Source organism: Hyperolius riggenbachi, chromosome 4 (assembly GCF_040937935.1).
Source record: "Hyperolius riggenbachi isolate aHypRig1 chromosome 4, aHypRig1.pri, whole genome shotgun sequence".
Classification (NCBI taxonomy): Eukaryota; Metazoa; Chordata; class Amphibia; order Anura; family Hyperoliidae; genus Hyperolius; species Hyperolius riggenbachi.
The window spans coordinates 107,069,763-107,213,941 of NC_090649.1; positions in this window are offsets into that span (position 1 = coordinate 107,069,763).

The window sequence follows — 144,179 nt, forward strand, 5'->3', positions numbered from 1 at the left end:
CGCCATCCTCCACCATTCATCCGCAATCAGCCCCAGTAACAGGCTGCACATGCATGGACCTCCTGTGCATGCACAGAAGACCCCCACTGATGCGACTGAGCCAGTTACCGGGGCTGACTGCGGCTGAACGGCAGACCGCGGGAGGAGGGTGAGGGACTCAGACGTGCTTATCGGGCCGGAGGAAGCCCAGGTTAAGTATCAAATCTTTCTCAGTTTACGTCTCTGGTACACTTTAAAGCTATAAAGTGTCTCAGGGCTGGGGTAGAGGCAACTGAGCTTTCAGCCTCATGGCGGCGGGCGCAGTACAGGAAGGTGTGCAAGGAAGGGGCCCAGCTTTTTCCCTCTCTCCCCTAGGGACCCTTCCTTTGCTCCCCTGTTATAGACAGAGAAGCCTAGCTGTGGAACTCCAGTGGGAGCCTCCTACCACCTCTAGCACGGTGTCTGCTGTCTGTCCTCTAGTGTTGCCTCCTACTGGCACCAACCCTACTGGCACCAACCAGCCCTACTGGCACCAACCACCATGCCACATTCAATGTCATCTAAATCCCTTTCCTTCCCCATTCAGATGTTCTGTTGGACCTTCAGCAACCTGTCCTCTTCACCATGTCTCGGTGCCTAAATGCATTGAGTTTCTGCCATGTGATTTGCTGATTAGCAATTTGTGTTGACTAACAGTTTACCCTAATAAAGTGGCCAATGAATCTATGTCGAGAGAATCCCACAGCCTGTCTGTCATGTTTCAAGCCCTGAATATTTTCAAATGTACCCTCAAGACACACCTGTTCAGACAATCTTATAATTTGTTATACTGTAGCTAGATTTTGGGGCTCACTGGAGCAGGCAAACACTCCACTGCTCCACTGCACTACTCTGCATTTTGGGGTGATGGTTGTGGGTGGAGGTGTGAAGGTGCGTGTGTATGATTTAACAGTTACTGTAGGGCGGTGGGGGAAGGGGGGGTGTACTGTTGTCAGACCTGGATTTACATTACAGGAGCCTATAGGCACATATGTCCTTGCAACCTAGCCCTCCTCACTGAACTGCATGTGTGCTGGCAGGCAGGCCCAGCTGTCACTTCTCCCTTAGTCCTGTTGCCCGTTGTAGGTAGCTACAGGTGCCCCTTACTATTAGGTAGCCAGAGCTATCCTCAGTATTAAGTATCTAGAGGTGCCCCCAAGTATTAGGTAGCTAGAGGTCGGTGCCTCCGGCTGGAGGTAGATCTGGTCAGTGGAATGCTAAGAGCAGGGTGAGTAACCTGTAATTTACCCTCTCACAAGGACTCTGCATAGAAAGGAGTGAGGGAGGCACAAGGGGAGGCTAGTAAGCCACATTTCCTTCATCAGGCACCTTTAGGCATGTGCCTACAGTGCCTTATGGTAAAGTCCAGCCCTGACTGTTGTTCTTTAACTGCTTACAATGATGGACAATGGAAGCTCCTGAGGGCCACATAAAACGGCAAGGAGGGCCTTATTCGGCCCGCGGGCCTTGTGTTTGACACGTGTGCTCCAGATTGTTAGCTCTCAAGGCCACCCCACCCCCAGTCTTTTCTGTTCTGTTGTATTTTCTCAAATGAACATGAATCAGTATTGATGATATTTTCAACCTATGTGTTTGTACTTGTGTGTTGTCCATGTATCTATGCTCTTCATTATTGTTTGTTTTTGTACTATGTATAGCAGCATTACGGCTGATGTTGGTGCTATATGTGGAGGGCAGCCATCAGGGGGGTACAAGAGGGACAGTAGTATGGGGCCCAGGAAGGGTCTGGGGCCCAAACAGTGGCAGTGCCACTCGAGCCTCTGCTGGCAATTCTACTATGGCATAACAGGAGTTGTGTTGTCCTCTCCCTCTTCCCTGCTGCGTGATTGGTGAACACGCATCAATGCAGGGGGAGGGTGTGATGGGCGACAGGCAAGTTGCTTTGACTCTACCCCACATACAGTGGCTCTGCCCCCACACAATCTACCTATCAGATTGTTATTTGGCGTGAGGGGGGCCCTGTAGATTTGCCAAGTATGGGGCCCAGAAAATTCTGATGGCGGCCCTGTATATGTGTAGCGCACCCGTGGGTGTGTCTTAGAGGTGGGATAGTAGGTTCAGACCTCCTTTGCTCCAGTGAACACCCCTTTTTCTTCCCCAATGCTCAGACACAGTTTATATGAACAATGGGCCTGTTTATTTTCAACAGTAAGACCCTAAACAAAATAATGGTAAACACACAATCTTGCACACAATATTATTAGTTATAAAATAATACTGCAATATGGAATGTAAAGCAAGGTCAAACAGTTTCTTAAATAGTAATTTCAAGCGATTACACTTTTCTCCACAGGGTGTCTCTATAACAAGTTTCACTGTAAAGATAAACTATGCAAAGAGTACAATAAAAGTTAGATATTGGGCTTGATTCACAAAAGAGTGCTAAAAAAATTTTTGCATTGCGTGCGATTTGCGAATCTTCGCGCGAAACGATAACGGTTTTCGTGCGCAAACACGATTTTTTGCGCGAAAACGATATCGATTTCTCACTAAAATTCGCATTTGCGCGTGAAAACTTTATCGTTTATGCATGAAAATTGGCGATCGCGCGCAATGCGAAAATTCGCGCGAAAACGGCCGTGCTAACAGTTAGCACTCTTTTGTGAATCAAGCCCATTGACTCTAATCAGATGAAAATACAGCAGCTGAATATCTTAGCCCCTGTAAATGGCTTCCAATACTTAAATATACCCAAAAAAGGGAAAAATATAGTCCTGGTGGTAGCAAAAAAGAAGAAAAAGTTGGCAGCTGCATGCGTTGAGGCCCGTCTCTCAGTTGAATACTTATAACAGTGGTGGACAGTATAGTTCACTTGTGCAGGGTGATCCCTAACTATTGTCTGAGTCCACAGTCTATGATTCCCTGCACTTTACTGAACTATATGATCCAGAACAGGGTTCTTAGGCTCTAAGCATTTACCTTGTATTTCAATATCAGCATGGAAAGTCTACACTAGGAGAGTTAGCACAGTGTCCTACAGACAGCTATTAACAATGCATCTGGGGTGAATGCCGGGCATTGTTTTGTGTTGATCTCACTCTCCTGTCCTGGATGCACTGTTCAAAACACTGTAGAATGGTGTCCAGATCTGTTACCTCTGAGGGCAGAAATACCAGCAACTCACTATGATTAAAGTCCTTTGGCTCACTCATTCAAGGAAACAGTCCACTCTCTCTGGTCCCAGTGCAGCAGTCAGACAGCTTCATCTTCGCGTCTAGTGAAAAATGGCGCCGGCAAAAAAATGGCGCCCCCTTCTGCCCGATATATGTTTAAAATGATATTTATCGTTTTAAAGGTTAAAATAGTGCAGAACGAAATTTATCGTTTTAAAACTGTTTTTTTTTTTTTTTTGGTCCTGCCTGAACGATATTTATCGTTTTAACCCCTGCTTTGCTGCCGTTTTGAAAATATCTGCCCGCCGGCTTTAATGTTTAATAGCAAAGCCTTCTTAAAAGCTAAAAACACCAAATTTGCAGGGAATGTTAAGAAGAAAATTGTGAACAAGAGGAAATTTTTTTTTTCAAAAAGACCTTATAGTTTTTGAGAAAATCGATTTTGAATATTCTTCTTCTGACCGTGGGAAAATTAAACGCCCGCCGACTTTAGCGGTTAATAGCAAAGCCCCTTTAAATGCCAGAAACACCAAATGTGTAGGGAATGTTAAGAAAAATAGTGGGAACACGAAGAAAAAAAAATTGTTCAAAAAGACCTTATAGTTTTTGAGAAAATCGATCTTAAATCTTCAAAGGAAATGTAACTATTTAAATCGCGTACTGACATTCCCGTGGAAACTTTTTCCGCCGACTTTAGCAGTTAATAGCAAAGTCCCCTTAAATCCTAGCAACACCAAATTTGCAGGATATGTTAAAAAGATACTGGGAAACAATATTTTAAAAAAAAAAATTGAAAAATGTTATTTATTTTTATTTAAATTAAAATTTTTGGGTTATGTTCAGAGTGTGGGAAAAGTTTTGAAAAAAATGACGTGGGGTCCCCCCTCCCGAGCCTCTGTAACCCCTTGTCTCCCATGCAGGCTGGGATAGCCAGAATGTGGAGCCCCGGCCGACTGGGGCTTCGCACCCTGAGCTATACCAGCCCGCATGGTCCATGGTATGGGGGGGCTTCGGGGGGGAGGGGCGGCCAAGCCTTCCCCTCCGACCCCGGAGCCCTTGTCCAATCCATGGACAAGGGGCTCTTCCCCACCTCCGGTGCCCCAGGAGGAGGTGGGGGCGACGACTCCCTGGGGGGGGGGGGTTCATGGTGGCATCTGGGAGTCCCCTTTAAGAAGGGGAACCCAGATGCCTGCCCCCCTCCCAGGAGAAATGAGTATAGGGGTGCAGGAGTACCCCTTACCCATTTCCACAAAGGGTTAAATGAAATAAAAACACAACCACGAGAAAAGTATTTTAATAATCTTAATTAACCACAAATACTTACCTGTACCTTTAAAAAAATGTTCCCACGCCAATATATCCTCGGAAATGATCCAACGAATAACAATATCCTCTTATCTTGCGATCTTCAATTAACTTGATTGAAGATCTCCCACGCCAATTAAAATACTATACCTTACAATGCGTCCTGCGTCCGCTGTCCTCCCCGCCTCCTCACCTGTCACCCTCACCTAGCCTGGCACCTGGTGCACCCATGGGTGCACCGGGTGCCACCCTAGGTGAGGGTGATAGGTGCAGGCAGGTGGGGAGAGATCGCGGGAGCCAGCGCTATACGTCCTGCACAGGACGCATCCTAAGGTATAGTAACCGGCTCATAAATGAGCCGGTTCTTTTTGTATTGAATCAAATGAATCGATTCATTTTATTCAATACAAAAAGAACCTGAAAATGAGCCGGTTCTTTTTGTATTGAATCAAATGAATCGATTCATTTGATTTAATACAAAAAGAACCGGCTCATTTATGAGCCGGTTACTATACCTTAGGATGCGTCCTGTGCAGGACGTATAGCGCTGGCTCCCGCGATCTCTCCCCACCTGCCTGCACCTGTCACCCTCACCTAGGGTGGCACCCGGTGCACCCATGGGTGCACCAGGTGCCAGGCTAGGTGAGGGTGACAGGTGAGGAGGCGGGGAGGACAGCGGGAGCCGTGCTATGCGTCCCTACGCAGGACGCATTGTAAGGTATAGTATTTTAATTGGCGTGGGAGATCTTCAATCAAGTTAATTGAAGATCGCAAGATAAGAGGATATTGTTATTCGTTGGATCATTTCCGAGGATATATTGGCGTGGGAACATTTTTTTAAAGGTACAGGTAAGTATTTGTGGTTAATTAAGATTATTAAAATACTTTTCTTGTGGTTGTGTTTTTATTTCATTTAACCCTTTGTGGAAATGGGTAAGGGGTACTTTGTACCCCTATACTCATTTCTCCTGGGAGGGGGGTGGGCATCTGGGGGTCCCCTTCTTAAAGGGGACTCCCAGATGCCACCATGAACCCCCCCCCAGGGAGTCGTCGCCCCCACCTCCTCCTGGGGCACCGGAGGTGGGGAAGAGCCCCTTGTCCATGGATTGGACAAGGGCTCCGGGGGGGAGGGGGAGGCTTGGCCGCCCCTCCCCCCCAGAGCCCACCCATACCATGGACCATGCGGGCTGGTATAGCTCAGGGTGCGAAGCCCCAGTCGGCCGGGGCTCCGCATTCTGTCTATCCCAGCCTGCATGGGAGACAAAGGGTTACAGAGGCTCGGGAGGGGGGGACCCCACGTCGTTTTTTTTTTTAATTTATTTCCCACACTCAGAAGATTAAAAAAAAAAATTGATAGCAAATTTAAAAAAAAAAAATGACGTGGGGTCCCCCCTCCCGAGCCTCTGTAACCCCTTGTCTCCCATGCAGGCTGGGATAGCCAGAATGCGGAGCCCCGGCCGACTGGGGCTTCGCACCCTGAGCTATACCAGCCCGCATGGTCCATGGTATGGGGGGGCTCCGGGGGGGAGGAGCGGCCAAGCCTCCCCCTCCCCCCCGGAGCCCCTTGTCCAATCCATGGACAAGGGGCTCTTCCCCGCCTCCCTTGCCCCAGGTGGAGGCGGGGGCGACGACTCCCTGGGGGGGGGGGGGTTCATGGTGGCATCTGGGAGTCCCCTTTAAGAAGGGGACCCCCAGATGCCCACCCCCCTCCCAGGAGAAATGAGTATAGGGGTACAAAGCACCCCTTACCCATTTCCACAAAGGGTTAAATGAAATAAAAACGCAACAACAAAAAAAGTCCTTTAATGTTCTAAATTAACCACAAATACTTACCTGTACCTTTAAGAAAAAATCCCACGCCAATCAGGTCCCACGACAGTATCCTCTATCTTGCGATCTTCTGATACATGTTGATTGAAGATCTCCGCCGCCCCGACGCCACACACTCCGCCGCACTGCTCTCAGCTATACTAAGTATAGCTGAGAGTTGTGTCTATGCGTCTATACAGACGCATTAGCGCTAGCTGCCGCTGCCCTCCCTGCCTCCCCCCACCTGTCACCCTCACCCATGCTGGCACCCAATGCACCCATGGGTGCCAGCATGGGTGAGGGTGACAGGTGGGGGGAGGCAGGGAGGGCAGCGGCAGCTAGCGCTAATGCGTCTATATAGATGCATAGACGCAACTCTCAGCTATACTAAGTATAGCTGAGAACAAAAAGCATCTTTAAATTTTGGCTCCAAGGCTCCCCATTGGTTCCTTATCGACCAATGGGGATCCTCCTGATCCCCATTGGTCTGTTAAAGAACCAATGGGGACCATTGGAGCTAAAATTTAAAGATGCTTTTTGCTCTTAGCTATACTAAGTATAGCTAAGAGCAGTGAGTGCGGCGGAGGCGGCGTGTGTGGCGTCGGGGCGGCGGAGATCTTCAATCAACATGTAACTGAAGGTCGCAAGATGGAGGATACTGTCGTGGGACCTAATTGACGTGGGATTTTTTTCTTAAAGGTACATGTAAGTATTTCTGGTTAATTTAGAACATTAAAGGACTTTTCTCGTTGTTGTGTTTTTATTTCATTTAACCCTTTATGGAAATGGGTAAGGGGTACTCCTGCACCCCTATACTCATTTCTCCTGGGAGGGGGGCAGGCATCTGGGTTCCCCTTCTTAAAGGGGACTCCCAGATGCCACCATGAACCCCCCCCAGGGAGTCGTCGCCCCCACCTCCTCCTGGGGCACCGGAGGTGGGGAAGAGCCCCTTGTCCATGGATTGGACAAGGGCTCCGGGGGGGAGGGGAAGGCTTGGCCGCCCCTCCCCCCCGAAGCCCCCCCATACCATGGACCATGCGGGCTGGTATAGCTCAGGGTGCGAAGCCCCAGTCGGCCGGGGCTCCGCATTCTGGCTATCCCAGCCTGCATGGGAGACAAGGGGTTACAGAGGCTCGGGAGGGGGGACCCCACGTCATTTTTTTCAAAACTTTTCCCATACTCTGAACATAACCCAAAAATTTTAATTTAAAAAAAAATAAAATTTTTCAATTTTTTTTTTAAATATTGTTTCCCAGTATCTTTTTAACATATCCTGCAAATTTGGTGTTGCTAGGATTTAAGGGGACTTTGCTATTAACTGCTAAAGTCGGCGGAAAAAGTTTCCACGGGAATGTCAGTACGCGATTTAAATAGTTACATTTCCTTTGAAGATTTAAGATCGATTTTCTCAAAAACTATAAGGTCTTTTTGAACAATTTTTTTTTCTTCGTGTTCCCACTATTTTTCTTAACATTCCCTACACATTTGGTGTTTCTGGCATTTAAAGGGGCTTTGCTATTAACCGCTAAAGTCGGCGGGCGTTTAATTTTCCCACGGTCAGAAGAAGAATATTCAAAATCGATTTTCTCAAAAACTATAAGGTCTTTTTAAAAAAAAAATTATCCCTCTTGTTCACAATTTTCTTCTTAACATTCCCTGCAAATTTGGTGTTTTTTAGCTTTTAAGGGGGCTTTGCTATTAAACATTAAAGCCGGCGGGCAGATATTTTCAAAACGGCAGCAAAGCAGGGGTTAAAACGAAAATTATTGTTTGGGAGCAATACAAATATAAACGATAAATATCGTTTTTAAAGCCGGCGCTGTTTTTTAGCTGTCAAAAACGAAAAATAACTAGCGATAGTGGTTCTCTATGGGGCGCTGTTTTTTAACTACGATAACTGGCGCCATTTTTAACGGACCCGTCATCTTCTGTCTGGCCAGACAATCCAGTAACTCTGTCTTTAACAGCACACACAGAAACAAGTCAATAGTGTTGTCCGGATCATGAACGATTCGGATCTTTGATCCGAATCTCTTTTGTGAGTCGAAGCAACCGGAACGATTCGGTTCCCAAAGGGGGTGGAGCCAGGAGCGGCACCCCCCCCCTCTCAGCAGGCAGGGGGGTCCTGGAAGAAGAGCAAAGATGGATTGCTCCGGGAGCCAGCCTTGCAGGGACAGGTAGTTGAGAGAGGGGACATGGGTGCCATTGCCAGAAATGTGTAGAGCACACGTACTGGCTGTAATGTGCTGCTCATTTTAGGCTGTCTGTTCCGTAGTTGTGCATAGTGAACAAATGGGAAACTTTTGGCTCAGAAGCATAGCTCACTTTGCAGACAGCGTGCTGGGCTAGAATGACAGGGCAGGCACTGTGATTGCAGTGCAATATGATCCTCCTGCACTCTGCTCTAAACAGCTGCACTTAACTTCTCCCTACATTTATGATGAGTGTTCGAGGTGAGAAAAGGACACATTGGGGAATGCTTTCTTTCACTGTGAGACGTTTGCATTCAAAGTATACAGATGAACATATAGGTGAAATATATTTAAAGCATAGGATTGCAACACGTGGGTAACGTGTGCAAAAAAAAATTTCTGCTCTCTGCTCACCCCTCTTCGTCCACCTCCTCCCTTCTCGGTCCACTCTCTGCCCTTCTCTGTCCATCTTCTCCCCTTCTCTGTCTGTCCACCCCCTCCTCTTCTCTGTCCACTGTAGGGAAAGTCCTGTCCTGCTAGTCATTTCACCCCCGAATGCTTCCCTAGTAAAATGATTCAAAGATTCGGTTCAAAGATACGGATCTTTTCAATGATCTGATTCGAATCCTCTGAATTCTTGAAAAGATCCGGACTTCCTATCTCTACAAGTCAATCCTTTGTCCTTTCTCTCTCCTCCTCCTGCCCTATTGCGCCAAAACTTCCCCTGTCCTCGGAAACTGTCCTCCAAAAACGTGGTTCCTAGGTGGCACAGTAATCTTTCCTAAGTGCACCTCTAGTGGGCAGAACTGTGCACTGCAACCCATGAGAGAAATAAAAAGGTTTAGCATTAAACATTACCATTACACAAACCTATGAGGGTGTTACATATGAATAAAATATAATAACAATAAGTTGTACCAGTGATGACAGTGGTGCCCTTACAGGGCTTTATCTCACTGAGTCTGAGACACCAATAAACCTGTTATTATGCTATGTGCGCGTACTGTCTGTCTATTCTTCTTGTAATGAAGGTCCAATTCAGCTCGCCTATCTTACCTTTTCCAGCACACGTTTAGTTGGACGCAGCTAGTCACGCTCATAGGGTCAATCCAGACTGACTCCAAATCTTTCCACAATAAAGTCCTTGACAGGCTCTATTTTATTAATACATTTCCCAGCTTTATTATAAAGTATTATGTGCCTCTGTAGCTAAGCGGTAATGGGGAGACTTCCCCATCTGCACTTTTTTTTACGCCACTAGATATTCAAATTTAATAAGCCACACATGAAATAGAATTGAGCGGGGCAGTAACTCAGCGGATTTTTCTATGTTACTTGCACTGTTGAGCTGTTTATCTGTTTTGCATTTTTATAGTATCCAATTTCTCATTCGTGAGCAGTAATTTGCAATCTCTGACCTTTCGGGTGCTGTAGAGGCAGGAGTATAAAACCCACAAAGCGACACTAAGGAAGTGTACAAGATGCACGCAGGCTAAGCTGTTTAGGAGCCATGGCAAAATAGGCAGCTAGAAAAGAGATTGATTTTTCTACCTGTCACTTTCTCGACATGCTAATTTCAAAGGGAGACGGAGAGAGGGCCGAGATCTCATTTGTAAGCGATGAGTGAAGCTCAACTGGCTGGATAGGCTTTAATATTTCAGCATGTCTTCGCTTCTGGCTTCCAAACGAGACTTGTAATGCTCTCCTCAGATTTTTACTGACACAAACATGGAGTCCTTGTGTTTGTTATGTGACAGTCCAGTCAGAAAAAGAGCAACCTGCATTACAACAATTAGAGCTGACTGACAACCGGGGGATCCAAACCCAAAATTACACTGAGGACTTCCCGTGAATGTTAAAGCCCAGCTACAGAGAATTTTACTGCTTTCCTTTAAGGATAGGGTGGTATTGTTTGTAATTTTTTTTATTGCTGTATTTTTTGCATTATGTGTGCCAGACAGGTAGTGGAGAAATCTGTTCAAGCCTGACAGAGGCAACAACCAATAAAACATTTGTATTATTATTATTTGGTGTATTTATAAAGCACCAGCACATTGGACAATAAATAAACAAGAAGTGTCAGAGAGGTAGCACAAGGTTATATAATGTATCACAAGGATATACACGGCAAACAGGGTACAAGATAGTAGAAAAGGTGGTCACGATACAAGAATTGGAAAATCCAATCTCTCTAGACGAACTCAGAAATGCTATTACTCAATCCCCTTCAGGGAAGGCCCCGGGCCCGGATGGCTTTTGCCTAGAATATTATAAACAGTTTCTGGAAATCCTTCACCCCTCTTTACTAAGAGCCTTCAATGTTTTATCAGACCCAGAGTCTCCCGTCTCATTCCCAAAAGACATGCTTATGTCACATATCACTGTGCTGCATAAACAAGGTAAGGACCCCAATCTATGCCCCAGCTACCGTCCCATCTCATTACTCAACCTAGACCTGAAATTGTACGCTAAAATCTTAGCCAACCGATTATCCCCCCTAATGCCCCAGCTGGTCAACTTTGATCAGGTGGGCTTTATACCTACAAGAGAGGCCCGAGACAACACAATTAGGACTTTGGCGGTGATCCATCGGGCACGGTCGGAGGCCTTCCCAATGATGTTATTATCCACAGACGCAGAGAGGGCCTTCGATCGTGTCCACTGGGAGTTCATCAGAAACACTCTGGGTCATGTAGGGTTACCTCATAACATGCTTGCTTGGATAATGGCGCTGTATACTTCCCCCTCGGGCAGGGTTAAGGTCAATGGAGAACTTTCGGAACCTTTTAATATCGCAAATGGGACAAGACAGGGGTGCCCACTTTCCCCCTTTATCTTCGCCCTCTCATTAGAACCCCTACTCCGTAGGATAAGGGCAAACACCGATATTACAGGGATAAGGTTCCCATCGGCAGAGCACAAAATAGCTGCTTACGCAGACGACATGCTCTTCTATATTTCCAATCCCCATATTTCTGTCCCTAATCTACTAAAGGAGTTCCAGTTATATGGCCAACTAGCTAATCTAAAAATCAATTATGACAAGTGTGAGGCGTTAGATGTTGGTCTGAGCTCAAATGTAAAGCTGTCTCTACAGACCAATTTCGCATTTAAGTGGGCACCCAAAGCAATTTCCTATTTGGGAACCAAGATTCCGAGCTTTCTCTCTGAGATCTTTAAGCTTAACTATATCCCTCTCCTGGCCACAATCCGAACAGACCTATTGAGATGGGACTTGGCGAAATTCTCCTGGTTTGGCCGGGTCAACATAATTAAAATGAATGTCCTACCCAGATTTTTATATATCTTTCAGGCACTCCCAATCTCAGTTCCAGTCTCTTTCTTTCGCGAAATTCGCAAATCCCTTCAGAGATTTATCTGGAGAAGCAAGCCCCCTAGAACAAAATTCACTCTAACCATACTCCCCAAAGAACAAGGAGGGATGGCCCTCCCAAACCTACAGATGTACCACACTGCCGCCTTGTTGATTCGTATAGTAGATTGGCACCGTCACGACCAGGTAAAACAGTGGGTTGGGATGGAGCGGGACTTGGTCTGCCCTCTCCTTCCCAGCCTTCCTTGGATAGATAGAAGCAGAGTGGAGCCTGGAGTGTCTTATCCCCTTGTAGCGGACACTGTAAAATCATTTCTCAAAGCCAACAAGCTCTCACAGATCTCACCATGGCCTTCTCCAATGACCCCTATTCTAGACAACCCAATGTTCCCTCTGGGAACGAACCGACTTGCCTACACACACTGGAGGGGCACTCGGCCACTGAGAGCCCAACATTTATTAGAGGGGGGCACCTGGCTGAGTATTACTGCGTTGAAGGCCAGATTAAACCAACCTGCCTTAGATTCATGGTCCTTATTACAATTCCAACACTATTTACTCAGTATAGGTAATAGACAAAACCTAACGCGGGATCTCACGCCATTTGAGAAGCTGTGTAATGAAGAGGGATATGCTACTAAGGCGATCTCACAAATTTATGCCATGCTTATCGCAAACCACGCGATTCCCAATGGGTTGAGAACCAAATGGGAGGCTGCCCTAAACCAGACTTTCACGGATGCTCAATGGCGGAAGATCCTAATTTTGGCGCATAAAAGTTCCACGTCAGCCCGAATTCAAGAATCAGGATACAAGCTTCTAACGCAGTGGTACTACACGCCAGAAAGGCTACATCGGATATACCCAAACACTAGTCCTCTGTGCTGGAGATGCACAGCACATACAGGCACCCTTCTACACATATTTTGGAGCTGTCCTGCCATCGCCCCATTTTGGGATTCTGTAAAGACCATCATTACACAGGTTACAGATGTAGAGGCATCTGCTGACCCCGCCTACTACCTTTTACATAACACACCAAGAAGCCTTGGAGGCTATAAAAGATCTCTTTCCAAACATTTGATAAATGCGGCTCGCATAATTATAGCTAGGCACTGGAAGTCAACCCAGGCCCCCACGGTTTCAGAATGGCTGCTTGAGATTAAATCAATTGAACGCATGGAGGACCTAACGCAGTCCATCCATCTGAAAAATGAGCAATTTCTCAAGACATGGAGGCCTTGGTTTGAATTCTCTGAATCTGAGGAATACAAACGCCTGTTGGAAATTTAATCACCTACACAATCTCTGACACTCTGACATTGGAGCGTTCTGATTGAGCACAGATAGGGGCGCTCAGGGATTTAGGCTCCCTCTTTTTATAATATACTCGTGGTTTCTCGTCCCCACAGAGCTGGCCAACTCTCTTCTTCTTCTCTTTCTTTCATTGTTTTGTCTTTATATCCCGTTGTATATTCTTTAATGTCTCTATATGTTGTTTTGTCCCATGTTAATTCTATGTTTTAGCTCTAACAGGAAAACTCATATTCCTTCTTGACTAGAAACTAGTAAGCGTAGCAAGTAGTGGTGTTGCCGGAGTGTATGTTCCCTATGGGCCTCCGTCTCACCAGAAGCTTATATGGAAGCTCCTCAGTGCTAGTTTCTCGATTTGCTCACATGGGGGCAGCCATGTGAATCAGTAAAGTCACTTCAATGATATTAATAGTGTTTAAATAATCTACAGAAAGTCCTGTTGATAATAATTCTGCATTTAATTCATATTGTGTTCTGTTTATAGATAAAAGGTGACACTGGTTGGTCACCTAATAGGTATATTCTGTTTTTATATAAAGAGCGCGATATGTAGCGCTATCTGTGTTTTGTATCATTGTTAAAATATCTTTTTCAAAATAAAAAACTCTTTAAATCTGAAGAAAAAAAAGAAAAGGTGGTCACTGTGGGGATACCACGGTCATCTGCATGACAAGGAGAGACCAGGAGCCAAATGATGCAGTATTATGGGGTATTAGATGTTAGATTGTAGTATAAGAGTATTTATACTCATAAAGGTGGGTTGCAGTCCCAGCAACCACCATATTTCGTCAACGGGGATATAACCGTCCCCGCTCAGTATTGCTGGTCCTACTGGAACTGGATGGTCGCACTCCCGGTTGGTACTTCTTGGTTGTAGATAACACTACACCCGGAAGGTGAACACCTCCAAAGGAGATGTAATATATAGCACTGGGGGGTGGATGCACCCAAAGATAGGTAATGTGACGAAACAAAAAATAATATTAAGGGGGAGGGAAGTAGCTTTACCACTCCAGATGGAAGAACCCAAACCACGGGGTTAATGTAAAAAGATTAAATTATTTATTCAGCACGATTAAAAGGACAACGCGTTTCACGGGTCTCAGCCCGCTTCTTCAGGTCACAAGCATGGATGCCTGGTGTCCTGCCAAAGGCTTACAATCTAAGCGGAGAGGGGAGGACACACTAGGTAGGGCAGCACAATGGGTGTTCTGCTGAGAGAATTGAGTACAGGAGCCCCCTATCGCAGGGGCAGGTTATTCCGGTATCAAGCAGTTCAACGCAGGAAGAGCCGAATGACGGCTCTCTCTGCGGCCGCTAAACTCCCCGGTGGTATTTAATACTATTCCCCCTCCAAGTTGTCGCAACTCAGAGGGAGATGTAATACGGGGTCTGGAAACCTCCAGAGCCCGAAATTACCATTACACAGGGTGCGCAGCATAGCATTGCTGTTATGACAGCACCCAGCTTTGGTGCTAAGCACTCGCCGTCGGGCGCCAAAACGAACTGCTGCGTTATATCGTTACTCAGCCAGTGATGCCTGTGTTCAGGCTGCTCACCCCGTGATGTCACTTCTGCACTGTTCCATTGGCCATCCCCACTCCACCCCCCGTACAGCAACACAATGCGTTGTCACTTGTCAGCTGTACAACTGACTCAGTTTTTACTTCTTATTTATGTTAAGGATCATTGGCAGACCTAAAACGCCGCTGTCCCGCGGCCAAACGAGGGTTTTATCACCCTCAAATCCCGAGGGCAAAAACGGGGGAGCATTTCCTGGTAGAGGCAGAGCATTCTGCAGTAGCTCTGCCTCTCCTCGAATCAATCCCTGCTGATCGCAGCCTCTCCCCGCCCCTCTCAGTCTTCTTTCACTGAGAGGAGTGGAGAGAGGCGGAGATACACGGTGGATTGACGCAAATGGAGGCAGAGCTACAGTGCTAAGCTCTACCTCCCTGGGCAGCAAAATCCACGACCAAGAAAGTCGTCGATTTTTGCCCTAGGATTTGAGAGTGATAAAACCCTTGTTCGGCCGTGGGATAGCGGCGGTTTAGGTCTGCCAATGATCCTTAACATAAATAAGAGGTAAAAACTGATTTTTAAAGAGGCTTCAGACTCTCTTTAAAGCTTTCTAGTAAAGTGAAACACAGTCTATTAACCTTTTGAGTAACTATCTAACAAATGTTTTCCTGTAGAAATGTTGATGTAACTAATCTTTTGGAGCAGAGGGGACATTTTTACTACAGTTCCATTTAAAAAAAAGTAATGGTTAGGAAAAAGTAGTGGTTAGGAAAAAGTAGTGGTTGATTTCAAGAAAAGGTAAGGTTTGTGGATACTGATATCAGGATAGGGAAGGGGATAGCGGTTACCAAGTTGTAAGGTTAGTATTAGGCACAGGTGATGGAAAAAGCTTTGCACTAGGCTTAAAGCAAACCTGAACGTGAAAAAAACCCATATAAAATAATGAATTGTATGTGTAGTATGGATAATGAATAGAACATTAGTAGCAAGGAAAATAGTTGTTTTTTTTTATAACATTGCATCATTCTGTCATATTTGCAGTTTACAAACCACACTCTGTATTTTAAACTATAAAACAGTGCAGAGCTAATGAACCTTTGAACTTTCCTGCACTAAAACCTTATCTCAACCTGTCTCTTACTGTTTCTTGGTTGTTTAAGTGCTTCAGGAAACAGGACTGTCTTCTACCCAAGCTGGGTGGAAGAGCTCAGAGAAGCTCTTTTGCATAGATAACAAAATAATTTTTTTTTGTAAACTCTTCCTGTACTGAAAACAATATGAGACTCTTTTCTTTGCTACGAATGTTCTATTTATTAGCTGTACTACACATACATTCATTATCTCATTAGTTTATTTTCACTTCAGGTTTGCTTTAGGTAAATCAATCAGGAGATGGCTGTTCAAGCATACATCAGGAATGGCGGATTTAGGAATACCTGTTTTACCTTAAATGCAGAATCTCATGCTGAGTTCCTATAGCCAAGAATTCTCAATGGTGAAAAACAACAGAACCTTCCATGGGAGAGATAGCCCTAGTTCTTCCATAACAGGGGGGCATTATTTGACCTGGGGGACATATAATAACTCCGGGGAGGAATATCACAGTGAAACAGAACAAGTTCAGCTTCACTGCCCAGAACTAATATGTAGAGAGGGGTTAAATAATGGCTGCTGAGAGAGGAGTAGACCTGCTTCTCTGATAATACAAGAACTTGTGAGTAATCAAGGAGACAAGCTCCCGGCGGTGATAGCCTTTCTATGGATGGTGAGTGGGCGTCTTTCTGTTTAGCGGTATATGCTTACAAATCCTCTTTTTCTCTTATGTTGCGGTATTGAATTAATGATTATTTTACAGACAGGAACCTCTGTAAGAGAGATGTCAGGACCTGGGTCATTATGTTGTGTTGTTGATTGCCTCATTCCTCATTACTCTAATATATATGGCCTGATTTATTGTCCGTTTGCTGTTGCCACGTCTTGTACTGATTCTGTGCATTCATCCAGGCCTCCCAATCTTTATGTGGGCAGTTACAATTTATTTAGAGGCAAATCATCAATATTCAATTATAATAAACTGTTTTGCGAGTGTTTTGCTTAAAGGAAAACTGTAATGACTAAAAAAAAAGAGTTTCCTTACCTGGGGCTTCTGCCAGTCCCCTGCAGCCGCTCTATGCCTCCGCCGTCCTGGAACAATCTTCCGGTCCTCCACCATGGGTAGGTTTCATTACCGCCCAGTCGATGGCCACTGCGCTTGCACGGCCCTGGCTGCGCGCATCCTTGATCACACTCCCATCACTGAAAGAGTCCTGCGCAGGCGCAGTATGAGGAAAACCTCATACTGCACCTATGCAGGAGTCAGGACGTTCCCATCAAGGGCAAAGCAAACGAGGATGGGTGCAGCCAGAGTTGAGCAGGCGCAGTGGCCGGCAACTTGCGCTAATGAAACTTAGCCACGGCTGGGGACCAGAGGATCATTCAGAGACAGTGCAGGCACAGGAAGGCTGGCAAACCGCAAAGCGTCCACAATTTACCGAATTGCGGAAGTTCTACAATCTTACCACATTACCTGAGTGATTCAGCGACTGCAGCTACTAATGAGATTGCTCTGGGATCACTCCCAAAACACTGCTAGTGGGCCCACCCCCATAGAGATCCACTGGTGTAAACATTTACAGATCCCTGTGATCGGCAAAAGCTACAAAAGCGCTCCTAGTGGGTCCCAGTCCTTACATAAGAATGATGCTTGCCAGTAATACACTTAACAAGAACTAAGTGCTTTGATCTCTGAAAGCAAATTGGAACAATATTAACATGCACTGAAGTCATACAATCCAGAAAAGGATTAAGAAGAAATGGAGCCCTAGGAAAAATAGCATTCTTTGCCCACTGCAGACAATCACCTGGCTTTTTAGAATAAGATTTGGTGGGGGCTAGCATCCACCAGGCCCCTAGTCTCTGTCCAGGCAATAAGCAACTGCCTAGGTTTGCCTTGTGGATGATCCAGCTCTGAAACGATCAACAGGATTTAACCTGTAGCAAATGGTCCAGTGCATGTGTCAGAATTCTAGCAGTTTATTTATGCAGGAAAAGCTGTCATATGTGTATGTTTTAAGTTTTAATGTTCTATGCAACATTTCATTGTAAACTGTTAAGTTGGGGTACTTCTTTAAGATAATGCTCTGAGACATCTCAGCATATTCCAGGCTGTGAATCTTATAATATTATTCTAGTTACAAGAAGTGAAAACATTTTTGTTTATTGTACAAAGCATCTTTCAAATATCAAGGTTATAGATAAGCGTACTGTGTGAAGACTGGAAACAAGTTTAAAGTCACATTACTGCAGCAATCAGATATATATACATTTTCTCAATTATTACATATAAATATTATAAATCTAAATATTAATAATTAATACAGTCCTTCAAAAGAGAGAAATAATTATTGTTAAACCCTATATAATTTAATACTTTGAAATACATTTAAATGCTGGATTCTGCAGTGAAAATTTCAAAACACATTAGCTGTGTTCCACAAAGTTGTTTTGACTATGAGTGTCCTTTGGAATGTCAACAACTTTACAAGGTTTTTTTATTGTCCCGTATTTAGGACAATTATGCCACCTGGCGGTTTCATAGTCTTATAAAATTAATATTATTAATACAGCTTGATATTCACATGATGAAATGCTTTCATCTGCTGGTTGAAAGTATTATGTTTATTTCTTCATCAGAAAGACAAATATATAGAACATGATTCTATATTATTAATATAGATTATTAATATGCAATTATATCTTATATGATTAATAGTTTTAAATAGAATTATATAATAAGCTTTATATTTAAATAAGTATATTAGAAGCCCTGTATGTTTCAATAAGCCTTAAATTGCTGAAGACTCTCATGGGTCTGTGTTAGTGTCAACCTGACCAATCTTATGTCTGGGAAAGGACAGACACATTCCAAACTAATTAGCAGAAGGACACATTATCAGAAATGCGTCATGAATGACATTGTTTAAAGTTTGAAAGTCCAAATGTCTGGGTAAAATAAGTCCACCAGCAGACAAGATGGCCGGTGACGTCAATTTTTAATTAACTGCTTCAGAAATGACCTATTTAGAATTTGTAAACACTCCAAATGACGTTAATTCTCACAAGATAAGGTAATTAAGAAGTTTATAAACAAAAATGTTATGGTTATTTTAAATGTTAGCTATTTACAGTATTCAAAACAAAGATAGCGAGCTACGCACGAAAGTTTCAGCCAATCAGAACCTGGGATTTAGGGAAAGTCCAGATTTGGCAGCCATATTGCATCCAATCACTATCAAAGTAGGAGCTGAAAGCTCATAGTTTGCACAAGCCTACCAATCTCCTGAGAAGACACACGAGGCAGAAGCTACCTTCCCACACGTGGTTCTAGATGCTGAAGAGATGACAGAGAAGGGGTAATATGTTTAATATTCTGGTGATTAACTGCAGCATTAAGTTCTGTTAAGATGTTAGCAAGAAGTTTTTTTAGAAGCTATTTTTTTATTCTATTTCTTTAAGAAGATAACTACAAGTTTTACACAGCTATTGATACAGATGAGACTACTTTTGATCTTATTCTACATACCACAACTGTTATATTCTTTTTTGAATGTGCTTAGAAGATTGATGTTTCGTACTTCTTAAACAGCACACCTATCTTGCTTCAACGGCTGTGCCAGGTCTAGCCTGTGTGGCTGATACAGACTTGATGCAAGCAAAAAAGTAAAGATGACCAGCACTGGCCAATTCTTAAAAAGCAGAATATTTATTCACAAAAATGAGTGAATAAAAATAGCCAATTGCTAATGGCTATTTTTATTCACTCTTTTTTGTGAATAAATATTCTGCTTTTTAAGAATTGGCAAGTGCTGGTCATCTTTACTTTTTTGCTTAGAAGATTGATGAACGCTTGGCTATAAAGGCCATGATGAGATGGAATACTGTTAGAAGGAAACACTACGTGGAAATGTTCATATTTTGTATATGTTACGGCCAGAACCCGAAGTCTGGCCACTTCGGGTTCTGGCCGGTCACAACGCGAAGTGGCCGCTTGATGCGGCCAATATAAGAAATGCTGCAGAATTTCGGACTTTGGCCGGCCAGAATGCGTTCTGACTAAATGTGGCCGGCCAAGTCCAGAAGCTCACCTCTTAGGAAGTGCTGTCCCACTCTCCGTGCACTGCGCTGTCCCCCGCTTTTCAATTCCCTGTTCGTATCCAGCCTGCCCGTCCAGTTCCCCGTTTGTTCGTCTGCCTGCATGTTGCGCTTCTGCCCGTCCAGTTCCCCGTTCGTCTGCGGCTGCCTGCATGTTGCGCTTCTGCCAGTCCAGTTCCCCGTTCGTCTGCCTGCATGTTGCGCCTTCTGCCCGTCCAGTTCCCTGTTCGTCTGCCTGCATGTTATGCCGATGCCCAGCTCTCCATTCACTGCAAGTTGTGCCGCTGTCCCCTGCTTTCCAATTCCGCGCTCTTCAATTCCCCGCTCGTCCAATTCTGCCTTCTGCCTTCTCACTGCTCCCCGCTGCCTTCTGCCTTCTCACTGCTCCCCGCTGCCTTCTGCCTTCTCACTGCTCCCCGCTGCCTTCCGCCTTCTCACTGCTCCCCGCTGCCTTCCGCCTTCTCACTGCTCCCCGCTGCCTTCCGTCTTGTTTCTCAGGAGTCAGGACCCAGGGATGCCTTTCCTGCTGCTGTTTTGCCGACGAAATAGCACTTTCATTCCTTCTCTCCATCTTCTTCCTGCCGGCTTCCTCCTCAGCCTGTATGTATTTAGCGAGTTTAGCCTGTCTAATTCCTCCTCATCTGTGACTAATCAAAGTTGTAATTTGATCTCTTCCCTGTGTCACCTGACTGCCATGTCAGATAAGCTAATTCAAAAGCACAGGATGTTAACACTATGCCTGCTTCCGTGAAAGCAGGAAGTAGCCACACTGCAGATTTGTTGCAGGATTTGTATCAGGTGAAACAAAGAAATGCTTTTCTTTAAAAACATTATGCTGTATCTTTCAGAGAGGAAGTTCCGAGTGCCATTGATGGTGCTGGACAGGACCCGGGATGTTCTGGGATTTGTGCGTTTTGGACTTTGGCCGACTGACTTTGGCCATTTCTAGAACTGGCCGGCCAATGTCAGAAATTCCCAGCATTTTGGACTTTGGCCGACGTCAAATTGGCCAGTTCTAGAAACAGCCGGCCAATTCTAGAATTGGCCGATTTCTGGTTTTGGCCGTAACATATATACAGTATGCTGTAATGATAAGCAAATACAATTTTTTATATAAAATCATATACTGAGTTCTCTGATTCATTTCAAGGTACACCGTCAATCTATAATTACTGTTATAGAGGGTCCAGACCCCGCTATGCCGGATTTATATGATATAAACGCTTTAAAGGCTGGTTCTTTACTGAGTTAGCAATCATGAAAAAGGCAAGAATGGCTCAAGTTTTTGACACATGAAGACCAGTCTTCCCTGATTACACTGGCACCGTTGAGTATTTCTAAACCAAGGGATTAACCACTTGAGGACCGCAGTGTTAAACCCCCTTAAAGACCAGCCTTAATTGGCCACTGCAGCTTTAAGGCCAAGCTGCAGGACCGCACAACACAGCACACGAGTAATCCCCCCCCCCCTTTCCCCCCACCAACAGAGCTCTCTGTTGGTGGGGTCTGATCGCTCCACATTTGTTTATTTTTTAATGTAAATATTTATTTCCTTTTTTTTAAATAAAAATTGCACTTTTTTTTATATTTGCTCCCCTGCTCCCTCCCTCCCACCGCCAGTCAATCAGGGTGACTTACCAAACACACAATTGGAGAACCTCACTCCCAAACAGTTCTCTGCTGCTTTATAAAGCCTGCAGGCTGCTTATAAGCCAATGAAAAGTGCACACATAATACACCTAGCTTGCAGTGATAATCAAGCAAAAGCTGAGCAAGTCAGCCAATTAGTAGGAGAGGGCTTCAGTTGCATATAGACAATGGCTATATGACCAGCAGGGGGCACCAGCGTGCAGGATATTCCCTCTCATCTGCCCCCCTCCTAACTAAACTGCATGGGATACTACAATAATTAAAAACAATGGTGCATGAGCCAGCCTGGGGCCCCGGGAACTCTCACTGCCCGGGGCCCCAGAACCAGCATCCAGATCAGCCGCCAAATCTACAGATGTGTGGCCACCTTTAATGGGCATTCCCGATTTATCCCCTTCCATGTGCAGTACCCCCCCCCTCTATTCCTTGTGCAGCTACCCTCTTCCATGTCTAACCCTTCAGATCTGTACAGATCCCTTGGGCAGCAGCTCCCTATTTCCATGTGTTGCTCCTTCTTTGCAACCTCTGTATTCCATTTGTAGCCTCTTCTTCCATATGCAGCAACCCCTCTTCATGTCCTGCCACCCCTTGGCCAGCTGTCACCCAAGGCCCTAGCCTTTGTGGCCTTACCCAGAAGTCCAGCCCTGGGTGTACTGCACTGCTGGTCTTCCAGCAAAGCATTTATTCCTGTCCTGATGGCCTTTCTTTCACACAACTTAAGGTACTCAAGCAGTTAACATCCTTATCCTGGCCGCTCACACACTGAGAGCCATGAAATATATGGGAAAACCGATAAAAGAGAACTTCTCCTCGTCGCCAGAGAAAGAAAAATAGGTATATTCACTCAATTAAGTGGAGAGAAATAATTACACAGATGTGCCTTCAGAAGAGATCTAACATTATCAATCACATTGACGAAACTCTTCTTGCCGGTGCCAGATAAATCATCAGCGTTCTTTTATTGTTTTAATCTGTATCTCGTCGATGTTTCGTTAGCCAACGAAGAATTAACTAAATTGAGGAGGATATAAAAAGTGACATTCAATCTATGAGAGGGAACGCCAGGCTTCTGCCTGTCACTCAGGTATTATTTATAGCAGCTGGATTGCTCTTAGTTACAGTACGTTGTAAATGTGTATTACAGAGGAGACGTAGCATCATCAGGACCGCATGTCCATCCAGGTTAATGCCAGGCAGAAAATTTGCCCACACTGCCCAGTGATAGGATTTACCATCATAACATTGTCATGGGACAGTCTGTAAATGACATTGCTATTTAGAGATCAGGTACTAGCTGCTGGCGTCTGTTTTCTGCAAATAGGACATGGCCCTTGAAATTACCGTGAATCAGAAAAGGATTAAGATAAAATGGGGCCCCATGCAGGATTGCGCTTTTTGCCCAGTGCTGATGGTCACCTGGCTTTTTTGTTTAGATTGGATGGGGGCATCTGCCTAGATTTGCCTTGTGCATGATCTGGCTCTGTTTTGAATTCCCCTTTCTGTGTCTCAGAACTTTGTATTTCTGGACAAAGCACAAGGTAAAAATGTATTATTGCACCTCTTTTCACCCTTAGGTCTAGGGCCCACCGGGCATCACTCCTGTGCTTGCAATCACGTAAGCGCTTCATGCAGCAATCCCCGGCACATTTTCTGGCACAATTTTTATGGCGATTGGAAGCACTGTACAAGTGCTTTGGATTGCCGGGTTTTGGTTTTTTTTTTAAAATCCAGTGTAAATAAAGTTTAAAGTGTACCAGAGACAACAGGAAAATAAGATTTTATACTTACCCCGGACTTCCTCCAGCCCCATAAGCATGTGTGAGTCTCTGCTGTTCAGCTGCAATCAGCCCTGGTAACTGGCGCAGAGGACCCAGACTGACGTGACTGAGCCAGTTACCGAGGCTGATTGCGGCTGAACGGCAGACCACAGGAGAATGGCAGGGGACTCACATGTGTTTATGGGGCTGGAGAAAGCCCTGAGTAAGTATCAAATCTGTTTTTCCTGCTGTCTCTGGTTTCCTTTAAAAAATACTTACCGAGTCTCCCAAGATTAGTTTCTGCCAGCTTCCAGTGCATTGCCCCACTCCCTACCACAAAAGGTCATTGGTGCTAAACAGAGAAGCGCCCGCTTGTGCTAGGGGGTGGGGCTACGCACCAGAAGCTGGACCCAACAAGCATTTTAAACATTATTTAAATAGAACAATCTCCCACAAAGTCGCTGCAAAATAACTTTGGAAAAGCGGTTCAAAAGTGATTTTGCAGCGCTCCTATTTCTAGCATTGACGTGCAATGCTGTAAAAATGCTACAAGATCCATGACTGCAATTTTTCCAAATTGCAACCACAGGTGTGGGTCCACCTGCACACACTTGCACCAGTGTAGTGCTCTTTGGGATCACTGGTGATCATTGGCGGTCCCAAAGCACAGCTGAAATCACTCCAGTGGGCTCAGGTCTTACTGCTTCACTGGGTTTACAGCAATGACACATTCAATCTACAAGATGGGGGTATCCAAAACATCTGTAGGCATTCTGGCTCTGCTTTCACACAACAGGAAGTAATCATTCACCTTTTAGTACCAGCTGACAGTAATGCAACTTACAAAGTAGGAGCCCATCCAGGCCTAGATTTACATCACAGGAGCCTATAGGCAGAGATGTCCTAGTAACTTAGATTTTGCCCTCCATGAACCTACAACCCCCACCGAACCGCACCACAAGTGTGCTGACTGTCCCAACTGTCACTTCTCCCTTACTTCACTTGCCTGATGTAGGTAGTGACAGGTGCACCTTCATTTTAGATAGAAGTACCCTCAATATTAAGTAGCTAGAGGTGCCCACAAGTATTAGGTGGCTAGAAGAACTTCAGTATTAAGTAGCTAGAGGTGCCCCTGACTGAAGGGAGATCTGGTCAGTGGAATGCCGAGAGGCCGGGTGAGTAACCTCTCACTTACACTCTCATCAGGAATCTTCATATGGAAGGAGGGAGGCAGGCGTTTGATGAGGGGAGTGAGCCGCCTTTCCATCATCAGGCGCCTGTAGACACATGCCTACAGTGCCTTATGGTAAATCCAGCCCTGAGCCCATCTAAACTACTAGTTATAGGCAACAAAGCAGGAGGCGGAGCCCATCTAAACTACTAGTCATAGGCATCACCCAACAAATTTCGATGACCCTCCTTATAACATCCCTTTCCCCCTCCGCGCAGTGGCACCAGTGGCATCACAAAGACATAGGCAAAGCATGCATTTCAATTCTCAGTCGTCTAAAACGAGTGCACTGCCTGATGTTTTTAAAGTCTTATATTCTCAGATTTCTTTCTATTTGAATTCATACAATTGCAAAATGTCTTTAGAGTTGAGTTTACATCACTAGCAACTTTCTAATCTTCCAATTCTATGCTCCCATCCATTTATGCGCTATGCTGCGCAAGTTGTTTGGGGAAAACCCACCGCCACTTAAAATGTGTTTGTGAGTGGTTTGGGGTTCCAATGGTTTGCGCCTGAATTCCCCATGGTCTACTTTGCAAACCTAGCCTCCACCCCCTGGTCTTTTACCCCCAACATGACACCAGACTCCCACTCACGTGCCTAAACCACCACCACATGCCGTAAAAAAGCTTCACTACAGTGTCCTGCTGCAAACAGTGATCACCAGTAGAGATGGCCCGAACCTCTGATTTTCGTTTCGTGAACCGGGTTCGTAACCTTCCGCAAAAGTTCGGTTCAGGCGAACTTCCGCAAACCGCAATAGACTTCAATGGGAAGGCGAACTTTGAAAACTAGAAACACTTATGCTGGCCAGAAAAGTGATGGAAAAGGTGTTTCAAGGGGTCTAACACCTGGAGGGGGGCATGGCGGAGTGGGATAGACGCCAAAAGTCCCCGGGGAAAATCTGGATTTGACGCAAAGCAGCGTTTTAAGGGCAGAAATCACATTGAATGCTAAATTGCAGGCCTAAAGTGCTTTAAAACATCTTATTTATTTATTGTATTTATAAAGCGCCAACATATTACGCAGCGCTGATCATATCTTGCATGTGTATACATCAATCAGGGAGTGTAATTAGAGTACTGCTTCACACTGACACACCAAACTCACTGTGTAATGCACCACAAACCGGTGGGCGGAGCTTGAGGACTCGAAATCCACGGCAGTTGAACTGTGCTTGGGAAACTACTGCTACGCGGAAGTGTCCGCGCGGAAAAGATCCACATACACGGAGGACATGTGCATCATCAGCGGGCTGGCGTCCCGCAACCATCAGCACTACAGGCTGCTCTGCTGTGTCCAGCATGGACTGCATATTGCTGACATGAGGAGGGGAGAATACAGGCAGGCCACAGAACCATGAGTTTATGCAACAAGGACTGACCATAATGCATGGCTGATAAGGCTAATGTCGTCTGCTCCCATGAGTTGTTTGCTGGATATTTGCAGCCTTAGTCGCTCCTCTGTCGCTGGTTGCCTGTACAACTGTCTGCTTACCTCTGCCATCTCTGCTACGCATATGCCTGATTAACCTGTGAGTCTGCGAGTGGGACTTGCTTTGTGCTTGGAGATTGCTTATACACTGGGATAGGATTGTCTTGTAATACTCCCAACTACATGGAACTGACCTTCTGTGTTAAGGTGGACTGTCCTCCGTTATTTTCAGTTGGATCTAGATAAATTCTCATGATTTGACACAATTTTAGGAAATAGGGTCCTCGCTCCTTGGACTTTTGGGTTTTTATTGGTGGGTGGGTGGGATTTTTGTGGCATGCCTGACATCCAGTTTTTCATATCTTTTACCCAATTTTGATAATAAAGTGAAGAATTTTGTACCGATTATACAACTTGTCTAGTTTTGGTCATATCTCGCTTGTTTGCACATTCCCCCCCTTTTTATTTATTAATGCACCACAAACAGCTGTTTGTGTAGTGACGGCCGTGCTGGACTGGTGCGCAACATGGGGAGAGTGCAGGCCGTGGCGGTTTTCAAGCCCATATGGTCGCCGGGCTGTGGTAGCTCAATGATAGAACAACAGTGACTGTCCAGCTGATCAAATTTGGTCTGTCCACAATGAAGCAACGACCTTATTATCTTGGGTGTGCCCCCCCCCCCCCGGAGACACGCATATATAGCCGGCGGTCATTGCTTCATTATGATACGCAAGCCCCTACACCGCGGCAAGGTAATGATCACGAAGGGGAATTGGCACATGTACTTGCCTTTTGTTTTGTTGTTGCAGCTGCAGTGCAGCCAGAAAAATGAGGCAGGCATGTACACGCACCAGAAAAATTAGTATAGCAGCCGCTGCTAGCAGCGGCCTAAAAAATTCAGGAATCCGCCTGGAGTCCTGGACCCTGTTGGTGGTGGCGGATAAGGCAGTCAAGTGGCCTGCGGGCAGAGGTGCTGTGTGGGGAGCGACTTAGTCTTGGGGCAGGCAGTCACACGGCGTGCAGGCTTTCCAGACCACGTGGTCAGATGGACCCTTGACCCAACGCTGTGTGCCAGAGATGACACCACTTGCCCTTCAACGTCACGGTACAGTTTGGGTATCACCTTTTTTGAGAAATAATTGCATATCTTCCACTGCGGTTAGTGTTGGGCGAACATCTAGATGTTCGGGTTCGGGCCGAACAGGCCGAACATGGCCGCGATGTTCGGGTGTTCGACCCGAACTCCGAACATAATGGAAGTCAATGGGGACCCGAACTTTTGTGGTTTGTAAAGCCTCCTTACATGCTACATACCCCAAATTTACAGGGTATGTGCACCTTGGGAGTGGGTACAAGAGGAAAAAAAAATTTAGCAAAAAGAGCTTATAGTTTTTGAGAAAATCGATTTTAAAGTTTCAAAGGGAAAACTGTCTTTTAAATGCGGGAAATGTCTGTTTTCTTTGCACAGGTAACATGCTTTTTGTCGGCATGCAGTCATAAATGTAATACATATAAGAGGTTCCAGGAAAAGGGACCGGTAATGCTAACCCAGCAGCAGCACACGTGATGGAACAGGAGGAGGGTGGCGCAGGAGGAGAAGGCCACGCTTTGAGACACAACAACCCAGGCCTTGCATGAGGACAAGAAGCGTGCGGATAGCATGCTTTGTACCACCATGCAGTCATAAATGTAATAAAGATAAGTGGTTCAATAAACAGGGACCACGCGGCAACGCTAACCCAGCAGCAGCACACGTGATGGAACAGGAGGAGGCGCAGGAGGAGAAGGCCACGCTTTGTGAGACACAACAACCCAGGCCTTGCATGAGGACAAAAAGCGTGCGGATAGCATGCTTTGTACCGCCATGTAGTCATAAATGTAATAAAGATAAGAGGTTCCATAAACAGGGACCGGCAACGGTAACCCAGCAGCAGCAGCAGCAGCAGCAGCACACGTGATGGAACAGGAGGAGGCGCAGGAGGAGAAGGCCACGCTTTGTGAGACACAACAACCCAGGCCTTGCATGAGGACAAAAAGCGTGCGGATAGCATGCTTTGTACCGCCATGTAGTCATAAATGTAATAAAGATAAGAGGTTCCATAAACAGGGACCGGCAACGGTAACCCAGCAGCAGCAGCAGCAGCAGCAGCACACGTGATGGAACAGGAGGAGGCGCAGGAGGAGAAGGCCACGCTTTGTGAGACACAACAACCCAGGCCTTGCATGAGGACAAAAAGCGTGCGGATAGCATGCTTTGTACCGCCATGTAGTCATAAATGTAATAAAGATAAGAGGTTCCATAAACAGGGACCGGCAACGGTAACCCAGCAGCAGCAGCAGCAGCAGCAGCACACGTGATGGAACAGGAGGAGGCGCAGGAGGAGAAGGCCACGCTTTGTGAGACACAACAACCCAGGCCTTGCATGAGGACAAAAAGCGTGCGGATATAGCAGCAATGCTTTTTGCCGCCATGCAGTCATAAATGTAATACAGATGAGAGGTTCAATAAACAGGGACCGGAAACGCTAAACCATCCCAGATGTTCATCGGTCATGTTACTTGGTTGGGGTCCAGGAGTGTTGCGTAGTCGTTTCCAATCCAGGATTGATTCATTTTAATTTGAGTCAGACGGTCTGCATTTTCTGTGGAGAGGCGGATACGCCGATCTGTGATGATGCCTCCGGCAGCACTGAAACAGCGTTCCGACATAACGCTGGCTGCCGGGCAAGCCAGCACCTCTATTGTGTACATTGCCAGTTCGTGCCAGGTGTCTAGCTTCATGCCCGGTTTCAGGTCCAGCGGTGCCAGCCACAAATCCGTCTGTTCCTTTATTCCCCTCCAAATTTCCTCCCCTGTGTGCTGCTTATCCCCAAGGCAGATCAGCTTCAGCAACGCTTGCTGACGCATGCCAACAGCTGTGCTGCACTGCTTCCACGATCCTACTGCTGCTGGTGCTGGGTTAGCATTTCCGGATGAGGTACAGCTTTGAGATGCGTTGGAGGAGAAGGAGTCAGAGAGGTAGGTGCTGCTGTTGTTATCCAGCTGTTTGCGGCGTGGGCAACACCCGCGCCGTAGCAGGTGAGGAATCGCTGCCAGGCTCCACAAGGTTCACCCAGTGCGCGGTAAGGGAGATGTATCGACCCTGGCCGAACGCACTCGTCCAGGTGTCAGTGGTGAGGTGAACCTTGCAGGCAACGGCATTCTTCAAGCTTCGGGTTATTTAGCTGACCACGTGCTCATGCAACTCAGGCACTGCAGAGCGCGCAAAGTGGTAGCGGCTGGGAACCACGTAACGTGGGATGGCCACTGACATCATGCCCTTGAAGCTGTTTGTCTCCACCACTCGATATGGCAGCATTTCGCAGGCCAGAAGCTTGGCTATGCTGGCTGGCTGTTACTGCCACGGCCCGGGGGTCATTTGCTGGCAATTTCCTCTTGTGCTCAAACATCTCAGAGACAGACAACTCAACCGTAGCGCTGCACACCGAAGGGCTGTTGGTTGTTGTGTTTGATGAACACTGGGAGACCTCAAGAGCACTAGTCCGGAAAGTGACAGTGTCAGCATCGTCTGATGTTTGTGAATGTTGTGAACCACGCAATGGCTGGGCTACTGCTGCTGCTGAGGCGGGTCTGGTGGTGAGTCTGGTGAACCCAAGGGAGGCAGTGTTGCTGGTGGTACCCTGTCCTGCCGCGTTTGCCCACAGAGTGGGATGTTTGGATAGAATGTGGCGGCTCATGCTGGTGGTGGAGAGGTTGTTAATACTTTTCCCCCTGCTCAGGCGGGTCTTGCACACCTTGCAAATCGCCATGGTAACATCCTCAGTGCAGTCTTCAAAGAAAGCCCAGACTTTAACTGGCTGAGGACTCGGACCTCGTGCGTGATGTGCTGGTGCTGCTTAACCCACTGCTGGACGCTTGAGAGGTCATCCAAGTAATTATCTGGTCCTGTTCTTTTGGATCTGTGAGGGTTGTTGTCCTGGACAACATGGGCAGTATTGAGTGGGTTTTCTTGGGTGCTCCCCTGTGGCCTGTACGTGAACCGTCAGGGGAAACACCTCTTCCCTTGCCCCTCCCTCTTTCACCGGATTTCTTCCTCATTTCACTTATCCTTAAAGTACACGCTGACTGGCAGCAGTACAGTGGCAGTACAGAAATGCTATACAGTGGTGGGTGAGCGGTGTACCACTATTGTCAGCAGTGACACAGAGCACAATGCTATACAGTGGCGGGTGAGCGGTGTACTACTGTTCCCAGCAGACACAGAGTGGAAGTAAACACAATGCTATATAGTGTGGCTGAGCCGTGTACACAGAGTGGCATTAAACACAATGCTATATAGTCTGCTATATAGTCACCCCGAACAGGGTGATGTTCTGCAGAACCCGAACAGTGGCAAACACTGTTCGCCCAACACTACTGGGAGGGAACGCAGATTTTAGTACCTAAACACACGATACAACATGTTTTCCGGGGTCGGACTCTGAGGCACATACAGATGGTCCCGATCATCATCCTCATCATACAACTCTTCTCCTGAGTCTGACCCACCCACCACCTCTGCCACCCCAACATCCCCAGACACAGACCCCTCATCGTCCTCAACATTAACTTGGGATGCTGGCCTGAGCCAGACCTCCTCCTCCACATCAGGCCCCATCATCTCCTCAATGGCAGCCCTCATTAATCGCTCTGGCGACGGACTGATGGACACAACGTTCTCCTCCGGGGAGGGCTGCTGCTGACCACTGGCTGCTGGGGTGGATGTTATAGCTTGCGTGGGGCGTTGGCTGTTGCTGTTGTTGGGAGTGCTGCTCACAGCGGAGGTCTCTGGGGAACTCATGTTGAGCTCATATAGTGGTTGACGGTGAGTGGAGTATTACTGATCCCAGCAATATACACACTGACTGGCAGAGTACGCAATGCTATATAGTGTGGCTGAGCGGTGTACACAGAGTGGCAGTAAACACAATGCTATATAGTCTGGCTGAGCGAGCGGTGTACTACTGTTCCCAGCAGAATCAGAGTGGCAGTAAACAATGGTATATAGTCTGGCTGAGCGGTGTACACAGAGTGTCAGTAAACAATGGTATATAGTCTGGCTGAGCGAGCGGTGTACTACTGTTCCCAGCAGAATCAGAGTGGCAGTAAACAATGGTATATAGTCTGGCTGAGCGGTGTACACAGAGTGTCAGTAAACAATGGTATATAGTCTGGCTGAGCGAGCGGTGTACTACTGTTCCCAGCAGAATCAGAGTGGCAGTAAACAATGGTATATAGTCTGGCTGAGCGGTGTACACAGAGTGTCAGTAAACAATGGTATATAGTCTGGCTGAGCGGTGTACACACAATGCTATATAGTCTGCTATATAGTGTCAGTAAACAATGGTATATAGTCTGGCTGAGCGAGCGGTGTACTACTGTTCCCAGCAGAATCAGAGTGGCAGTAAACAATGGTATATAGTCTGGCTGAGCGGTGTACACAGAGTGTCAGTAAACAATGGTATATAGTCTGGCTGAGCGGTGTACACACAATGCTATATAGTCTGCTATATAGTGTCAGTAAACAATGGTATATAGTCTGGCTGAGCGAGCGGTGTACTACTGTTCCCAGCAGAATCAGAGTGGCAGTAAACAATGGTATATAGTCTGGCTGAGCGGTGTACACAGAGTGTCAGTAAACAATGGTATATAGTCTGGCTGAGCGAGCGGTGTACTACTGTTCCCAGCAGAATCAGAGTGGCAGTAAACAATGGTATATAGTCTGGCTGAGCGGTGTACACAGAGTGTCAGTAAACAATGGTATATAGTCTGGCTGAGCGGTGTACACAGAGTGTCAGTAAACAATGGTATATAGTCTGGCTGAGCGGTGTACACAGAGTGGCAGTAAACACAATGCTATATACTCTGGCTGAGCGAGCGGTGTACTACTGTTCCCAGCAGACACAGAACAGTAAACAGAATGCTATATAGTGTGGCTGAGCGAGCGGTGTACCACTATTCCCAGCAGACACAGAACAGTAAACAGAATGCTATATAGTGTGGCTGAGCGAGAGGTGTACCACTATTCCCAGCAGACACAGAACAGTGAACAGAATGCTATATAGTGTGGCTGAGCGAGCGGTGTACCGCTATTCCCAGCAGACACAGAACAGTGAACAGAATGCTATATAGTGTGGCTGAGCGAGCGGTGTACCACTATTCCCAGCAGACACAGAACAGTAAACAGAATGCTATATAGTGTGGCTGAGCGAGCGGTGTACCACTATTCCCAGCAGACACAGAACAGTAAACAGAATGCTATATAGTGTGGCTGAGCGAGCGGTGTACCACTATTCCAAGCAGACACAGAACAGTGAACAGAATGCTATATAGTGTGGCTGAGCGAGCGGTGTACCACTATTCCCAGCAGACACAGAGTGGCAGTAAACAGAATGCTATATAGTGTGGCTGAGCGAGGTACACAGAGTGGCAGTAAACAGAATGCTATATAGTGTGGCTGAGCAAGCGGTGTACTACTATTCCCAGCAGACACAGAGTGGCAGTAAACAGAATGCTATATAGTGTGGCTGAGCGAGGTACACAGAGTGGCAGTAAACAGAATGCTATATAGTGTGGCTGAGCAAGCGGTGTACTACTGTTCCCAGCAGTGACACAATGACAGGGGGGACCCTGGCTAGCGTGGCTGGAGCGCGAACTACCCTGCCTGCCTACCCAAAGCTAAACCCACAGACAAATGGCGGAGATATGACGTGGTTCGGGTATTTATTTACCCGAACCACGTGACAGTTCGGCCAATCAGAGCGCGTTCGGGTCCGAACCACGTGACCCGTTCGGCCAATCACAGCGCTAGCCGAACGTTCGGGGAACGTTCGGCCATGCGCTCTTAGTTCGGCCATATGGCCGAACGGTTTGGCCGAGCACCGTCAGGTGTTCGGCCGAACTCGAACATCACCCGAACAGGGTGATGTTCTGCAGAACCCGAACAGTGGCGAACACTGTTCGCCCAACACTAACTGCGGTGTGTGGATTTGCTTTTGTGTGCTGCTTTCCCTCAGGTGGTCATCCCATTGCAGTTTGTGCTTTGTAATCATGTGCCTTTGTAAGGTAGTTGTCCCTACGCGGGTCTTGGTCTTTCCATGGCTCAATTTTCGGTTGCAGAGAGTACAGATGGCATTGCTCTCATCTGAGGCAGACACACAATAAAGTGTAAACACCACTGAGCCCTGGGGTGATGGCACTTTGGTGGTGGCGGCCGACTGAGTGTTAAGTGGGGTGCCAGAATCAGAGCAGGAGGAGGACGATATGTCACGCTTCTGTGTGGAAGCTGAGAAAAATGAGGTGTTCTGTGTTAAATAGTCAACTACATCCTGACAATATTGGGGGTTGATGGTCCGTGCCTTCTTCTGAACAGTGAACACTGTACTTTGGTCGCGGGTCGCACGAAATCACGACAGCGCGACCCCGAACAGACCTGCCAGGTGGCCTGCCTCTGCATTTTGTTTTGTCCATATTGGGGGGATAAAGTGAAAGGTATGCACTGACTTGATTAATACAATATGCAGTCAGTCACACAGGTGCAGTTAACAGGTATGCATGGAGTGGCATATCACACTACGTGCACTCACGGAGGTAGGTGGGTGCACTGAACACAACAGGTAGGTAGGTATATGCAGTGATGGTATACAATATCCACCTGTCACACACAGACAGGTACCGGACAGGCACAGTGACACTGCGTGTGCTCACGTAGGTAGGTGGGTGCACTGAAGTGAACAACAGTTAGTAGGTAAGGTATATGCGGTGATGGGTATTACAGTGTGCACCTGTCACACACAGACAGGTACCGGACAGGCATAGTGCCACTGCGTGCGCTCACGTAGGTGGGTGGGTGCACAGTGAACAACAGGTAGGTATATGCAGTGGGTATTACAATGTGCACCTGTCACACACACAGGTAGTAGTCACTGAATGTGCTGGGCCTGGCAGTGGTACACACAGTAGGAATTAGCAAGGCTGCCTATGCAACACAAGTGTCAGTGGGACACACAGAAAAAAAATAGATCACAAGAACAAGATTAGCTCTCAAAACAGCTGTTGTGGGGTGCTTTTTTAGCAATAAGAATCAGCAAGGAGCGAGGTAAGAAGCCTACAAGAGCCTAACTAAGGTTTCCCTATGAGAGTCTGTAGCAGCTATCCCTTCACTAATTACTGCAGGCACTCGAGTGAGTGAAAAGCCTGACGCTGCCTGCCTTTTATAAGGGGGGTGGGGCTCCAGGAGGGACTGTAGCCTAATTGGCTACAATGCTCCTGCTGACTGTGATGTAGAGGGTCAAAGTTGACCCTCATGATGCACTATGGGGGCAAACCGAACTTCCGGAAAAGTTTGCGGTTCTCCGCACTCGCGAACCCCGGAAGTTCGCCGGGAACCGTTCGCCGGTGAACCGTTCGGGCCACCTCTAATCACCAGTTCATATCCTGTGGACTCTGTAACACCTCCTTACTCTTTCTGCTATCCCTAACACCTTTCTACCCCTTACCAGCCCTGGATTTACCTCACAGGAGCCTATAGGCACAGATGTCCTGACACCTTAGACTTCGTCCTCCATGAACCTACAAACCTCCGCTGAACCGCAACGCAAGTGTGCTGCCTAGCCCAGCTGTCACTTCTCCCTTACTTCCCTTGCCTGTCATAGGTGCCCCTTAGTATTAAGTAGCAAGAAGTACCCTCAATATTAAGCAGCTAAAGGTGCCCTCAAATATTAGGTAGCTAGAGGAACCTCAGTAATAAGTAGCTAGAGGCTCCCCTGACTGAAGGGAGTTCTCATCAGTGGAATGCTGAGAGCAGGGCGAGTAACCTTTCATTTCCACTCTGCTCAGGACTCTGCATAGGGCAGGCAAGCACTAGTGAAGGGGAGTGAGACCGCCTTTCCATCATCAGGTGCCTGTAGGCACGTGCCTACAGTGCCTTATGGTAAATCCGGCCCTGCCTCTTACAGTCACATGTTCCCATAGTCTATCTACTCTGTCTACTTGACACATACGCTCAATACATTCCCTTCTCCCCCATATCCTAATTTAAGAGGACGCCAAGGTATGAAACCTATGGAAGCTGCCATATTTACCTCTGTTTTCTTGGAAATTGTAAATGTGAAGCTAACCTACTGGAGCAGAGAGGATATTTGACTGTAATTATGCTCCAGAGTCTTACTGGAGTCAGAGTCTTACACAGAGTCAGAGACTTATAAGGCCTCTATCTGGCTTTATAGGAGGGGTTTGGTGATCCTTGTAGTGACCTTGATCAAGAATACTTAGGTAAACAGAGAGACCAAGAGCCCAATGGTGTAGTATCATTAATAAATGGGAAGTTGTAAGTATATACAGCTATATTCACAAGAGTGGGTGCAGATCCCTGCAACCACCGTATAAGCCAGCGGGACATTAGCCATCCACACGCGGTTTTCCAGGTCACTCTCCTTGGTTTGTGGGTTTTAGGGAAAGAGAAAACTATTGCCTCCAAAGGAGGTTTATCTGGATAATTGTAAGGATGGAGGCACCCAAGTGTAAAAATATATATAAACTTCTAACAGTTAAAATAAAATGGGAGGTAATGTCTTACCTCTCCTAACAATAGAAAACACCACACCAGTAGTACTGGAGAAGTATTTATTCAAAACACAAAATAGACAACGCGTTTTACAGGTACTAGCCTGCTTCCTCAGGTCAATACACAGTGACTTACAGCAAGGTAAATAGGATAGCGGTGCCTCAGATAGCCTCTATCTGGACATTCCAGTGCTGACACACCCAATGGCACTGTGCATGTGCAGTAGCACAGACCCGATTAGGCTCTGCTTTTTTCGATGAAGCCCAATCAGGTCGGTGCTACTGCACATGTGCGAGCCGTCAACAAGGGTCGACAAGCGGTTTTGCGAAAGGGACAGCGCTGGAATGGCCTGGTGGATGGGGGAGACCATTGAAGAATCCCAAGGCTTCCCTCTCCCAAGGAGAGTTCCCATTTGGGGCACTTTTTTTTACTACAGGTACACTTTAATACAGTGTGTGGGCAATGCATACTTCTTACTGTAATATGAGAAATGAGTTCCACAGTGACAAGATATCTGTAGGCGAGTAATTGGTAAATCCTGTGATTTCTGAAAATGACAGTTAAATCAATGGCTGCCTTGTGAGGTGAATCTCAGACGATTACCCCTTCAATGTTTCCAGTGGCTGCTCAGTTGTTGATTTATCTCCGTTCAGTCAGCAGATGTGCCTGACAAGAGTCTGATGCCAGGTTAGCCTTTACAGGCGCTCTTGGAAAAACAGCGCTCTGAAGGCTGACGTTTGCTGTTTAAATAATTCCAGCTGTGTTACAAGGCAAGCCTCAAAGTTAGAACAGCAGTTGGTGAGATGGGTTGACATTTTTAGTGCTTTTAAATAAATATAACTGAGAATAGAAATAGGCAGAGGTGAAATATGGAATTGTTTTTATTCCTTCAGAAGTTGTTGTCCTTCTGCTGGCTGCTCCTTTGATCTCTGCTCGTTCCTCCTGCATCAAGAGATAAATTCCCTGCTGTGCGCAGGAGCGGCAGAGAGCTAAAGTGCTATGAGGCACGATTTGGCATCAGGTCATCTTGGCACAGCTCTGATAAACAAAAGTAACAGCGGTCACACAGTCACCGGCTCATCTAGATATGGGCTGAAAACCCAACTTCAGATGTTTTTCCTCAGGAACCAGATTTCTGTTGGCAGAACTGGGACTTTCCAAGGGGCTGATCAGATTTGGAAACAATTGATTAATAAATCAAGGTCACAGGCAGTGGTGTAGCTAAGGAGCTTTGGGCCCCAGTCCAAGTTTTACATTGGGCCTCCCGAACAGAGGCGTAGCTATGGATGGGCAAGGGGGGACATTTGTCCCCAGTTGCAGCACTGTGAGGGCGCTCAGCATGGCCGCTGCAACCCCATGTGCATGAGAGGTGGCTTGCTAGCTGCCTGAAGTGCGCCTGCTTCTCTCCCTCTCTCAGTCGAGGAGTGCAGAAATGTTAGCACCATAAAAGCTGGGCACATCTGGCTATCTAAATGGAAGGAAGGGGAGCACACCTGGCTATCTAAAGGGGGGCACATTTGGCTATCTAAACAGCATTTGTACATTTGACTCCACCCAAGACCACACTCACATTCTGTTGCATGGCCATGCCTATTTTATCCGGGTTGGGAAGGGCGCAAAAACTATCTTTGTCCGAGGGGGATGAAAACCTTAGCTATGCCTCTTCTCCCAAGCATTCTATGTGTAACAATTTATATGGCAAAACAAAACCGGCCAAGTACATCCACAGTATTAGAGGTGTAACCAGAGGATGGAGAACAGTTTGTTAATGATTACCACCATTCAAAGCATATATAGAAGTGATCATTGCCAGCATAGCACCAGTGAAGCAGAGGAGTAGCTATGGGTGGGGGGGGGGGGGGGGGCAAGGGGGGACATATGTCCTCAAGCGCAGCACTGTGAGGGCACTCAGCATGGCCACTGCACCCCCATGTGCACGAGAGGTGGCTCGCTGGCTGCCCAAAGTGCCCCTGTTTCCCTTCCTCTGCAGAGGAGTGCAGAAGCGTCAGCAGCAGCATATCAAGCGGGCCACATCTGGCTATCTAAAGGGGAGCACATTTGGCTATTTAAGGGGGGGACATCTGGCTATCTAAAGGGGGGGGGAATGGGGGCACATATTCATATCTAAAGGGGAGAAGGGGGCACATCTTTGGGCTCGGCGCTAGGAGTGCCATTGCTGGATCTTGCCCAGCAAAGAGTCAGTCTATGCAAATCAAAGTGTTTGATCCCCTTCGGTACCATGTGGCAGTGTAATACCGTAATTATGCTTAGGGGGCGAAGCTACAGCACAGGGGCACATCTGAGTAATAAAGCACCTATGGCAAACACTGAAATTGCACCCCCTCCCCCACACCACCACCAGTCAGAGCCCCCTTCCCCTCCAAAAACGTTCTCCCGTACATTTGTTATGGTTATGGGATATTAGTAACTTTTTGGAAAATATCTCTTCTAATTATCTCTCTGTGCTCTATTCTAACTCAAACCTTCCCTCTTTTAACACCAAACACTTTCCTCCCACTTCAAGGTCCCCCCCACCCCCGTTTATTGGTTGAAAGGGTGTTAAAGCTAATGGGAACCGGGTTTGTTAAAAAAAAAAAAAAAAGTCAGATACTCACCTAAGGAGAGGGAGGGCTCGGTCCTAATGAGCCATCCCTCTCCTCTCCCGGTGGCCCCGGTGCTGCGCTGGCTGCTCCGTTCTCGTCCCACGCCGAGGGGACTTCGGAAGTCTTCAGGAGCCGAGTCCTCCCGAAGACAGGCGCCGCACATGCGAACGCGTCATAGAGGGCACGCGCGCATGCACAGTGTAGAGCGGCCCGTCTTCGGGAGCACTCGGGCTCCCGAAGCATCTCCGAAGCCTCCCTTCAGCCGTGAGACAGCGGTATTTGACCGAAACGGTCAAATACCGCTACGGGGGGGCAAGGACAGCAGCGGGCACCGGGAAAGGAGAGGGAGTGCTCTATGGGACCCAGAGCCTCCCTCTCCTTAGGTGAGTATCTGACTTTTTTTTTTTAAACCCGTTTCCCATTAGCTTTAAGGCAAGCTGGAATTTCTTAGTCCAACAAGCAATGAGAGACCACAATTCAATACTGCTGGGGAGGCATTTGAACTTTTAACTGCAAGCCACACTACTGACAACACAGACAATTGTGTTGTCCCTAGATACTAGAGTTTAATATGCCCCCAGATACATACATTGAGAATTAATGGTCCCCTAGATATTAGGATTAAAGAAAACCTGAGAGGAATCAATCTAAAAGTTTTGTACTTATCTGGGGTTTCCTCCAGCCCCCTCTGCACAGATTGCTCACACGCCATCTTCCTCTACTTCCTCCTTCTCCCGGTAGAAGCCCCATAAGTTTGGCCAGTTGGGGCGCAATACACATGCGCAGCCCGGCTGCATGTGTGCGCCCCGCCGTGCTCCCATAGCCGGGAGTGCTCTGCGCCTGCGTAGTACTACTGCTCGGGCGCAGAATGCTCCCAGCCGTGAGAGTGAGATGGGAGGGCGCGTGCAGCCGCACTGCGCATGCGCTGACTGGATAAACTTACGGGGCTTTTACCGGAAGAAGGAGGAGGAGGAGGAAGATGGCGTGGGAGCGATCTGTGCAGAGGGGGCTGGAGGAAACCCCATGTATGTATACATTTTTTAGATTGATTCATCTGTGGTATACTTTGAGTAGCCAACTAGCCATGTACCTGAAAATTAATTAAATAGTCACATGATTCCAGAGAAAAGAATCAGATATTTTTGTGCCTCTGGATCAAAGAGTCAAGTAGTCACGTGCCACCAAATAAACATAATAAGTAATTACAAGTATCCAGATAAAACAATTAAAACCACACACCTCCAGATAAAATAATCAAGTAATCAAGTAGCCAGGTGCCTCATGATAATGAAATAAATTAAATTGCCAGTTGTGTTAATATGAAATAAATAAATAGCCCTTTATACATAAATTAGGTAGCCATGTTCCCCAAATAACAGCATTAATCCGATATGGGGTCTGGCACCCATGGTAATGTGGCGCCCATGGCACGAGCCATACTTGCACCCTTCTAGATACGCCACTGCCGGACCCGCCCCTCCTTGCTCTAGTGAGGGGCACCTGAGACCCTACAAGACCCCCATCGCTCAGCACTCCGCAATCACCCATGCCCTTCCCCCTCAGGACCCTGTTAGTGCTTGGGGGGACATTGGGTGAAAAAAAAATGGATTGGAAAGAGTTAATGATGAAACCCCATTACAGAATACAGAGACATGCGGAATGTCAGGCAGGTTGGGTAGTTAAACTAATTAACACTGAAACGTGACCATGGTCCTTGCAGTGTCTCACTTTAATTGTGTCTTCATAACTTTCAGAGCTGGAATGTGGAGATGTGAAGGTATGGCAATTATCGATCGTTAGCTTTCCTCTTCACAACGCACACAGGCCCAACGACATATTTGTTGAATGACGTTATTTTCTCAGTGCATTCTCAGCTGCTGCGATCAATACTTCTGTCAAGGCTGTTTGACATTTCTTGCATTCGTTTTTCCTTCTTTTCCAATGTAACATCGTTACCTTCCCATTATTCTTGATTTGATTTTCACAGATAAATGTGCCACATTATCAGCTTATACAGCCATTCAGCCCCTCATTTGGGCTTGTGTAATAGCTGGTTTCACACGTGGAGCGCGATGCATCGACTTCTTGATCTGCTGAGGAGAACTGCCTCATTGTATTGTGGGCCCCTCATTCACTAGGGAACCCACGTGAATAAAAATCACTTGCCTTTGGGAGAAGTCTTGTACGGCTCATTCATGTCATTCAGTACACAGAGAGCAGAACACATAGGATGCACAGTACTCAAGGACATCGCTGCAAAGGTAATTGTTATCCGACTGACATCAGTGGATTACATCATCTTTATCTGAAAGCTGAAATGGAAATCTGTAGCTATTTATGACTATAATCCTTAAAGTGGCAGAGTAATGACATATAGTAGAATGCAGTAAATTATTCAAGATATGGAATTTCACCCCCCCCCCCCGAGCATTCTGGGAAACCAGGTATATTTTCTACAGGCTTTAGAACGCACAGTAAACAAACATTCTGCAGAGATCACCTGACAGGACTAAGGATGCTGCCATCTGTGATACATTTCTGAATATAAATCTGGGTGAGAGAAGATTTTACAATTGTCAAAGTAATTTATAAATTAATATTGTAAAAAGCTATTTTATTCATTATGTTATTTTTACTACAGTACCTCTTTAAAGAGAATCCAAGGTGTGTTTAAAGAATGTTATCTGCATACAGAGGCTGGATCTGCCTATACAGCCCAGCCTTTGTTGCTATCCCAAACTAGTGTTGGGCGAACACCTAGATGTAAGTCATAATGGAAGTCAATGGGGACCCGAACTTTCGTGCTTTGTAAAGCTTCCTTACATGCTACATACCCCAAATTTGCAGGGTATGTGCACCTTGGGAGTGGGTACAAGAGGAAAAAAAATATTTGAAAAAGAGCTTATAGTTTTTGAGAAAATTGATTGTAAAGTTTCAAAGGAAAAACTGTCTTTTAAATGTGGAAAATGTCATGTTTCTTTGCACAGGTAACATGCTTTTTGTCGCAATGCAGTCATAAATGTAATACAGAGAAGAGGTTCCAGGAAAAGGGACCGGTAACGCTAACCCAGCACAAGCAGCAGAACACGTGATGGAACAGGAGGAGGCGCAGGAGGAGAAGGCCACGCTTTTTGAGACGCAACCCAGGCTTTGCATGAGGACAAGAAGCGTGCGGATATAGCAATGCTTTTTGCCGCCATGCAGTCATAAATGTAATACAGATGAGAGGTTCAATAAACAGGGACCGGAAACGCTAACCCAGGCCAGCAGCAGCAGCACACGTGATGGAACAGGAGGAGGCGCAGGAGGAGAAGGCCACGCTTTCAGACACAACAACCCAGGCCTTGCATGAGGACAAGAAGCGTGCGGATAGCATGCTTTTTACCGCCATGCAGTCATAAATGTAATAAAGATAAAAGGTTCCATAAACAGGGACCGGTAACGCTAACCCAGCAGCAGCACACGTGATGGAACAGGAGGAGGCGCAGGAGGAGAAGGCCACGCTTTCAGACACAACAACCCAGGCCTTGCATGAGGACAAGAAGCGTGCGGATAGCATGCATTTTGCCGCCATGCAGTCATAAATGTGCGGTATTGAGTGGGTTTTCTTGGGTGCTCCCCTGTGGCCTGTACGTGAACCGTCAGGGGAAACACCTCTTCCCTTGCCCCTCCCTCTTTCACCGGATTTCTTCCTCATTTCACTTATCCTTAAAGTACACGCTGACTGGCAGCAGTACAGTGGCAGTACAGAAATGCTATACAGTGGTGGGTGAGCTCTGCAGGAGGCGGGGAGAGCAGCAGACTGACACTATAGAGATAAACACAGCCAGCTCTGACAAGCTGTTTGTCAGCAGCGTGGCTGTGATTTATGAGGGATTGCAGAGTGCAGGGGGACCTTAGGGGGGTTTGGGATAGCAACAGAGGCTGGGCTGTATAGGCAGATCCAGCCTCTGTATGCAGATAATATTCTTCAAACCTACCTCGGGTTCTCTTTAAAGTGTGGGGTACTTACCTCTAGAGGGGGAAGCCTCTGGATCCTAATGAGGCTTCCTACGTCCTATTCACCCTCCCGGATCCAGCCCTGGCAGCCCCCAAAATTTAAGGTGACAAGCATGTCGGCTTTGGCGCAAGTGCAGTAGCGTCTTCAATACTTACTGCAGGCGCAGTAGCGGCTTTCCGATGGGCTAATCAATAAGCCATTACTGCATCTGAGCGCGGAGGGTAAATATTAACATGGCCTACTAGGGTAATGCTGGGTTTACACCATACAATTTTCTGTTAGATTCTTCTGTTAGATTTTTCTGTTAGAATGCATAATTAGATTATTTTCTGCAGAGAATGGTCATTATCTCTTGTGCATTGTCTTCTGGTTATCTCCTGCTGAGTAGAACAATGCCTAATTGCTCGGCAGATAGATGGTAAGATAGATACATTTCCAACATGTTGAACTTTATCTATCTGGCAGGTAAATCTAACAGAAAATTGTATGGTGTAATCCCAGCATAAGTATCTAATGCCGTACACGGTACTTTTTTTTGTAATCAATCGAGCCGCTGATGGCTCGATTGATAATTTCCGGCGTGTCCGATACCCCGCCGAATCGATTCTGCGCTCGCGGATACGAGCGGGAATCAATCCGGGCGCCCGTGGGGACGAGCGGGGTGCATCAGTGTATGCCCAGCATTAGGGCCCTTTTCCACTTGCAATCGCTAGCGTTAGCGCTAAACGCTAGCGATTGCGATTCAGCAAAATCTTTTTTTTTCCCGCGATAGCGTTTGCGATTTTGCTATGCACTGCAGGGCATAGCAAAATCGTGGCAATAATCGCTCCGCTGCGCGATCGCGTTTGTGTAAAAATCGAATCGTGGTAGTGGAAATAACCTACCGTGATTCCTATGTTATTTAGCAAACCCTAGCGATTTTAAAATCGGTAGTGATTTGCGCTTTTGCGATTCAGCTAACGCAATCGCGCTAGTGGAAAAGGGCCATAAAGGTTTGTCCTAACAATTGCACAGTTTTACTTTTAGGCCTGTTTTACACTTGAGGTGTGCGTTTGTGGAGGAATACCCCGCCCCTAAATCACAAACATGTGACCCTATGGCAGAGTATGCTGACAGGGTCATATGCGTAGCGCCACCCCTCGTCCAGTGACGTACTCCCTGCTGGACAGGAAATACGTCATTGGGATTCTTATCATATTCACGCAAATGCGTGATCCAGCAATGGCGCCAACCTGTTTAATAGGTATGTGTTGCCCATTGACTTACATTATCTCCACCACTGCGGAAGTCCGTTGGCAACACACTGTTAACTTTGTGACAGCTTGGCGTCGCTGACTTCCGGTGCAATGCGACATGATAAATGTGCTATGTTCCATTACCGAGCCATTACGTTACCCTGCAGTAAAACAGGGTAACGCAACACACACTAAAAGGGGCCTCAGGTGTACACCCACATTATGAGTTTCCCGATGAACACAAATATTTTGGGGTGTTTGACTGAGCAGCAAGGCCCAGATTTACCTCACAGCAGCCTATAGGCACAGATGTCCTGGGACCCTAAACGTCGCCCTCCAGGAACCCGCAAACCCCCTAAACTGCACCGCAAGTGTGCTGGCTGCCCAGCCATCACTTCTGCATTACTTCCCATGCCTGTCATATGTAGCTATAGGAGCCCCTTAGTATTAGGGAGCTAGAGGTACTCTCAGTATTAACCTTCCTGGCGGTAACCCTGAACGTAGTTCGGGGTAAGCCGCGCAGGAGGTTTTCTCAGGCCCTGCTGGGCCGATTTACTTAATTTTTTTTTGCTGGACGCAGCTAGCACTTTGCTAGCTGCGTCAGCACACCGATCGCCGCCACCCCGCGCTCGATCGCCGCTATCCGTCGCGGCGTGCGCCCCCCCCCCAGACCCCGTGCGCTGCCTGGCCAATCAGTGCCAGGCAGCGCCGAGGGGTGGATCGGGACTCCCAATGACGTCACGACGTCGCTGACGTCGTTGACGTCATCCCGCCCCGTCGCCATGGCGACGGGGGAAGCCCTCCAAGAAATCCCGTTCTTTGAACGGGATCTCCTGATCAGAGATCGCCGAAGGCGATCGAAGCGGGCGGGGGGATGCCGCTGAGCAGCGGCTATCATGTAGCAAGCCCTGGGCTCGCAACATGATTAAAAAAAAAAAACTGCTGCGCTGCCTCCTGGCGGAATTTTTTATACCGCCAGGAGGGTTAAGTACCTAGAGGTGCCACTGACTAAAGGGAGATCTCATCAGTGGAATGTCAAGAGCTGGGTGAGTAACCTCTCATTTACACTCTGCTCGGGATTCTGCAGAGGGAAGGAGGGAGGCGCTCTGGGAGCGGAGTAAGCCACCTTTCCATCATCAGGCACCTGTAGGCACGTGCCTACAGTGCCTTATGGTAAATCCATCCAGCTGTGAGCAGCCCTAGAATCGAACAAGGCCATGGTCAGGCAGCACAATGAATTGGTTATCTGTTGGGATTGGTTTACTGACAGCGGCACCTCTTCACGTGACATCATATCACACCAGCATATCAGAACTAAGAAGTAACACTGCACCAACTTTAAATATAGGAGTAAGAGAATGCAAGCGATAAAGCCACAACCATAAATATAAGAGTCCCCAGGTCGTATCTTTGGTAAAGCAGCTCTGTGCTGTTTATCTTCAGTATTTTATCACCCCAGTGAGCATCACTTCATTTTCTATGAGAGATTTTAGAACCAAATCAATAAACTATTATTTTCGTTCTTTCGGTATCGCTAGATAATCTTTCCAGCTGACATTGAAATATAGGTATATTTAGGCTTTTATTGATAGAATGGTAAAGCAATCCCAGCAATCCCTGCAGTGAGCAAATGTTTTGTTTGTTGTAGAATGATGTGAATGATATTTAGAGGCCAGTAGAATAAGGTCTATATTAATGCAGTGAGTAGATCTATAGTGAATCATCATCTGCAGCAGCCCAGCTCAGAGCAGCTTCAGCAGTCGTGTGCGAGATTTAAGTAAGAGGTGTGAAAATCGCTGATTTTCCACTGCTTATTACTTGGTGATGACCACAGGAATTTAAAAAGTAAAATCAATGCCGATGCGACTTCTAGAACATCCTGTTGAATGTTCTTTTAAAACTGAATGCCAGTGACTAATATTGTTTTACATTTTAAATGTGGTCATATGTATTACAAGAATTAAAAGCATACAAGCATCTATATAAAATTCACTGAAATCAAAACGTGAAATCAAGACGATGTACAAGAGGCGTTATTGTGGAAAAAAAAACATTTCTCAGCTTTTATTTACATTCAAGCAAAAAGTGTCCTGTCCAAAATTATTCATACCCTTCACAAACTGTTACAGTCTGTGGGAAAATCCAAAGTTCTATACCATTCCAAATAGTTCAAGATGTTCTAAAGCATCCTAATTACCCTAATAAATTGGGAACAGCTGTATTAATCAACTCAACAGGTGAAAAATAGTGTTGGGCGAACACCTGGATGTTCGGGAAAGTTCGCCGAACATGGCCGCAATGTTCGGCATGTTCGGGCCGAACCCCGAACTCCCCGAACATCCCGCTTTTGGGGGCCCTATGGGGTCGCAGGCATAAGGGGGGAGCATGCCCCGATCGCGGGGGGGGGGGGGGTCGGAAATTCCCCCCACCCCCTCCGCTAGCGCTCCCCCCTCTGCCCGCTTCCCCATACAAAAGTTTCAGGAAGTACCGGTCCGGTGGTAGTGGGTGGCTGGCAGTGGGCGGCACTGTGAAGTGAGTGACTGAGGAGGAGGAGTCCGGAGAGTGACGCGTTGAGGGAGGCCGGGCAGCGGGCGGTTCAGCAGTAGTACGGTACTACTGCTGAACCGCCCGCTGCCCGGCCTCCCTCAACGCGTCACTCTCCGGACTCCTCCTCCTCAGTCACTCACTTCACAGTGCCGCCCACTGCCAGCCACCCACTACCACCGGACCGGTACTTCCTGAAACTTTTGTATGGGGAAGCGGGCAGAGGGGGGAGCGCTAGCGGAGGGGGTGGGGGGAATTTCCGACCCCCCCCCCCCGCAATCCTGGCATGCTCCCCCCTTATTCCTGCGACCCCATAGGGGGGCAGTATTCGGCCGAACAGGGCCCTGTTCGGCCGAACAGGGGCCCTGTTCGGCCCTGTTCGGCGGCCAATTAGTAGTTCGGGGCGAACCCGAACTTAAAAGGCCGAACACCATCAGGTGTTCGGCCGAACTCGAACATCACCCGAACAGGGTGATGTTCTGCAGAACCCGAACAGTGGCGAACACTGTTCGCCCAACACTAGTGAAAAACAGCAGCTCTCTGCAGTTGGTTTGAGGACAGTCATGGCTAAGACAAAGGAGCTCAGTGAGGACCTGCGGCTGTGCATTGTAGCTGCTCACAAGTCAGGAAAGGGCTACAAGACCATTTCTAAATGTTTTCAAGTTCCAGTGGCTACAGTGCAAAGTATTATTAAAAAATGCAAGATGTTCTGCACTATTATTATTATTTAGTATTTATATAGCGCCGACATCTTCCGCAGCGCTGTACAGAGTATATTGTCTTTTCTTAACTGTCCCTCTGAAGAGCTCACAATCTAATCCCTACCATAGTCCTATGTCTATGTATGTATTGTGTAGTCAAATAAATAATAATAAATAATAAATCTAAGCTTTGAATAGGCCACTTCTGTATCCTCCATTTCATATTTTTTCCTCCAGTACTTTTTAGATTTACCAGACTAGGCCATTGTTTTGAAAGTCTTCCACTTGTAGACTATTTTTCGGAATAGTGGAATGACTGATTTCAAATTCTTTTGAGATTTTTTTTATTTCTTACCAGACTTATATAAACTGCTGCAGTCCCCTTTTAAAGGCCTGAAACAGCTCTTTTCATTTTACCATGATATTCACTGTCACCCCAAGTCTGGAGCACACCGAACAAAAATATCAGAGGTTTAAGTAGAGCAAACATGCACCTGATGTGATACCTGATGTGCAAACCAGCTACACCTGATGTGGCACACCCATGTGGGGTTTGAGACATTTTAAGGGTGTTCATTGACAAAAGATTTCAATAGGGAAAATCAGCACAATAATAATACCCACAGGGTATAATATAAAACAAAAACAATCATATATGGTGATTACTTACAATTATCCTGTGGCAAATCAAAACTTGAGCGTTTTGCCGGTGATTTCGGCAAAACGCTCAAACACTAGCACTTTTGAAAGCACTAGTGTAATAAAACCCTATGTATCGACTGTACATTTGCGCTAATCGCTGCGAATCGCCCAAAATCGCGAAGCGCAAACGCTTAACCTGCACCATTTTCAGGCAGTTTGCCTGTGATCGTGTTTCAGTGCTATAGAAGTGCTAAACGCGATTAGGGAGAAATCGCTGCACTGTCCAGTGATTTTTCCGCATGAAATCGTGGAAAAATCACTCCCGCAAAACGCCAGCAAAAATCGCTGGCGTTTTGCGCTTCTAAGTGTGAATGGGGACTTAGAAAGGTTTTCTAAACATGCCTAGCTTTTTTTGGAGCGTTTTTGTGTAGCAGATTTCATATATTGTTACAGTAAAGCTGTTACTGAACAGCTTCTGTAACAAAAAACGCCTAGCAAACCTCTCTGATCTAGTGTTTTTCAGAGCGGTTTTCCACTTTCCTATACTTTAACATTGAGGCACAAATGCCTCAGAAATCTAAAAAATGCTGCAGCCCCCGAGTTTGCGTTTATGGATAAAATGAACCGCTCTGGTGTGCACCATCCCAATCACTTTCATTAGCCAAGCAGTTTTCCCCCTGCAAGTGTTTTAAAAAACGCTCCAGAACCGCTCTGGCGTGCACCAGCCCTTAGCCATATGCTGGTTGAGTCTCTGTCTGTCTCTCTCTCTTCACAGCGTGTCTCCAGTCTCTGTAATTGGTCAGTTGCTAAGAAGTATAAATCTACACCTCATTCTTTTCATGTTCTACCTGGGCACAACTTTGCTAGTTATGTAGCGTTGGTGGTGAATATGAGCACAATGCATAATTCTGTAATTAACCTGCATTAAAACTAGTGTTGGGCGAACAGTGTTCGCCACTGTTCGGGTTCTGCAGAACATCACCCTGTTCGGGTGATGTTCGAGTTCGGCCGAACACCTGACGGTGCTCGGCCAAACCGTTCGGCCATATGGCCGAACTAAGAGCGCATGGCCGAACGTTCCCCGAACGTTCGGCTAGCGCTGTGATTGGCCGAACGGGTCACGTGGTTCGGACCCGAACGCGCTCTGATTGGCCGAACGGTCACGTGGTTCGGGTAAATAAATACCCGAACCACGTCATATCTCCGCCATTTGTCTGTGGGTTTAGCTTTGGGTAGGCAGGCAGGGTAGTTCGCGCTCCAGCCACGCTAGCCAGGGTCCCCCCTGTCATTGTGTCACTGCTGGGAACAGTAGTACACCGCTTGCTCAGCCACACTATATAGCATTCTGTTTACTGCCACTCTGTGTACCTCGCTCAGCCACACTATATAGCATTCTGTTTACTGCCACTCTGTGTCTGCTGGGAATAGTAGTACACCGCTTGCTCAGCCACACTATATAGCATTCTGTTTACTGCCACTCTGTGTACCTCGCTCAGCCACACTATATAGCATTCTGTTTACTGCCACTCTGTGTCTGCTGGGAATAGTGGTACACCGCTCGCTCAGCCACACTATATAGCATTCTGTTCACTGTTCTGTGTCTGCTTGGAATAGTGGTACACCGCTCGCTCAGCCACACTATATAGCATTCTGTTTACTGTTCTGTGTCTGCTGGGAATAGTGGTACACCGCTCGCTCAGCCACACTATATAGCATTCTGTTTACTGTTCTGTGTCTGCTGGGAATAGTGGTACACCGCTCGCTCAGCCACACTATATAGCATTCTGTGCACTGTTCTGTGTCTGCTGGGAATAGTGGTACACCGCTCGCTCAGCCACACTATATAGCATTCTGTTCACTGTTCTGTGTCTGCTGGGAATAGTGGTACACCGCTCGCTCAGCCACACTATATAGCATTCTGTTTACTGTTCTGTGTCTGCTGGGAATAGTGGTACACCGCTCGCTCATCCACACTATATAGCATTCTGTTCACTGTTCTGTGTCTGCTGGGAATAGTGGTACACCGCCCGCTCAGCCACACTATATAGCATTCTGTTCACTGTTCTGTGTCTGCTGGGAATAGTGGTACACCGCTCGCTCAGCCACACTATATAGCATTCTGTTCACTGTTCTGTGTCTGCTGGGAACAGTAGTACACCGCTCGCTCAGCCAGAGTATATAGCATTGTGTTTACTGCCACTCTGTGTACACCGCTCAGCCAGACTATATACCATTGTTTACTGACACTCTGTGTACACCGCTCAGCCAGACTATATACCATTGTTTACTGACACTCTGTGTACACCGCTCAGCCAGACTATATACCATTGTTTACTGCCACTCTGATTCTGCTGGGAACAGTAGTACACCGCTCGCTCAGCCAGACTATATAGCATTGTGTTTACTGCCACTCTGTGTACACCGCTCAGCCAGACTATATACCATTGTTTACTGACACTCTGTGTACACCGCTCAGCCAGACTATATACCATTGTTTACTGAAACTCTGTGTACACCGCTCAGCCAGACTATATACCATTGTTTACTGCCACTCTGATTCTGCTGGGAACAGTAGTACACCGCTCGCTCAGCCAGACTATATACCATTGTTTACTGACACTATATAGCAGACTATATAGCATTGTGTGTACACCGCTCAGCCAGACTATATACCATTGTTTACTGACACTCTGTGTACACCGCTCAGCCAGACTATATACCATTGTTTACTGCCACTCTGATTCTGCTGGGAACAGTAGTACACCGCTCGCTCAGCCAGACTATATACCATTGTTTACTGACACTCTGTGTACACCGCTCAGCCAGACTATATACCATTGTTTACTGCCACTCTGATTCTGCTGGGAACAGTAGTACACCGCTCGCTCAGCCAGACTATATACCATTGTTTACTGACACTATATAGCAGACTATATAGCATTGTGTGTACACCGCTCAGCCAGACTATATACCATTGTTTACTGACACTCTGTGTACACCGCTCAGCCAGACTATATACCATTGTTTACTGCCACTCTGATTCTGCTGGGAACAGTAGTACACCGCTCGCTCAGCCAGACTATATACCATTGTTTACTGACACTCTGTGTACACCGCTCAGCCAGACTATATACCATTGTTTACTGCCACTCTGATTCTGCTGGGAACAGTAGTACACCGCTCGCTCAGCCAGACTATATACCATTGTTTACTGACACTCTGTGTACACCGCTCAGCCAGACTATATACCATTGTTTACTGCCACTCTGATTCTGCTGGGAACAGTAGTACACCGCTCGCTCAGCCAGACTATATACCATTGTTTACTGACACTATATAGCAGACTATATAGCATTGTGTGTACACCGCTCAGCCAGACTATATACCATTGTTTACTGCCACTCTGATTCTGCTGGGAACAGTAGTACACCGCTCGCTCAGCCAGACTATATAGCATTGTGTTTACTGCCACTCTGTGTACACCGCTCAGCCACACTATATAGCATTGCGTACTCTGCCAGTCAGTGTGTATATTGCTGGGATCAGTAATACTCCACTCACCGTCAACCACTATATGAGCTCAACATGAGTTCCCCAGAGACCTCCGCTGTGAGCAGCACTCCCAACAACAGCAACAGCCAACGCCCCACGCAAGCTATAACATCCACCCCAGCAGCCAGTGGTCAGCAGCAGCCCTCCCCGGAGGAGAACGTTGTGTCCATCAGTCCGTCGCCAGAGCGATTAATGAGGGCTGCCATTGAGGAGATGATGGGGCCTGATGTGGAGGAGGAGGTCTGGCTCAGGCCAGCATCCCAAGTTAATGTTGAGGACGATGAGGGGTCTGTGTCTGGGGATGTTGGGGTGGCAGAGGTGGTGGGTGGGTCAGACTCAGGAGAAGAGTTGTATGATGAGGATGATGATCGGGACCATCTGTATGTGCCTCAGAGTCCGACCCCGGAAAACATGTTGTATCGTGTGTTTAGGTACTAAAATCTGCGTTCCCTCCCAGTAGTGTTGGGCGAACAGTGTTTGCCACTGTTCGGGTTCTGCAGAACATCACCCTGTTCGGGGTGACTATATAGCAGACTATATAGCATTGTGTTTAATGCCACTCTGTGTACACGGCTCAGCCACACTATATAGCATTGTGTTTACTTCCACTCTGTGTCTGCTGGGAACAGTAGTACACCGCTCACCCGCCACTGTATAGCATTGTGCTCTGTGTCACTGCTGACAATAGTGGTACACCGCTCACCCACCACTGTATAGCATTTCTGTACTGCCACTGTACTGCTGCCAGTCAGCGTGTACTTTAAGGATAAGTGAAATGAGGAAGAAATCCGGTGAAAGAGGGAGGGGCAAGGGAAGAGGTGTTTCCCCTGACGGTTCACGTACAGGCCACAGGGGAGCACCCAAGAAAACCCACTCAATACTGCCCATGTTGTCCAGGACAACAACCCTCACAGATCCAAAAGAACAGGACCAGATAATTACTTGGATGACCTCTCAAGCGTCCAGCAGTGGGTTAAGCAGCACCAGCACATCACGCACGAGGTTCGAGTCCTCAGCCAGTTAAAGTCTGGGCTTTCTTTGAAGACTGCACTGAGGATGTTACCATGGCGATTTGCAAGGTGTGCAAGACCCGCCTGAGCAGGGGGAAAAGTATTAACAACCTCTCCACCACCAGCATGAGCCGCCACATTCTATCCAAACATCCCACTCTGTGGGCAAACGCGGCAGGACAGGGTACCACCAGCAACACTGCCTCCCTTGGGTTCACCAGACTCACCACCAGACCCACCTCAGCAGCAGCAGTAGCCCAGCCATTGCGTGGTTCACAACATTCACAAACATCAGACGATGCTGACACTGTCACTTTCCGGACTAGTGCTCTTGAGGTCTCCCAGTGTTCATCAAACACAACAACCAACAGCCCTTCGGTGTGCAGCGCTACGGTTGAGTTGTCTGTCTCTGAGATGTTTGAGCACAAGAGGAAATTGCCAGCAAATGACCCCCGGGCCGTGGCAGTAACAGCCAGCCAGCATAGCCAAGCTTCTGGCCTGCGAAATGCTGCCATATCGAGTGGTGGAGACAAACAGCTTCAAGGGCATGATGTCAGTGGCCATCCCACGTTACGTTGTTCCCAGCCGCTACCACTTTGCGCGCTCTGCAGTGCCTGAGTTGCATGAGCACGTGGTCAGCTAAATAACCCGAAGCTTGAAGAATGCCGTTGCCTGCAAGGTTCACCTCACCACTGACACCTGGACGAGTGCGTTCGGCCAGGGTCGATACATCTCCCTTACCGCGCACTGGGTGAACCTTGTGGAGCCTGGCAGCGATTCCTCACCTGCTACGGCGCGGGTGTTGCCCACGCCGCAAACAGCTGGATAACAACAGCAGCACCTACCTCTCTGACTCCTTCTCCTCCAACGCATCTCAAAGCTGTACCTCATCCGGAAATGCTAACCCAGCACCAGCAGCAGTAGGATCGTGGAAGCAGTGCAGCACAGCTGTTGGCATGCGTCAGCAAGCGTTGCTGAAGCTGATCTGCCTTGGGGATAAGCAGCACACAGGGGAGGAAATTTGGAGGGGAATAAAGGAACAGACGGATTTGTGGCTGGCACCGCTGGACCTGAAACCGGGCATGAAGCTAGACACCTGGCACGAACTGGCAATGTACGCAATAGAGGTGCTGGCTTGCCCGGCAGCCAGCGTTATGTCGGAACGCTGTTTCAGTGCTGCCGGAGGCATCATCACAGATCGGCGTATCCGCCTCTCCACAGAAAATGCAGACCGTCTGACTCAAATTAAAATGAATCAATCCTGGATTGGAAACGACTACGCAACACTCCTGGACCCCAACCAAGTAACATGACCGATGAACATCTGGGATGGTTTAGCGTTTCCGGTCCCTGTTTATTGAACCTCTCATCTGTATTACATTTATGACTGCATGGCGGCAAAAAGCATTGCTGCTATATCCGCACGCTTTTTGTCCTCATGCAAGGCCTGGGTTGTTGTGTCTCACAAAGCGTGGCCTTCTCCTCCTGCGCCTCCTCCTGTTCCATCACGTGTGCTGCTGCTGCTGCTGCTGCTGCTGGGTTACCGTTGCCGCGTGGTCCCTGTTTATGGAACCTCTTATCTTTATTACATTTATGACTACATGGCGGTACAAAGCATGCTATCCGCACGCTTTTTGTCCTCATGCAAGGCCTGGGTTGTTGTGTCTCACAAAGCGTGGCCTTCTCCTCCTGCGCCTCCTCCTGTTCCATCACGTGTGCTGCTGCTGCTGCTGCTGCTGGGTTAGCGTTGCCGGTCCCTGTTTATGGAACCTCTTATCTTTATTACATTTATGACTACATGGCGGTACAAAGCATGCTATCCGCACGCTTTTTGTCCTCATGCAAGGCCTGGGTTGTTGTGTCTCACAAAGCGTGGCCTTCTCCTCCTGCGCCTCCTCCTGTTCCATCACGTGTGCTGCTGCTGCTGCTGCTGCTGGGTTAGCGTTGCCGCGTGGTCCCTGTTTATTGAACCTCTTATCTTTATTACATTTATGACTACATGGCGGTACAAAGCATGCTCTCCGCACGCTTTTTGTCCTCATGCAAGGCCTGGGTTGTTGTGTCTCACAAAGCGTGGCCTTCTCCTCCTGCGCCTCCTCCTGTTCCATCACGTGTGCTGCTGCTGGGTTAGCGTTGCCGCGTGGTCCCTGTTTATTGAACCACTTATCTTTATTACATTTATGACTGCATGGTGGTACAAAGCATGCTATCCGCACGCTTCTTGTCCTCATGCAAGGCCTGGGTTGTTGTGTCTCAAAGCGTGGCCTTCTCCTCCTGCGCCACCCTCCTCCTGTTCCATCACGTGTGCTGCTGCTGGGTTAGCATTACCGGTCCCTTTTCCTGGAACCTCTTATATGTATTACATTTATGACTGCATGCCGACAAAAAGCATGTTACCTGTGCAAAGAAAACAGACATTTCCCGCATTTAAAAGACAGTTTTCCCTTTGAAACTTTAAAATCGATTTTCTCAAAAACTATAAGCTCTTTTTGCTAAATTTTTTTTTCCTCTTGTACCCACTCCCAAGGTGCACATACCCTGTAAATTTGGGGTATGTAGCATGTAAGGAGGCTTTACAAAGCACAAAAGTTCGGGTCCCCATTGACTTCCATTATGTTCGGAGTTCGGGTCGAACACCCGAACATCGCGGACATGTTCGGCCTGTTCGGCCCGAACCCGAACATCTAGATGTTCGCCCAACACTAATTAAAACTGAACTACAGACAAAAGTACTAATTAACTTTTCAAAATGAGTAACTATTATAAAAAAGAGGAATCTTCCCCCGAAATTGCAGTTGCAAAGTGTTATGCTGAAGCCAATTACTAGTGATATTCCTGTCAGACAAAAGACTGCTTTTTTGGCAGGGCTGTTTAGCAATTCAAATGCAGTTTTCTAACTTCCTGTATTATAGTAATACTGTGGTGATGTTACTACATCATGTTGCTCAAGTCCAAGGCAGTTTCCAGGCTAAATTGCTCCCAGGGTGAGGGTGTTAATATTGTGACCCCTCCCCTGTAGGCACGAGAACGTTATTTGCAATGTGGTATTTAACTTCCCAGTATAGGTAGCCAGGTGTCCCCTTAGTATAATCCTCCCCCCAGTATTGGGGGCCAGGTGTGCCCCCAGTATAGGTAGCCAGGTGTCCTCTTAGTATAACCTCCCCCCAGTATAAGTAGCCAGGTGTCCCCTTAGTATAATCCTCCCCCCAGTATTGGTGGCCAGGTGTGCCCCCAGTATAGGTAGCCAGGTATAGGTGCCCCTCCCTTGACACCTGTCAAAGGAGGGGATTCATTTAGGAAGAGTGAGAATTAGGCATCATTACAGAGTTTTCTGTCAGTGAAGAAGTTGGGGTTAGGTATTAGGAATTAGGAAGAAGGAAGGGATTGTTTAGGTTCAGAAGACCAATGAAGGAGAAACGCCAAGAACACCAATAAAAATTCTCATGTGAAGTTGATAGTAGAACCTCCGCACCATCTCAATATTAGAACCACCAATCTGCGCCATCACCCAAATAAATAGGTGCTTCAATAAAACATGTGCCTTTGTCAAGAGTACTTGGGACATTTTTTGTTTTTCTTTAGGGCCCTTTCACACAACATCAGTTGCTGTCAGTTATAACTGAACAGAAAACTGATGTTAAAGTAATGTCCATGTTTCCCTATGGCTCAGTTCACACTGAATGCATTTAAACTGAAAGTTTTTTCAACAATGCACTGCTATGGAACAACTCAGTTAAAACGCATCAGTTTTTCAGTGCATAGGGTGAAAAAGGCCTTAGAGTGGATTCATACTGTGCACCTTGTATAACACACATGTTCAAATGAGTGTGAACTGAAACAGAGACTGGGGATACTCCCAAAACGAAAATGTCAGTAACTACTTTTAAATATAGGTAAAAAGCTGCGCATCCCTGACCCAGCACTACAATTGAATGGTTAATCGCTGTGGCGTACACCGCCCCTCCTGGACTGAAAATGCACGCCCCACATCCAAACAATGCAATACTGGTTTATGGAGAAAGTTTAGCTTCCATCATAGTTTTTCATGCAAAATTACAATATACTAGACATCTGCACCACGTTGAGGTAATTCTTCAGAGCAGATGTCCTACACTATCTAACCTAAGTTAAAAGCATATATCTTTACCCTGGCAGCTGCTAGGCAAAAATGTGTAACTTACATTCAATACAGACAGCATAAAATGAAGCCAGCGCTCACCAACATGGGTTGCATCTGAATGACTTCTCACCTCATGTGCTCCACTTAAATAGCTCAAAACACACTCAGCAATCAAACAGATGCAAGACACATACCTAACTTAATACTTACCATGCAAAATAGGAAGGCACAATGGGAGCTGTTAGCCTTGTAGTTACTAAATTATGGAAATAAATATAGGTAAAAAGCTGTGCATCCCTGACCCAGCACTACAATTGAATGGTTAATCGCTGTGGCGTACACCACCCCTCCTGGACTGAAAATGCACGCCCCGCAGTCCAGGAGGGGCGGTGTACGCCACATCGATTAACCATTCAATTGTAGTGCTGGGTCAGGGATGCACAACTTTTTAGCTATATTTATTTCCATAATTTTGTAACTACCAGGCTAGCAGCTCCCATTGTGTCTGTATTGAAAGTAACTACTTTTAGTTACTTTAAAGAAAGAACATTTGAATGCATTCCCAAGTATTTGTCTGTGTTTAAGATAATTTATTTTGCAGAAAGTAGTAGAAGCTTGCTTATTTCTGGTCATTGGCAAAGGCAAGAATCTCCCTGTGCCTGTGTCTGCACTCTGACCCCTCCTTTTCTCCTGAAGTGACTAAGCTGCTGTCAGGGTAATGTGTCTATTCAGTACAGTAAATGGGGGGGGGGGGGGGAGCAGAGTGAAGACTCAGGCACAGGGAGATTCTTGCCTTTGCTGATGACCAGAGAGATAAGCAAGCTTCTACTGCTTTCTGCAGTGAAAATTAATGAGTCTTCACCCAGGTAATACTTGGAAGTTCTTTCAAATGTTCTTTTTTGCAACTAATCCAACTCTAACTCAAAGTCGGCATGCAGCGAGTAAGAATAATGTGCCCCACTACAATGCAGACATGTGAGCAGGCCCATAGAATTGTAAGTAAAGCATTGTCAGATTTACCACAAGGCACTATAGGCACATGCCTACAGGTGTCGGATGATGAAAAGACATCTCACGCCCCTCCCCGAGTGCCTCCCTCCAGCTTTCCCTATGCAGAGTCCTGATGAGAGTGTAAATGAAAGGTTACTCACCCTGCTCTCAGCATTCCACTGAAGAGATCATCCTTCAACAGGGGGCACCTCTAGCTACCTGATACTTTGGGTCACCTCTAGCTACTTAATACTGAGGGTACCTCTGGCTACCTAATACTAAGGGGTACCTGTAGCTACCTATGACGGGCAAGGGAAATAAGGGAAATAAGGGAGAAGTGACAGCTGGGCCAGCCGGCATACTTACGGTTTCCAATCTCCAAGGTACGTTACAGGTTCGGAGTGGGTTAGTAGTTCGTGGAGGGTGAACTCTAGGGTGTCAGGACATCTGTACCTACAGGCTCCTGTGATGTAAATCTAGGCATGATGGGAAGTGAGTTGGCATGGTGAACTATTCTGCACTATTCAGTGTGAAAGTGCCCTAACTGAGTCTAAGCATCTGTCTTTTGTTAAAGTAAATTAGTTTAAAGGGACACTGTAGGGGGGTCGGGGGAAAATGAGTTGAAGGGCTTCTAATGGTCCCCCACAGACATCCTGTGCCCGCGCAGCCACTCCCCAATGCTCCGGCCCCACCTCTGGTTCACTTCTGGAATTTCAGACTTTAAAGTCTGAAAACCACTGCGCCTGCGTTGCCGTGTTCTCACTCCCGCTGATGGCTCCAGGAGTGTATTGCGCAGGCCCAGTATGGTCTGTGCCTGCACAGTACGCTCCTGGTGACATCAGGGGAAGTGAGGACACGGCAACGCAGGCGCAGTGGTTTTCAGACTTTAAAGTCTGAAATTCCAGAAGTGAACCGGAGGCGTGGCCGGAGCATCGATGAGTGGCTGCACGGGCACAGGATGCCTGCGGGGGACCATTAGAAGCCCCGGGTAAGTTCAACTCATTTTCCTCCGACCCCCCTACAGTGTCCCTATAAATAAATGCATCTATATCTGCTACACAAAAGAAAGCATGAGGTAGGTGTTTATGCAATAGAATTCAGGTCAGAGAAGACCTGGGATTTTTATGCCAGTCTTAAAGTGGGAATTCTGTGTGATCTCTTCTGCAGGAATCCAAACATCTCTCCACTATCGAGGCTTTTATGTTTTCAGCATAAAGTGTTCCTAAAATACCCATTGTTCCTCCTGTGCAGTGAAAGCAGCTGTTTAGCCGCAGAGAGCTAATCCAGTTAACATTCGCTGTAAATGCGCCTTGTCTTCATTCTGCCCGCATGCCTCTCTGTAACTTCATATCACACCGAGTCTTCACAGCATGAGCAGCTGAAAATGGGATTGTGAGACCTGTTATCACACGGCAACTCTGTGATCACAATGTGTAATTATACTTGTCTGAATCGTCAGCACTTCAAGCAAGATGTCTGTAATTAGATGAGCTGAGGTGTGCTAGCCGGGCCGCGGCTCTTGGAAATTGGCTACTTCCAGGAGGCAGGCACTGTAGAAGCGCTATTAGAACTGCTATTTGTCTAACTCATTAAAGTAATGCTGTGGTAAAACACAACAAAGTCCAAAACTACTAAAGACTAAAAAGCATTATCGATGACCCTGCCTGCATGTGAGGCTTTCTTATGATGGACATAATCATGAAAATTGCCCAACTCCTTCATAAGAAATACTCTCTTCCTCACAAATGCATAGGTAATCCTCAGTCTAATCATTCCTCCTGCCTACGCGTTTCTGTCCCCTGTGTCCATCCTCCTCGCATGGCCATGTCCCACTCCCAGCCCACATCCACAGGCATAACTATTGGGAAATAAAGGGGGGCCCAGGGTTGTGGGCAGCACCAACTACTTACCCTATCTCCAATATAGTGTAGGAATCCCCCCTATCCTATAGATTAGGTGTTGTGGCCTCCCTTGCTCTAGGTTTGTTCTAGGTGAGGAAAAGTGGCATAGAAATAGGGGGTGCAGAGGTTGCGAACTTGCAACTTCACTGGGGCCCTTGGGCCAGAGGAGCCCCGAGGGTCCGTCCCTCAACCGTAGTATTTACTCTTTATTGGTGCTGTGATGGTAATGATCACTTCTATAGATACTTTGAAGAGTAGTCATCAGTAATAAACTGTTCCCAATCCCCTTCTTGCATCTATGACGCTGTGGTTGTCAGTGGCAGTTTTTGGTGCACCGCATCAGCTGCTATGTATAGAGTGCTTGGGGGGGGGGGGCAATGTAAAACTTGCACTGGGTCCAATAGCTCCTTAGCTACGCCACTTGTGTGGAATCATGACGGCCACACTTGTTAAATGACACTGGCAGATGAGTCTGAAGGCTACAGGAGTCACTACATGAGGTAAATGGATATAGGTGTGGATAATGGGGGTTTATACCGATACAGCCTACACCTGTGCAGTAGCACAAAGTCGCTCATGTAGGTTGGAAAAACCGTATCTTAGCTGCACTATGCTACTGCACAGGCTGTGTTTGCACCTGCACAATATGACCGCACTCATTTAATGTGTTAAGGATATATTTTTCCCTTTTTTCCCCTAACAGGTACCGTTTACATTATCTGGGATGTGGTGGGAAACTAGAGTGTCCAACCCACACAAACACAGGGAGAACAACATACATACTCCGTGAACAGGTTGTCCTGGAACTTAAAGTAGAACTAAAACTAACATTAATTACTGAGTTTACACCAATGGTTTAAGAAATGGAGTATTGTCTCAGTGTCAGGAGGTCTAAATGTCGCTATTCCTGAGCCAGCCATGTAAGCAACACTCTCACAGTCATGGTCAGACAGTGGTTGTGGGAAGAGTTGAGCAACAAGATGATCTAGGGAGGGTAAGTTGTAGAAATTGGATGGTGTTGGATGTAAGGGTTAAGATTTGTATGTGGAGAGAGGTGCCAGTGGTTCCAGTGTTCCTTACTCAACAACAACAAAAAATTTGTAAAGCGCTTTTCTCCCGTAGGACATAAAGCGCATAAGCTTGCCTCAGATCAGTACATAGTGATGTGTTACAGGGGAAAAAGTTATGTCATCATAAATGCCAGACTTAAGAGGTGGCTTTTCAGTTTTGATATAAACTGATCCAGGGTTGGAGCTGTCTTGATTAAATTTGGCAAGGCATAAGAATAGGGGCCGCATGACAAAAAGCTCTGACTCCAAAGGATTTTAGTTGGTCTCTGGGGGTGGTCAAGTTATTGGACCCTTCTGATGTGAGGTTGTGGGAGGTGTGATGCAGTTGCAACAAATCCTTCAGGTATCCAGGGCCTATGTCTTGTATTTGAATGTGAGCATGCCAATTTTGAAAAGGATTCTCCATTTTACGGGTAGCCAGTGTAGTGAGCAAAAGATTGGTGTTATGTGGCAATAGCAAAGTTGGCTTGTTAACAGTCTTGAGCCAGCATTCTGTACTTGCTGCAGGCGGTGACGGTCTTTATTTGGAAGGCTTGCATAGAAGGCATGCAATAGTCCAGCCGTAATGTGATGAAGGCGTGAAGGCGTGTACTAGGGTTGGCAGATCGTCTGAAGGAATGAGGTGCTTAATTCTAGCTAATGACAATTAATGTATATTGGGAAATGACTGACTGACTACTTAGAGTCAGCCCCCCACCCAACTAAGTTGTTGTCAAATAATCTTATTGACCAATATGAGAGATAAAGATGAAAGCGTGTTCCTGATTGGTTGGCATGGGCCTGATTGGTTGGCATGGGCAACACCGTCCTCAATTCTACTTGGCTCCATTTTCTTAATTTTGAGTTTCAAACACTTTGTAGTTCAGTTTTAATGAACGACACCATACAAATGGGTTTCATTATGATCGTTATTAGCCATTATTTACAAACGCCAACCTATTGTACGATGCTGTGTTTACATTCGGAAAGACTGACAGGCCTGAGGATTGTTTATAGCCCACTGGTGAACTGTTTATGAAAACTAATGTGCCGACCTGACTGTATCAGTCTAGAATGACCTTCAGTAATGATCTCCCCATGCTCGGTCCTCACCAGAATGCCATGCCTCCTAAAATATCACAATATGTCACATCAAGCAAGTGTTTGTGCGTTGGCAGTAAATATTATTTAACATTCTTTAGTACCCGGCAATGTTTGCAAGATTGACTTTAATTAAAAATGAGTCTGGAGATACCTAAATCAACAGCATTGAAGAAACATTTCCCCTTCCTTAATTAGAAAGATTAGAGTGAAAGGCGCATTGCAGAAGGGAAGATTAAACACTGTTTACAATGTCCTGCAACTGCATGAGGGAGAGTGGCGCAACAAAACAAATATGATAATTAGCAGTCATGCTTAACTTACTGTGTGTCTTTTTTTGTCCCTATTATGCTTAATGAATGAATAGGGATGGGTGAATCAGTCAAAGAGGTTGGGATTCAATCTAGATGACTAAAGCTTGCTCATTTCTCATTTGGAGCAGTCATATGAACAACATGGAGGTCTGAAGGTTCTGATGATTCATGGCCCACTGTTAGAAACTGTGGAAATGTAATTGTCCCTGACTGATTGTTGGAAAAGTCATTAGTATGCATTCATAGGGTGACGACATTTTTCTACAGAGTTCATCAACCAATTGATCATTAAAGACCACCTCCTGCAAAAAAATAGTTTGAATGGCAAAACATATATGTAGTCTAAGCACTGTGTTAGATGAACATGTAAAGTCTACATCTGGTACATCATAGTGGATAGAACAGACTCACATTTATATCTGTAGTAGCACCTCCATCTTTCTCCTCATGCTGAAGTCTTGCCAAGTACACCCTCAGCATTGTGTCCTCCCCTTCAGCCTGGTGTCCTCTCTTGCCCCTCCCTCCCCTGCTCTCTACAACTCTTTTCACAGTGTGTAAAGGGGCCCATACATTTGCCGACCAACCAACCAATCGACCACCAAATTCGATTTTTATAATCAAATTGGATGAAAATTGGTACTGCCAAGTGCATGCCCGACCGACAAAGCAACCAATTTTGGGACAGAAATTGGCCGCACGGTCCATAGTGCATGCTGGAAAATTTTGGGCCAAAGTTGGTTGGTCGAGTGGGCGGTGGTATGGCGGCCGAATTGCGAACGAGCGACGAGACGTCGAAACCCCTGCCGCCACAATGTATAAATGTATGCAGTGTGTGTTCATTTATACATTACCTGTCCGGTGTTGGCATCCACGCGGTTTCCGTCCATCTTGCCGGGTTCGGCATACGCTGATGTCAGACGCTATGCCCCGCTAGCATGTATGCGGCTTACTCAGCAATATGGACGGTCACCGCGTGGAGGCCGACACCGGACAGGTAATGTATAAATGCATACACACTACATACATGTATACATTGCGGCAGCAGCGGCAGGGCGGACACGGCGGGGCGGATGTGGCGGGCTCAGCCGATTCCCTGATGATTTCATGCTGAAATCAGACGGGAATCGGCCTGTAGTGTATGGGCAGATTCGATTAGAGACAAATTTATCTCTAATCAGATTCGATTAGAGATAAATTTGTCTCTTGGTCGAATCTGCCCATAATCTTCTAATGTATGAGCACCTTAAAGATGAACTCCAACCAAGAATTTAACTTTATCCCAATCAGTAGTTGATACCCCCTTTTACATGAGAAATATATTGCTTTTCACAAACAGACCATCAGGGGGCGCTGTATGACTGATATTGTGGTGAAACCCCTCCCACAAGAACCTCTGAGGACCGCTGTGCTCCTGGCAAACTGCCACAATGTAACAATGTTCAGAGACAGGAAATAGCTGCTTACAGCTGTCTCTAATGGCCAAAACAGCTAGCAGCAGCTACATAACCTGCCCACAGTAAAAATGTCACCATGTGATACATGTCAGAATGTAAATCGGGGAGAGGAAAGATTTTACAATGAGCAAACACTGACTAAATCATTTATACATAATTATGGTAAAAATGAAGCACTTTTTTTATTACATTATTTTCACTGGAGTTCCTCTTTAAGAGAGAGGAGAGACAGCAGAACAACCGTAACCTGTCTTATCATGTCTGTTTGCTATAAATCTTATTTCAGATGTCTCGTATGCCTGCCTGGATTAGATCACATCCCTTTCCAGTGGTTGTGGGCTGAGAGCGGGGGGAGGGGGGGAACGACATTAATCTCCCAGCATCCTTTGCACCTATGGTTTGTAAAGAAGAAAAAATTCCCAGGCCCTATTTCACATTGGGGGTGGGAATGTGAAAACCATATGTGGAGGTGGGAGACACTTTATTGTGTGATTTAATATATCTTGTCAACTTATTAGGTTTAAAGCAGACTGTGATTTATAATTTAGGTACTCTTTAAATATCTCTCAGAGGAGTAACACTGAGAGATAGAGAGGTGCCCCAAAGGATGTGTAAAAGGCAAAAAAAAAAATGTACCCCAAGATGAGGACTGAAAGAAGATACAAAAATAATTTATTCAAAAACAATGGACAACGCATTTCGCCAGCATCCACCCTCTATCTCAGGTCAATGAAACAGTGTATCAAGATAAGAGTAAATTGGCTCAGAGCACCTATATATCTTGTATTAGTCCTCATCTTGGGGTACTTTTTTCTTGGCTATTAAACTTTGAGTTTTTAGCTTTGGCAATTGTTTGTTTTTAAATTTTCCATCTTCTATCCCTTCCGCGGTTTAAATTGGCCTTTTGACACGTAATAGTGTACAGGTGCACACACCCTCATGAACCACGTGCACAAAGGGTGCACACACAAAAAAAAAAACTGGCACAGGTTCACCAAAATTGCAGAGCTGAAAACTGGCCCAGGTTCACTACTGCTTCTCACCCGAAAACTGGTGCAGAGTAACCAAAACTTTACAGCTGAAAACTGGCGCAGGTTAGGGCTGACTCTGCCATATAGGTAACCCAGGCAATTGCCTCACCTCCCCGGTTAGGCTAGCGCTTTCACCCCCCCCGGTGACCTCCCAACTTAACTGTGCTCTCTATTGCCCCTGAAATGGCAATAAGGGAGTGTGCTCCTCTGTCAGTCTGTGACTCAGTTTACTGCTGTGTTCAGGGCCGGCCCGCTCATGAGGCGGGGTAAAACTTTTGCCTCAGGCGGCAAAGTTCTAGGGGCGGCATCCGCCTGTCCGTGGGTGCGGGGGTGCCGGCCGCCGAGCTGGAGGGGTAGCTGGCAGGACGGGGGTATTGGGCCTAGCGGTGTGGAGTGGGGTTGGACCCCCCCTCCCTCGCCTGGGTCCCCCGACTAGTGATGGGCGAACACCTGGATGTTCGGGTTCGGGAAAGTTCGCCGAACATGGCCGAGATGTTCGGCATGTTCGGGCCGAACCCCGAACTTTCCGAACATCCAGCTTTTGGGGGCCCTATGGGGTCGCAGGCATAAGGGGGGAGCATGCCCCGATCGCGGGGGGGGGTCGGAAATTCCCCCCACCCCCTCCGCTAGCGCTCCCCCCTCTGCCCGCTTCCCCATAACAAAGTTTCAAGAAGTACCTGCTGTGTCCGGTGGTAGTGTGGGTGGCTGGCAGTGGGCGGCACTATGCAGTGACTGAATGAGGAGGAGGAGTCCGGAGAGTGACGCGTTGAGGGAGGCCGGGCAGCGGGCGGTTCAGCAGTGAACCGCCCGCTGCCCGGCCTCCCTCAACGCGTCACTCTCCAGACTCCTCCTCCTCATTCAGTCACTGCATAGTGCCGCCCACTGCCAGCCACCCACACTACCACCGGACACAGCAGGTACTTCTTGAAACTTTGTTATGGGGAAGCGGGCAGAGGGGGGAGCGCTAGCGGAGGGGGTGGGGGGAATTTCCGACCCCCCCCCCGCGATCGGGGCATGCTCCCCCCTTATGCCTGCGACCCCATAGGGGGGCCGTATTCGGCCGAACAGGGCCCTGTTCGGCCGAACAGGGGCCCTGTTCGGCCCTGTTCGGCGGCCATTAGAAGTTCGGGGCGAACCCGAACTTAAAAGGCCGAACACCATCAGGTGTTCGGCCGAACGCGAACATCACCCGAACAGGGTGATGTTCTGCAGAACCCGAACAGTGGCGAACACTGTTCGCCCAACACTACCCCCGACCTGCGCTCCCCTACAGCTTTAAATGTAGCGTAAGCAGCCGACAGACAGTAAGAGGCACGGGCGGGGGATCACTCACCTTCCTCGTTCCAACGTGCGCTCCACTGACATCACTTCCTTCGACGCCGCCCACTTGTACGTGGGCCTCAGGCGGCAAAAAGTCTAGGGCCAGCCCTGGCCGTGTTCATCTACTGCTGGCTGCATCTTCCCTGTTACCCTCGGCATGTTATTATGTCACAGAGAAGATGCAGAAATGAACACAGAGAGCACAGCTTTATGGGCTGACAGAGGAGTTTGCCCACCAGAACAGGTGCTAATTTAGGATGTGGTAAATTAGGAGATTCATGGAATAATTATACACCTAACGAATCTCCAAGTGTGTGTGCATATTACAGCTGGTATTGTGGGCAGGGGCACAGCTGGTAATGTAGGTGGGGTACAGCTAGAAATGGGCAGGCCAGTAAAAAAGGGCACATATGGCTAATGGACAAAAGGGGCGCCGCCATAGACCGCAATGTAAAATATCGGCTATTGGGCGCCCGACAGGAAAAAAGGGCGCCCGAGAAATAACGGTTACAGGGATCGTGTTAACAAAAGTTTTCGTTTGCAGAATAAGGTTTATTACAAATACCGTTTACAAGTTCGTTTTAACTTTGTGGTTTACTTATTTTTTCGTTTTTAAATTTCGCTTTCAGTACTGTAACAAGTAAATTATTGTTTACACTTATTTTATCATTTAAAATTAGTTTTCATACATATAATGCTTAAATATCGTTTTCAACCTTGTTCTATTGGAAATACATCGCTTTTGGTATTAACTTTGTTTTTTACGCTTATAATGCGTTGATTATAGTTTTCTAATACATCGCTTTTAATATTACCGTTATTTTAAGATTTTTAATGTGTACGTGATTTTAACGCTATTCATTCTATTACAAATATATAAATTATTCTATTCATGTTATTTATAGTGAAGTATTTTAAGGATTAAATATATTATTGTTTATATGTGTGTAAGGGTGTTTGTGCAATGGGGAAGGTAAGGGTTAGGCATGACCAGGGGGATGGTTAGGGTTAGGCAAGACTAGGGGGATGGTTAGGGTTAGGCACCACCAGGGTAGATTTAGGATTAGGCACCACCAGGGGGGTCTTAGGGTTAGGCACCACCAGGGGGGTCTTAGGGTTAGGCACTACCAGAGGGGTGGTTAGGGTTAGGCACCACCAGAGGGGTCTTAGGGTTAGGCACCATCAGGGGGGTCTTAGGGTTAGGCACCACCAGGGGGGGTTAGGGTTAGGCACCACCAGGGGAGTCTAGGGGTTAGGGATAGGTACAGGGAGGGTTCGGTGTGAGAGTAGGGATAGGTATAGTTACAGTACAATATACACCACCAGGGGGGGGGTGGTTAGGGTTAGGCACCACCAGGGGGGTGGTTAGGGTTAGGTACCACCAGGGGGGTGGTTAGGGTTAGGGCCACCAGGGGGTCTTAGGGTTAGGCACCATCAGGGGGATATTAGGGTTAGGCACCACTGGGGGGGGGGGTGTTTAGGGTTAGGCACCACTAGGGTAGTCTAGGGGTTAGGGATAGGTACAGGGAGGGTTCTGTGTGAGAGTAGGGATAGGTATAGTCAGGGCCGGATTTGTACTTTTTACCGCCCAAGGCCAACTATACTATCTGTATGGTTGTTATCTCTGTGTGCCCCAATGAGAATTCAACTTTCTTTCCATCATTGATGTCACACAATAGCTATTTTAGTAATACGTGTATACATTAGAAGTTATGTTTTGAAATGTTATGTTATGCTTGCCATCTCATTAATGATGGACCCATTGCATCACCATGAGAGTTAGACTGATGCATACCTGCAGCATAGAGCTTACAGGTCTTGCAGGGACGGCACAAGTACAGGACAGAGAGTTCAAAGGTTAAAGCTGTTCTTGTAGATAGGGATGACTGCATAGAACAGCTTTCCTGCCCCTCACTGAGCCGCCCCTAAACTTCTGGTGCCCTAGGCCATGGCCTATGTGGCCTTGCCAGAAATCCGGCCCTGGGTATAGTTACAGTACAATATACATAACCAGGGGGGTGGTTAGGGTTAGGCACCACCAGGGGGATCTAGGGGTTAAGGATAGGTACATGGAGGGTTCTGTGTGAGTGTAGGGATAGATATAGTTACAGTACAATATTTGTAATATACACAATTTATTAAATGATGCATATTTACACAAAGGAGGGAGGGGAGTCTAGAGGTTAGGGATAGGGAGAGCCTACAGTTAGGTATAATTGCAGTAAAATACCTGTAAAATCTACCATTGTATTACTATGCTTAATACAAGTGTAAATATCGTTTTTCGTTGAAGACGCTATTTGACGTTTCATTTCCGAATTTGTTTGATGTTATAGACGCTATTTTTCTCCATTTCATTTCCGTTTATTGAACCGATTTAGCTCTAGATTTTCGTTTATTAAGCTATAAACGAAAAATATTGGTTTACATTACAACTTATAATTTCGGGTATATCCCGCGCCCTTTTTTGATACACGCAGTAATGGGGGTGACGTGCAGCTAGTAATGTGGGTAGGACATAGCTGCTAATGTTGCTGGGACACAATTAGTAATGGAGGTGAGGTGCAGCTACTAATGTGGGTGGGACACCGATAGTAATGGGAGGGAGGTGCAGCTCGTAATGTGAGTGGGAGTTGGACAAAAATGGTAATGTAGGCAAAGCACAGCTGGTAATATAGGTGGTACACAGCTGTAGATGTGTGGATGACTAGTAGTGATGGTGCATTGGCTCTCCTCCCTGCTTCAGCCTTGTTCCCTGAGCTTCATTCACCTTTGTGCAACTGAGAGGACTTGGAGGTGACAAAAGATTTGACGAGTTTGGCATCCCTGTTGAATTGACATCCTTTTGGAAAATGGATTGGAATAATTGATCATCCTTAAAGTGGCCACACACCATACCATTTTTTAAATATCTCTTCAATTTAAGAATTGCAATCAGTTTTTCTGACTGATTGTAATTCGTAACATTTCAAAAATACGACCAATGTACCACACACACATATGTTCAATTTTGTCCCCAATTATGATAAAAATGATTGGAAAATTGCTAGAATGTGTATATTATTAATTTAACAATCTAACACACACCATACAATCTTTAGAAAGATTGAAGAAAAATATCTGGCATTCCTGATCAATAAAAATCAAAGAAATGAAAAAAAAAAGCTTTCAATTATATCGGGACATCCAATCGTTTTTATTGAATTGCTGTAAAATCGGATCATTTTATTGTATCGGGTGTGGCCATCTTTAAAGTGTACCCAAGGCGACACGTGACACGATGAGATAAATGTCTATGTAAAAATGTCAGTGCAAAACATAATAATAACCAGGCTGTTTTACTTATTTTTTTTCTGCATTGAAGAGTTAATTTTTAGGCTTGGAAGTGACAGCTTCGGTCTTGTTGGTACCTTGTCGGGAATATAGTACACATCACTGCTAAGCTATTTACAGCCATAAAAGTTTTCCTGGCAGAATACAGCTTCTGAGAGCAGTGGGAGATAAAAAAACAAGGTCAATAGTTCATGTATTTTCACTCAGGGACACTTAATAGGCTGCCACTGAGCAGAGACTACAAAACATCCATTCTACTTTGTAAATGGTTAAAAATAAAATAAAATCATGAAAAAAGTCATTTTTAGGAGTAGAAGGATTAATAAAATTATTTATCTCATCAGTTTATTTTCTCTACAGGTTCACTTAACTATTTAAGCCGCCCAGCCGTGATCCTCACGTCTAGGCGTCTGCTCTGCTGCAGTGTCGCGCTTCGGCGCTCTCCCGCATGCGATCACAGGCGCGCCCCAGTGCCCCCGTGCTGTTCTCTGGTAGCCCTGAGATCAGTGAACGGGAACATGGTTCCCATTCACTGATCTAAGTCCCCAGCAGAAAAAAACGAGGTCTCTTATCAGAGACCGCTGTCTTTCTAAAAAAAAAAAAAAGTTTTCCGTCCTACTTATGCTTTCAGGAAGCGAGGAGAACATTAAAAAAAACTCAATGTGAATGTAGAAATAGTAAAACTACATCTACATATATTTTTCAAGGCAATTTATACACATTATAACATTTAAAATTAACTGTTCATTTCTCACACCAAAAAATTACCCAAATAAAATTTTTAATGGAAAAAAAAAAATTACAATTAAAAAAAAACAAAAAAACAAATAGTTACCTAAGGGTCTGAACTTTTTAATATGCATGTGAAGGGGGTATACTACAAACATTTTTTAAATTATAAGCTTGTAAATAGTGATGGACGCAAAACTGAAAAAAATCCACCTTTATTTCCAAATAAATTATTGGCGCCATACATTGTGATAGGGACATAATTTAAATGGTGTAATAACCGAGACAAATGGGCAAATAAAATACATAGGTTTTAACTATAGTAGCATGTATTATTTTAAAGCTATAATGGCCGAAAATTGAGAAATAATGATTTTTTTCCCCATTTTTTTCTTAATCTTCCTGTTTAAATGCATTTATAAAAAAAATAATTCTTAGCAAAATGTACCACCCAAAGAAAGCCTAATTAGTGGTATAAAAAAACAAGATATAGATCAATAAATTGTGATAAGTAGTGATAAAGTTATTAGCGAATGAATGGGAGGTGAAAATTGCTCTGATGCATAAGATGTAAAATCCCCGCGGGCTGAAATGGTTAAAGATTGCCTGCAGATTCTTTCCTGTGTACTAGTTGGGACAGGAAGCAAAGGAAAGAGATGAACTAGCTATTGAAAACAAATATTTGCTTAATGCTTTGCATTGTATATTAGTGTCCTTAGAAGACAATTTTTATTCACGTGAAGATGGAGTCTGGTACACACCATGAAATTTCCTGTCAGATAGATGGGTTGAATAGATTATTTCCGACAGGTCCGATGTGATTTTCAATCGTTTTTCTGATCGATTTGCATAGAAGTGTTTAGAAAATCGATTAGAGAAACAATCAGAAATCCGATTGGATCTGTCTGTCGGAAATTATCTATCGACCCATCTATCTGATGGTAAATTACATGGTGTGTACCAGGCATAAAAGGTTTGGGGTTAGGGTCTATTTGGAATAGTGCGATTTAGATTTTTTTTTACCACTAAAGGAAACCAGAGAGCAGCAGCAGCAGCAGGAGAGATACCTAGAGAGAGCACTTCCCTTGAGCAGACTGGCCGTGACTGACTAAAGTTATGGGGCCCGGTACCGGAATTACAGAAGGCTGAGGATGGCGGCATGGGAGCGATCCGTGCACATGGGGCTGGAGGAAGCCCCAGGTATGTATAAAACTTTATTTTGTATAGTCTCTGGTACATTGTAAGAGCCCTGTAGAGCTCTGAGCTGCAGTAACTAATATATCCCGTCTGATTTAGTCCTGGAATGAGAGCGGAATGTGAGCTCGGTGCTTCTATTATGTGGGAACCACTCAGTTTAAGAAAAGGGATTAACGTTTCATTACCGAGGCTCAAATTGCTATTTTAAAAATTGTAATCCATTTCTGTTATTACACTTTCCTGTCTAAAGAAAGTTAACAAGATTTATTGAGGCTTATGGTCCTGTGGAGGCCCAGAGAGGTGAGCGCTGTGACATTCATGACTAGTGTTACTGTGTGGCTTGGATTTTAGATGAAAGCTCTGGCTTCCAGGGCTGGTCCTAGCACAATGGGACGCTGGACAAAAATTCCATGCCCCTCCCCCCCGACCCAGAGGAGTAGCTATGGGTGTGCAAGGGGAACATATGTCCCTGGGCACAGCACTGTGAGGGCGCTCAGCATGGCCATTGCACCCCCACATGCATGAGAGGTGGCTCACTGGCTGCCCGAAGTGCCCCTGCTTCTCTCCCTGCCTCTACAGAAGCGTTAAAAGCAGCAGAATAAGGCTATCTAAAGGGGGCACATCTGGCTATTTTAACAGGGCAAAGTAACTAAAGGGGCATACATTTGGCTATCTGAAGGGGTAAGGGGGCACATATACATATCTAAATAACTTTTGACTCCACGCATGACCATGATGACATTCTGATGTATGGACACGCCCATTTTGTCCAGCGGGGGAGCAAAAACTCTTTGTTCCGGGCGCTGAATACCCTAGCTACGCCTCTTTCCCGATCAGCAACAGTTCCTGACCTGTAACCCCCCCTCCTGAAGCGGCATTAGGTTGCCCCTTTGTTCCTAACCCTCCAAATAGTATTTGGTGACCAGAGCTGGCTGGCGGACCCCCCAGGTTTCCCCCCCAAGTGGATGGTGACCCCCCTTGGCCCCTGCAGAGTATTTACAGCAGAGTGAATCACCTGCATGGTCAGAGAACTCCTGATTCAGTTCAGGTCCTTCTATCTTCATCTTTGCGAGTGCCTCTTCTCTGTGACCTGACATCATGAATGTACTCACGTAACCAGTGGCGTAGCTAAGGAGTTATGGGCCCCTGTGCGAGTTTTACATTGGGGCCCTCCAAGCACTCTATACATTACAATCGATATGACACCAAAACCTGCCAAGGACAACACAGTGTCAGAGGTGCAGGAAGGGGATGGGGAACAGCTGGTTAGTGGTTACTACTATTCAGAGGATATATAGAAGTGATTACCAGCACAGGATCAGTAAAGAGCTAATACTGCGGTTGAGGGAGGGCCCCTCTGGCCCAAGGGCTCTGGTGAAGTTGCAACCTCTGCACAACCTATTGCTACGCCCCTGCACGTAACATGCCGCAAGGTCACACAGAAGAGGTGCTGTGAGGATGAAGATGGAAGGACACACACAAAGGTCACACAGGTTAGGTTGCTCCTCTGTGAATACGCTACTGTGGCCCCGGTGGACCACTAGTCACTTGGGAGGAGACCTGGAAAGGCCAGTCAGCCAGCTCTGGGTCCCTGGGCCATTGCCCAGCTTGTCCCATGGAACCGCCAGTCAAATAAGGAATTAAGCTGAAATGGGGCCCTAGGCAAGATAGCAGTTTTTTTTCAACCCCTGATGGTCACTTGTCTTTTTTTTGTAAGATTTGTTGGGGGCTAGCATCCACCAGACCCCTAGATTCTCTCCAGGCCCCAGGCAACGGCCTAGGATTGCCTTGTGGATGATCCGGCTCTGGCGCCGGTCCTGCTGGTCTGACCTTTCTCTCTTTTTACTTCCTTTTCTATTTTTCCCATTATTGCCTGCTGGTTTTTTGTAGAGATTAAGCTCTAAAGTCTTGTACACTGCTGAAAACCAAATCTATGATCAATGTCATTTTATTCCACAGATTAGTAGAATTTTGTCATATTGTTTATTTAGATCTTTTTAAAAGTCAGAGACATGAGATTGCCTTGTAATACATTCAAAGATATTGTAATTGCTAGATATGTTATAAATATGTTAGATTTACTGAGACCAAGTCCTTATCTATGTCATGTCTTATTAGTTCTTTGATTCTTTTAAATGAAAAGGGATGCGGTGGAAAGTGGGGAGGGTTAGAGGGGCTGCAGTGGTAACTGTGGAGGTGATAGGAGGAGAGGGGGTGTGGTGGGAAGTTTGGAGGGGTTAGGGTTAGAGAGGCTGCAGTGGTAATTGTGGGGGTAGTGGGAAGAGAGGGGGCGTGGCATTAGGTAGGGAAGTGGGGAGGGTTAGAGATGCTGCAGTGGTAACTGTGGAGGTGATTGGAGGAGAGGGGGTGTGGTGGGAAGTTTGGAGGTGTTAGGGTTAGAGGGGCTGCAGTAGTAATTGTGGGGGTAGTGGGAAGAGAGGGGATGTGGAGTTAGGTGGGGAATTGGGGAGGGTTAGAGATGCTGCAGTGGTTGGTAACTGTGGCGGTAGTAGGAGGAGAGGGGGTGTGGTGATAAGTGTGGAGGTGTTAGGGTTAGAGATGCTGCAGTGGTAATTGTGGGAGTGGTAGGAGGAGAGGGGGTGTGGTGGGAAGTGTGGAGGTGTTAGGGTTAGAGGAGCTGCAGTGATAATTGTGGGGGTGGTAGGGGAAGAGGGGATGTGAAGTTAGGTGGTGAGGGGGTTGGGTTAGAGAGGTTGCAGTGGTAATTGTGGCGGTGGTAGGAGGAGAGGGATGTGGAGTTAGGAGGGGATGTGGTAGGGTTAGAGATGCTGCAGTGGTAACTGTGGGGGTGATAGGAGAAGAAGGTGTGTGGTGGTAAGTGTGGTAGTGGTAAAGTTGCTGCTGTTGTAATTGTGGAGCTGGTAAGGGGAGAGGTAGTATGGTGGTAAGTGTGGAGGTGGTAGGGTTAGAGGGGCTGCAGTAGTAATTGTAGGGGTGGTAGGGTTTAAAGGGCTGTAGTAGTAATTGTGGGGGTGGTGAGGTTAGAGTTGCTGCTGTTGTAATTGTGGGGTTGGTAAGGGGAGAGGGGGTATGGAGTGAGGTGGTGTGGGGATAGGGTTAGAGGGGCTGCAGTGGTAATTGTGGGGATTATAAGGTTAGAGTTGCTGCTGTTGTAATTGTGGGGCTGGTAAGGGGAGGGAAGTGTGGTGGTAAGTGTGGCGGTGGTAGGGTTAGAGGGGCTGCAGTGGTAATTGTGGAGCTGGTAAGGGGAGAGGGGGTATGGAGTGAGGTGGTGTGGGGATAGGATTAGAAGGGTTGCAGTGGTAATTGTGGGGGCGGTAGGGTTAGGAGGGCTGCAGTAGTGATTGTGGGGGTGGTAAGGTTAGAGTTGCTGCTGTTGTAATTGTGGGGCTGGTAATGGGAGAGGAGTGTGGTGGTAAGTGTGGAGGTGGTAGGGTTAGAGGGGCTGCAGTGGTAATTGTGGGGTTGTAAGGGGAGAGGGGTGTGGTGGTAAGCATGGTGGTGGTAGGGTTAGAGGGGCTGCAGTGGTAATGGTGGGAGTGGTGGCGTGAGAGGGAATGTGGTAGTAGTTGTGGAGTTGGTAAGGTTAGAGGGGCTGCAGTAGAAAGTGTGGAGGTGATAGGGGGAGAGGACTACCCAGAGGGAGAGGACAAAAACATAACATGCACTTACCAAATGTCACCTGCCAGTGTGTACTTTGAGTCCAGTCAGGAAAAAGGGGTAAATGGATGACGGTGGATGTCCTAACGTGGCGCAGCTGAGCACCAGGGAAGAAGAAATCCCTCCAAGGGACTTATTACAAAAAGTAAAGAAAGAGCTATTGCCCATTGCCAATTTGCCAGTATTGGCACAAAGAGCATACCAATGCATAAGTAATACAGTGTGCTAGACTGAGACCAGGTGAGACAAAAGAAAAAAGTAATACGACTGGTATTTCCATAAAAGATGTTTTTGGACTGCTGCTGATGTTGTGTTCAAAGAAAGATACTTAAAAAATGCTGACATACATAGCAAAATATACATTGCAACGCTATGGTGTCACAGTTGGGAGTTCCAGAAATGACCCTTAGTCAGTTGAATAGCTAAGGAGCTCTGGGCCTCAGTGCGAGTTTTGCATTGGGCCCCCTCATGCACTCTATACACGATAATTGATATGGAGCTCCAAAACCTGCCAAGTGGTACCAAAGTGTCACAGAGGACTAAGCAGGAGAGGTGAACATTTTCTTAATTATAACTACTATTAAATAAAAGTATTTATAAAATGATGGTTACCAGCCTGACACCAGTGAAGAGCTAATACAGTGGTTCAAGGAGATCTCTTGGTGGGCCCCAGTGGCGTAGCTAAGGAGCTGTGGGCCCCGATGCAAGTTTTACAATGGGGCCCCCTAAGCACTCTATACATAACAATTGATACGGTGCACCAAAACCTGCCAATGGCAACTACAGTGTCAGAGGTGCAAGAAGGGGATGGGAAATAGCTTGTTAATGATCATTACCATTCAACGTATCTACAGAAGTCATTATTATGGGCACAGGACCAATAGAGAGCTAAAACTGTAGTTGAGGGAAGGTCTTTTGGGGCCCCTCTGACCCAAGGGCCCAGATGCGGTCGCAACCTCTGCAACCCCTGTTGCTACGCCCCTGGTGGGCCCTTCTGGTCCAGGCTGCCCAGTGAGGTCTAAATCTCTGCATCCCTTATTGCTGCACCACTACCCATAGTGACCCAATCTAAACCATTAAGTGATCCCACAAAGTTGAAAGTTGAAGGTTTGGTGTCTTTCCTATGATGCTCTCCAAACTGAATAAAATGACATGTTCTACAGACATTTGGTGGTCTTCCCATGTCATTTTGTTGTATTTGGGTGCTGGTATTCCTCAAAGCCTACAACAAACCTTCTGAATGTTTCCCTTTGACTTCAAAAGAGTTTGGATTTGGGACCATCAGCATTCAGAACTTCTGGACCAGACCAGTTTGGCCAAACAGCCCTCACATCAAATAAAGGCATGTTCACAACCCTAGCCATGGCCAATGTTTGATATGGAGTGGTATATTAACCCTGCTTGCTCGGATAGTTTTTTGACAACATGGAGTTCTATGCATAACGTCTGCCATGGTCCCTAAGTGAGTCAGAGGCTCTCTTGGCTAGACAATTACAAAACTCGGTGTGAACTTATTACTTCAAAGAATCCACCTAAAGAAATTGTCCTTTTCCCCAAATCTCACGGCGTACAATTTTCCACTTCTATTGCTTGCGTATTCATTGGAGATCTGTCAGGATTCATGTTGTGGTTCATGGAGCTACATCAAACAGAGAAATGAGAGCGCCACAAAGTAATCTGTTCTTTGATGCCAGCGGGAGTTTTACTGTATAAATGTCTCCTGTTTCTTTTCTGCTGCAAGATCATTACTGTCACCGAGACAGAAAAGTCAACCCATCTAATCAGTGAAAGTTTTAGAACATATATCTGTTAATAAAAGAACCTTAACCTGAAGGAAATGAAGGTAGGCCATCGTCTACGTACTATTGCTTTTCTCAGCAATGTCTTATCCCGGAGGACTTGGCCCTAAATGGTTTTCTCTCCAACTCCTGTCTCAGTCAATTAGGTTTTCAGCTGTGGATTGACATGAGAGATAGTACCTATCAGCAAATAGCTCGGTGACCCTTGTTGCTTTATAGTTGGGAGGGCATTCCTATTTATAACTTGTCAGCAGGTAAGAGAAAGCCGAAGGGGTATGGAGAGCCTTAGTTAGATTCAGAAAGATGTTTTACTGAGAAATTGTGAAATGTTTTCATGCTTCCTTGTTACGGTTAATCATTCAATAATTTGTTTCTGACTTCAATTGTCTACGAATAGGTCAGCGTTCTTATGGTACACATATGTGCTTTGTTAATGCCTCCTATGCACATTACAGTTAAAGAAAACCTGAACTGTGCAATAAAGTCAAAATAAACATACACAGGTTATACTTACCTTCCATGTAATCTACTCATCAATCTCTCCTTTACCTCATCCTGTTTTTCCACTGTGATCGATGGAATTCTCTGTCCTCCATTTTAAAAATGGTGATGATCCCGTAACAGCGTCAGGGTCAGCAAGCTGTTAAACTGTAATATCACCAACTTGAGCCATAGGGACACATGGACATTACCTTGCTCATCATTTGTCCTTTCAGTTATAACTGCCAGCAACTAATATATTGGAAAAGGACCCTAAGGCTTTTAGTTCTGACCAGATATTGTCAGAACTGGAAGGAGTGGTTGATAGAGGAAAATGATGAGCTTCTGAGAGGAATTGATTATGAGGTAAGTACAGTATGTAATATTCATTTGCAGGTACATCATGTGTTTATTTTAAATCATTTTACTCTGTTCAGGATCCCTTTAAAATGTTGTTTTGATTCACATGAGGGAGTAACCAGGTAGTTATTAATGGCACCTTCAGTGATGTAGCTAAGGAGAAATGGGCCCCGGTGCGAGTTTTACATGGGCCCCTCCCAAGCACTCTATATATAACAATTGATACAGTGCACAAAAACCTGCCAAGAACAACCACAGTGTCAGAGGTACAAGTAGGGGATGAGGAACAGCTTGTTAAAGGGAAAGTAAACTGAGAGGGATATGGCTGGATGTTTCCTCTTCAGCAATACCAGTTGCCTGGCAGTCCTGCTGATCTCTTTGGCTGCAGTAATGTCTGAATCACAGACCTGAAACAAGCATGCAGCTAAACCAGTCTAACTTCAGTCAGAGCACCTGATCTCTATGCTTGTTCAGGGGTTGTGGCTGATAGCATTAGAGACACTGAATCAGCAGAAGAGTCAGGCAACTGGTATTCTTTTAAAAGGAAAAATCCACATCCTTCTCAGTTTAGGTTCCCTTTACTGATTACTGCTATTCATAGTAACTATAGAAGAGATTATTACCAGCGCAAGACCAATAAAGAGCTAATACTGAGGTTGAGGGAAGGCACCATGAGGCCCCTCTGGCCCAAGGGCCCCGGTGCGGTGGAGACCTCTGCACCCTCTATTACTACGCCACTGGGCACCTTTTATTCCTGGTGCCCTGGATTCTCTAACTCTACAAATGCAACCATTACCAAAAGTGAGCAAAGTGATCCATGCAAATGCAGATCATCCAACCAGTGGGTGAAACTTAAAGGGCAAGTGGGACACCAGGGCAGTAGAGATGGCCCGAACAGGTCGCCGGCGAGCAGCATTCTGCAAACATCGGCTGTCCGCATTCGCGGCGAACAGTGAACATTTGGCGTGTTCGATTCGCCCCCTATACATCATCATTGAACTAAACTTTGATCCCTTACTTCACAGTCAGCAAACACATGGCAGCCAATCAGCTAGCACCCCTTCCAGGAACCCCCACCCCCCTATCAAAAAGCAGTTGCAGTGGCCATATTGGATCAATTCTCTGCTGGCTGGTGTGGTCAGGCTTGCTGCAGATAGATAGGGAAAGCATTAGCTAGGCCTGTGTTCTTGTTCCTTACTTGCTGTGAAAGCACCCCAAACAGCCCTTTTGAGGGCTAGCACATCGGTCTGTTGTGTTTTTTTGTGTGTGACACTGCACAGCCCACTGACACCCAGAGCTGTGTGCACTATACTGCTGTTGCCTCATTAAGTTGCATGCACAGAACCACTCCAGTGCATTATTATTTCATTGTATTCTAATAGTACTATTGCATTTCTCTGTGTAAGACACCCCACAGCCCACTGACCCCCAGAGCTGTGCATAATGTGATTTCTGCCCATTTGGGATTAAAACCGGATTTTGTGTCAACTCTGGAATTTTTGGTGGGACTTTGCAATCAATCAATTCAGAATCAATTTTTTTTTTTTTTTTTGCCATGGATCCCCCTCCGATATGCCACAGTCCAGGTGTTATATCCCTTGAAACAACTTTTTCATCACTTTTGTAGCCAGTCTTTGTAGGTTTTAAAATACGCCTGCCCATTAAAGTCTATGGCGGTTCGGCAGATTTGCCTGTTCATGAACATTTTGTAGAAGTTCACGTACGCCATTCGCAAACGGAAAATTCTATGTTCGTGACTTCTCTACAGGGCAGTTTTCTGGAGAACTGACATGATTTCACAGCTCTTCTTCTTTTTCTTCCTCTTCTTCTTCAGGAACTGTCTCTATCACCTTTTATTCTGTAGAATGTAAAGTTACGGTTGCCCACTGTTCCAACACTTTATTATGCTAGGCAGCATTTAGGTTGAGGGGCAGAGAAAGAAGGAGATGGAGGAATAAAGGAATGAAGAAGGCGAGAAGAGAAAATAGTTGTATACCAGCCTTATATCAGAAGAAAAATTACATTTAGCACTCAGGCATGTCAAACAAAGCCACACTGATATGTAGCATCTTGGTGGTCCATTCAGATAGCAACGTTTTGTAACTACTAAAGTCAAGGACTCCATAGTCTAGTTTGGAGGTGGTTTTTGGGGTGGGGGTACACAAATAAAAGATAGCAGGGTACTTGAAAAGAACCCTGAGCATAAAATAGTGTTTTACAATAACATCAGTTACATACAGTATATTGGGCAGCCATTAGGGGGGGACAAGTGACACTGCAGTGAGGGGCCCAGGGCTTCTGGGGGCCCCCCAAGTGCTGGAAGGGCCACATGTGCTGGCTGCAGGCCTGTGGCTTACTAACCAGCACACCGCGTTCCAGCACTGAGAGAAGAGTGACATCAGCACTTGAATGTGGGGAGCAGATGAGTGAGCCCACTACAGCGGACTTTCTATACTGGGGCACCACCTATATCTGGCTACAGGCTACCTATACTGGGCCACCACCTATACCTGGCTACCTATACTGGGGCTGGAATTACCTATACCTAGCTACCTATACTGGGACACCACCTATACTTGACTACCTTTACCAAGGGCATCACCTATACTTGGCTACTTATACTGGGGCACCTATAGCTTGCTACCTATACTGGGGGCACCTGTACCTGGCTAACCCATACTGGTGCTCCACCCATACCAGGCTACTGTACTGGGGGCAACTACACCAGGCTACCTATACCGGGGCACCACCTATAGTTAAATACCTATACTGGGGCACCAGCTATACCAGGCCACCTATACTGGGAGCATCTTCACCAGGCTACCTATACTGGGGCACCACCTATAGCTGGCTACTTATACTGGGAGAACCTATACCTGGCTACCTATACTGGGGGCACCTATACCTGGCTAGGGCATGGTGATGAGCTGAGACAGAAGGGGACAAGAGGTAACACAGGGGAATAAAAGAGGCACAGGGGAAACAGAGGCAGACAAAAGAGGCACAAGGAGAAAATAGGGGGACAAAAGAGAACGGATAAAGGATGAGAACAGACCTACAAGTCCCTATCTCATTTGTTAACCGGAGACTACCTGTATTTTGCTAGTATTTAGCTCCACCCACCACATGTCATGGCCACGCCCACTTTTTTGCCACATCACGCTGTGCATGCCACTTTCTTCAGTGTCGGAACCATGCACATTTTTTGCCGCAGCGCACTTCGCGCACAGACAGGGGGGTATGGTAGCTAGTGGGGGGCACAGCCACCAGTGGGTGGGCCCAGGGAGGGTGGGGGTCCAGGCCTGATGATGTGTGAGGGGCCCCAAAATTTCTGATGGCTGCCCTGAGTATATATCACCAAATTCACATAAAAGCAGACATTAGGGGCCCATATACTTCTTATACTGGGAGGATGGGGAGACATTAGTGCACATGTGTCTGGCTATCATAGTGGGGTGGGGGAGGGGGGACATTAGGGGGCACATATGGTTATTATAATGGGGGGAGGGGGGACATTAGGAGCACTTATGGCTATCATATTAGGGGAGGCGGGACAATAGGGTAACATATAACTATCATACTTGGGAGAGGGGGTTTGTTTGGGGCACATATGGCTATCATACTGGGGACGGGTGATCATTCGAGGCAAATATGGCTATAATACTGGGTAGGAAGTTATTAGGGGTGCACATGGCTATAATACAGTAGGGAGGGGTGGTTATTAGGGGCACATACAGCTATAATACTGGGAGTGGGGTAAATAGGGGTGCATTTCGCTATAATACTTAGGGGAGGGCGCCAGTGCTACCATAGGGGCAACCTGGGCAATTGCTCCAGAGCTCTTAAGTGCGGCCGGGCCCTGCTAGGCCACCTCCTGATTTGTCTCAGGGCCCGGGGGGGGATTTGTTGCCAGGGGTAGATGTCGGGGGCCCCCAGGTTACTTTTTCCCCGGGGCCCCATTGTAGCTAGAACCAGCCCTGCACAACAGATATGCACAGGTTACGTGTAAATTAAATGCTGGGGCAGAGTTGCAAATCTTCTAGTAACATATTCCACATATACTGTGTATTTGCCTATTTGCTTGGAGTTCAGCCGTAATGGATTGGCTGCCATTCGGTAATGGTCTGTGCCTAATATCGGTTCATACATCCTCTTTGCCAGGGCAGAGTTAGCAAGGAGCTCCTCAGGCTTCAAAACCCATTATCCACACCGATCTCCTCTATGGAGCATTTCTCAGAGGGTCTTTTGATGCTTGTTGATTACAGTCCCTGCAATGGGCTAGTTAGATATTAAAATCATTTATTTGAATTCATTTCCAAAGCTTTAAACATACCAATCACCCAGCAATGACAAACACAGAGGCCTCAATTAACGGAGCATTATCAAACGTTTATCAAACACTTTATCAAACGTTTGATAATTTACCTCATGGGTAAAATCTAATTTTGAATTCACTAAGGTGTTATATATTTGTTGAACGTTTTATCGGTAAAACATTCGATAAATATATAACACCTTCGTGAATTTAAAATGAGATTTTACCCATGAGGTAAATTATCAAACGTTTGATAAAGTGTTTGATAAACATTTGATAAACGTTTGATAATGCTCCGTGAATTGAGGCCTAATAGGGGTGTAAAGGCGAAATGCCAGTGACACACCTGAAGTGATGGAAGGGAAGGCTGCAGGCCTGGTCTCAGCAGTGTCAGTCAGGCTGAATCAATGCCAAGTCACATATTTACCTCTCTACGCGGGGCCCAGATTGGATCTAATTTCATGCAGGCCTTGTAATAATAATTTTCAATCACAAACTTTAGACTTTTATATCTTTTTCACATTATAGGTTGTCATCAAGACACACGCCTGTCTCCTCGCCTATAGAAAATCCTTCACTCTAAACCAGGGGTCCCCAAACGTTTTGGGTCAACATACTTCAGACTTCAGACAATATACTCTGTACAATACTGCGGAAGATGTTGGTGCTATATAAATACTAAATAGTAATAATAATGAAATAATAACTTATAATTGACAAATTTAGTAATGGTAACACCCAAATAACACATACAGCAATCATTAGCCTCCACATAACAAACGCAGCAAACTATAACCTTCAAATAACACATGCAGCAAACTATAGCCTTCAAATAACACATGCAGCAAACTATAGCCTTCAAATAACACATGCAACAATCATTACCCCCAAAATTAAATAAGTTAGCGTGAATAGCCCTGGCCTTCTTACATGAGCAGATGGGTTTACCTGTGACTAAAAGCCCTCCCCTGTGTCTACTGAATATTATCCCAGATGAGGATGTGCCAAAAGCTGATAAAACACTTATTCTTCTAGTGGATTATTGTGGATGCCAAATCACCTCAATTTGGATCACCTCAGTTTTCTCTTCCTAAAAAATGTAATTAACTCTCTCTGCCTCTTGTCAGTGTAATGTTACAACCTATAATGTAACAACCTATAATAAACTTTATTTTTTTATTAAAAAAACAAAATCACCAAATGAAAAATGCAACAAAAATTGTAACCCAAAGAACTACTGCAGTAATGATAACCCTAAATAATAAATGCAGCAATCGTTACCCTAAAATAACAAATGCAGTAATGGAAAATGAGTAAATATTTACTCCCAAATGCAGTTAAGGCTGGCACGCTTCTACTGTCGGGGTCACAGTGTCACTGAAAGCCTGACAACAAACAAGTGCAATCCTTCATCAGTTGGTATCTATGCAAAAGTGCTTCTCACACAGTGCTGTTTTCTTAAGGGGAAGGTCCGAGCACTTTAAAAATAAAAAATCCACTTACCTGGGGCTTCTTCCAACCCCCTGCATCTGTCCTGTGCCCTCGCCACAGCTCCGGTGGCTCCAGGTCCCCTCCAGTGGAAAAGCCGACTTAGCCAGTTCGGCTTCCGTGTTGGCTTCTCCTGCGCTCTAGCTTGTGGCTCATTGGTCGAGGCCGACACCATCCGGACTGTATAGCGCAGACGCAGAACTACTGTGCCTGCGCAGTACATTTTGGATGATGTCAGTGCGACTCTGAGAGCCACTGGAGCAGGCGCAGTGGACATCTGGGCCACCAGCTGTTAGCGGAGCTGCGGCGAGGGCACAGGATGGCTGGCAGGAGATGGAGGAAGCCCCTGGTAAGTGGATTTTTTAATTTTTATACAGCTCGGATGTGTCCTTTAAGCACTTCTGAAGCACTAAAACAGGCAATAAACACTGAAAGACAACTTAAGATTTTCTTTGCTTTATAGCTTAAGAGACAGAGTGTGGTTTTAAAACTGCAAATGTGACAGAATGATGCAATGTTATTTAAAAAAAGCTACATAACTGAAATTAAATATATGAGACTATTTTCTTTGCTACTAATGTTCTATTCTTCATACTAAACACTCAATTCATTATATCAAGTTTTTTTTTCCTTTAATGAGTTTACATCAATGGTCTTGAAGGGGTATAATTTCCATCGAATTAACTTACAGGAACATGCAAATACGCATGCACATACAAATTCATCAGAACACTCTGAAAGACAGCAAAAGGCACATGGCAGCACATGGTAAAAAAAAGGAGTGAAATAGCAGTACAACTAATAGTGGGTGTTTTTCTGCAATTTGAGCTTTATAATAGGAAGAAATCCTTGAACATGATAGACAGTTCATGGTCATTCAAAGAAAAAGCTAGAGAAAGTCACAACAGCTTTTTGTGTGAGAATAATGTTTTTTCTTTCTGTTGCAATGCCCTCTTCCTGCTCTGTTTTCCTGTTTCGGGTGTCATTTATGGAGATAATAATGGGGTGGTACATTGCAATTTTTTGGAGTAGGAGAATTATCCAGAGGTGAAACAGGTAAGAACAGTAGAAACAGACTTTGCGACATACTTGCGCAGAAATGCCAGACTATGGCCTAGTGCACACCGGAGCGTTTCCGCTGCGGTTTGCGATCTGCTTGCGGGTGCGGATCTGCTTGGGTAATGTATTTCAATGGGCTGGTGCACACCAGAGCGGGAGGCGTTTTGCAGAAACGCATACTCCCGGGCTGCTGCAGATTTTGGATTGCGGATGCGTTTCTGCCTCAATGTTAAGTATAGGAAAACCGCAAACCGCTCTGAAAAACGGCACTTCAGAGCGGTTTGCCAGGCGTTTTTTGTTACAGTAGCTGTTCAGTAACAGCTTTACTGTAACAATACATGAAATCTACTACACCAAAACCGCTAGACAAAACCGCAAAACGCTAGCTGAAACGCTGCAGAAAAAGAAGAAAAAGCGTTTCAAAATCTGCTAGCATTTTTTTGTGGATCTGCTAGCGGGTTTTGGTGTGCACCAGGCCTGAGAGTCAGAAGATTTTGGCAAACTGAAAGAAATCCATTTAGGGAATTTATTATTATTGAACAACATTCTCTTAAAGTAAACCTGAGACACCAAAAGAAAAAAGGTTACATGGGGCTTCCTCCAGCCCCCTTCAGGCTGATTGGTCCTTTGCTGTCCTCCTCTGCGGCCTGTATGCTGCGGTAGGTGGCCTGGTAACTTTGTACATTGGGGCATGCTGCACATGCACGGCCGGGCTACACGCGCCATCACGCTCCTTTTGCCGGGAGAGTTCTGCATTGCGCAGTACCACTGCACAGGCGAAAAACGCTCTCGTCCTTTGCCGAACTGCATCTGTGCTGACTGCCCCCGGCTTGCGAAGTTACCAAGCTGCCTAGCACAGGATCCAGGTGTCCTGGGAGGACGACGAGGGACAGATAAGCCTAAAGGGGCTGGAGGAAGCCCCATGTATGTATAATTTTTTTTTTTTTTCAATGTCTCAGCTTACCTTTTAGGGGCCAAGCCAATTTTCAAACTTCTGCAATGCCTTCGCTTAAAGGAGTTATCAGGCAAAAAGTAATAAAGCAAGCACTACTTACCCGGTACTTCCTCCAGCCCCAAGCTCCCAGCATGTCCCAGCAGCTCTTCCCGCAGCCGTTCGCCGCAGCTCCGTCCCGGTCCCCGGCGATGATGTCAGACCGACCTCCAGGTCGGCCTGTACTGCGCCTGCGCTGGTGCTGTCAATCACCGCCACGTGGACCGAAGCGGACTGTGCGTGCGCAGAACTTCTAGCAGCTCCCTTGCAGGATTAGTTAGATGCACTATCTGTCCCAGGGAGGACGTTAAGGATATGTGCTCCTATTCCTTAGATAGATTTTGATGTGCTGAATGCGTGCATGTTTGTGCTATGCATATTACAGGGCCAGAGTTAGGACACATACGACACTGGGCTACCTCTACGCGGTGTATGTGACTACGCAAGAGACTTTATTCTTGTAACGAAAATCCCAATTTTTAACTTAGCTGTAGGGACAGCATTGCATGATTTTTGTGAATGGATTTACATGAGGATTTGCATGAGTGTGCGGAAGTTCATTTTGAATTTGCTGTTCCGCCTGCCACTCCCCTTCCAGCACCTTCCTATTACATCTGCAAGTGTTTAAATGTTCTAGCTCGAGGTGAGGAGCCTGGATTCTGTGTGTTTTTTTTTTTATTATATTCTACTATATGTCACTACAGTGCCCCTTTAAAGGTCCACAAAGTCCACACAGAGCACCCGACAAAGGGGAAGACTCCCGAAATATATGGTAACCTCATTCTGCTGTGTGGACATAGGAATGCAGCAACCAGGCTGAGAGACACCAGAGCGTCAGTTAGCAGAAGTGTACATGAAGCGATGCTACTGGTCACAGAATCTGCCACCTGTTATGGGGTCTTCATAAGCTGTTTGAAGCCCTCTGCGCAATGGATATTTTTAGGATACACTGCACTGTGTGGAATTTTAGTAAAATAAAACAGTTTTGCACTACTGGGGGCGCTCTTGACTCTTGTGTATATGTCTACAAACCAAACCAATAAGTACATTCATATACCGACTCGTATACACATACTTATGTAATTGTTAATAACACTTCTTTGTGCTTACTGAAAAGACTTTACAATCATTTTCCAGCCAATGAGTAACGTATTCGTATATCTCATATGTGTTAGTTTAAAGCAGAAAAACTCACTGTTGATTTTACAGTGTGATCAGTCTAACTAGTCCATCAAGAAGATATTTCACGCAGGCTGATTCTTCTCACTGACTTTCGATTAGAAAACAGACAATACCAACTCTAATCCTGCCACCCGGTATAGATGTGTATGAAAGATGAATTGAGTTAGAGATTGAGTTTAAAGATTGGTTTTGGGAGGTGATAGAAGGAGGGGAGAGCAGTGCAGGAGGACATGAGCACATCATTTGTGAACACATCTGAGGAAGGTCGGAGAGTGGGACTTGTTCCTGAAAGTGGCCAAGAAAATACTATTCTTTCTTCTCTACCGAACCCAAATTCCCGTAAATATGTCTCCTATTGGAAGTCTCAACTTGCATCCCACTGCAATGAGATATCATAATCACACACATCAGTGTTTGCATTTAGTAATAATGTCATCCGAGTTTTTTTGCCTATTTAGGGTTAAAGTGTACCTGAGACAAAGGAAAAACGTTTTCTACATACCTGGGGCTGCCTCTAGCTCCCTTTGGCTCGATCACTCCCTCGTCGCGTTCCTACACCGCCTGCAGCCTCCGCAATCCGGCCCGGAAAATCGGCACGTTGGGGCCAGTCAGCACAGGCGTAGTGCGGCCGAGCCACGCATGCACAGTAAGCCACTGACTCCCGCAGTTACCAGGTCGGATTGTGGAGGCTGCAAACAGTGGAGGAGGATGACGAAGGACTAACCAGCGTGAGGCCTCTTGCACACTGCAAGCGATTCAGATTCAGATTCCGCTTTTTAATCAGTTTTTACATCCGATTCAGATTCCGATTTGCAGTGTGCAGGGAGCAAACTGCAAATCGGAATCTGAATCAGATGTACAAACTGATTAAAAAGCGGAATCTGAATCGGAATCACTTGCAGTGTGCAAGAGGCCTGAAGGCGGCTGAAGGAAGCCCGGGTATGTATTATTATTTTCATTATTATTATTTAGTATTTACATAGCACTGACATCTTCAGCAGCGTCGTACAGTGTATATTGTCTTAACTGTATATTGTCACTTAACTGTCCCTCGGAGGGACTCACAATCGAATCCCTACCATAGTCATATGTCTTATGTAGCGTATGTATCATAGTCTAGGGCAGTGGTGGGCTGAAATTTTGCATTGAAATTTGCAATTACGCATTGTAATCGTAATGCGAAATTTCCTTAGAAAATCGTAATTCATTTCGTATATAATAGTAATATTTCATAATTTTGTGTAATTTTTCACGTAATTTTAGCACAATATCACAAAAATTTGTGCCGGCTTTAGCGGTTAATAGCAAAGACCCCATACATGCTATTCCTACCAAAATTGCTACATATGTTAAGGAGAATATTGGGTACCAGTCAAATACAAATTTTTCAAAAATATCTTGTAGTTTTTGAGAAAAATGGATTTTAAATATGCAAAAAAAATGGTTTTTAAACTTTTTTTGTTTAAAAACCATTTTTTCTTTGCATTTTTACAATCGGCTTTCTCAAAAACTACAAGGTCTTTTTGGATTTTTTTTTTTTACTTGTACCTACTATTCTCCTTAACATATGTAGCAATTTTGGAGTCAATACCATGTATGTGGGAAAAGTGGGGGGAAGGCTGCGCATCCCTAAACACATGCTGCAATTGAATGGTTAATCGCATAAGCATACACCGCCTCTATTAGACTGACAAATGCATGCCCTGCATCCAAAACAAGTGCTAACATTTATTACACTAGGAGGAACTTTAGCTTCTAATATGGTTTGCATGAAAAGTATAAAGTACTAGATACTTGCGCCACGGTGAGGCAAACCTCCGGGCAAGTGACCTAACCTAAATTTAAAACCTTGGGAGCAGCTACGCAAAAAAAATGTGTAACTTACATTTTGTTGGACAGCGAGGAGAGGGCCAGCGCATACCACCATGTATGTGGGCTTTGCTATTTACTGCCAAAATCGGCATGAAATTATGTGAAAATTACGAATAACTATGCGAAATCAATTGAATTTATGAATCATTATTATGTATAAGCATAAATGAATAATTGTAATTTTGCATAATCATAATGAGCTGATTACAATGATCACTGGTCTAGGGCCAATTTAGGAAGAAGCCAATTAACTTATCTGTATGTTTTTGAGATGTGGGAGGAAACCCACGTAGACACAGGGAGAACATACAAACTCCTTGCAGATGTTGACCTGGCTGGGATTCAAACCGGAGACCCAGCGCTGCAAGGCAAGATCGCTAACCACTACGCCACCGTAGAACAGCTCAGGTTTTCTTTAAACATGTGAGTTTTGACAATTTACAAGAAATCCTCATTCAATTAAGTTTGCATTTTTTTCTAAGCAAAACCCATCAAAAATAAAGAACATTTCCCAACTCGTTCAACAGTTCTCTTTATAATTTCACCTAAGAAAATAAGAAAGCGTGTTCTTATTCACGGTTTCAGAGATTTTCCGAATTGTCCCTTCAGCAAAACCATTATATGAATTTTTTAATTGCAGATCAATCATTCATATTACATGTAGAACGCTTCCCATTTGTGGTTGAGCATATTCCAGGTGCTCTTTAAATGTTCAATTTTTTTATGGAGTCATTACAGGGGTCAGGGGGGATGGGGATAGGAATGAACAACACAAGGTATGTGGATCCAGCTTGAACAAACCTCTGTGCTTACCTTAGGTAGCTTTAGGAATACTTTAACTACTTTCGCCTCCTGGACCTAGATGCTACGTCCAGGAGGCCACGTGCGCTCCCGTGGCCGATCGCATGCGTGCACGCGTGCTCCCGGCCCGCGGTTCGTTAGCCAGGGAATCAGTAAATCGGGCCATGGTGAGCGATCACTGATTCCTCTCCCCTGCAGAAAAAGAGACATCTTCTCTCGGAAGCCTAGTTTTTTCTGCCTCCTACGTCTCCCCTAGCTTTTTCTGCCTCCTACGTCCCCCCTACGTCACTCTAAGCCTACATGTTACGCTTAGAGTGACGTCATGTAAACAAACCTAAGGTTGCCATCTTGTGGCCAAAAAGTAAAACGACATCTACATTAAAATAAACATATATTTACATTACAAAAATTACTATTTACTTCCCACCCTCCCAAAAATACCCAAATAAAATGTTTAATAATAAAAAAAAAATGACAATTAAAAAAAACATAAATCTTTACCTAAGGCCCGGTTCACATTAGCGGTTGTTTGCCAAACGGACCGGATGACCTGACCGGATCCGGACCGGATCCGGATCGGAACCGTACGGTTCTGATCCGGATCCGATCCGGATCCGGTCAGGTTGCATCAGGTGGCAATCAGGATGCGATCCGGATCCGTTTGGCAAAATATACGTAAAAAAAAAAAAAAAATGTTGGGGTCTGGGAGGTCAGCAGAAGGGGGACCTGTGGAATCAGGCCCTCTGCTGTTTAGCACTCACCTCCACCTCCGACATGCTGCCAACATCCTGCCAACACCTCCAGCTCGTGCTGCTCCACTCCAAAATGCTTGCCCATGTGTCCCCAGCCAATATCGCCGCAAAAATCCGCATAGGAAGTGGGGTAGAAGATCCGGATTTCTCAGCCAGTGTGTTGTGCGGCCTCCGGTTCCCATTTGTTTGTATTGGCCGGATGGTGCAGTCCGGCTCCGCCCCGGATACGGCTGCCGGAGGGGCCGGATGAAAAAATAGCGCATGTTGGAACGGAGGCCGGAGTCCGGATCCGGCCCGGATCCGGTCCGGCTCCGGTTCTGCAGAACGGACCCATGTGAACGGACGCATAGGCTTTAATTGCTATGCCGTGCGTCCGTTCCGTCCGTTCTGCAGGCGGTGCGGCTCCGGCACGGCGATTCCGGAGGGCCACCGCAAGTGTGAACCGGGCCTAAGGGTCTAAACTTCTTAAATATCTATGTAAAGATGAAATATTTTTTTTTTTTTTATTATTATAAGCTTGTAAATAGTGATAGATGCAAAACGGAAAAAATGCACTTACATTGTGATAGGGACATAATTTAAATGGTGTAATAACCGGGACAAATGGGGAAATACAATACGTGGGTTTTAATTATGGAGGCTTGTATTATTTTAAAGCTATAATGGCCAAAAACTGAGAAATAATGAATTTGTTCAGTTTTTTCTTATTCTTACTGTTAAAATGCATTTACAATAAGGTAGCTCTTAGCAAAATGTATAACCCAAAGAAAGCCTAATTAGTGGCAGAAAAAACAAGATATAGATCAGTTCATTGTGATAAGTAGTGATAAAGTTATAGGCTAATGAATGGGAGGTGAACATTGCTCGGATGCATAAAGTGAAAACGACTGAGGGCTGAAGTGGTTAATAGCGATTAGAGATGGGGATTGTTGCAGCCAGCTGGGGGCCACCTGCAGTGTTTTTGTTTATTTAGTTGAAGTCCATATCTGTGAAATGTCTATGTACTGGTATAGATGAGAAGGGGTAGCCAATTTAATGATTACCATTTTTAACCTCTTGAGGACGCAGTGCTAAACCCCCCTAGTGACCAGGCCATTTTTAATAAAATAGGCCACTGCAGCTTTAAGGCCAAGCCGCAGGGCCGCACAACACAGCACACAAGTGATTCCCCCCCTTTTCTCCCCACCAACAGAGCTCTCTGTTGGTGGGGTCTGATTGCTCCCCCCCCCATGTTTATTTTTTTTAAAATAAATATTATTGTTAGTTTTTTTTACTTAAAAAAACACTGTTTCTTTAAAGGTCTTTCCTCCCTCCCTTCCTCCCCACAGCCAGCCAATTACGGCGATCGGCTGTCATAGGCTTCTGCCTATGAGAGCCAATCACTCTCTTGTCGCCCAGAGGGACAGCCGTGTGACACGGCTGTCCCCAGTACAGCGCTGCTGCCGATCGCAGCGCTGTACATGTAAATAGACGGCGATCACGCCGTCCAACAGTCTCCCAAGCTGCAATAACCGTTCCGAGACTGAAGGCGGGGCAGAGCTCCACCCCCCAAGCAGGAGATGCGCGCGCAGCCTGCGCGCGATCTCCTGCATTAGCTGGCCCCAGGACTTTACGCCAATCGGCGTTAGGCGGTCCTGGGGCTGCCGCCGCGGCCACGCCCATCAGTATGACGCGGTCAGCAGGTGGTTAAAGAAATTATTTACTGATGTTTGAGGCTGGGTGCACACATAGCAGAAACACTAGCATTGCATAAAATTCTGCGTCAATGGGATACAAATAAAACGCAGAGACCTGATATTTACAGTATGCGTTTCAAGAATGCTGGTTTTGTTGCATATTATACAGGAACGCTGCCAAAACACACAAAATGAAAGTCAAAGGGAACGCAATAGTATGCGTTTTTCAAGCATTTTCCATGTGTTTTTATACGCGTTTTTCCCACAAAATAATTATTTTTTACGTATATTCGCTTCCTATTGTCTTCCAAGTGATTATCATAAATGGAAATATAAAAACGCATGGAAAACACATACAAAACAAATATGCATTTTGTATATGCGAACCCCAAGTGCTTTAAAATGCACGCAAAACGTATGAAAAACACTTCACAAACACACCAAAAATGCAGTAAAAACGCACACAACATTAACATAAAACATGACATAAAACGCAGCCTTTCACGCTATGTTATATGTGAACCCAGCCTAAAGCTGTTGTATTTTATGAGTGTCCTGTTTGTGTTTTTCAGACGTGTTTTTACTTCATTACGAAGCTCTCTTCTTGTGAATGGAAATTTCGGATAGTAGAATCTTGGCAAAATCTACCAATATTCTAAGTTTTTACTGTGGTAAAATATCTGTAAATAATACCAATATATTACTAGGCTTAAAAATAAACTCCCCATGCCTAACCTTAACCGTTCCCCATGCCTAACACTTAAAACACCCCCACAACCTTAAAGAGGAACTCCAGTGAAAATACTGTAATAAAAAAGTGCTCCATTTTTACAATAATTATGTATAAATATTTTAGTCTGTGTTTTCCCATTGTAAAACCTTTCCTCTCCCTGATTTTCATTCAGACATTTATCACATGGTGACATTTTTACTGCTGGCAGGTGATGTCAATGGATGGAGATGCTGCTAGCTTTTTTGGCAGTTGGACCCGGCTGTAAACAGCTGTTATGTCCCACAATGCAATGAGGTTCACAGACAGGAAACTGTCAGGACCATGGCCCTGACATCACCCTGTGGGAAGGGTTTCACCAAAATATCAGCCATACAGAGCCCGCTGATGATCCGTTTGTGAAAAGGAATAGAGTTCTCATGGGAAAGGGGGTATCAGCTACTGATTGGGATGAAGTTCAATTCTTGGTCACGGTTTCTCTTTAAGCGCCCCCCCCCCCCTTTGCCTAACCCTTAAACCCTCTCACACCTAACCTTTATCACCACCCACACGCCTATTTCTTGAAAACACCCACATGCCTAACGGTCCCTCGCCGCAATTGCGATATTATGGCACCACCATAGTGGCCATTATAAATTCCAGCACTGCCTGATATTTGACAGTATAGCGCCCATGACGCAGCCCAAGTTGCTGCTGATAACGTGCGCCCAAATTTCCCACTTCGCTTTTAACTTGGTGTAGTCTGCACACTGTACAGACACACTGTACGCATTACATTTACACTACTAGAAAACGTAGTACAGTCTGAAGAATGCCACGGCATTGTAGTACTTGCACTGAAGCCCTTTTCCTCTAATTAAAAAATATATACAGTATAATTAATCATATTAGTTTTGGCTTATATTTGCGCCTTTGTACGTCGGCTCTTCATACAATCAAAGCTCCCTATTCAATCACGCATATTTTTACATAAGTAATGCTATTATGAAAACATCTCAGTGCAAGTTGAAAAGGTTAGGTATTTCTGTGATATATTAGATCATGAAACATATTGTTATTGTGAGTTTATTCTAATGCCAAGTTATCCTATCTGCTCTGCATGCTAATCAGCCCAGGCTGCCTGAGCTACTACTGGCTGCTACGTATGTAACCTGAATTGTAGATGAACGAGAGCTTTGGCAATCTGCATGAAAGAATAAATGCACTTATAGCGTAAATATGCTAAATTAAGCAATGAGTATTAGTGATTGGGGGTTGTATAAACAGAGCATAGATAGCCATTGAGATGCTGGCAGATCAGAGGGAAATGCTGTAGCACACAGCAAGCTAAGTGTTTCTTTGCAGACCGCTGGTAAAGAGTAAAAACGTGTAAAACACATGCATTTAGATCAGGGGCGTTCCTAGGGTCCTTGAAGATCCGGGGCACCTGCCATTTTCCCTCCTTTCAGCCAATAACAAGCATGACCAACATAAGTCCCTCCCCCCACCCCAAGCCAGTGTAAATTCCACCCCACCCCTCTTTGCAAGTGTGACCAGTATGGACATCCCTCCTTAAAACTGTAGCATGTGTAGCACTTCTCCTCCACCCCTACAGCAAATGTGGCCAGCATTCCCTGCTGGAATCTATTAGAAGTTGGTGTGCAGTGTATGGTAGGAATTGATTCCTTCTGAATCGATTCTTTTCAGGAGTTGATTGTTTTGGAACATTAACATTAATTCTGGTAGGGTTTTTAAACAAATTACCTCATGTGAGGTAATTTACCTCATGAGGTAATGACATTTAGCAATTCCGGTAGGTTTTAGTCATGTTTTACCTCATGATGTAAATTATGAGGTAATTCATGAGGTAATTTGCATTAATATTACCAAAAATAGCTATTCATGGAAATTAGGGGGCATATTAGCAACTTAGCACATCATTTACCAATCGGTTTAAGACCAGCCTGTACCTGGAGGTAAAGTCAATTTGTATGCATTTTGCAGTTTTTATTGCTGTTTTAGTGTCGTTCCTGTTCAGGCTGTGTAATAGAAAAGAATAGTAGAAATAAAACTCCAAATATTTACTGGATTTTTTTTTTTTTATAAGGGCTGCCTATAAATAGACTTGTCATAGGTTGCTACATAATCAAATACACCTTCCCCCCTCAAAAAAAAAAAAATCTTCCAAAGACTATCCTAACTTATGGAAGACAATTAAAGACTACTATTATTTATTTACTGCATGCTTACCGCTGACATACCTCATGTTTTACCTCACTTTATACATTTACCTTGTGTTTTACCTCATGTTTAGAGATGGCTCGAACCTCCGATTTTTGGTTCGCGAACCTCGAACGCGAACTTCCGCAAAAGGTTCGGTTCGCACAAACTTTTGTGAACCACAATAGACTTCAATGGAGAGGTGAACGTTGAAAACTAGAAACATTTATGCTGGCCACAAAAGTGATGGAAGAGATGTTTCAAGGGTTCTAACACCTGAGTTTTTGCATGGTGGAGTGGGATGCACGCCAAAAGTCCCTGGGGAAAAAAATCCGTATTTGACTCACAGCAGCGTTTTAAGGGCAGAAATCACATTGCAATGCTAAATTGGATGCCTAAAGTGCTTTAAAATATCTTGCATGTGTATACATCAATCAGGTAGTGCAATTAGTGTACTGCTTCACACACAACGCACAGCTGTTTGTTTAGTGACGGCCGTGCTGGACTAGTGCGCACCATGGCCAGAGTGCAGGCGATAGCGGTTTTCAAGCCCATATGGTCGCCGGGCTGAGGTAGCTCAATGACAGAACAAAAGTGACTGTCCAGCTGATCGAATTTGGTCTGTCCACAATGAAGCAATGATCTTATTATCTTGGGTGTGCCCCCCCCCCCCAAGACACTCATATAGCCGGTGGTCATTGCTTCCACGAACGCGTACCACCAAAGTTCGTGCGAATAAGTTTGCGGTCGAACCGTTCGGGCCATCTCTACTCATGTTCAGAAATGGAGAAAAATCTTTCAGAATTACTAAAAAAATAAATAGGAAAATACCTCATAAGGCATTTTACCTACAAAACAATATTTACCTCACATAGCTACCAGAATTGAGGCCATTGTGTGCATTCGGAACAAATCTAGAAGTGTGTAGCCAGCTTAATGCTCAGTCTACACTGAGCGATCTGGCGGCTCGATTAGCCGCCGGATCACCTCTTCCGCATACCCGCGCATACCCGCCGCGTCCCCGTTTATCCGCGCGTGCGTCAGATTTGATACCCGCTCGTCCCCGCCGGCGCCGCTTATCTTACACTCGATTCCCCGCTATTGTCCGCTCGCGGGGAATCGAGCGGCGGCGAGATCGGACCTGTCGGATCTTATCAATCGAGCCGCGTAAGTAACATCGCAGCGTGTAGACCTAGCTTTAGTTTTGACCATTACTATGACTTTTCCATAACTCTCAACTTTTTGAGATGAGTAAAAGTAACACCGTAAAGACACGCCCCGGCCATACTCCAGTCATGCCCCTGTGACACGCCCCTTCGACATCCCAACTTTCACACATACTTACAGAATTCATGTGCGAGACATATTTTCATCAATCAAACCGCAGAGCGGTCCTTTCCATGATCACTACGTTTTCTTCAAATAAGCATTAGAATATAAGCAATATTTCAAGTCAGAGAATTGGGAGCAATGGTTTTCTATGCACTAAATCCCTTTCTTAGTTTTACTATATAGGTGGGCTAGCGTGGTTTGCCTGGCGTGTGTGTGATCGCTGCCCCGGCGCCCCGCTCCACGTCCCTTTGCTCTGGACTGCCCAGGGACTCCAATGCTTGCCCTGGTAGAGCTCTCTGCCTCTGCTCCATCGATGCACAAGGCATAACTTGGATTACTCCGAACTTAACATCATCTCGATACAACTGCAGGACACTGGGAGCTGGACATCGGCGGATTGGTACTGTATGACAAAGTACTTTTACTACATGAGCACATGCAGCTGCTACTAACCAATGCATACAGTGTCGGCTTCCTTTATTTGCATGCTATCAAGTACTTGTGCATTTATGACTATGCTATTCTGCTATGCTGTGTCATCGCTGGCTACTAATAACAACAGCAATTCTAGTCAATGATCCAATGGACTTGGAGTTTGCATTTTCAAGTTTGTTCTGAACTAGCAACAGTGTGTCCATGGCAACAACTGATGTTACATTGATTATTACATGCAGGTGAACAGATCTGGAGGACACATTTTTTCTTGTCTTGCCTTGTCCCTTTTTTTATAACATCTTTTGGATTTTTTCAGCATTCAAGGACCTCATCTCTTTGGAGGGACTTTATGTCTGTTTTTTTACTGGTACCAGTGGTCGCAATAGTGACCAGTCACAGGGGCAGGTGTATGAGTCTGGAGTGAACCTGACACAAGGAGTGGGTTATGCATGAGGGTCGCAGGGTTTCTGATCCACCACGGTTTGGCATTTTTTAATATTTTGTATTTTGGACAATAAAATTAAAGTTATGATATTTTAAATTAATAATAGGTGTTTTGGTTGTTTTCATTGGGATATACGCCCCCCTGACCTTTCCTCTTAACATTTTTGTATTAGTTTTACTATAGTTTGCAGGAAATCCAGAGAGCGCAGGATTGGGTCAGCGCTGTGTAGTAGACGTGTTCATCCCATCGTGAGAGTCACACATGAGGCACGCTTTACCAGCCCGCTGAGAAGCTGCCACATATTGATTAGATCACATACAGGCCTGTGAGGTCTTCTGATGTTGGAAATAACTGGGCACACGCAGCTTTCAATTTAGATTGTTTGATTAGTAAGTGTGGGGGAGGCTGGCTATGCTTTTCAACCAATTGACTTCTGTCAAATCCATTACCATAGTTGGTTCTGTGTGTGAAGACAAGGTCAGCAGTATACTAACTTCACAATCCAGCCAATGTTACGCTCAAGAAATGCAGAAGAGAAAAGTACTCTCCTCTCCTCCTTTTGGACCAATACCTATCTACTAAACACCATATCAGGCAATTAATAGTATAAAAGAGACATGTACAATTTTTGTTTCTTATGTGTGTGTGTGTGTGTGTTGTTTTTTTTTTTTTTAACCATACTTTGAGTTTTGCAGTGTAAGGAAAAGATTCTAGCCTATGATGAAGGGCAGGGATTTGGACAGCCTTAAAGTGAACCCGAGGCGGGTATTTTAAATCTTAAGAGGACACAGAGGCATGTTTTGTGCACAATAAGATGCCTCTGTGTCTCTCTATTGACACCTCTAGTCCCTCCCGGAGTCTGCTGTGCCCCTCTTGATAAAAGCACTAGGCTAGCGACAATCTGCTTGTCGCTAGCATCTTGTCATTCAGTCAGTGCTCCCCCGCCTCTGTCCCCGCCGCTGCCCGCCTTCGTGAGCTTCCTCCAATCGGAAGCTAAGCCGCGACCCAGGAAGTACCTCCCAGTTTGCAGCTTTGCTTCCGATTGGAGGAAGCTCACAGAGGCGGGCAGCAGCGGGCACAGAGGTGGGGGAGCGCTGACTGAATGACAAGATGTATGTAAATAGAAGGCTAGCGACAAGCAGATTGTCGCTTGCCTGGAGCTTTTTTCAGGGGGGCACAGCAGACCCTGGGGGGACTGGAGGCGTCAATAGATAGACACGGAGGCATCAGGCATGTGATTATGCACAGAACATGCCTCTGTGTCCTCTTAAGATTTAAAATACCCTCCTCGGGTTCTCTTTAACCCCCTTGCCGGTCCAATTCCCGCGGCAAGGGGGCAGCAGAGCACTTTTTTTAAAATTTATTTTTTTAAAATCATGGAGCGAGCAGCGGCATCCCTGCAGCCACTCCGATCGCCTTCGGCGATCAGAGTAAGCAGGAAATCTCGTTTAGACATGGCGACGGGGCAGGATGACGTCACCGACGTCATGGACGTCGGGACGTCAGAGGGAATCCCGATCCACCCCTCAGCGCTGCCTGGCACTGATTGGCCAGGCTGCGCAAGGGGTCTGGAGGGGGGGGGGCAGCGCGGCACGGCGGGTAGCGGTGAATCGGCTGCGAGCGGCGGCGATTGGAATATGCACGCAGCTAGCAAAGTGCTAGCTGCATGCAATAAAAAAAATTATGCAAATCGGCCCAGCGGGGCCTGAGAAATCCTCCTGCGCAGGTTACCCCGAGCTGAGCTCGGGATAACCGGCAAGGAGGTTAAAGGACCACTATCATGAAACATTAAAAAAATGTAAAATACACACATATAAAATGTACATTTCTCCCAGAGTAAAATATACTATAAGCTGCTGTTCTGCTATGTTGCTGTCACTTACAGTAGGCAGTAAAAAGATTTTGGACAAGTCCATCTCCTCATGGGTAAATCTCAAGGGTCTGGGACCCACTAGCAACGCATTTCTAAGCACTTTTGATGTGAAAAGCTCTTGCTAGTGTAATGCTATGGGGGCTTTTTTAAAAATCCCATTCCTCAAGTGGGATCACAGACATAGCATTACAAGAGCTTTTCAAATCACAGGCGCTTAGAAAAACGCTGCTAGTGGGTTCCAGGCTTTACTTCTATTCTTTACAAGCACACTCCCTGCAAAGGATCTATATAAAGATGCGGACAGCTTCCCTACTCATTGACACTCTATTTTGGCAGTTGGACTGAGCAGCTGCAGTTCATGGAATGCTTTTTTAAATAAAGACATGACTGAGAATCCCCCATGAGGTGATGGGCTAGTCAAAAACCTGACACATCTGTCAAATTTTCACTACTTACTGTATGTGACAGCGACATAGGAAAAAAGTAATTGACAGTGTATTTTACTGTTTACTTTATTTTACATTTATATGTATGCTATGTACCGTATTTTTTAGTCTATAAGACGCACTTTTTTTCCCTTAAAAATAAACATACATATATCCAGGCACATCGCCTCTAGTTAGGACATTAAATAAATTTTTAGGGAAAGGGAGGTGCTGAAGGGGGTGTGGCTAGAAACAGCAAAAATCAATTAACCCTTCGCACACTCACATGCAAATGTTCAAACAAATGCATTCACAGATTTACTCATCCAGGCACAACTGTTATCCCTACAGCTAAATTAAAAGCCAGGGTTTTAGTTTACAGAAGAATGCATTCTTATGCTTAGTCACCTATACTGCGTAGAAGTACCCAGGTAAACATAGGTGTCCTAACTCTGGACCTGTAACATGCATAGTGCAGACATGCAAACACATTCATTGCATCAAACCTATCAATGGATTAGGAGCACACATCCTAACTTCCTCTCCTGGGAAAGACAGTGCATCTTACCAATCGCACAAGGGAGCTAACTTTATGTTTCCATGTGCACCATGCGCATACACCAGCATAAGCTGTCTGCATGCTGACAAACATACAGGGGAAGGGGGGAGCGCACCGAATTAGACCCTAGCCACAACTGTCAATGATAAGAATAAACATACATATATCCAGGCACATCGCCTCTAGTTAGGACATTAAATATAGGGTCTAATTCGGTGCACTCCCCCCTTCCCCTGTATGTTTGTCAGCATGCAGACAGCTTATGCTGGTGTATGCGCATGGTGCACATGGACACATAAAGTTAGCTCCCTTGTGCGATTGGTAAGATGCACTGTCTTTCCCAGGAGAGGAAGTTAGGATGTGTGCTCCTAATGCATTGATAGGTTTGATGCAATGAATGTGTTTGCATGTCTGCACTATGCATGTTACAGGGCCAGAGTTAGGACACCTATGTTTAGAATCAGAATCAGAATCAGAATCAATTTATTTTCGCCAAGTAAGTTTGCACCTACAAGGAATTTGTCTTGGCAGTTGCTTAACAAACACAAACAAAAACAATACAAGGACAGACAGTGTGAATATTACAAGTTAAGGACATTATAAGTATAGTGGCAGTAAGCAATGTGAGAATTGTTCATGTTTAGTTCTGTGCTGATTACTTTCAGTCCTAGCAGCTCTAACGTGGTTCAGCATTAAGTATGGCTACCGCTTGAGGAAAAAAACTGTTCCTGTGTCTAGAGGTTTTGGTAGCGATTGACCGGAATCTTACTCCTGAAGGCATGCGCTGGAAGATGGAGTGAGCTGGGTGAGAGGGGTCAGAGGCAATTTTGGTTGCTCTCTTTCTGCACCTGCTAGTGTAAAGATCCTGCAGGGAAGGTAAGCTACAGCCAATTATCCTTTCCGCTGATCGGATGATGCGCTGCAGCCTCCCCTTTTCTAATGCTGAGCAGGAGCCGAACCATACAGTCATAGATGATGTTATGGTTGATTCGATGATTGCAGTGTAGAACTGCACCATTAGATTTTGAGGTAGGCCAAACTTTTTCAGCTGCCGTAGATGGTACATTCTCTGTTGTGCTTTCTTGACAATAGTGGCAGTGTTGTTGTCCCATTTTAAGTCGTTTGAGATCGTGGACCCAAGAAACTTGAATGACTCTACTTGGGTTATTGTGGATCCATTTATGGTTAAGGGGAGGTGCAGGGGGGGAGATCTCCTAAAGTCTATTATCATCTCCACGGTTTTGAGAGCATTTAGTTCCAAGTTGTTGCTGCTGCACCAGGAGGAAAGCTGTCCCACCACATGCCTGTATGCAGACTCATCCCCGTTTTGAATGAGACCAACAACTGTTGTGTCGTCTGCAAACTTCAGAACCTTAACAGATGGATCTGTGGAGATGCAGTCATTGGTGTAAAGTGAGTACAGCAGTGGGGAAAGCACACAGCCCTGGTGTGCACCAGTACTGACTGTCAGAGAGCTTGATGTGAGTTTACCAAGTCTAACACGCTGTCTTCTGTCGGTTAAGAAGTCGGTTATCCATTTGCAGAGGGATTCAGGTATATGTAGCTGGGAGAGCTTGCTGTGTAGCAGTGATGGAATTATGGTATTAAATGCAGAGCTGAAATCTATAAATAAAATCCTGGTGTAGGTTCCTGGGATATCTAAATGCTGTAGTACATAATGCATACACATGTTCACGGCATCGTCTGCGGATCTGTTAGGCCTGTAGGCAAATTGCAAAGAGTCCAGCAGGGGATCTGTGATGGATTTCAGATAAGTCATTATCAGTTTTTCAAATGCTTTCATGACCAGTGATGTCAGCGCAACAGGCCTGTAATCATTTAAACATGCAGGTTTTTTTTTTTTTTTAATTGGTACAATAGTTGCGCTTTTAAAACAGGCAGGAACAATTGAGAGTTCTAGAGGTGCTTTGAATATGTCTGTAAATACAGGCGCTAATTGGTCGGCACAGAGATTCAAGCATTTCACAGACACAGCGTCTGGTCCCATTGCTTTCCTGGTGTTTTGTTTTTTAAAGAGTCTGTTTACATCTGATTGGCATATTGTTAGAGCATGCACATCTGGGGACAGGTCAATAGATTGTGTCTGGCCTCCTGTGTTGTGTAGTTGCTGAGGCACCGCAGGGGGTGGAGACGTTGGCTGGCAGGAAGAGTGTTCAGTTTGCCTGTGGCAGAGATGCAAATTGACTTGTTGTGTTTGGCTTTTGTTGGTAGTGTCAAACCTGCAATAAAATGTATTCAGCTCATTTACAAGCTGCAGGTTATGTAGTGAGGGGGGAGGAGATTTCCTCCTGTAGCTGGTAATTTCATGTAGAGATTTCCATATTGTGGATGAGTCGGCGTTAGAAAATTTTTCCTCGAGTTTTTGTGAATAATCTTTTTTTGCGTCGGTAATGGCTCTCTGCAGTTTGTATTTCGCAGCTTTGTAGAGGACTTTATCGCCTGTACGATGTGCCCTTTCTTTATCGAGGCGCAGCTTCCTAAGATGTGATGTAAACCAGGGTTTATCGTTATTGTACCTGGTGCACTTTTTTTGTGGGGATGCAGGACTCTTCACAAAAGGTAATATATGATGTCACAGCGTCAGTGTATTCATTTAGGTCACTGGAGGATTCTTTAAATAAATTCCAGTCAGTTAAATCAAAGCAGCTCTGCAGTTTTTCTACAGCTTCACTAGTCCATTTCTTAACTGTGGTCACTACAGGTTTGGCAGTTTTTAGTCTTTGGATGTATGTTGGGATAAGCTGTATAACAGCATGATCAGAGTTCCCCAAAGCTGCCCTGCTGACAGAGTGATATGAGTCCTTAGTCGTAGTGTAACAGTTATCAAGTGTCTTACCTTCTCTAGTTGCGCTTGTGACGTGTTGCCTGTATTTGGGGAGTTCTTTGGAAAGGTTAGCACTGTTGAAATCCCCTAGTATGATAAAAAAAGAATCTGGGTACTCCCTTTCCACCTCAGTGATTTGATCTGCGAGATCTTGGAGCGCAGGCTGCATACATGTTTGTGGAGGGATGTACACAGCAGCCAAAATAAATGAAGAAAACTCACAGGGTGAATAGTAGGGTTTGCAGTTTATGAAGAGTGTTTCCAGCCCAGCCGAGCATGTCCTCTTAATAACTGTAACATCCATGCACCATCTATCATTAATATAGAAGCAGAGTCCTCCACCTTTGGTTTTGCCAGAAGTAAGTGGGTCCCGGTCAGATCTGTAGAGTGTAAATCCATTAATCGGCAGAGCGTTGTCTGGAATAAGCTCAGATAGCCAAGTTTCTGTGAAGCAAATAGCCGCAGAGAGATAAAAGTCCTTCTTTGTTCTGATCAGTAGTTGAAGCTCATCTAGTTTGTTGCATATGGACCTGACATTAGAGAGTATGATTCCAGGTAGTGGAGAGCGCAGTCCTCTGCGTCGAAAGCGAGTCTGGATCCCAGAGCGTTTGCCTCTTCTTCTAAGCCTCACTGCCTGGTTCAGCACTGTAGCTCCACTGGTCAGAATCCCCAGAAGATCAAGAGTAGATGAAATATCCAGAGGTAGATTATATTTAGCTAAGTTCCGAATGCTCAGTAGTTGTTCACTGGTGAAGGTTATCCGGGTTGGGTTGCACAAGGCAATGTTGAAAAACAAAAATACATAAAACAAACATAGAAAGACAGAGCAAGCTGCCGAGGCTGCCATCTCCAGGCTGCCATCTCCAGGCGCCTCCTCCTCCTGGGTACTTCTACGCAGTATAGGTGACTAAGCATAAGAATGCATTCTTCTGTGAACTAAAACCCTGGCTTTTAATTTAGCTGTAGGGATAACAGTTGTGCCTGGATGAGTAAATCTGTGAATGCATTTGTTTGAACATTTGCATGTGAGTGTGCGAAGGGTTAATTGATTTTTGCTGTTTCTAGCCACACCCCCTTCAGCACCTCCCTTTCCCTAAAAATTTATTTAATGTCCTAACTAGAGGCGATGTGCCTGGATATATGTATGTTTATTCTTATCATTGACCCCTGTGGCTAGGGTCCAATTCGGTGCACTCCCCCCTTCCCCTGTATGTTTGTCAGCATGCAGACAGCTTATGCTGGTGTATGCGCATGGTGCACATGGACACATAAAGTTAGCTCCCTTGTGCGATTGGTAAGATGCACTGTCTTTCCCAGGAGAGGAAGTTAGGATGTGTGCTCCTAATCCATTGATAGGTTTGATGCAATGAATGTGTTTGCATGTCTGCACTATGCATGTTACAGGGCCAGAGTTAGGACACCTATGTTTACCTGGGTACTTCTACGTAGTATAGGTGACTAAGCATAAGAATGCATTCTTCTGTGAACTAAAACCCTGGCTTTTAATTTAGCTGTAGGGATAACAGTTGTGCCTGGATGAGTAAATCTGTGAATGCATTTGTTTGAACATTTGCATTTGAGTGTGCGAAGGGTTAATTGATTTTTCCCTTAAAAGTGGGGGAAAAGTCACTGCATCTTATGGTCCTAGTAATACAATTCGGCCTGGTCCCCCCTCACAAGTACCTGCTATAGCGGTCTGCTGCCACCAGTTCCCCTAAACTCTGCCACCTGCTGCTTGTTAACAGTTGCTGATGCACTTGCAGACGAGACCATGTTCATTGGGGCCATCTACCAATATTTGACTATGGCTAAACCTAACCCTACTCTCACACAGAACCCTCCCCCAACACCTAAACCTAACCCTGTTGCACAAACGACCTGCCTGTTGCCTAACCTTTACTTCCTCCCCGCACACACTCCCCGCCTGTTGCCTAACCCTAACTTCCTCCCCGCACACACTACCTGCCTGTTGCCTAACCCTAAGTTCCTCCCCTCACACACTACCCGCCTGTTGCCTAACCCTAACTTTCTGCCCAATGCCTGACCCTTACCCGGGCATTACCTGCCTGATGCCTAACCCTTAAAGGAAACCAGAGACGAGTTAAGTTAAAAGTTTTATACATAACTGGGGCTTCCCCAGCCCCATCCACACGGGTAGCTCCCTCGCCGCCATCCTCAGTCTTCTCCAGCTCTGGTACCGGGTCCAGTAACTTCGGCCAGTCGCGGCCAGTCTGATCAAGCGTGGTGCGTCTTTCTCCAGTGGAGAATAGTACTGCATAGACGCCCCAGGTATGTATAAAACTTTTAGCTTAACTCGTCACTGGTACACTTTAACTTCCCCCCACACACACTCTCTGCCTGCTGCCTAACCCCCCCCCCCCGCACACAATATCTGCCTGATGACTAACTCTAAACCCCCCTCCCCCATAAACTGCCTGGTTGATGCCTGAACACCCTCCTCCCAGAATCTACCTGCCTGGCTCCTAACCAACATCCCCCCCCCCCCCTTGCCAACCACGTTGCGTATATTTCCTACCTTTATAGTTGGGGGTGGGTTGGAAAGGGGAACAAACAGCCTATAAAGTGCAGAGAGCAGACACACTCTAAAGATATTAAAAAATAAGTCTCCGCTCTGTCATTCATCAGTTTATAACTTGAATTGATAAACAACATACACGGTAGCAAGTTGTGGTTTAGACACATTACTGAGTTTGAATACATTTTGGCATAAGCCAGACTTCCCCCGCTGAAGTACTTTGAACCATACGCTACCTGAGAGATCCATATTGAAGAAATAAATCATTCTACCCCATCTAACTCTTATCAGACATTACTGCAGAAGCTATTTGTGACACAGTAAGCGTGTTCCACTGCACACCTTTCCCATAATGCAGCACTTTGAAATGAGTGAGAAGGGGGGCATCACATTACCATATAAAATACACAGCACTGCAGAGAACGGCAAAGCAATCAGGAAGTAAAACATAAAATAAATCTACAATGCAGACAGAGCTGGCCCTTGAAAGCAATTTCTTGGAGGACTGCAAGGTAAAAAAATGCAAGAATGCCACGACATTAAATATTCAATGATCATGTTATGGGGAAAGCAGAGGCATAACTCTGCTATATTGTTGCTTTTTCTGCCACCTTTTCCTCTGTTTGTAATTTGTAGTCATTGATTGCGGAGATAATTGACACTGCTCAAAGCATCTCTTCTGTCACCTTTCTGATTGAAGGGCAAACTCTCAGCTCCCAGCAATCTTCAGCGCGCTGGCGGGTAATTGGAGGTTAAATCGCAGTGGTACCGCTGACCTGCTCTCAGATGCCTACTGGGTATGGAGAATTTCCAATTTTATTCCTGCTCTTACACTTTGTAACAGTTCATAAAACTCCAATTTCACTTCTCCTAAGTACACTCATGGAGCTGTCGTAGAATTAGATTCGATCAGGTATTGTTAATGCATGTACATATTTTTCCCATGTAGTAAAAACCAAAAACCGGATGTAACATGTCATTTCAACCCTTTGTGATGCAGCTATCATGGCTGCCTTTGCCTTAGCGCAAAATTAACATTTATACTACTGCTAAGCCACGTGATTGAGGAATCAATCTGGAATGGCCACCAAGGTCCAGGCCTTGGGCCAAGGCAAGGGTGTAACAACATTCATCTGGGGCCTCCAGCAGCAAACAAGATTATCTCAGTTCACTAATGTAGACATTTATTCTATTATATACAAAAAACAGATGAAGATTGCTTAACCTCCCTGGCGTTATGATTATTTCCAGATTTAAAGAGCCCGTTCACACTACAAGTACTTTTTAAGCACTAGTGATTTTAAAAAGCACTTGCTAATGCAATGCTATGGGGGGATTTTTACAAAATCACATCACTCCAGTGAGAACACTCACATAGGATAACATTAGCAAGAGCTTTTAAAATCACAAAGCGCTTAGGGCTCTTTCACATTAGGGCAGATTTTCTGCGTTTCAACGCAACAGGTAAAGTTTGCGTTACCCAAGGTAAAATGAAAGTCCATAGACTTTCATTTTAGCTTTAACATATAACGCTTCGTTTTTGTGCGTTGCGTTACGACGCACCCAGGCGCAGATTTTCGGCCGACGCTAGCTTTATGCGTTACAATGTTAGTTAATGTAAAACGCACACTATGCGCGTTTTTAAACCGTTATTGCAGGCAATCAGTCCCAGAATGCAACAGAGGAACAATGTAGAAAGTTGAAAACTGAAAAGAAAAAAAATTACCTGCGTTTTACTATGTGCTGTAACGCATTGAAAACACATTAAAAACGCACACAACAAAACATATGCTTTGAGCGTTCTCCAACACCAGCTCTGATGTGAAAGAGCCCTTAGAAAAGCTCTTGTAGTGTAAACAAGCCCTTAGGCCTTGTTCACATTGCGTTCCGCTCGCGTGTCCGTCCGCGGTGGGCTTTTTTCCCCGTGTTTTTTTTAAGTGTTTTCCGGCGATTTTCTGCGCGTTTGCTCATTTTTGTGGGTGTTTTTGTAAGCGCTTTTGCAGAGCGCTTCCGTTTTTTGATCTGGAAAAGAATCCGGAAACAATAAATACAATGTATTTTTTTTTTAAACGCTCATGCAATCGGCCGCTTGCCAAAGCGAATTTGTGAGCATTTTGCCTTTTTCCTATACCTTGCATTGAGGCAAATCGCCTCAAAAATGTCTCAAGCACAACTTTTTAAAGCGCATCGCAAACGAACCACTCTGATATGAACTCTCTCATAGAGAATCATTGCACAAGCGCTTTCAGGACGATTTTGAAATTCGCCCGCGCTTAAAATTTTACAAAAACTGACATAATGTGAATAAGGTTTCAGGGTCTAAAAGCCATGTCATTTCTTCACAAGCTTTTAGACCCTAAAAACAAGAAAAAAATACAAACAACATCCCACAGAGAGATCTGCAGCAGCTCCTGCATATAGCGCACTCAGGCACGGGATTACCTCTCTGAGCTGCGGATTTCCGTCCCCGAGCCTGACTCGGGATTACCGCTAAGGAGGTTAAGTACAGTAGAGTGGTATTTTCATATTTTAATTCTTATTTTTCTTTATTTTTCCATTTACCTTTGTGCTTTATTTATGGGAGTATACCTTCATTTGGTTATGTATGTTTTCATTGTATAAAAATATAAACATTAACTGTGTATTTTTGTGTCATGGTAAAAACCTGAATATAGATAGGTACTAAAAGAAAACGTAAACGGTGGGTTGGCGTGCTTTAGAATTCCGCCTGCATGAGTCCTGATAAGTAATAGGAAGTGTCAGAACATATTAACGGAACAAGACTGAAGTTCATGCACAATACACTGACTGCTCCACTGTGCTGATTGATATTTTTGTCTTAATAGAAGCAGGATTGACCCCAAGTTCATTAATAGTATGCATAAAAGTCACCACATTAATAAACACTGGAAAATGCTATGACAGTTATGCTAATTTGTAACATTAAAAAGACTCAATATAATATGGTGCGACTTCATACATATTAATAGGAGCTTGCATCTGCTGGACTCTATCAAACGCAGAACCATAAAGCTATAGCCCAGTTTGTGCTAACTTAATTTGTAACCGGTAATAAAAGCAACTTACAATGTGCCTGGAGGGAATTTTCTGTATTTAGCAGAAACAATAAAACAATGTTACATTTTGCTTTAAAAATTCAATAATCCTCTGGCATTTCCTGCTTTTAGAAATATTTTTTCAAATGAATTACTTTATTGCCCATTAAAATCCTGCAGTTCTTACATAAAATGTACAGTATATATATTTTTTTAATGATTTATTGAATCCAGACCCCCAAATATTTATTTTTATTTTTCACTTTACCATGAAATATTAGTGTTAAATAATAATGTACACCATGAGCAGCCAGTAGGGGGAGCTCTAACAATCCATTTATGTGAATTTAAAGCACTGCTATAAGATGAAGTTACTTATTACTGAAGACTAATGATTTATTATATCCATAGACCAAAATATATATATTTTTTACTTATTTTCATGTTACTATGAAATATTAGGGATAACTAATAATGCACCATGAGCAGCCAGTAGGTGGAACTCGAAACAATCCATACTTAAAGTGAACCAGAGACGAAGCACCCTCATCTATTGTACCATATATATCAGTGGAAACATTAGAGAAAACACCTACCCTGCTCTCTGCTTCATCCGTCACTGCTTATCTTGCTTCTTATCAGCCCTGATAAAATCCCCGACTGAGCATTCAGTCTGGCTTTGCTCAGGAATCATTATAGCTGAGTCTGTCTTCTCTGATGTCTTTTCAAGCCCAAGCCTGCCCCCTGCTGGCTCTGCTATAATAAATCAGCTATAATGAATCAGCTCTAATGTTCCCACTGATATATATGGTAAAATACATGAGGGTGTTTGGTTCACTTTAAAGGACCACTACAGCAAAAAAAAAGTAAGCTGTTAAATCTGACAGAACTTACTGTTGGCTGTTTTTGACTAGCCAATCTCCTCAATGTGGGATTCTAATGGTTTTCATTGTTTTCAAAAGCATTTCCTGAACGACAGTTACTAAGCCTAGCTGCCAAAATAGTGAGTAGGGAGGCTGGCTGGTATCTTACTATTTTGGCAGTTAGGCTTAACAACTGCCTTTCAGGAAATACTTTTGAAAACAAAAAAAAAAACCCATGAGAATCCTCCAGGAAAAGATAGACTAGTCCAAAACCTGTCGGTTCTGTCAGATTTTAATTGCTTACTTTTTCGCTATAGTGGACCTTTAAAACTATTAATGTGAATTTACAGCACTGCTGTAGGATGAAGTTACTTATTACCGAAGACTAATGAGTGGTGCAAAACTGATTAAACTCTTGTCCATATATCCTCAGATGACCCCAAAGGCAAACCAAATGACAGACTGGCTTAGCAGATTTTAAAGATTGCCACAGAGCACATTATAGTTGTTCCTGTAATGAAGAATTAAAGAAGATTGTCATTTTTGTAATTTGTAAGCACAGGATGTAAACCCTATGCTTGCTTCAGTGAAAGCAGGAAGTAGACACACTGCAGATTTAATGCAGGATTTGTATCCGCTGTAACTAGTGATGATCAATGACATGAAAATACTTCCGAGTTTATGCAAATTTTTATGCAGATATGTGCAACTTGAAAGTGGACCAATCAAGTCCCACCCAAGTTTAAATTGATTGTTCCAATTTCAAGCTGCATATATTCAGGGCCGGGACAAGGTCTACCACCAACAGAGGCTGAGCTGCCCAAGTGCGCCCCCCCCCTTCCCCCATTTGCCACATCTCCGTTATTGTTCCTCTTTACAGGGTGGTGTATATAGTGAGCTGCGCCACAGGACTGCATTTGGCACGCATACAGTAATCATCAGTAGTGGAGATCACTTGAAGTCTTTTTGTTGCTATGAGTTTTAGGTAACCAGGTATAGGTGTCCCCATTATAGGTAGACAGTTATAGGTGCTCCCTGTATAGGTAGCCAGGTACAGGTATAATGTGGTAGGACATTAGACTATGACTATGGCAGGGATTAGACTGTGAGCCCCTCTGGGGACAGTCAGTGACATGACTACGTATTCTGTAAAGTGCTGCAGAAGATGTCAGTGCTATATAAATACACAATAATAATATGGTAGGATTAGATTATGACTATGGCAGAGATTAGAAAGTGAGCTCATCAGAGGGCAATCAGTGACATGACTATGTACTTTGTAAAGTGGTGCGAGTGATGGATGCGACAAAACCCCTGGTGCTGTTCCCCCAAGTGTATACAGTAAATAGGCCCCCATGTGTGCATTTATACATTACCTGTCCTGTGTCGTTTACCACACTGTGCCCATCCGTCTTCAGCTTCTTCCTGTTCCATTTGTGGCTCACATGCCACCAGCATATAGTGTGTGACGCATGTGTGATGTCACGCGTGATAAATGCCAGCGGCTTGTGAAGCGCAAATGGAGGAGCGGATGACGGATGGGCACCGCACGGTGGGCAACACAGGACAGGTTATGTATAAATACACACATGTGGGGCACATTTATACACTGGGGGTTGCGGTGGATGCAGCAGAAGCTGGGGACTCGTCTGATTCCCAAGAGATGTCATGCTAAAATCGATGGGGAATCGGTCTGAGGTGTATTATTGTTATTATTATTTTTTTTTATTATATAGCGCCAACATATTCTGCAGCGTTTTACAAAGCACAATAAGACGACAAGGGAACATAGATATACTAACAAATTGTAAAACAGAGTTCCAAGCAGCACAAATATTGTGACAAAAACAGTAAACATTAGGAGGAGGACCCTGCCCTTGCGAGCTTACAATCTAGTGGGTAGTGGAGGACACATTAGGTAAGGGGGTGGAGGATGGATGAGGCAGTGACCCTTTGCCTCTGATTACATTGTATGGGCACCTGACAGATCTCTCCCTAATCAGATTGGATTAGAGAGAGATTTGTCTCTTGGTGAAATCTGGCCATCATCGCTAGATGTATGGCTGTCTTTACTCTAGCACGGTAACATTAGCACACTGCAGTGTCCTTTCAGTAAGTCCAGGTCCTTATCAGTACTAGGAGTGGAGGGGGGTAGGGGGAAGTACAGAAGCCTTTACAGCCTGTCTCCCTGACTTCCAGAGCACAGGTTCAGGATGGAGGAAGGGGCGCAGGGCTGCTCTCCCACATACACACACACCACACATACCTTTTGCCTTTCCCGTTAGAATTCCATTCTCCATCAGCCAGCCATGCCTGACTGGGCGGCTTCCTGGGGGAGCAGCTGGATGACATCACTGACAGAAGTCAGTGAAGAAGAGTTAAAAAAACAAACAAGGAACTGTCTACCAATCTTACTAATCTAAACTATGTATGACTCCTTATTAGGTGCAGTCTTTAGAACTGTGCAAAGAGCTTTTTATCTTCGCTACCTTAGCTGTGTCTCTCAGGACTGTGGAAAAAAACCCCTTTTTTTTCTCTGGACTGCCTGTGGAATGAAATGCCTTTGAAAGCGGCCCATCCTGACCTGATGACCTGCCGCTCAGAGGCCGGGGCCTCTTCTGCCTATGTGTCATCCCGGCCCTGCATATATTTGCATCAACATTTACATAAATTTGCATCAACTCTAGCAGTAACAAAGAAATGCTTTTCTTTAAAGGTTGTTATGCTGTTGCTTATCATTTAGGCTGCTTACACACCAAGACGTTACAGGCGCACGTTAGTGCACCTGTAACGCTCCCCCAACGCACAGCAATGTAACACAAGTGGGCTGTTCACACAGCCCACGTTGCGTTACATGTAACGCTGCACGTTCTGTGCAAAGTGCAGCATGCTACGGCGTTGGAGCGGCTATAGCCGCGTTAGACTGTTTGCACATGCGCAGTGGGGGGCGGAGAGGAGGCGGGGAGTGCCAGCTACAGTAGCCGCGCACATGGCTACTTAATATTCACTGCACTGGCGGGCGCTGATTGGCCGGCGGGACCACGTGATGTGGAGTGTCTCGCTCCGCATCACGTGGTCCCGCTGGCCAATCAGCGCCACTCTGGGAGACATTATAGGTCTCGAGCCGCCTAACGCGGCTCACTCTACCGTCGGCTCTTGCAGCACCATACGTTGTGTTAGGTGCACGTTATGCAACCTTAACGTGCCACCTAATGCAACGTCTTGGTGTGCAAGAAGCCTTAGAGCAGAGAGGATGGAAGTTTTGAGTTCAGGTCCGTTTAACACACACTTAAAATAATGGCAACATCTGTGTCTTAAAGTAACAAATCTACTTGCCACAGTATGTTTCCATTACATCTTCTTTACCATAGAATACCCCTCTTTTTGTCTCTCTTTCCTTTGTTCTTATTTGCTGCCACTGAAGCCCCCATTACTGGTGATGCCAGTGCGATCCTCCACAGCCTGCTAAGAGCCTTGGAACTCTCTCCTTTGTCTGCACACTGCTCTGCTAACTGACAGAATTCCAAGGCTTCCCATAGACATGATGCTTTCATTTGCACATGGGGATTTCTCCATTCACTACCAGCTGCCAAGGATCTGCCACTCTAAGCTTGACTGAAAGAAGCCATCCATGGTGAATTGGGTTTTTGGCTGAGAAAGATCTTTCCAGGGACATCTTTACTGGTTGAAATGAAGAGTGACAGATTTTGCAGTTATTAAAAAAAATGATTTATTGAGTGCATTTAATTTAGTCTAAAACAAGTCAAAAACAAACAAACAAAAATGTATATATGAATGCCAGCCACATTTTAGAACACTTCTAATGTAAAGTGGGAGAATAAAGATTATTCTTAAAGGGAAGGTCCAAGCAAAAAAAAAAAAAAATGAGTTTCACTTACCTGGGGCTTCTACCAGCCTCATGCAGCCATCCTGTGCCCTCGTAGTCACTCACTGCTGCTCCAGTTCCCCGCTGGCAACTTTCTGACCTCGGAGGTCAGGGCCGAATTGCGTACATTTTTACACATTCCCGCTAGTGCAGGAACATTAGCACATACATTTTTACGTGTTAGTGGTGCAACGCGTAAATTTTTGTTCCTGCACTAGCTGGAATGCATAAAAATGTATGCAATGTGGCCCTGACCTCCGAGGTCAGAAAGCTGCCAGCGGGGGACTGGAGCAGCAGTGAGTGACTAAAAGAGCAAAGGATGGCTACATGGGGCTGGTAGAAGCCCCAGGTAAGTGAAACTCATTTTTTTTTTTTGCTTGGACCTTCCCTTTAAGCAGCAGCTTTCAACACATCCTGGCAGCCAAAAATTAACGATAGAGCTTTAGGTATAGAAAGCAATGGAATGTCCTTTTCTTCACTATATAACTGCAGCCAGAAGGGACTTATGGCAAAAATCAATCAATCAATCAATCAATCAATCAATCATCAATTTAACAGACTGACTGAGGGCTGGAACCCACTTCAAAACGCTATCGCTAATTGCAATCGCTAGCGTTTTTAATTAGCAGTTTGTAATCGATTTCACGAGCGATTTTGGTAGCGTTTTTAAAAATTGTCGGCTTTTTGCCAGGGATTGTGTATTGGTTAGCGATTAGTGTTTTTATTTCTGATTGGTCCTTTCAATTAATTTTTTACAGTGTGCAGTCATTTCAAAATGCTAGCAAAATCGCACTGTGTAGGTTTTGACGAGCGATTACGCCATTGTTTATATACGTTACATTTCAGAAACGCTAAAAATGCTACATGTCCTGCATTTTGCGATTTGGCAATCGCAATCGCTCCAGTGGAATTCGGCCCGTCCATTAACATTAGCTGAGCGTTTAGGGAAATCGCTAGCGGTTTGAATCGTTCCCTAAATGCTCACAAAATCGCTCTAGTGGGTTCTAGCCCTAAAAAGTGAAGAGGTCGTTTATAAGCATTTTCTATAACAATTTCTAAAAATGGTGAAAAGCAAAATTCTGGAAAGGTTCGTTTCAGAATCAGACTTATTATATAAATCAGCCCCACTGCGCTTAGTTTGGAATCATATGGGGAAAAGGAAACAGTGAGAGAAAGAAGAGGACAGTTACAAGAAGATTTCTTTAGTTCAGGAAGAAATAGGACTGCATGTTTGAAGTCAAAGAGAAAGACATTGACATGAGTGTAGAGGAAAAGACTGAACAATGTGGTCAATACAGAGGCCAGCGGGATGATGAGGCCGAGTCCCATCAGGTGGAGCTGGCAGGAGAGGACAGGAAAGAGAAAATCCTGGCTCTATTTAATACATTTAATTTTAAGTTGAAGTCCATAAAAAAGCCATTTTGATCTCAAAAGTGTGAAAAGGCGTTTAAACCTTAAGAAATGAGAGGAATATGGAGGCTGACATATTTATTTAATTTTTAACGATACCAGTTGCCTGCCAGTCCTGATCCAATTCACTTTTTCTCCAAAGTTTTCTCCTAGGTGATATTTTCACCTCCTAAATAAAATGCCTTTTAATCTACCAGCAAGCAAGAAAATACTGAGAATAACTTTGACAGCACTTTTTCACCAACTTTTTGGTATTCTTTTAATTGCAAAGTGCAACAGTTATTTAAAAAGGAAGATGCAAAATCATCTCCTAGGAGAAAACTTGGGAGAAAAAGTGAACTAGATTGGGTCCTTGGTCTCTAACACTTTTAGCCACAAACCCTGAACAAGCATGCAATTCAGAGGTTTCTTACAAACGAGATTAGCTGCATACTTGTTTCGGTGTGAGATTCAGACACAACTGTTGCCAAAATGATCAGCAGTACTGCCAGGCAACTGATATTGTTTAAAGGATACATGAGGTAATAAAAAAAACCCCTATTTTTACTTACCAGGCACTTCTTCTAGCCCCTACAAGTAACGTTTGTCCCTGGCCCCAGCTCTGGTCTTCTTGTATCTCTCACTTCTGGTCTTCTTGTATCTCTTGCTGGCTGCCTCTGAAGATTGCCGACCCCGGATGGTTTGTCATCTTCTGCGTATGGGTGCAACCGTGCCAAACTCATCTGTGTCACGCAGGTGTAGTACACTCCCGACAACGCAGACACAACCCCGCGCATGGGCAGAAGACCCTGACCCCTCCAGAGGTCGGCGGTCTTCAGAGGCTGCCAGCAGGAGATGGGAGAAGACCAGAGCTGTGCTGGGGGACACATGTGACTTGTGGGGGCTGGAAGAAGCCCCAGGTGAGTAAAAACTTTTTTTTTTTGCTCACCTTATAAGTCTTTTAAGAGGAAATAAGTACGGCAGCCTCCATATACCTCTTGTTTCATGTTTCCTTTAATACCTAAATCCTCCTCACCAGGTTTAATGGATCAGGACCTCCCCAAATCCCAAATTGTAGGGCTCATTTGGCAAACTGTTGTCACGTAGCACCATTAATACGCCATGTCAAAGAAAAGTGAGACCTTAAAAAGCTTAAAAACGTAACTTATTAAAAAAAGTTCTCTTACGCAGTCTGGTATTTTCAAACTTAGAAGTCAGCCTGACTCTTCATCTTAATCCAAATAGAATGAATAGTTACCGCAAAATAATCTAAAGCTTTTCTCCTGTGATTCATTTAGAAAGTTTTCCCTTTAATATAAAGAGATGTGCAAATCATCTCATTTGCTTGTCTAATGAAAGGGATAGAGGAGTTTTCTAATTATAATTATACATACTAATCTTATTCTGATTGCAGCTATGGCTCAATTTAAAGCAGGCTCTCAAATCTTTCCTTTTCAACTTATAACTACCTTCAGGTTTTTTTCTTTTTGTCTCAACTAATTAAGCATTTCCTGTCCGTTAAAATGAGGCTAATCAACAGGAGCTTAATCTCCATCAGTACAGCTGATGACCGCTTTATTGGACTGGAGAATTTGAGTCGGAGTTCTGGCAGAGACTGAGGGCTTAGCTGGCCACAGAGGGATAGGCATCACTGCATGATTTGCTGGGGACTGGGAGGGTCCACCAGACTGTAAATGAACTGCAGTTCACTAAGTTTCAGGAGTATACATATATTGGGTGTGCAAGCCGTGATTCACCTGCAGTATATGTGATCTGACCATTCCAGCTTTGTTTGCCTAAGCATATTTAATTGCGAGTCTTTTTAATTGTACAGTAGACATTGCTATCATTCATCTGGTCCTGACTTGTGTCCAAAGTAGTTATGAAGACTCTCTCTTAATGAATCGACAGACTCAGGGGACAGGAAGTCCATGATAGGTTGGGCTTGGAGAGGATAGTGTCAGGCCTGGGGCCCACTTGCAGCGCTATTCAGTTTTTAATCAACATACTTTTAACTCTGTTGTTTTCTTTGTGATGCTGTGACATTTGCCACAGCGCCATCCTCCCCCTCCACTGACTCCTGTGTCCCCCGCTCTGCTCAGACGTAATTTTTGACTAAGCAGAACGTCGATTATGGGTGGGGAGAAAGTGGCAGTTCTTCCTCCACTCTGCCAGTCCTTAGCAACGCCCCCTCCACTTGCCGCTTATAGATCCTGATAGTGTTACTGCACACAGCACAGAGGGGAGCTGCGACGTGTGCGGGCTTGTGGTGATTGAGCTTGAAAAAACTCTGTTTCCCTCCCCCTGTTCCTTAATGATGATAACTCTGACTGCGCCCCTGTGTGATTGCTTATACCACACCCCTTCGCCAATATACTAAAATGCTGCAGCGAAGCATCATACATTACTGGCTTCCAGCGGAACTACATGTCCTTATCACTCCTCTCTTCAGCCTCAATGTACAGTCCCTCTCTTTGTGGCTCCCATGTCCCATCAGACAGACTGTACACCTGAAAAGAGGAGTGAGGAGGACATGTCGCTCCACAGGAGGCTGGTAATGTATCGATGCTCTGCTGCCAAGCTCTGTACCTAACCAAAACGGGCCCCTTAAAGGGATCTTAGGAGCTAGTGGTTTCAAATAGCTGAAAGGTCTGCGATGTTTGAGAAGCTACCTCCCACTTCTCGGCCCTTTTCCACCAGCGCTGAATCGCAAAAACGCAAACCGCTAGCGATTTTACAATCGCTACGGTTTGCTTTTTAACATAGGAATCGCGGTAACGCGAACGCGCGGCGGAGCGATAATTGCCGCGATTTTGCTATGCAGTGCATAGCATAGCAAAATCGCGGCCGCGAACGTCGGAGAATCGCCGGTAATTGCGATTCAGCAATCGCTAGCATTCAGCGTGAACGCTAGCGATTGCTAGTGGAAAAGGGCCCTTATCCAGGGTTGGTGTGAAGTTCATCAATTGTGACTTATCTTATCTTTTTGAAGCGCAGTGTGCCTCCTCCCTCCCTCCCTAATGCTGAATGGGTTTGTTTGATATCAGCTTCTGGGCAATTAAGTCTAATTAGAGGAGTCCTTAGCTGCCTTCCATTGTCTGTGGCTTGCAGAAGAAGGAAGTAGAGAAAGTAGAAGAATACTGTCTGTAATTAACCCTTAAAAGTAAAAAGATGAGGTAAAATGAAAGTTTATTTTATTAATGAGCCAAATTTTTTGCATGCATTTTAATGTGCGATTGTGCTGCCCTGAGAGTTAAAAAATTATGCTTGTTTCACTTTAAGCCCCCAACCTCTGGGGGGTATTGTTATATGAGTGCTTACTTACAAGCTGCACCCCTCTCAGAGCCATAGACCAAGCACTGTTCCTGAATCAGCCCAGCTGGGTAGTGTGGTATTCCGCAGCTTTCGTTACAGTTGCTTTGAGGAAATAAAGAATTCTGTGATGTTGATGTGATTTTTAATGCAAATGTAATCAGCACAAAGACAATTAAACAATCATTTTTAATTATTGCCGGATGAAAGTAGATAACAGAGAGAAACCTTGTAAATGGCATCACAGGATTTAAAACATCTGCTGTGCTTCCTCGTCAAACACGCTTGTCGTGAATCAAACACGAGCATTTAGCGATCTGCAGTGAGCAGTAAATTCCGGCGCTTATAACAATGAGCAGAGGCAGAATACCACCAGATACGTCCAATAATCCCTACAGGATACAACATGACAGCTAAGTGTGAATACATTATAGCATGAAACAATCTAATAACTAGACGGGATCTTCTCCTGCAGGTCAGCAACAAAATGAATACAAATCTATGGCTGGCATATTGTTGGTTAGCAGGATATCAATAATGAGAACCTACACTTGCATTAAAATAAATCCCTAAACACCACTGAATTATTACATTGCCTATCTAGTCTATATAATATAAATTTGATTATAAAAAGAAAACAAGATAATATGCAGCATAGTTCTTGTTTTAGTTCTAGAGTGGGATGGGTTGTGGCACTGAAGCTAATCAGAAGCTAATTAGAAAGGTGAGTATGGTAAGGTTAAGGTAAGGCATCATTAACCACATAACGACCGCCCCCAGCCGATGGGCGGCGGCAAAGTCTGGGCCCAAACGACCGCAATACGCCCATCGGCGGGGGCGGCTGCGGGAGTGGCTATGCGGCGATCGCGTCATTCGTGACGCGATCAGCCGCCGGGGACTGGCTCCGCCCCCCGTTCGCCGTAACCCGCCGGCCGTTCGGAAGCGCCGGCGGGTTACTGGCATCCGGATCGCCGCTGCAACAGTGTATAATAGGCTTTGTAATGTATACAAAGCCTATTATACTGGCTGCCTCCTGCCCTGGTGGTCCCAGTGTCCGAGGGACCACCAGGGCAGGCTGCAGCCACCCTAGTCTGCACCCAAGCACACTGATTTCCCCCCCCCCTGCCCCCTGATCGCCCACAGCACCCCTCAGACCCCCCCCTGCCCACCCCCCAGACCACTGTTTGCACCCAGTCACCCTCCTAATCACCCATCAATCACTCCCTGTCACTATCTGTCAACGCTATTTTTTTTTTAAGTCCCTAATCTGCCCCCTACTCCCTCCTGATCACCCCCCCACCCCTCAGATTCTCCCCAGACCCCCCCCAGACCCCCCCCCCCCGTGTACTGTATGCATCTATCCCCCCTGATCACCTGTCAATCACCTGTCAATCACCTGTCAATCACCTGTCAATCACCCGTCAATCACCCCCTGTCACTGCCACCCATCAATCAGCCCCTGATCTGCCCCTTGCGGGCAATCTGATCACCCCCCCACACCAATAGATCGCCCGCAGATCCGACATCAGATCACCTCCCAAATCCATTGTTTACATCTATTCTCTCCTCTAAACACCCACTAATTACCCATCAATCACCCCCTATCACCACCTGTCACTGTTACCCATCAGATTAGACCCTAATCTGCCCCTTGCGGGCACCCAATCACCTGCCCACACGCTCAGATTGCCCTCAGACCCCCCCCTTATCAATTCGCCCGTGCAATATTTACATCTGTTCTCCCCTGTAATAACCCACTGATTACCTGTCAATCACCCATCAATCACCCCCTGTCACTGCCACCCATCAATCACCCCCTGTCACTGCCACCCATCAATCAGCCCCTAACCTGCCCCTTGCGGGCAATCTGATCACCCACCCACACCAATAGATCGCCCGCAGATCCGACATCAGATCACCTCCCAAATCCATTGTTTACATCTATTCTCTCCTCTAAACACCCACTAATTACCCATCAATCACCCCCTATCACCACCTGTCACTGTTACCCATCAGATTAGACCCTAATCTGCCCCTTGCGGGCACCCAATCACCTGCCCACACGCTCAGATTGCCCTCAGACCCCCCCCTTATCAATTCGCCCGTGCAATATTTACATCTGTTCTCCCCTGTAATAACCCACTGATTACCTGTCAATCACCCATCAATCACCCCCTGTCACTGCCACCCATCAATCACCCCCTGTCACTGCCACCCATCAATCAGCCCCTAACCTGCCCCTTGCGGGCAATCTGATCACCCACCCACACCAATAGATCGCCCGCAGATCCGACATCAGATCACCTCCCAAATCCATTGTTTACATCTATTCTCTCCTCTAAACACCCACTAATTACCCATCAATCACCCCCTATCACCACCTGTCACTGTTACCCATCAGATTAGACCCTAATCTGCCCCTTGCGGGCACCCAATCACCCGCCCACACCTCAGAACGCCCTCAGACCCCAGCCCTGATCACCTCGCCAGTGCATTGCTTGCATCTATTTCCCCCCTCTAATCACACCTTGAGACACCCATCAATCACCTCCTGTCACCCCCTAGCACACCTACCCATCAGATCAGGCCCTAATTTGCCCCGTGTGGGCTCCTGATCACTCGGCCAAACCCTCAGATCCCCCTCAGACCCCCTTCCGATCACCTCCCCAGTGCATTGATTGCATCTATTTTCCCCTCTAACCGCCCCCTGAGACACCCATCAATCACCTCCTGTCACCCCCCTAGCACTCCTATCCATCAGATCAGGCCCAATACATCCTGTCATCTAAGAGGCCACCCTGCTTATGACCGATTCCACAAAATTTGCCCCCTCATAGACCACCTGTCATCAAAATTTGCAGATGCTTATACCCCTGAACAGTCATTTTGAGAAATTTGGTTTCCAGACTACTCACAGTTTTGGGCCCGTAAAATGCCAGGGCAGTATAGGAACCCCACAAGTGACCCCATTTTAGAAAGAAGACACCCCAAGGTATTCTGTTAGGTGTATGATGAGTTCATAGAATATTTTATTTTTTGTCAAAAGTTAGCGGAAATTGGATTGTTATTGTTTTTTTCACAAAGTGTCATTTTTCACTAACTTGTGAGAAAAAATAAAATCTTCTATGAACTCACCATACCCCTAACGGAATACCTTGGGGTGTCTTCTTTCTAAAATGGGGTCACTTGTGGGGTTCCTATACTGCCCTGGCATTTTAGGGGCCCTAAACCGTGAGGAGTAGTCTAGAAAACAAATGCCTCAAAATGACCTGTGAATAGGACGTTGGGCCCCTTAGCGCACCTAGGCTGCAAAAAAGTGTCACACATGTGGTATCGCCATACTCAGGAGAAGTAGTATAATGTGTTTTGTGGTGTATTTTTACACATACCCATGCTGGGTGGGAGAAATCTCTCTGTAAATGGACAATTGTGTGTAAAAAAAATCAAAAATGTGTCATTTACAGAGATATTTCTCCCACCCAGCATGGTTATATGTAAAAATACACCACAAAACACATTATACTACTTCTTCTGAGTACGGCGATACCACATGTGTGACACTTTTTTGCAGCCTAACTGTGCTAAGGGGCCCAAAGTCCAATGAGTACCTTTAGGATTTCACAGGTCATTTTGAGACATTTGGGTTCAAGACTACTCCTCACGGTTTAGGGCCCCTAAAATGCCAGGGCAGTATAGGAACCCCACAAGTGACCCCATTTTAGAAAGAAGACACCCCAAGGTATTCTTTTAGGTGTATGATGAGTTCATAGAAGATTTTATTTTTTGTCACAAGTTAGCGGAAATTGATATGTATTGTTTTTTTTTTCACAAAGTGTCATTTTCCGCTAACTTGTGACAAAAAAAAAATCTTCTATGAACTCACCATACTCCTAACAGAATACCTTGGGGTGTCTTCTTTCTAAAATGGGGTCACTTGTGGGGTTCCTATACTGCCCTGGCATTTTAGGGGCCCTAAACCGTGAGGAGTAGTCTAGAATCCAAATGCCTCAAAATGACCTGTGAATAGGACGTTAGGCCCCTTAGCGCACCTAGGTTGCAAAAAAGTGTCACACATGTGGTATCGCCGTACTCAGAAGAAGTAGTATAATGTGTTTTGGGGTGTATTTTTATACATACCCATGCTGGGTGGGAGAAATCTCTCTGTAAATGGACAATTGTGTGTAAAAAAAATCAAATAATTGTCATTTACAGAGATATTTCTCCCACCCAGCATGGGTATGTGTAAAAATACACCCCAAAACACATTATACTACTTCTCCTGAGTACGGCGGTACCACATGTGTGGCACTTTTTTGCACCCTAAGTGCGCTAAGGGGCCCAAAGTCCAATGAGTACCTTTAGGATTTCACAGGTCATTTTGCCACATTTGGTTTCAAGACTACTCCTCACGGTTTAGGGCCCCTAAAATGCCAGGGCAGTATAGGAACCCCACAAATGACTCCATTTTAGAAAGAAGACACCCCAAGGTATTCCGTTAGGAGAATGGCGAGTTCATAGAAGATTTTATTTTTTGTCACAAGTTAGCGGAAAATGACACTTTGTGAAAAAAAACAATTACAATCAATTTCCGCTAACTTGTGACAAAAAAAAAAAATCTTCTATGAACTCACCATACATCTAACGGAATACCTTGGGGTGTCTTCTTTCTAAAATGGGGTAATTTGTGGGGTTCCTATACTGTCCTGGCATTTTAGGGGCCCTAAACCGTGAGGAGTAGTCTTGAAACGAAATTTCTCAAAATGACCTGTGAAATCCTAAAGGTACTCATTGGACTTTGGGCCCCTTAGCGCAGTTAGGGTGCAAAAAAGTGCCACACATGTGGTATCGCCGTACTCAGGAGAAGTAGTATAATGTGTTTTGGGGTGTATTTTTCCACATACCCATGCTGAGTGGGAGAAATATCTCTATAAATAGACAATTGTGTGTAAAAAAAATAAAAAAATTGTCATTTACGGAGATATTTCTCCCACCCAGCATGTGTATGTGTAAAAATACACCCCAAAACACATTATACTACTTTTCCTGAGTACGGCAATACCACATGTGTGGCACTTTTTTGCGGCCTAACTGCGCTAAGGGGCCCAAAGTCCAATGAGCATCTTTAGGCTTTACAGGGGTGCTTACAATTAGGCACCCCCCAAATGCCAGGACAGTAAACACACCCCACAAATGACCCCATTCTGGAAAGTAGACACTTCAAGGTATTCAGAGAGGAGCATAGTGAGTCCGTGGCAGATTTCATTTTTTTTTGTCGCAAGTTAGAAGAAATGGAAACTTTTTTTTTTTTTTTTTTTTGTCACAAACTGTCATTTTCCGCTAACTTGTGACAAAAAATAAAATCTTCTATGAACTCACCATGCCTCTCACTGAATACTTTGGGATGTCTTCTTTCCAAAATGGGGTCATTTGGGGGGTATTTGTACTATCCTGGAATTTTAGCCCCTCATGAAACATGACAGGTGCGCAGAAAAGTCAGAGATGCTTGAAAATGGGAAAATTCACTTTTGGCACCATAGTTTGTAAACGCTATAACTTTTACCCAATCCAATAAATATACACTGAATGTTTTTTTTTTTATCAAAGACATGTAGCAGAATAACTTTCGCGCTCAAATGTATAGGAAATTTTACTTTATTTGAAAAATGTCAGCACAGAAAGTTAAAAAAGTCATTTTTTTGACAAAATTCATGTCTTTTTTGATGAATATAATAAAAAGTAAAACTCGCAGCAGCAATCAAATAGCATCAAAAGAAAGCTGTATTAGTGACAAGAAAAGGAGGTAAAATTCATTTAGGTGGTAGGTTTTATGACCGAGCAATAAACCGTGAAAGCTGCAGTGGTCTGAATGGAGAAAAAGGCTCTGGTCCTTAAGGGGCGAAAAGACTGTGGTCCCGAAGTGGTTAAGCAGTAGGTCTATGCTGAGGGGCAGGCAGAGAGGAGCATGTTAGTTGTCAGTTAGTTTGCGGTTACCAAGAAATTAATTGGTGGCAAAGTGCCTACTGCCATTACCATAAAAATCTACAAATCAAAGGGCATTAGCCATAGCACATTAACCACCTTAGCGGTATGGACAAGCTCAGCTCGTCCATGACCGCCGCGGTGGATTGCTCAGGCCCTGGTGGGCCGATGTTCCCAAATTTTTTTTAAAACACGCAGCTAGCACTTTGCTAGCTGCGTGTTGTGATCGATCGCCGATGCGCCGCTACCCGCCACGCTACAGGCCCCCCCCCCAGACCCCTTGCTCAGCCTGGCCAATCACCGCCAGGCTGCGCTATGGGGTGGATCGGGACTCCCTCCAATGCCATGACATGAATGACGTCGATGACGTCATCCCAATCGTCGCCATGGCGACAAGGAAGCCAAACAGGAAATCCCGTTCTGAACGGGATTTTCTGTTTGCTCTGATCGCTGGAGGCAATCGGAAGGGGTGGGGGGATGTCGCTGCACAGCGGCTAGCGCTAGACTAGCTACTTGATTTAAAAAAAACAAAAACAAAAAAAAAACTGCTGCGCCGCCACCCTGGCGATTTTAATAGAACGCCAGGGTGGTTAAAATGTCCTCGTGAGTGTGCTCCATCCAGGTTTGGAAGACCTATATATGCTATTTACTCATTTGCTTACTCACTTGGCTATCATTCCCCTATTGTGTTTAAAGCAGAGATAAATAAGAAAATAGGATACATGGCAGTGACTGCAAGCCAGATAACTAGTGATTAAGGTGTTGGGGGGCTGGGGGCTCTGGGGCGCCTCTTAGTCTAACAGTGATCAGTGTGTAACGGCTGGAATTGGGGGGGGCGCACCTTGGTGTCTCAGCCTTGGGTGCTGGAGGACCTTGTTCCGGCTCTGCAGGCATCGCTTCTTTTTATCCTCTTTTCTTATAAGATGAAGTAGCATTAAGATCCTCTGCCACAAACACCCTTTTGTGAGCAGACTCTCCGGATATATTTGACCACTGTTAGACTGGTCAAACAAGCACGTTCCCAGGAGCCTTGGGGACTCTGGGTCCTGCCATCCAGTCAATGGGCCGTTTGCAAACCGTATTGTGCTTTCTTATATCATGGGATCTTGCATCATGCAGCATATTATAACTCAAAAAATTTCTCTCATAGCGAAATTCCGTAAAAAATCAATAACAACTTTATTTCATAAAACCACTCACATGTTCAAAGTATATTTCTCCGCATAGAGTTCTGACACGTGCTCTCCCCCGTTGCCTTTGCTGGGCCAGGCTATGCTGTCCGTGTTCTTTCCCTCTGATACAGCTCTCATCTGCGCACGCCTCCACCCTCCATTCACCGCCGTCCAATTCCCAATGCTTCCAGTCTCCGCCCGATCGATTTCGTCACTGTCTCGTGACTTATCAGGGGCACCAGGTCACATCTGACTGTGCATTGGCACTATGATTTCCTCCCTCTGCTTCCTCCAAGACAGCATCTCCTCCCTGCTGCCCCACAGAATCTGATCCTCAGGATACTGGGTATGTGCTGGACCAGCGCCGCATCACTCACCCACTCTCAGCAGGTTAGCAATGGGATCACCAGCCAGCCAGACATGAAGTCCGGCTTCCTTTCTAATTGCGACGGTGCTTCATGTGACCCGGCAGCACGTAACAGGTCACATGAGGCATCGCTGTAGCCAGGGATACAGGACACTGGACAGACGGATGGAGAGCCCATCACTGGGAGGCAAAAAGCAGGTGAGTGAAGCAGCACCATGTATGTAGGGAGGTGGAGATGTGGAGTGCGAAGAGGGAGACATTTGAGGAGGGGAGCCGCCTCTTTTTGCCCTCTAGTTGTTGCCACCCTGAAGCACGTAATTCAAATTGCTTCATGGAGCAACCACCGCTGAATAGTTGGGAAAAGTAACATGTTAGACACACTGAGTGAAGCATAGAGTACCTTATATACTCACGTATAAGTCTAATTTTTAAAGTTACTCCCTCGGCTTGTGAGTCAGTGGAGCAGAATGGATGTTAGAGCCGATTTTGTTACTGGCAGAGGAGCGTAAGGATTCTGCTCTAGTGATCCTGCTCTTGCCAACTGGCTCCCTGCTGTGTCTGTGCCCCATCCCCTGCAACATGGTGTGCAGAGTGCACTGCTCAAGAGTACCTGTGTCCCCTGGTTAGTAGAGCAGAGCGTGACAGCAATATGTCAGAAGTGCAATGATTAGGGATTTTTCATGTGTAGCAATCGCTGTGTCTCATACCTATAACGCCATCTAGTGGTGTCTTGAGACACAGCTGTATCAGCCTTGGGGCACATTTGGCTACTGTGGAGGGGGCAATACTGGGGGGGCCTATACACGAGTCATCACTTTTTTTCCTAGTTTCTGAGGGAAAAGTGGGTACCTTGGCTTATACGCGGGTCGGCTTATATGCGAGTATGTATGGTAAATGAAAAGTATGCTGCACTGCAACTATAAATGTGTATGTTGTCCTGTACTACACTGCATGCATTGTGTTATTCTAACGGATTCCGTCCCACTGCAATTGCTAGCCTGCTGATGTGAACGTTCCATTACAATATAATTGCATCATGTTAGCAATGTGATTATATTGTCCGACGCAACACAGCACAAAAAGTCATGTGAATCTACACTAAATCTATAAATAAGAGGTCTGTTATTGCATTGCAGGCTGGCTGTTTTTTCGTTATAGAGGTTTATATGGGTTAAGGCAGCTATACACTGGTCGATTGCCACCAGATCGACCAGCATATAGATCTCTCTGTGATGGAATCTGATCAAAGAGGGATCTATTGGCTGCCTACACTGCAAACAGATTTTGAATCGATTTCACTATGAAATCGATTCACAATCTGTGAAGGTGCTGCTGCTGCCCCCCCTGGATACATTACCTGATCCGGCCGGCGCGGGTCCCCCGGTCTCCGCTGTCTCTGCTCTGCTCTGGGCTCCAGCTTCACTTTACTTCCTGTCGGGGGAAGTTTAAACAGTAGAGGGCTCTACTGTTTAAACTTCCCCGACAGGAAGTAAGTAAAGCCAGCTTGAGCCCAGCCCGGAGAAGGGACAGCGGGACACGCGCCGGCGGAACAGGTAATGTATTGCTGCTAGCGTCGGTCATCGGACATTCGAATGCCAATATCGACGTACTCCCGACCCGCTGGCAATTGATTGAAATTTTCCACGCGGACAGATCGACAGGATCAATTGATTTCGGGTGAAAATCGGTCGATCGGTCAGCGTTTGCGCATCGATTTCACAGCAGATTCGATCACAGTGATCGAATCTGCTGTCTATCGGCGGGAAATCGAGCAAGTGTATGGGCCCCTTTAGTTAAAGCCCATGTCCAGCAGTATTTTTTTTAAACAATTCTTCCCTCCAACTTTTTTATAATAAACATAAACAAAAATAAATATAATGAACAAATGAACAAAATTGTTTGTTTGTTTTTTACCAATTTTCATTTTTAATATTATTTATTATATATACTTACTAACTGATGGCCTGGCATTACCCGGGTATATATTTGGCTGGTGTTGACTCAGCCCACTTTTTCTAACCCTAATTACTCAATTACTTAATGACCTAGTTTGTGAGCTTTGCGGTCTTTGGCATCAATAATTTGCATTGAAATGAAAAAAAATCTGATTGGCTGTTTGTGGCTCCACCCCCTTTTCTGAATTTGAACCCCAGTCACCCAATGACCAACTGTACCTGGTTTGAGGCTTGTGCCATTAACACTGGAAGAATGGCAGCAATTAAATATTCCCCTTGTACATCAATAGGTGAATTTTCATTGGCTTTTGTAGGCTCCACCCACTTTTCAGAATATTAATCCTAGTCACCCAGTGAGCAACTGCAAAATTTGAGAACCCTACCATAAACAGTGTAAGAATGGCTGCAGTTTACATTTTACCAGTGAAATTTGTATTTGTCTCTGCCCACTTTTTGGTTATGGGGATAAAGAGTATCCTATATGTTACTCCAGGTAATGTACTATGTGTGTGCCAAATTTCATTCAAATTCGTTCAGCCATTGCTGTGTGATTGAGGAACAAACATTCAAACATCCTTCACATTTATAATATTAGAGAGATTTAGTCAATGTTTATTTTCACTTTTGTATACATTCTTACATTTATCAGAGGTATCAGCATCTTTACTGCTGACAGGTGCATCACTGTGGAATAGGGGCGGACTAACAACTCAGGGGGCCACCGGGCAATAGGAGAGTATGGGGTCCCGTACCAGTATTGCCCACCTTTCACCGTAGTTTTTACAGACTAAGATATAATAATTTACTGACAACAGATATTTTATACTGATAAAACTCCTGCACCATGCGTAGAAAAATGGGTGTGGTCATGCAACAGAATGTGGGGGTGGTCATGGGTGGGGCAAAATATACATGACCTTAGCAGAGGTGTAAAAGGTCTGCCAGGGAAGTTTGAGCTCTGCATAGTGGCCCCACCCCCTTTTCTGAATTTGAACCCCAGTCACCCAATGACCAACTGTACCAGGTTTGAGGCTTGTGCCATTAACACTGGAAGAATGGCAGCAATTAAATATAATAAGTAACAAGTAAATAATAATAATAATAATAATAATAATAATAGTAGTGTTTCCCCACAAAATACATGTAATCTGACAGTATATGCAGCCAGGTCTATAGGTGTCCCTAGTATAGCCAGGTCTATAGGTGTCCCCAGTATATGCAGCCAGGCCTTTAAGTGTCCCAAGTATATGTAGCCAGGTCTAAAGGTGTCCCCAGGAAGAGAGGCAGCCAGTGAAAGGGAGCAGTTGGCACAGTGGCGGGGAAAGGGGGACGTCTCCCCCCCTTCCTGGCTCTCCCCTCCGGAATGTTGAAGTGTTGGTGCAGTGGCTGACAGCGGGCGGGGACTTACTGCTGTTCTTCCAGCCGCCAGAGGGAGCTCTTCTCTGTGCGCCGCTAGTCTGGAGAGCCAGGAAGGGGGGCCCCACCACTCCATTTCACTGGCTGCCTCCCCTCCTGCTCAGGGTGCTCTGGCTGGCCCCCCCGGCCACGGGCCCTCGGACCGTGCCTGAGTGCCCGAATGGTCAGTCCGCCCCTGCTGTGGATTTATTCCCACCCCACATGTGTAGTGACCAGGAACATCAGCTTATCTCCCAGAGTGCTCTGGGGCAGAAGGCTGCATGACATCATAGCCTAGGCTAAGCATCACTGGGAGGGTGGGTCTACATACCAATATACAGTGTGCAGCAATATAAAACTAAAAAAAGGATTTCCGATGCTGAAAAGATTGGCCTCCCTACGCATGCGCACTAGCACCGTTGCACTCAGGCTCTAACAGAAACAGCCAAGCCCAATTGGGTCTGTGCTTCTGCGCAGGTGGTTCACGCCTGCGTATTACCGCAAACCCAATCTAGCCCGGCTGTTTCCGAACACCGCTGAGCGAGTGCGCAAGCTCTTCTTTGGGGGTCCATGTGCTGGAACTTTTTTTTTCCGCTTCAGGGTCATTTTAGGTGTACTAAGCTTATCACTTGAGCAAAGTAATCACATGCTTCCCCCTGCAAAACAAAAGTTTGCTTTCTTAACGGTATTTGCAATTATTCAGGTTGGAGTGAGCTCTGAGATGTGTCCGAGTGCATCACTGCTGAATGTGCAAATCACCCATTGTTGCTAACCACACCTCCAGAACCGCTGGAATGCACTGATGTGTCACCTTGTAATCACAAGAAGGCAAACGTTTGTTTTCCATAGCACTTTAGTAAGAAGATTTTTGGGTCCTTTGTAACCCCTTACACACTGCAATGAGTTCTGGGAAGTCTGCAATGCTTCCCCCCTGAGTTCCGCCATACACCGGAATCTTGGAGCTGTGTGATCCTGCAGTCGTTGCTCAGGGCCGCTCTGACAGTGAATCCCCTGGCAGCTCACACTTCCAGCGCAATCACGCCACATCCAAATTATTTCTCAGAAAATTAAAACCCACGTTTACCTCCTGTAACATTTCATTGAAATGCTTTCTGATTTTATGGTGGCGGTTTTGAAATTTTAATTGGAAATTTACCTGTTGAGTAATTCTGTTTGTTTTGTGTTCTGCTCCCTTGACAGACAATTTTCTAATTACTCACTTGACAGATTTTGATTTCCATCCCGTCACCTGCGGACTTATCTATTACCAGAATTTTAAGGTATAATGAACATTAATTTAATACGGGTTTTCATGTGAGTATAAATAACAGAGGTGCCAATATATCCTGATTATTAATGTTTCAAACTAAATGAGTAACCTCACCCTAAGCGGATATTCTAAATCTAAACAGTCACCTGATAAGAAATTGCAATAACATCATGGATGTGTTCAGGACTGGATTTACCATAAGGCACTGTAGGCATGTGCCTACACGCGCCTGAGTGATAATGGCTCACTACACGCGCCTAATGGCGGCTCACTCCCCTCCCCTTGTGCCTCCCCTCCTTCCCTATGCTATGTCCTGATTGGAGGGTAAATGAGAGTTTTTTCACATGGCTCTCGCCATTCCACTGACAAGATCCCCCTTCAGTCGGGGCACCATTAGCTACTTAATACTGAGGGTACCTCTAGATACTTAATGCTAATAGACACCTGTAGCAACCTATGACGGGTAAGGGAGAAGTGACAGCTGGGACAGCCAGCACACTTGCGGTGCGGTTCAGCAGGGGTTTCTGGAGGGCGAAGTGTAGGATGCCAGGACTTCTGTGCCTAAAGGCTCCTGTGATGTAAATCCGGGCCTGGATGTGTTCATATGTTTGTTGACAATGACATGGTTGTAGCCATAACAGACCATCTAGGCGGTATGGCAATAGTGGATACAGAGTTTGGTACTACACCAGGGCCCCGCACACAAGGGGCCTACATGGGGCTCTTCTCCAGTCACTGCATTCGCTCTTTATTGGTGCTGTAGTGGTAGTGATCACCTTTATTTGTGCTTTGAAAGAGTGGTATTTATTAATAAACCATTACATTGCCTTTGTTTACACCACTCTCACACAGTGCATGACCTTGGAAAGTTACATGGTAACCAAAGACGGAGGTGCTTTGGCTTATTCTGACCACAAAAAGCTCCTGTTGTTGCCTGAGGAAGCGGGACGACAGTCGCGAAACACATTGCATAAAATTGTGGCGTACGTTGAATAAAGAATCTTTTTCAGTGAATTCACACTGTTGTCTCTACTATCTCCCTATTTTAAATGGTTTTTAACTGTTGTATCCCGAACTGTCACCTCGGTTTTTCATGCTGTGCATAAGTCCACCCCTGGTGGAGGGGTACTACCCCTTTTTCCTTGCTACAGAGAGCGATAATCTTAGCCCGAGTGGGGTCGGGTACTCCCCACCTGCCTTCATAGTGGTTGCCAGTGGTAACCCAATTTTGTGAGTATAATTACATATACTTAAATTATCTTGGTTTGATTGAGTCAATATACTGCATTATATTGGGCTCTCAATTTCTTTCTCCCTCAAGCACTCTGATTAATTTAGTTGCTCCATACAAGTTAGTCTTTGTTACCTGCATCATGCCATTATTATACGTACAGTGCTCAAGAGAGCAGGAGGAGCTGGTGTAAATTTTGCACTGGAACCTGTGGCTCTGTAGTTAGGCTCCTTACACACTATGCAAATGGTGTTATGATGCTATGCAATCACAACTTGGACAAAAAGTCACTGTGCGGGGTACTGTTGTGGCGCAACCATACGGTGAGGCATACAGTACAAAAGAAGTACTCCTCGCTGCCTCTGCAAATGCGTTCCTTGCTCTGCAATTCGCACTGCCTGCTTGCGTTATCCAGACGGAAATTGCCGCACATCAATCAATGTGATAGCCCCGTAGGCTTGTGATGCAATCATAAAGGGTTTGATTCACTAAAGCATGCTAAGTGTTAGCACGCCAGTGAAAAGCCCCTTAGCACGTGCACAAAAGTTTGAACGCGCAAAGTTTAGCGGTGCACGCAAAACGTTGCACTGTCCGCGTGCAAAATAGCCTGATAAGCGCACCTTGCACGTGGACGGTGCGACATTTTGAGCGCACTTGTGCGATGTTTCGCATGCACCAAATATCACGCGACAAGTAACAGCTTTGCCCGTGCAAACTACTTAGCACATTAGTTTGCACGTGCAAAGCTGTTAGGCGAGCTAACTGTGTTAGCACGCTTTAATGAATCAAGCCCATAGTCTGTTGTGATGCAATGGACACAGTATGAAAGGAGCTTTATGCCACTGTTGGTAGCTACAGCTAGCTCACAATCTAATCCCTACCATAGTCGTAGGTCTTTGTTGAAGACTATAAGCAATTTTTGAGGGGTACCAATTAGCTTTTCTGCATGTTTTTGAGATTTATGCGAAAACTCCATGCAGATGATGAGTCTCCTGAACCAGATTAGCACTAGGGGCAGAGTGTCGCAAGTGCTGTCCATTACTCCACCGTGCATCCACTACTCCACCCTGTGTTTCATCCATCATGGTTGAGGAAGCAATGGGTCTGATGCACTAAACTCTGGGTTAACGCACACGTTACTATGCTTATGCAAGGGGTAATGCATGTTGCCATAGCAATGTGCGTGTTACCACGGTAACACAAGTGGTGCGAACGGGTTACCAGCTGGTGCTCCCCCTGTTCTAGTAATGGTAAAATTGACATGCACTCTCTGTGCACGCCAACTTTATCGGAGTATGGCCTTGATGCATGAACCAGTGGTAAATGGCGTGCACGTTACAATAGTAGCGGCCGCGCTACAGGAGTACCGCGGTCGCGCTAAGAGCGCATCATGGGGCGGCTAAGCATTCACCCTATGCTGACATGACTGCGCACTGTGCTGTGTTCGTGGTATATTTACAGCTGGTTCATGCATCAAGCTGTTTAGCACAGGTCCAAAGGTCCATATGTAGCATAGCCACCTTTTGTAAACTGGCTCTTCTCATTGTATACAGCTTCCAGTTTTATCAGTTTGAATCATACTTGAACTGGTAACTTAACATTCATGATTTCTATGGGGGGGGGGGGGGGGGGGGGGGGGGTGAGGGATGAGCAGAAGAATTTCTCTATTTATACATAAAGTAATGATGTTACCACAATGACACTATAGATCCAGTGGAGATCCTGCCTCCTCCTAAGCAAAGGATAGAAGCAATAGCAGGCAATTAGATTATATTAAATGAAATTAACATGCACAGAACATTATGGGTATGACTTGTGCTGTGAATGATTAATGCTCTTTGTTAGTTCTCATTTTATAGATTGGATTCTTTGGAAACATTTCAAGCCCAACAATGCAAAGGAATTACAGTGCGACAACATTGTGCGTCGCTAAATGTGAAATGTTAACTCCTTCATGTCTGAGTGGGCCAGAACAGCATTAATATCGGTGTTTCCGTAGCTTCTAAATAGAGATGGCCCGAACGGGTTCGCCAGCGAATGGTTCCCAGTGAACTTCCGATGGTTCGCGATCGCGGAGAACCGCAAACTTTTCCGGAAGTTCGATTCGCCCCCATAATGCACCATTAGGGTCAACTTTGCCCCTCTACATCACAGTCAGCAGGAACATTGTAGCCAATCAGGCTACACTCCCTCCTGGAGCCACTCCCCTCCTTATAAAAGGCAGGCATCGCCGGCCATTTTACTCACTCTTGTGCCTGCAGTAAATAGAGAAGGGACAGCTGCTGAAGACTCACATAGGGAAAGATTAGTTAGGCTCTTGTACGCTTGTTAGCTTGCTCCTTGCTGATTCTTATTGCTAAAAAAAAGCACCCCACAACAGCTCTTTTGAGAGCTAATCTGGTTCTTGTGATCTATTTTTTTTTCCCACTGACACTTGTGTTGCATAGACAGCCTTGATAATTCATACTGTGTGTTTGTGCCACTGCCAGGCCCAGCACATTCAGTGACTACCTGTGTGTGTGACAGGTGCACATTGTAATACCCAGTACTGCATATACAGTACCTACCTACCTGTTATTCACATTGCACCCACCTACCTACATGAGCTGAGCGCACAGTGTCACTGTGCCTGTCCGCTACCTGTCTGTGTGTGACAGGTGCACATAGTAATACCCACTGCATATACCTACCTACCTGTTGTTCACAGTGCACCCACCTACCTACGTGAGATGAGCGCACACAGTGTCACTGTGCCTGTCAGCTACCTGTCTGTGTGTGACAGGTGCACACTGTAATACCCATCACTGCATATACCTACCTACCTGTTGTTTACAGTGCGCCCACCCACATACCTACGTGAGTTGAGCGCACGCAGTGTCACTGTGCCTGTCCGCTACCTGTCTGTGTGTGACAGGTGCACATTGTAATACCCATCACTGCATATACCTGCCTACCTGTTGTTCACAGTGCACCCACCTACCTACGTGAGTGCACACAGTGTCACTGTGCCTGCCCGCTACCTGTCTGTGTGTTACAGGTACACATTGTAATACCCATCACTGTATATACCTACCTGTTGTATTCAGTGCACCCACCTCATCACTGCATATACCTACCTGTTGTGTTCAGTGCACCCACCTACCTACGTGAGTGCATGCAGTGCAATATACCACTCCGTGCATACCTGTTAACTGCACCTGTGTGACTGCACATTGTATTAGTCAAGTCAGTGCATACCTTTCACTTCATCCCCCCGATATGGACACAACGGACAAAACAGACAGAGGTAGAGGCAGACCCAGAGGAAGGCCACCCGGCAGGTCTGTTCGAGGTCGCGCTGACGTGATTTCGTGCAGCCCTGGACCAAAGTATAGTGCTCAGAAGAAGGCATGTCCCATCAACTCCCAAGATTGTCAGGACGTGGTTGACTATTTAACACAGAACACCTCATCTTCCGCAGCCACCAGCGCTACTACAAGCACCACATCCATTGCATTTGACACTTCGCAGGAGTTAATTGGCGAGGAATTAACTGATTCACAGCCATTATTGTTCCAACCAGATGAAGGCGCTAAGCAAGTTAAACCACCTCATATGTCTGAGTTAGGCAGCGACACTATGGACGTAACATGTGAGGAGGAGGAGGATGAAGTACCTGCTGTTGGCACAGTTTTGGAGGTGTCTGAGGCAAGCGAAGCTGGGCAGGATGATTATGATGATCCCACATGGGTTCCTAATAGACAAGATGACCAAGGGGACAGTTCAGAGGGGGAGTCAGAGAGGAGTAGGAGGAGACGAGTTCCTGAAAGAAGCAGGGGGAGCTCGTCGTCAGAAACAGCTGGTGGCAGTGTCCGACGCCATGTATCGCCACCTATGTAAAGCCAGCCAACGAAGGCACATGGAGAAAAGGCACAAACTGCAATGGGAAGAGCACCTGAGCAAAAGCAGCACACAAAATAAAAGCCACCCTCCTTCTCCTCTTCCTCCTTCAGGTGCAGCATCTTCAGCCGCTTTCTCCCTCGCACCTTCACAGCCACCCTACTCCACTCCGCCTCTGACCTTGAGCAGTTCCTGCTCCTCTGCCCACAGCAGCCAGGTGTCCGTAAAAGAAATCTTTAAACGGAAGAAGCCGATGTCTACCAGTCATCCCCTTGCCTGGCGTCTGACAGCTGGCATGGCGGAACTGTTAGCTCGCCAGCTGTTACCATACAAGCTGGTTGGACTCTGAGGCTTCCATACATTTTTGGCAATTGGGACACTGCAGTGTAAGATACCAGGCCGCAATTATTTTTCTAAAAAGGCGATACCCAAAATGTACTGTGAAGTTGAGAGGCAAGTGGTGTCATCTCTGGCACACAGCATTGGGTCAAGGGTCCACCTGACCACGGATGCCTGGTCTGCCAAGCGTGGTCAGGGCAGGTACATAACTTACACAGCCCATTGGGTCAACCTGGTGGTGACCGATGGCAAGCAGGGGGTACGTGGCTACGCAGCGGACCAACTTGTCACACCTCTACGGCTTGCAGGCAGGCCTCCTGCCACCTCCTCTCCTCCTGCTACATCCTCTTCACGGTTAGTGGTACGCAGCGTGACCAAGCGTCAGGAGACGCGAAACGGCCGTCGCCAAGCCACCCTAATGCCCACCACCCACCTCCAATGATGTGACCCACTTGTTCCAGGACATGTAAGATACCCTTGCACTCTGTCACTAGCAGGCTTTGTTTCTGTGAAATACTTTTTGTGTACCTCAGTGTCAATACATCACAATATGTCACAATGTGGAAATAAATCATAGGACGGAAGGTGCACGCTTCTTTGTTCTTTTGCTGAAAATACATCCTCTTCACTGTCATCCTCCTCCTCCTCCTTGGCTGAGTGGCAGTTCAACTCTACTGGTGCTGCGATCTCCTCTCCAGCTACACAGCCCCATCTCCCCAGGGCCTATGTTGCATGCCAGGTACGACGGTGTCACGCCATATTAGACATGTCTTGAGGTTGAGTCAGGCACTTTTTTGACCTCTTTGTAATATTAGACATGTCTTGCCTCAAAGCAGAGAGTCACACTGGACCAACTCTCCTGGCTGCTCTTAACAAACAGGTGGATCAGTGGCTGACCCCGCACCAGCTGGAGATCGGCAACATGGTTTGTGACAATGGCAGCAATCTCCTTTCCGCTTTGAGTTTGGAAAAGCTGACACATGTACCCTGCATGGCACATGTGCTGAATCTAGTCATTCAAAGATTTGTGTCAAAGTACCCAGGCTTAGAGGATGTCCTGAAGCAGGCCAGGAAGTTGTGTGGACATTTTGAGGCGGTCTTACACGGCCATAGCACGCTTTGCGGACATTCAGCAGAGAAACAACTTGCGTGTGAGACGCTTGATATGTCATAGCCTGACTCACTGAAATTCAACCCTGGTCATGTTCTCTCGCCTGCTAGAACAGGAGAAAGCCGTCACCCAGTACCTGTACAATTACAATAAAAGTACACAATCTGGGGAGATGAGGATGTTCTGACCCAACAACTGGACACTGATGCGAAATGCATGCAGGCTCATGCAGCTGTTTGAGGAGGTGGCCAACCTGGTGAGTCGCAGTGAAGGCACCATCAGCGACTTTATCCCGTACGTTTACTTCCTGAAGCGTGGAGCTGTTGAGGAGCGTGAAGAGGAACAGTTATGGCAGGAACAGTTGTGGTAGCAATTTACATCAGAATCAGATGTTTCCTCAACACCTGCGGCAGCACAGAGGGGGAAGGAGCAGGAAGAGCCATGTGGGGAAGAGGAGTCAGACTCGGATGATGAGGAAGGTGTTTCTTTGGAGGAGGAGGAGGCGGCAGCAGAAGAACAACCGCAGCAGGCATCGCAGGGGACTTGTGCTGCTCGATGTTCCCGTGGTATTGTTCGTGGCTGGGGGAGGAGGAGGACTTACCTGACGTCACTGAGGAAGAGCAAGAGGAGATGGATAGTATGTCTGCATCCAACTTTGTGCAGATGGCATCTTTCATGCTGTCCAGCCTGTTGATGGACCCCCGTATAAAAAACTCAAGGGGAATGTGCTGTACTGGGTGGCCATGCTACTAGACCCTCGGTATAGGCACAAAGTGCCTGTTACCAACTTACCAGAAGGCTGAAAGGATGCAGCACATGCAGAACAAGCTGGCAACTATGCTTTACAATGCGTTTAGGGGTGATGTCACAGCACAACACAATAAAGGTACCACTGCCAGTAATCCTTCTTCCATGTCCACACAGGCAAGGACAGGACGCTCCAGCGATCTCATGGTGATGTTGGACATGCGGACATTCTTTAGTCCAACACCTCGCCTTAGCGCTTCCGGATCCACCCTCCACCAACGACTACCTGGCCTTAAGTATGGATGTAGACACTGTGAGCAGCGATGAACCCCTGGACTACTGGGTGCGCAGGCCTGACCTGTGGAGAGAGCTGTCCCAATTTGCCATCCAACTTCTGTCTTGCCCTGCCTCAAGCGTCCTGTCAGAAAGGACCTTCAGCACAGCTGGAGGCATTGTCACTGAGAAGTCGCCTAAGTCACAAAAGTGTTCAGTATGGATCCCGGAGGGCTACTGCCCGCCCAAAGACTAAGTCAGTCCCCACACACATCATCTCTGCCTGCACGCCGTGTGACTGGCTGCCTGCCCCAAGACTAAGTCACTCCCCAAACAGCATCTCTGCCTGCAGGCCACTTGACTGCCGTCTCCGCCACCACCAACAGGGTCCAGGGCTCCAGGCGGATTCTTGAACTTTTAAGGCCGCGGCTAGCAGCGGCCGCTATAATAATTTTTCTGGTGCGTGTACTTGCTTGCCTAATTTTTCTGGCTGCAGTGCAGCTGCAACAACAAAACAAAAGGCATGTACATGTGCCCATTCCCCTTTGTGATCATTACCTTGCTGCGGTGAAGGGGCTTGCGTATCACAATGAGGCAATGACCGCTGGCTATATGAGTGTCTTGGGGGGTGGCACACCAAAGATAATAAGGTCATTGCTTCATTGTGGACAGACCAAATTTGATCAGCTGGACAGTCACTGTTGTTCAACCATTGAGCTACCACAGCCCGGCGACCATATGGGCTGGAAAGCCGCCATCACCTGCACTCTGGCCATGGTGCGCACCAGTCCAGCATGGCCGTCACTACACAAACAGCTGTTTGCGGTGCGTTACACAGTGAGTTTGGTGTGTCAGTGTGAAGCAGTACTCTAATTAGGCTCCCTGATTGATGTATACACATACAAGATGTTTTAAAGCACTTTAGGCCTGCAGTTTAGCATTCAATGGGATTTCTGCCCTTAAAACGCTGCTTTGCGTCCATCTGGATTTTTCCCGGGGACTTTTGGCGTGTATCCCACTTCGCCATGCTCCCCTCCAGGTGTTAGACCCCTTGAAACATCTTTTCCGTCACTTTTGTGGCCAGCATAAATGTTTTAGTTTTCAAAGTTCGCCTCCCCATTGAAGTCTATTGCAGTTCGCGAAAGTTCGCGCAAACTGAACTTTCGTGTTAGGTTCGCAAACCTAAAATCTGAGGTTCGGGCCATCTCTACTTCTAAATTGTCCTGCCCTTTATGAGATAATGCATTAGTGCACCTGTACTGCCAAACAGACTGCAGTGGGCTGAAGGGACTCTCTTTCGCCTTTTCCATACTGTGATCAGCAGAGGATAGTGTGCTAGGTTTCCAGTTCTTGAAGCACCTTGTTGGTGGGATTTGTCTCAGCAGCTTGGCTGCATAATTGGGGAGGAGACCTTTTAGATTAGCTCTGGATGATGTGCCTTTCAGGATTAGGTTCCAGCTCTGCCTTGACAATGAGTGGATGTTTCTTGCAAGTCTACAGTGTGATATTTGGACTAAAGGTCCTTGCAGAACTTGTTGCTCTACTACCTGAGTTACAGATGGGATGGAGGATCAGTTGTGGCCCAGTGGTTGTGGGCGGCCCACAATTGTCAGCCTACTGACAATTGTGGGTTCATCAGCTAATACCATGGCTATATACTGTATATTACACCAAAGACTGCAGCCTGGTATATTGTAGTTAAGCATGGTTTTACGCTCCAAAAATGTTTTGTGGTTTTAATTGATTTTGGCCTGAGGAGTAATAGAACATTAGTCAGTCTTAGGAGAAACAGGAGATTCTAGACAGAGTTTATTATTATTTATTGTATTTATAAAGCGCCAACATATCACACAGTGCTGCACAATAGATAAATGGGTTAACATACGAGGTAGGGCATACAAGGAGCTCCCAACAAAACAAGATCATGCAAATGCTTTAATAACAGTAGTTTAATGTCTGTGGTCAAAATAGGGACTAGTCTAGTCTGCAAGAAGGATGACGGACAGTGAGATTGCATAATCAAGCTGGAAACACTAAAGCTGGCCATACACTAGGCCGATTCCCCGCCGACCGACAGCAGATTCGATCACTGGGATCATATCTGCTGTCAAATCGTCAACACCGGCAGCACCGCCACCACAGATTGTGAATGGTTTCGGGCTGAAATCGATTCACAATCTGTTTGCAGTAAAGGCAACCATACGATCCCTCTCTGATCAGATTCGATTGGAGAGGGATCTATCTGTTGGTCGAATCTGATGGCAAATCGACCAGTGTATGGCTACCTTAAGGGGGAGGGCCCTGCCAGAGGCTTAAAATCTAAAGAGTGGGAGTAGAAACAAAGTATTATAGTCCAGATGTGGGGGGTAGGCGAGCATGAAAAGGCGAGTCATGAGGGCTCGCTTGAAGGTATTAAAGGTGGGGGTGAGTCTGATGGCTGGTGGGAATGAGTTCCAGAGAGTGGGGGCATGGCAGTGAGATATGAAAAATGTTTGCCTAAAATTGATTGGGACCAACTCTTAATGAGTGGTCATTTTTTGTAACACCTAAACAACATGGCTCGATTTGGATAGATTCTGAGGAGTGAAGGCATGTCAGATTGATTTTATAAGGTTACATGGAGAAGAATTGGTGTCAGCTATTACTGTTACCCAAATTGCCATGGATTTGTACTAACATTAGGGGAAGCTAAATGTGTTTGACATATTTTATCCAATATGACAGCTGCATAAACATTACATTAAATGGATAATTAAACTGCGTTTAGCTCCATTTGGAAAGGGGCATTCGGTTTTGGGGATATTTCCACTTCATTATTCTGCAGGGCCAAGCAATTAACATTTTTGATGAGATTTTGAAAAATCCAACTGTGTAGCCATTATTTTTGCTGTAGAAATATAATGGAAATAAATGCATTTGCACATATGCTTACTGTAAAGCTAAGCTTGCGTCTCTCGTAGAAAAGCAGGGATTAGTATTTAAATGTGATTTTTTTGTTCTCCTCATTTTTTGTTTAAATAAAGCCAAAATTTCACACAACTTTTAAATTGTGCCAAAAACTTTAGAGGATCTCCTGCAGGGATTTTTTTCGGCAATCATGCTAAAGCACACAATGTCAATAGACCATTCATATATAACTGATACACAGACCAGTCCACCAGTAAGGAAAAGGAATTTTACAACATGGATGTTCTGCTTAGATGTGACAAACAGCTGGGTTTCTGGAAAGGCCACAATGGCCTAGGCTGGATATGGAGGAGTGCACAGAGAGAGAAGTCGCACACCACTAGTGAGGTGCTGAACCAATGTTTGTAAGCCACAAGAAATTCCAGAGGATCCGCACACTCTATTGTACCATGTCCTGTTTATTCAAAGAACGTGACACACCATTCCACAACCAACGAGTCGTTTCGGGGCCCCGTGGGGTCCCCTTTGTCAAGGCTACAGTACAGAATGGTTACCATTCTGTACTGTAGCCTTGACAAAGGGGACCCCACGGGTCCCCGAAACGACTCGTTGGTTGTGGAATGGTGTGTCACGTTCTTTGAATAAACAGGACATGGTACAATAGAGTGTGCGGACCCTCTGGAATTTCTTGTGGATATGGAGGAGGGCTTGCTGCATATAGAAGAGGAGGCTGCAAAAGAGAGAACGTACATAAAGAAGAGGGGACCTGTTGATCAAGGAAGCTATACATGAAATGGAGGGGCAACTGTAACTATATCACAAGAGAGTGTAGAGTAGACTAGCGTACAACCTAACCTAGGAGAATAGAGGTTCATCCTCTGGACAACCTTTGTTCCTCCCTGAATAAAGCTCACAGACATGCAACCCTGGACATAAACCCTCTGTATTTCACCACCTCTGATAATAATAATAATAATAATAATACTCAGGCAGTATAGTGGTGTATTGTATCACACTCTTTCCTTGCAGCCTAGATCAAACCTGGATCAGGACAATATCTGCACAAGGTTTGTATGTTTGCCCTGTTTTTGTGTGGATTTCTCTCAGGTGCTCGGATTTCCTCCCAAAAACATATAAATAGGTTATTTGGCTGCCCCCAAAAATTGGTCTAGACTGCAATAGGAACATAAGACAATGACTGACTATGGTGGGGATTAGATTGTGACTTGTGAGCTCCTCTGAGGTACAGTTAGTGACATGACTATGTACTCTGTAAAATGCTGCAGAAGATGCTGTAGCTATACAAATATGTAATAATAATCTGGTCTATGTCTCAACAGAAAGTGCCAGTTCCACTGTTATTATTTTTTACATGGTTCTATCTAGGCTACTGTAAACACAGACGACTTTCACATTAAATAGTTTTTGTTTTTCATTTTTTTAACTAAAACCAAACAAATAACATAAGAGACCTTCTTCAATAAACAATCTCGTCTAAACGTTTTATTAAGATATTCCCTCCGACTAACCCCATCCCATTTGCCGGGAGATGGATCTGCTTGCATGCAACACAAATACAGCAGAGCCTGAGACTGAGTTTATCTTATTAGAGATGATTTAATGCAGGCCTGTTCTAATGCTCTAATGCACAGCACCAAATCATTCAAAGTGTATAAAACAAGCAGCTCCCATTTGGAAGGTCCATTTAAACTGCGCAACGTCAAGAGTGTAAAATTATTTTGAAAGATGTACAGGCAGCCACCAAAAAAATGTTTTAATATTCCCATATGTAATCTTAATAGTTTCTGTGTACTACAGCAGAAGACACGTTGTAAATTAGTGATGGTATTTTAACCAACCTATAGGGAAGCTGGTAATTTACATGCATGCCAGATAAGCTTGGCAAACCACTGGACAAGTTTAGGGTAAGTGCCAATAAGTCAATAAGAAGATTAGTAAATAAAAAAAAATGGTGGAGATGGCGGTTCTGTTGATGCTCAAGACAGTAATAATTCATTATGAATAATGCATTTCATTATTGCTCCCAGTACAGAATGTTCATAATTGTGGTAGACTGAATATTACTGCAATCTGTTCCATCATTGTCATTATACGCTCTTTGTATAGGTCTTTAATGTTACAAACATCAAACGCTAAACAGCATTTCCCCATTTTACATAAGATTTGAAGCCACTTGTGCTTTCAGGATGCTTCTATCCTATTATGTGATGGCGGAATTATGGACGTCCACTCCCACCGTGACTTGGCCGGTCAAGCAGGCCTTTTATACCGTAATTGCATTGCTTATCTTTGTGCTATTTTAGTGTTTATGTTTCAGGATGCTATTTTTGAATATGAGAAACATAAGAGTAGTTTAATTCAGTGTGATGCCGTTTTCACCTGTATATCCAGTGGTTCTCTCATTTGAGAAGTGCTGCATTATTATTTATTTATCAGAGCCAACATATTCCATGGCGCTTTACAGAGTAAGTAATTCATATGGGGTGTATAATACAGACAACGGCCGGCACAATATATCGGCATTGGTAAGTAATAATACAGAATTGATAGACATAGTAATTACAGAGAAAAATGTAACATGATAATCAAAATGTATAACAAATTCCAAGACACTAAGGGTGAGAGAGCCCTGCCCTTGCAATCTTACAATCTAAAGGAATAGGGAGGGAAACAAGAGGTGGGATAATGTATACCTAGGAGCAGTGTGTTTTATAGGATATATTTAGTAAGCATAACTTGGCCATGGGTTAACTTGGCTATGGTAGGATTAGTAAAGTTGACTATAACTTGGCCATGGATTAATTTAGCTATGGATGGTAGGATTAGTAAAGTTGACTATAACTTGGCCACGGGTTAACTTGGCTATGGTAGGATTAGTAAAGTTGACTATAACTTGGCCATGGATTAATTTAGCTATGGATGGTAGGATTAGTAAAGTTGACTATAACCTGGCCACAAGTTAACTTGGCTATGGTAGGATTAGTAAAGTTGTCCAGAAGATACAAAAGGAACTTTGGTGGCATGTAGGCGTGAGCTCCGGAGTTTGGATTCTGCATTCCGAACAAATCAGAGCCTTTAAACTTGCGGCTGAGGCAGGGGGATTAATACACCATTGTCGCTGCCTAAGGCCAACGCATTCCACATTGTTTTCCTGGTTTGAAGGAAAAAGTATTGGAGTGATGGAACTTTTCTTTTTTACAGAGCTATAGACTGCAATATCTTTAGATAGTTCTGTGCATGCCCCACCATCCCCATGCCCTGCCAACTAAGCATACTTCATAAGCCAATGCTACAATTATTCTGTGTTTCTGCTACCACTCCAGGAAAATGTAGGTCAATATGCACATACTAGAGTTTCTGTTGCATGATGAATACTATGATTTTATTCCAGTCATTGTCATCACAGAGGCATAGCTTTAGTGGTATTAGTAAGGCCATGCGGGACTACAGGGTATAATGTTCTATCCTTGCTGCATGCTGTACATTGAAACCTTTTGAACTGATGGGGACTACAGGGAAAGCTACAGGCTGTAGGTAAACATTATCTTTGGCCTTTGTAAAGGATTAGCTTCATTAGTGTTGGAAGAGTTGCAGGCTCTGATGCCACCAGTGAATAGTAAGGGGTAACAGAGAAGTCATTGCTGGAAACATAGCTTAGTAATCAGCTGTGCTAGTTACGCCATTGGACCCATGTGAGTTCCCAGTGGAAAAAGATCCTGGCCTGATGTCACCAATGATGAACTCCACCATGACTGGCTGTATTCCAGTTCTGATGCTGCAGAGCAGCCTTTTCCTAGTACAGGTCAATGCATTATTTATCGTCTTATCCTGTGTCTGAAAGTATCAAATTTAAGATCAATAAAACGTGTGTCCTTCTTGTCTTTCCTTCCTCCCTGTCTCATCATTAGGCTGACCGTTTGAGATCGACTTTATTTGAATTGGTCCCAATGGTAAATGTCATGTTACCACAAAGTCACCAAGAAAAAAAACACCTTTCTCTAGAAGACTTCAGAAGACAATCTGATGAGAAACGTAAAACCCCAAGAGGAGAAATCTTCAGTTTTGTCTTTACAAGAAGAAATACAATACCTACCACAAACTGGCATTCTGTTAATTGCTATGTGATTGCAAAATCTGCTTTTCTACAGGCTATAGAGGAATTACTCAAATGAGAGCTTGAAACAGTGTACACCTTAAAGGAATACTTAAGTCTAGAAAAAAAATGACATTTACTCACCCGGGGCATCCCTCAGCCCCCCCGAAGCTGGATGGTGCCCTCGCAGCCCCGCTCCGATCGTCCTGTCCCCGCCGGCGGCTACTTCCGGTTCGGCGACAGCCGCCGACAGGCTGGGAACGCGGCTGATTTTCCGCGTTCCCAGCCGCTGCTATCACTAGCAGCATAGAGAGAAAATCAGCCGCGTTCCCAGCCTGTCGGCGGCTGTCGCCGAACCGGAAGTAGCCGCCGGCGGGGACAGGACAATCGGAGCGGGGCTGCGAGGGCACCATACAGCTTCGGGGGGCTGAGGGATGCCCCGGGTGAGTAAATGTCATTTTTTTTTCTAGACTTAAGTATTTCTTTAAAGGGAATCTGAAGTGAAAATAAACTTATGGTATAATGAATTGTATTTGTAGTATAGATAATTATTAGAACATTATTTGCAAAGGAAAGAGTCTCATATTGTTTCCAGTACAGGAAGAGTTAAGAAACATCAGTTGTTATCTATGCAAAAGAGCGTCTCTGAGCTCTCCGACCCATCTTCAGAGGGTCAGAGGCAGTCCTATTTTCTGAAGTCCATCGAAGAGGGAGAGGCAGCTTCCGATAAGGTTTCACTGCAAGGGAGTTCAAAGGGTTCTAATTTTAAATATGACAGAATGATGCAATGTTATATAAAAAAGCTATATAACTGAAAATAAA